The 109,694-nt window shown below is 40.5% G+C and overlaps 1 protein-coding gene across 3 annotated transcripts; it reads right to left on the reverse strand.

Moving 5' to 3' along the window:
- Positions 1 to 4,094: 4,094 nt before the first annotated feature.
- On the reverse strand, positions 4,095 to 66,567 carry STK38L (serine/threonine kinase 38 like). 3 transcript variants are annotated; one of them, XM_020797794.3, is made up of 14 exons: positions 66,450 to 66,567; positions 33,064 to 33,208; positions 30,709 to 30,760; positions 24,125 to 24,247; positions 23,513 to 23,596; positions 21,438 to 21,561; positions 20,652 to 20,806; positions 17,334 to 17,436; positions 14,605 to 14,666; positions 12,719 to 12,836; positions 11,749 to 11,872; positions 10,214 to 10,309; positions 8,699 to 8,790; positions 4,095 to 6,799 (listed from the first exon to the last, which is right to left on the reverse strand). In XM_020797794.3, exons 2-14 carry the CDS (start codon positions 33,195 to 33,197, stop codon positions 6,672 to 6,674), a joined length of 1,395 nt encoding a protein of 464 aa, XP_020653453.1. In that variant the 5' UTR covers positions 33,198 to 33,208; positions 66,450 to 66,567; the 3' UTR covers positions 4,095 to 6,671. The 3 variants fall into 3 exon arrangements, with proteins under 3 accessions (XP_020653453.1, XP_072856897.1, XP_078250371.1); XM_073000796.2 differs by lacking the exon at positions 66,450 to 66,567 and adding an exon at positions 66,088 to 66,438; XM_078394245.1 differs by lacking the exons at positions 30,709 to 30,760; positions 33,064 to 33,208; positions 66,450 to 66,567 and adding an exon at positions 28,118 to 28,290.
- Between the last annotated feature and the right edge of the window lie 43,127 nt (positions 66,568 to 109,694).

Consider the following 109,694-nt stretch of genomic DNA (forward strand, 5'->3'; position numbering starts at 1 on the left):
ATGGCTCAACACATACACACAGAGTTCTTTCACATCCAGGGCTTTCCCTGTTCATTTCAGTGTTAGCATCTGTACTTCTACTGCTCTTTACTGAGGCCTAAAATAGATTTGGGAGCTAAGTAGGATTGTTCTTCTAACTAAAAATCAGGTTGACATTGCTATTAAAATTGGTGGAACCACTGAGTGCTCACATGACATCTACTGCCAAAGAAACATCTTTTTACCACTTTTGATTTTCTCAGAAAACCAGATCTTATTCATATTTTCATAACACCTGGCTCGAATAACTGGAAAGGCTACCTTTTAGAAGACTATTCTAGATGTTATCAACAAAGGCCTGAAATCTCATATTACACCAGGCTTTAAAAGACCAGAGGAGATGCCAATTGGTTACAGTTAATTTTTTAAAACTTTTAACACCATAAATAACCTTGAGGAAACTTGAAGAACTCCCATACAACTCGGCTCCCATACAAACCTGCCCATATAATAATTTGCACCAATTACATACCAGCTGGCCATTACAGAACCAAGCTGGTTATCTAGTGAAGATAGCATATTTTCTGTTGTGGCACGCACACCCTAGCCTACTACATTTACTAAGAAGTGAGCTGTCTTATATTTGTCTATACTTCTTCACAGACGTGGATGCATAAGATTCCAGCCAAAGTAGGTTGACTATGTAGTGTATAGCTGAAGGGTACTTTTAAAGATTTGCAATCAAGTGTGGGGGTCCAGTCAGATCTGGTCCACCACATGGGGTAGTGGAGGTTTAGACTCTAAAAAAAATCTATATAGCTAAACTGAGGCACCTGTTCCATTATTGGCCATGGTGCTTACTTACACTACACAATCAGTGGCATTTCCTGATGCACATACTGCTAAGTGTACAATACAGTTACTGGTGGGGAATTTCCTCCTCAGTCAGTTCTAGCTCTGATATGCTGTCGAATGGATGCATGACCTCATTATCTGCAGTTGAAATAGCTCAGCAAGAACTACATCACATACTGCTTGCCTTGGAGCAATAACTAGTCATATTCATCTCTTGAAATGATCATGGATGTTATCTTGTCAAGGATGAAGGTGGGTTATGCATAGCAGAATTTTCACTATATTACTTTGAAGCTACAGTAAGCCAAATATTAACCAAAACAATGATAGCTACATGGATTCTGTGTTTGGACCAAAAGAGAATCCTCCTTCCTTGACTTTTAAAGGTAGCATGATGAGATGCATTTCATACATCAAATCCAAATAACATCAACACTGAAGGCCCTGACAGCTAACCCGGAACTGAGTTACAGAACTTTTATGTACCCAGTATTCAATAAAGAAGACTTGGCAGCATTATCTTCCAGAAGCAATGGATCTGAGCAGAGTAAAATGCCATTCCATGGAAAAAGTACATTAGGTTAAAAAACTTGAACGTGTCTTTTCATATGGGCAGGAAATTTTCTTGGAAAATGTGGAGAGGACTGTTGTCAGTCATACACACCTTGAAACTTGTATTCTGAAGTATCTTCTTGGCAGGGTTATATGTCTGGACAGGCAGTCTGGTTCACTTTCCAAAACATTTCCACTATCTTATATCAAAGGCACATGTTTTAAAGAGAAAAGTGTGGCCTTGGCAATCCCACAATAAATGGCATGGCAATTTTATCCACAGGCTGTGCAGGAGAGAAGATTGTGTGGAATGCCTATGTAGGGAAATGCCAAAAGGTGACATCATTCCTGCCTGTCCATCACAGAAGCTCAAGGGGGAGGAGTCAAGGATAGGGGAGGAGGGGCGGAGTTAGATAGACAGTTGGACAGTTAGAGAGACAGTTGGAGATGTGAAATGGCAGTTAGGGTTTAGCAGTGAGAAGAAGATTTGAGCTGAGAGTGTTAGGAGAGGGAAGTGAGATAAAAGATATTGGACAAGCAAGAATGGCATTACTAGTACTACCAGAGAGATATTGATTGAAAGTACATAGTAGTTGGTATAAAAGTAATTGCATACATAATCCAATCCATGTTAAAACTTGATACAGTTCTTAAGTGATCTTATGTGATTTACCTTTATGATTTTTTTGACAATAAAGAAATATCTGAGAAAAAACCTGAATTCCTTAATGAACTAATAAGAGGGAACAATGAGATAGCTGATCTAGTAACCGTGAGGAATCCAAATGAGAGTACATTTAAAAAAGGAAAAAGCAGCAGATTCTACTTTGGAACAATTATTTAAAAGGGTTAGCGAAGGTCCAGTAACCCCTGAGAACCCTGAGAGGTGCTTTGAGGAAAAAGGCCTTTTATATAGAGAGATCTTAATAAATCCCAGGAGGGGAGGGGAGTGTCTTCATAAACAACTAAATAATCCCTTCTAAATACAGACAGAAATTAATGGAAAAAGGACATGCAGACACCTTTTTTGGGCATTTAGATATTGCAAGAACAAAAGAACTGGTGGAGAAATCTAATGGAACCCTCATGCGTATGAGTAGGACATACATTGCAGGGAAACCCAATGATTGGGACCACAAATTACAACAATTACTGTACGCTTATAGATCTGTACCCCAGGAAAGCACCGGGTTCAGTCATTTCAAACTGTTGTTTGGGTGGAAGGTGCAGGGATCCCTAAATTCACTCCAACAAAATTGGGAGGAACTAGAGGGGGAGCAAGGTCCTGAAAGAGTAATTCAATATGTAGATAACTTAATGAACACTTTGCTGAACTCACTAGAGATTGCAGCAGAAAAGTTACAGGGCCAGCAACAGAAACAAAAAATATGGTATGATAGAAAGGCCAGAGAGAGAGAGAACATTCAACCCTGGAGATGAGGATCTGAAGCTAAGACGCATCAAAGGGAACAAACTGCAATTAGATTGGGCAGGTCCGTACAGAATAATCAAAATGAACAAAATAAATTATATAATCCAAGAGGAGGGAGAACCAGGGCGGAAAGTGGTTCAAATAAACATGATAAAACCATATTATAGAAGGGAAAACATTGTCCTATTTGCTAGGAAAGAAGCTGACAACGAAAGATATAAATTACACTATTGGGAAGGGGGGGGGGTGAACCCAAATATATCCCTGAAGATGTCCAAATCAGTCCCTTACTTTCCCCAAAGAAACAAAAAGAAGCGAGAGCCTTGATGATGAGACACAAGCAGGTCTTCTCAAACAAACCAGGGGTAGCAAAGGGAGTAGTGCGCAAAATTGATACCAGAGGTGCAACTCCAAAGTGTATACCAAAGTTCAGCAAAATAGCTGTCCTTATATCTGACCTGACACTTAAAAAGAAAGATTAAAATATCCAGGGGACAAGCAACTGCAAGGAGGTCGTTGGGAAGCTGAAGGAGGCATTGATGGCCAGCCGGGTCATGAGAGGTTTGGAGTCCTGGAAGGACTTCACCATCCACACTGATGTATCCAGATTCGAACATGGAGCCCTGCTGAGCCAGGCGGACAAGGAAGATCATCATACAGTTACATTCCTGAGTGGAAAGCTGCAGGCTAGTGAGAGACACCTTGCATCGATGGAACATGTTATATAAGGGTGTGGTCATTAGAGAAGATCAGGCCGTGCATGTGGAGAGGACATTTTTAACTGTGCACAGACTCATTTCCTTTAATGGAGTTACGAACTGTGAAATCCTACAAGAACAAGCTTGCAAACTGGGCCAGAAACTTGCAAGATTTAGAACTTGAAATCTTCAGAAAAAGAAATACTCAAAAGATAGTTGCTGAAGCCTGGGCGCGAAGACCTAATGAATAATAAAAGGACTACTGAAAGTAAATGTAAAATGTAACAATATGGTTCCAGTTATGTCTGTATGTCTGTATGTCTGTCTGTATGTGTGTGTGTGTGTGTGTGTGTGTGTGCGCGCGCGTGTGTATGTATGTATGTATGTACGTACGTACGTACGTTCGTTCGTTCATTCATTCATTCATTCATTCTATTTGTACCCCGCCTATCTGGTCAAACAACCACTCTAGGTGGCTACAAATAAAGATAAGCAATTACAAACGTAACTTGCCTTTAGATGAAAAAAATGGTAAGCAATGGTAAAGTATTGTAGCGTATTTTACAAAAAGATACAACTTTACAAAAGAATGCCATGTTTATTTAATATGCTGTAAAAAGCCTTATATAAATCTTTATAATGCTTTCTATTGTAACTTTTCCAGAACCACAGCCATTGAATTGTCTTTTAGAAAAAGATAGTTGCCATTCAATTTTTAAAGCAATATTTTGAAATGTAATGAACATTAAACAGGGTACAGTTTAAACCTTCAGAGAAAGTAGGACTTCTGAAGCCCTGACTATTGGGGAAGAGCCGTGTGTATTTGTTATAGTGAAAAATAAAGATCAAAAATAGAAACTTAGCACAGATTTCTTTCTATCTCCCAGTTCTTTAGACTGTTGTCAATACTAGTCTTCTTTAGACTGTTGTCAATACTAGTCTTGTAGAAAGAAGAGAGAAAAACATGTCCACAACAAAGATTAGCAAAGCTGACCACCTCACCCCCCAGGGGAGAAGTTTACAGCACCTAATTACAGAGCAGGAAGAAGACATTTTGTGGATTGAAACTCACAGAATCTGCCAGCCAGCATAGGCCGTGCCAAAATAATTCTCTGAGCTATGCCTATTTGTCAACCCAGATGTCAAAGAGGTGTTATGAAGAGACTGGATGACTACAGCCAGCACCTTCCTTTCAAGAGTGGTAATAGTAGATAACCTGTTACTCCCTAATTCCTTCTCTCAAAATGGCCTTTCAATAAAGCGAGTTGTGGAGCAGATCCGTAGACATTAACCATGGCTCTAAGCAGGGCATACAGCCTTCTGTAATCTACCCTCAGTTTTAACCTGAATAAACACCATGATCTTTTCTCTCATACTGTACCCAAGTGAATGTGGTTTTCAGTAACCAGCCCACAGAAATAAAAAATAAACCACCTAACTCAATTGTTCTAGTATTATTATTGGATGTTGGCAATAATTTCTACATATAAAACTCTTCCTATTTTTTGCACAGTTTATAAGGCAGATGATGGGGAATTGGCTACAAAAGCTTACAAGTTTGGAGATGCCACTGCATTAAAACATGTTTCCTGTAGGAAGCTACTATGTCAGGAAGAAAAGTTCCAGTTTCCCTCCCAACATGCTATTGCCTCCATGGGGGAACTTTGCTCGCTTACACGATGGTATTTGCCCACTACTCTGCCTTCTAAAGTAATATAATTTTACCAAGAGAATTTCTGATTCTGTCAATCAGCTCTTATTCATGGTGCCTGAAATCTAGAAAAATTAAAGCCCGGGGGAGGGAGTTTTCTTGAAAAAAATTAGAACCTCTCACCCCACTTGAGGGTTAAAAATGAGATGAATGTTTTCTAGGCCTTTCAAATCTCAATTGTAACCATTTTACCCCACATCCAGAACTGTGGATAGCCCATAACCAATCTTTGCCTCAACAAACCAGACATCATCTCCAGGATTTCAATTCTGAATACTAAACCTAAGAAGTTAAAAAAGGAAAGTAAAAGCTTCCACCCTTCTTGACACCCCATTCTTGAGAGAAGCAAACCGCATACACTACTGGAAAATATAACTGCGTAAGATTTGCAATCAAGCCATTTCAGGATCTTTGGTATTCAAGAGGAGAATAAAATGGCACAACAAACTATCACAAGAAAATTAATTTGGGAGGACGGGGGGAGGGCCAAAGGAGCAAAAGGCATTATATATAGATTTTTCAAAAATATCTTCTACTGTTGCCTAATCTCATTGTCCCAGCTTTTTTCTTTTCTTTTCTAGATATTTCAGCTGTACTCTGGCGTTTAATTGTCTTCAGTTGGAGAACATGCCATTTCCAGCCCCTGAAAATAAAGAATTGCAGCTGTGGTTTATTATGCTGGGTACACTGTGGGACAGATCCCAGTTCTACATCAGCAAGACTACTAGCTGCAATCTGAAGCACAACGTCTCTTCAGTGTTAGTACTTTGAAGCCCTGAGTTAGAGCAGAAGCCATTAAGCAAAATATTAAAAAATAAAAATAAAAAAACAACCAAAGAAAACCAGGAACAAAATTCTTGAAAATTAGCTGGTTTGGATGAGGATATGTAAATAGTTCCATCGTAACTTATGATACACCACTTTTCATCAGTAGGGAACATCGTTACAAAAAATGGCTTCTGGCTTTCATATTGTCTAAAAGCCTGCCCAGGATAACACATGATGGGGCAACTTTACTAAGAAATGGGTATTGGTTGTTCCTTTCATATGCAGTGTGTTTTCAACTGGGCAAATTAGATTATTACAGTACAAACAGAGCCACAGTACAAACAGAGGCATAACTGATTTTTACACACACACAGGCAGTGCAAATACAAAGAGGATATTCATTCCTTTTTTATTCCAGTACCTTTGTTATAATAAAGTTAACAAAAATATTCACTATTAAAAAAAAAGAAAAGAAAAGGAAGAAGCCAGCTGGCACTGCCAACTAATTCTTGTAGTAGTCTTAGAAATCCTAATCCGGTAGAATTTCCTAATTTCTCGGTGGAGTCAATGTGCACCAGTCTGTGAACTTTTTCAGTGTATCAAGGTCTATGCCAAGCGTGTCTTGGTGATGCAGCAGCTACCTGAGTTCTTATTTATGCTTTATTTCTGCTGAGTTTCACAACTTCCCCGCTTTCATGTATGAAGGGATGGAGCCACGCTGCGTGAGCCCTTCAAACCTCTTGTAGGTGTAATTAAGAAAAACCCAGTCTTTAGACTTGTAGTCAGGTTCCGTGGTGTTTGGCACTAGAAATTAAAACATAAAGATTACAAACATATACATAAATACTAAGCAATGTCAAGTTATTAAGAAAATCTGAAGGTGGCCTTAATCACCGACGAAGTATGAAATAAATTTTTTATTTACATAGGTAAACAGTGTAACACAGAACAGATTTTGCCTGGGTTCTGAAGATGAATAGCAAGCATAAGTAATAAATAATCACGATGTGCCATCAAGTCCATTCTGACTTACGGCAACCATTTGAGGGTTTTGCAGGTATGAAATATTCAGAAGTGGTTTACCAGTCCCTCCTTACTGTGGCATTCTAGGACTCTGCAGCTTGTTCAAGATCGCAAACATTGGAGGGCATATGATGCCACTAGCTACGCACTGATCTCCTGAGAGGCAAAGAGGGGGTTCAGATTCCAGGACCCTGACACTGCTGCTAGGTGCTCCAACCCATTGAGCTAGTTAAGTTCACTAGCAAAACTACACACATAGACAAAATAGCATATTTTTCATCCAGTGTTCTGATCCCCATATGTCCTTTCCTTAATTACCTACACAATCTAGCTGGAGGCCACTTAGCCAACCAAGCAGTACCATTATCTCAACACCTGCTTCAAGTAATTTTTTTAAAAAAATAAAGAGATTAATTTAGATGCATTTGCTATCAAACAATTACAGACGGATAGTTCACCCAAGCTATATTTCATCATTCATTGGTTGTGCAGGAAAAAACTGAACAGGAGATTACAGGTCTCCAAGGCTTTCCTTGGTTCAGACTGCCATCTCTGTTTTCAAATTTTTCCTTGCATCTCCTCTTGCTAAAACCAGTACTATGACTGTCCCACCTATTCAATCATTTCCTTTTCTCTTTCTGAGTTTTAAACACTTTTCTCCATATTTCTACAAAAACTCAGGAACACTCTCTTCTTTCTGGTCTCCCCTATGCCTCATTTACTCCCTTTTCCTTATGACTTTCCCAGAAAGCTGCACCAAGAACAGCATTACATTCTGACTACTCCTCTAATTCTCATCATCATTCCTCAGGTTATTACCTGGATTACAAATTCACTAGGGCCAGAGCTATGTTACTGTGGCACAGCATTTCACACGTTCCTGGAAGAAAAATTCAGTTCCTACTAATGTGAACCCTGAAGTCAGAAATCTGGCTGGCCACTTGAAACCCATCCAGGAACTTCAGGCTCTCCACTGGCCAGTCCCTCCCTTTTTCACACATCCCTCCTTTTCCCTTGGCATGCATTGTCTCTTCTCCTTTGCACCTTTGCTTCATTCATTTTGCCTTTTTACCTTTTCTTTTAAGAGGTCCCTGCCTCTCCCTCTCCCCCTAAATGTATTTTTATTACTTGTTTTACAAATTTATAAGCTAAAGCAATTCTCCTAATTTTTATTTTGTTTTAATTTGCTTTCTTTGCCCCTCTGTAGGAGGTACTCAGGTAACTGAATACAGGATATTTTATGCCCCTCTGTGAAACTGGGCTGACCAGCCAGTCATAGTCACCTTAGATCTCAACTAGGAAAATTTATTATTTTGGAGTATAGCACCTACAATCCCTCATCCAGAATGTCCACTGTCTTCTCAGCATTGTTAGACTTTAGCTCCCATGTTTTCTCACTAGCAGGTATGCTGGTGGTGACTAATGGGAGTTATAGTCCTAATGCATTTGGAGAGCTAAATCTGTCCTATTCCTGATGCAGAATGAGGACTACTTCACACTGCACAGTCACACACGCTGTGTGACATTTCCCACAATGTTGCACAGAGATGCCAGTGGCCTGCTAAAACTATAAGGCGAGATGGTAGCATCAGGATAATAAAAACAAAATCTGAAGACAACCATTTGTTTCAAAAGTGTGGCAAATTTAATGAAGATCAAAATATTAACATGGGTTCCCACCTGGCTGTAAAATATCCGATTCTGGGAATTCATCAAAGTTGGAAGTGTCATCAATACTTTTAATTTCTATGCTGATTGCAGCTGGCCTCTCCCTAGAAAAATTAGAGTAGTGAAGCGCATAAACAACTTTATTATAGTTTCACAACACAATTGAATCTTGCCTTTGAAGAAATACAATAGCAGTCTCGACATCAGAGTCCCCCCTTTCCTCCGTCAATCCCTACAGTGTTTACTTCTCCATGGCACAAAAGGCATACCATTCTGCTTCCACCTTATGTTGCAATGCTGGAAGTGAAGAGAAGCAATAAGTTTCTCTGTCAGGCTCCTTTCAATGCATACTTAGTAAATGAGACCTGTAAAGGAGGAGGAGGTATTCCCTTTCCTAGGTTAGTCAGAAGAATGGCAATTAAGAGTGACAGACTTGGGTTTCAAATGAGCCAGTTTCCAATTTAGGTTGTGCGAAAAAGAACTACAGCATCTCTCAATTTGTGGGGAACAGACTACTCTTCAGGCCCTGCTTCCATACACTGGAAAACTCTCAGTTTCTCCCCAACATTGAACTTTTTCTGTTCTGACTATGTATTTACTACATTTTATGCTTAACTTCTTTTCCTCCCGACCCATTATCCCAGAACAGCATCTTATTTTTTTTAAAAAAATTCCCCATTTCCTACATGCTAAATACATACACTCTTACATCTTTCTAGTACCTAAAATTGTAGGTTTGTTTAACTGATTTGTAGCTTTTTCAAGCCAGCTTACGTCTCTAAAGAATACATGTCTGTCTTATGTGAATATAAATATAAACAACTGCATATATACCAGGCTGGTTCTCTTATCATTTCACTCAGGCAAATTTTGTTTGCCAATCTATTCACCAAATGAAATCTTTTTTTCACCATACTATATTTTATTTATAGTTGCCAATGGAAAACTGGTGAACATTTTGAAGTTAGCTGACTTTAAATATGCAAAAGCCAAATGACAATTTAGAGATAGTCCTTAAAAAAGAGGACTGCCAGTATAATTGGCAAACAAAATGATTAACTGCCAAAAATGAAAGGCAGTTGGGGGGGGGGAGCACAAATGACAGTGTCCTTCTGACAGGAGTCATGCTTAAAAATCCACTTTTATTGTTGACAGAATCCTGTGCGCCAGTTAAAAAGTTTACAGGCCTGTTTACACATATGCAGGCAAACTGCTTAACCAACAGGCTGTTGCCCAAGGAATTTGATTTCTTATTTGCTTAAGGAGGTATCCACCTCCTACTTGAACAGGCGGAAATAAGGCTGCTCCTTTGTTGCTTTCCAGTTGCACAGTGGAAAGCCTGGGCGTCCTTGTGTTACCTACACTGGCAGAGTGGAGTGTTCCCCTCCATTAGGGCACAGTTGGAGTGTTGAATTGTCACCCCCCCAAAAAAAACCCTAACAATGCAATCTTCTGTGAACATCTCTAGACCAAACAGGGTGAGACCTTCTTTCCCACAAATGTACTTTAATCTTTCACCATCAATACCTGATATGTCCCCAGTCAACACCTTCAAAAAAGGGTTGAGTCTTAATTTCTTCTACTCCATTGCTACCAATTCTGTTTTCTGCATCAGTGCAGAATCTGAAAGAGGAAAAACAAAGCTGTTTTACAACAAAGGTGATCAACAATTATGGACCCAAAGTAAGGGTTCTTCGATTATTTAGCTTATAAGAGACACAGGGCTATGGAAATTAATCTCCTATTGTTACTACTACTACTTTAAGCATGAAGGCATGGGGAAATGTAAATTTGGGAACTCCTACTGTGGTTTGTGATCCTCAGTCTCATTGTCATCATGGTCAAAGAGTTCTGAGATTCAGTTTGAATCAAGCCTATGATGAGGATGGTTATGAAGTAGCTGTGTAAATGGCGCCTAGAGTTAAGTCCCAGACTTAGCCCCTGGCATAATGATTCAAAGGATTCCAGTAGCTCAGAGGTCATCAACCCCCAGTACTCAGCCCGGTGCCAGTCCATGGCCTGAGCTGGACCAGGCCACAGAGACAGACCTCCCACCCATCCACGCACGCACTCCCCTCCCAACAGCTGCTGTGTGCATACCTCTGCATGCCAGCACCAGCATGAGCACCCTCCACCCCTTCACACATACGCCCAAGCACCCATGCGAAGGCGTGGGTGCGAGGGTGTGCAGGCACTTCTGTGCATCTGTGAAGGGATGGGGGAGTGCTCACACCAGTGCTGGTATGCACTCCCCCACCGCTTCAGGCATGTGCCCGAGAGCATGGGTGCAAGCACCGGGGGGGGTGCCCCGCCTTCCTCAGAGGCTCAGCCAGTTTGCAGCTCCAAAATGTTGGGGACTGCTGTAGCAGCTGATTCTGCTGCCATCAGTAGTAGGTAATATGGAACCAGGATAGTGCTTTGATAAAAATTTTAAGCAGTTTCATATGAAGTTCTTTTCTGGCTGTGCTTGAGAACTCCAGTGTACCTGATAGTGTTGCATTTTTAAAAAATGTTAACAAAAGTACTGGGAGGAGTACCTGAATGTATGTTGAAATACCTTGTACCAACAGGAATGAGATTCCACTTTCATAATCTCAAAATAATAGACTCATAATACACTATAAATGCCCAACATAGAAACAAGCTTTCTTACATGCCAACTGGAAGCAAGTTCATACAGGTAATAAAACTGGCTGGCATGGCTTTCTCATCATGTCTGACTGTTTATTACACAAATAAGCACAAACTTCTACTAGCAGGCAAATAAAAGAAGAGTGAAATCACTGAGTTCATGAAGGCTGCCAATCTGGTTACGTCTCATTCTTTTGCCTGAATGACTGAAAAGCAATACTGACTTCGAAAGTGGCAATATGGGCAGCTGCCCTCCCCCTTGCAGATTCAGGACCCACATGGCAGTAGTTCTCATACTGCTGAGGTCATGGCAGAAGATCTAGATTAAAAATTTAGGTCCAATTAAGCTATGCACACATATGTTTGACTCACATGCAGGAAAAGCAATGGAGGAGCACTTATGAGCATTCGGAAATACGTTATCCACTCACTTTAGAATTAAGTCCTTCGCTTTTTCAGAAATTGGCACCTCAGGTGGAAATACCAGTGTCTCTTTCCAGTTCATAACTTTTCTATATGTTTCTTGAGGTGTTTCAGAGCAGAAAGGGGGATAACCTGTAGACATGTTTTTAAAAATCAAGGTGTTAAAGAAATTTGAACTTGGGTCTTAGGTTCTAAATTACAGAAACTGCTATACATCAGATGCGGAACCCTACAGTTAATTCTTCACTTTTCTCTTCAAAATCCTTAGTGCAGAAATAATCCCCTTAGAATTTAAAAGTTTCTAATGATGATTGCTAGGAATCAGCTACACCAGTGTGGGCAGGTTTCAAGCATACAGGATCCAAAAACCTCAGAATGCACTAGGTGCATGCATTTACAAAATAGTGGCTGAGAAAAAGAGGCTGTCATAGGAGGAAAACAACAGGGCACCGGAGTGCCCAGGAATATAGCCTAAGTATAGAACTGAACTCACAGTCCTTTCCGACTAATGCATACATTTGGCTCCCACTTAAGCTTTTCTTCCCTTATTTTATGTGTATTCTAACTTGGGAGGAAAGTTATTGCTATTATTAGAGTCAGTAGCGACCTACTTTTACCGCAAATCACCTAGAAGACCTAGCAACCGATGCAAATCTACCTTCTGCCCACTCCAAAATATTCTTCTTCACTTGTCTGACTCCTGGTCCTACGTTGTCAGTTTGGCACCCTAACCCCCAATACCCAAGAGGGAAGCATGCAAATATGGGGAAATGCCATGGCTTGCAAAAATACAATGTTTTTAAGGAAGACAAGTAAAGAAGCAAGCTTCCTCCCAAATACTTCCATGAGATTCGGCATGTTCAATAGGTACAGAAGGCTCTCCCAGTGAATGTTGGGAGAGAAGTGGAAAATGAGAGAAAGAGGAAATTAAATAGAGTGACAAGGAGCCAAAATATAAGCACCGACCCTGAAACTTACCTATTAGCATTTCATACATAATCACTCCCAGGGACCACCAGTCACATAATTTATTGTAACCTGTTTGCATGAAAACTTCTGGAGCAATATAATCTGGAGTTCCAACAGTAGAGTAGGCCTGAAAACAAGACAATTCAAACTGAAATAAATAGCTGGGTTTCTTTTTTTCAAAAGTGGCGGATCAACCTCTTTCATTGTTCTAGCAGTCCTTTAATAAACCCTAAGGTGAAATGTGAGAACTTTTCAGCTCCTGAAAAAAATTCTATTTTGAATTCCTACAGCTCCCTCTCACTTTTTACCTTATAAAGGTAAAGGTTCCCCTTGACAATTTTTGTCCAGTTGTGTTCGACTCTAGGGGGCGGTACTCATCCCCGTTTCCAAGCCATAGAGCCAGCGTTTTGTCCGAAGACAATCTTCCGTGGTCACATGGCCAGTGTGACTTAGACACGGAACGCTGTTACCTTCCCACCGAGGTGGTCCCTATTGATCTACTTGCATTTGCATGCTTTCGAACCACTAGGTTGGTGGGAGCTGGGACAAGTGACGGGCGCTCACTCCGTCGCGTGGATTCGATCTTACGACTGCTGGTCTTCTGACCCTGCAGCACAGGCTTCTGCGGTTTAGGCCATAGCGCCACCACGTCCCTTATTATTTTTTTTTGGCGAAGGAAAAAAAAATACCTTATGACTGTGATCAAATGGAGACCTCAGTGCTTAACCATCAACCCTTTCTTTTTCCCCCCCTCCCCAGCATGTATTTTGTATTGTTTACCATTATGCTCAATGACTGTATTTGAAGGGTTCAGGAACGTGTACAGTATTTTCCAACTTTTGAGTTGAGTAAATATATTATCCTAAAAGAATTCTGAAATTTAGCCGACAGCAGTTGAGCACTTGTACTGTGTGATGTCTTCAGCTGACAAACAGTTCTGGATAAGTCACCTGCCATTCAATAGTGGTGCCTTGACTTATGAACATCCTGACCTACAAACGTTTTGAGTTACGAACAGCTCCAGACACGAAATGTTGCTTTGAGTTATGAATGGAGTTTTGACTTACGAACGGAAAAAGGCAGGGGGGAAAGGTGGGAAAATTCAAACTGTTGGTGGCCAACAGGCTGCTTCTTTGCAGCTCTTTCGCCCCAATGGTTAGAGCAAACGGTTAGGGAACTGTTTTACTCCTGGGGCACAGGAGAAGGAAGGAGGGGCAAGGCGGTGCGGGTCTACACACGACTAAGCACGGCCAAAGGTGCGGTCTACTTGTGAGTATGCGCTGCAGAAGACGTGGGTCTACTTGTGAGTAAGTGCTGCCAAAGGCGCGGGTCGGAAATGCCGGCTTCGAGAGGAGGGGCGGCACAGGAGGAGGAAGGAGAAGCAGCCAGGTGCTGGTGCTTTGGAAGCCCAGGAAGCCTCCGCAGAGGCTTTTGGTAAGGTGCCACTTTTTCCTTTTTAAAAAGGTGTTCTGAGTGGGTTTTGGAGACTAGGTTTGCGTTGGGGGGGTTATGTTTCTGTGGGTTTTTTGTTTTGTTTTGGTAGTCCCAGGGTAGGACTTGCTCCAATATTTATTTTTGGATTTGTTTTTTGTTTTTTGCAGTCCCAGCATGGGACTTGCAGTGTTTTATTTTTTTATTCTTATTGGTATTTTTTTCTTTGGCCAGAACGGATTAATCGGTTTTCAATGCATTCCTATAAGAAATGGTGCTTTGACTTATGAACGTTTTGACTTACGGCCACCGTTCCAATACGGATTAAATTCGTAAATCAAGGCACCACTGTACACCCTTACGAATCAATGTGAAGACAAGAAATACATTTACAAAAAGCAGATGTTAAATGGAACACCCTCATAAAACAAGAAGTTAGCACAACGTGGCAAAATGTTACATACCAGCTGCCGCCTATTCTTCTTCCATGTTTCTGCTTTTCTCTTAGAATTCATATTCTGAAATGCTGTTTCACAAAACAAAGAGATCTAAATTAATGCCTTCAATTTCAATAGCCCAAGAAAACATTCAGTTATCACTGACTCCAAGGGAGGATAGAAGTACTTTGACATTATTCAGTCCCATACCATGTTTAGACAATGTGCCTACTTTAGTGTAAGCACCACAATGAAGACATGGAAAGCAACCCCATCATTCTCTCCCATCTCTCCCATTGTTTAAAAATATGACCAGAACAACATGCAACCAGACCATAATTAAGCAAATATACACAACAGAAGAAATCCTATTGGATGGGGTCTCCCGTGCAAGGGGGATAATGTAACTGGCAAGGGCAGTCTGCTGCTGATTCAAGGCTTCCTTTTGTAATTTCTGGATACATAAAAGTTTGTGGGCACTCTGCAAGCTGTGGGCACTCTGAAATCCCAAAAAGAAGCTTCTGATCAGCAGCAAACTGCTGCTGCGATTCCCATTGTGCAAGCAGAGCTATGCAACAGGATTTCAGCTAATAATACTTGAATTGTATTTGAGAAATGTAAGGAAATAAGGGAGACAATCCTCTCAACAAGGAAATGATTACAGTGGTGCCCCGCATAGCGACGTTAATCTGTTCCAGGATTAACGTTGCTATCCAGAAACATCGCTAAATGGAACAAAAAACCCCATAGAAACGCATTAAACCCTGTTTAATGTGTTCCTATGGGGCAAAAACTCACCGTTCAGTGAAGATCCTCCATAGGGGCGGCCATTTTCGCCGCCTCAGTAAGCGAGGAATCCGTCCAGAAAACAGCAGGCAGCCATTTTGGAACCGCGATCAGATGTTTAAAAAAGCATTGCTTTGGCATGATCAGTTCCCCAAGCAGAGAACCGATCATGGCAAAGCACTGCCAACCAGCCAGCTAGCCAGCCCGGGAGACACCAGGTGTTCTTGGGCGGCGGGCAAGCGAGGGCTCGGGAGGAGGGCCGCCAGAACACCGGGGCCTTGCCCTGATTCCCAGCTCTCCCCAAAGCACCCCTCACCCCCGCCTCCGGCGGCGGCGCCGCCGGGAGGAGGGCCACCGGAACACCCAGGCCTTGCCCTGCCTCCAGGCTCTCCCCGAAGCACCCCTCATCCCCGTCTCCGCCGTTGGGAGGAGGGCCGCCGGAACACCTGGGGCTTGCCCTGCCTCCCGGCTCTCCCCGAAGCACCCCTCACCCCCGTCTCTGCCGCTGGCGCCACCGGGAGGAGGGCCGCCGGAACACCCGGGCCTTGCCCTGCCTCCCAGCTTTCCCCCAGCCACCCCCTCACCCCCGTCTCCGCCACCAGTCAGCTGGGGGAAGGTACAGGGAAGGGATGGCTCCCCACCCCCATCCTTCCGAAGCCGAAGCCAGCATTTCAGCACAGCTCCGGAGGATGGAGAGGGGAATCCCTTCCCCCCCTCCTCCTGAAGCCGAAGCCGGCATTTCAGCACAGCTCCGGAGGATGGGGAGCGGAATCCCTTCCCCCCCTTCCTCCCGAGGTCGAAGCCGGCATTTCAGCACAGCTCCGGAGGATGGGGAGGGGAGTCCCTTCCCCCCATCCACCCGAAGCCCCGCCCATCAGCTGCGCGAAAATGGGGCGTAGGGGGAAAATTGCAAAGCGATTTTTCCCCATTGAAAACATCATTTTGCGATCGCAAAATCGTCATCGGTATGCAGCTTATTCGTTAAACGGGGCACCCGTTAAGCGAGGCACCACTGTAGTTCCAAATCTAATTTTTGAAGCAATTGACCAAATCCAGTCACAGCCAAGAGGTATGAATTTTAACTTACAGTTAAAAATAACTAATTGTTCAAAAACACAACCTTCAACTATTCTTTTTTTTAAGCATCAGCACTCTATATGCGAATAAGAGTCTTTCAGCACAAAGGCTTTCTAAGTAGGCAGAGGTAGCAATCTTTATCATTGCCAAAGACTGCTGACTTCCCATGGTATACGCGTGTGTGTGTGTGTGTGTGTGTGTGTGTGTGTGTGTGTGTGTGTGTGTGTGCAACAGCCTAGGAGAGGACTGCTTTTGTGTGAAGGAAGAAAGATGACTCAATGTGGTTCTCTGAAAAAGATGGTCTAAGAAGGGGAACTGGTGTCCGAAGAAATATGGCCTCTGGTTTTTCTGTGCTTTGTCCATATTCTGAAAAAATCATCTCCAAAGATTTTTCTGAAGGATTCAAATATTTTAATTAAACATGACCAGGACTGTGAAGATCTGCATCCAGTTCCCACTCAGCCACGAATCTTGGTGAGTAAGACTGGGTCAGTCTCCACTGCTGAGCCCAAATGTTGGGTTACTGTAAGGACAACATTTGGAGTACGCATGTGCAGTGGGGGCAGACAGACATGTATACCATCTTCAGCTTGTTGGAGGATATGCAAGACATGAACATATTAAATAACATTATGCCTCAACTAACACTGCCATTAGCAACACAGCATTCGGTTGGGGCCATTCCATGAGTGCATCAGGTCAAGTCCGGACTTCACTGAAAACACAATTCTATAGATTGCGCATTGACAATCACCTTATCCACAAATGAGTCATAACAAATAAGTCTCATACGTATACATTTAGCAGGCCTCACCTGGAATAATATTGTAATAAAGGTTTCTGAGGGAGGTCAAAGAAACCTGACACTTTGAAGAAGACAATGCTATACTTACAGAAGTCACTTGGTGGATTATGTGTAAGGTTTCTGTAGAATTCAGTTCGGTGGGCTTTCTTTAAACCTGTGCATAGTCCAAAATCAGAGAGTTTTACATGGCCCTATAGAAAAAAACATTACTTGAATGTAATCGCCTGAAATTCTTTGTGGGAACTGCATGAATGTACTTAAACTGACTAATTCAGAAGAGGAAAATACAAAATGAGAGTCTGATATAAGGAAGTAGGATTTTCACTCTCATTGATTTTGCACCTAGGGTAAACAAGACAATATTAAGTGTACATATAGAACACATTATTTGTGTTACTGCCTCTGGAATAGGGAAAAGAAATAGGTTAGCAAGGAGGAGACTACGTATTTTATAGTGCTTCTAAAAGCATCCAAAGGCACAATAGGACCGTGTTGATTCATACTTCCAGTTGCAGTCCTGGTGTTGGGGCAGCTGTCAAGCCAGAGGAGCCTCTGCTATAACCTGATATATCTTTTCTTTGCTTTATTCTCTTGGTTTATACTTTCTGGTCAGGATTGCACAGGGCCCTCTGGATCCTGCACAAAATGTTGTCTCAAGTGGAGATGCAATGGACAATAGCAAACAGCTACACATTATGCTGTGGCTTTGCTGATCCACACTAATCCAAGCAGGCAGCTAAAATGAGAGTAGAGCAAAAATCCCACACTAGTGGCCTCTTCCTGTGCACATCTCCTGCATTAATGCTAATGCTCCACAGACAGTTACAAAGCCAAATTACTTTAGATACAGTTTTCTAGTAATACTTGCAAACATCAGCAATAAAAACATTTTCTTACGTACAATAATACTGGTGTTGCTAAATCATGGTGCAATCCTGTATACATTCAGCAAATCCCTTTGAACTTGGAGGAATTTAAACGTGCCTAAAGACTAGTTTGTTAATCAAGCAGTTACTGTGGAACATGCAGTGGATTTGCTTTTATTTAAAATCAATTATTTTATTTTCATTTATTTCATTCCATTTATTACCCTACCCTGTTCTCAAAGCAGGAATCAAAGGCAGCTCACAGAATTATGATGGTGGGATAACAGGGGTGGGGCGGGGCAGGGGAAGATTGCTGCACCACCAGAAAGGGATGGATAGAAGACAAAAATTACCAAAAAGAGGGATGTTTTTGTTTTAAAACTGCTTATGCCAGTTTAAGTCAATACATGGAGACATGTCATAATCAGATATAGCTGCTGTACTTTAAATAAATGCAAAATATATATGTATACAGTGGTGGCCCACATAACGTTTAACGACGAATCTGCATAGCGATGTTTTTTTGTGATCATTTTTGCGATCGCATTGCGATGTTTTAAATAAGCTGTTTCGCTTACCGATTTTCGCATAGCGATGTTTTCCTAACAGCTGATCGGCAGTTCCAAAATGGCCGCCAGGTAAAAAAAATGGCCACCCACAGTATTTTTGCGCCCATTCCTTGCTTACCGGGCAGCGAAAATGGTGGCCATATGGAGGATTTTCGCAGAACGGTGAGTTTTTTGCCCATAGGAACGCATTAAACATGTTTTAATGAATTCCTATGGGCTTTTTTGTTCCGCATAGCAACGAATCTGTATAGCGACGATTTTTCCGGAACAGATTATCGTCGCTATGCGGGGCACCACTGTATTCATATTACAGAGCAGAAGGCTGACCAGGCAACTGTTTTATGTCCCAATACTGGGACAAAAAGCTAAGTGTGCTCCTTATATATGGCCCTACACTGCTTAAACCACTCTCTTGGTAGTTTACAAGTTAATTATGCAGGCTACACACACACCCACACCCAAGCTGGGTACTCATTTTACCAACTGCAGAAGGATGGAAGGCTGAATGAACCTTGAGTCAGCTACCTGAGATTGAACCCTGGGTTGTGAGCACAGATTTGGTTGCAGTACAGCAGTTTAACCACTGCACTATGAGCGTCGTAAAAGCTGGATAAAAATCAAATTACTAAAGTGCAATACAGTACTTAATACTCTCCAAATATTTTTCTGCAGATTATTAACTATGAATATCTTTTAAAATAATATCTGTTTTACTTTAATCTTTATTTTCACTGAAATAGATTTATTGAGAATTAATCCATAAATACCCACCACTAGTCACTCAAAGCTGATTATTATTTACAAAGAAAAAAATTTAGTTCATTAAATAGTATTAGAATTAGAAGCCTAAAGCACTGATTACAACGGAGGGCAACCCAACACAGGTAACTGCTCACTCACGGCCAAGTCAGTGCCCCACTGCACATACACCTATACAATTAATGGCTTTTTTAAAAGCCCAATCTGTTTTGCCACAAGAAATATGAGCAATGGCAGCCACACGGAATCAAAGAAGTGCCACTCTGCAGCACTGTCTCCTTTCTTGAATGCCAGTTCTAAGGGAAGGTTCCCAGAACTAAGGCGTAATGGGAAGGGCAGCCTGTGCATTCATCTTTTGCTGAGCGTTAGTAACCTCAGAGACTATACTTCCCATCATGCTTTGGTTCCAAGGAATTCCCCATGGAACCTATATCTAGCCTTCATCCAGAACCCAAAGCCAGGCTATGGAAGGACAGGTATATAAAGCAGTACGTATACAATTAAGCATAAAGACAATCTAAACACACACAGAGAGAGACTTGTTTAAAGAAAATAATTCATCCACTCTTAAAAACTCCTTTCTCTGCTGGTTAAGAATCTCGCTTAAAGAGAAATGCCTTTGACTGCCAAAAGAAGGACAGTGGGAGGAAGGGGGATCCACAGCCTGAGAAACTCTTGGCCTCCCTCCAAGGTTTTAAACCCTGGGGAGGTTCAAGTGGAGAGAGACAGACTTTATTTAATGAATATTAAAATAGTAATGTTAATATTAAAAAATATTTAATTTAATAACATTTAAATGAAAAACTTTAAATTAATATATTTGCATAATAATTGGCCTCCAAAAGTTATGCCACTGGCATAACACCAGCATAATTAGGGAAGAGGGTTTCGGCCAATATGCCTCAGGAGCTACTCTCTTATTACTTGGTATAAACGTTTAACCTCTTAAGCCCTTTTATTGAAAGCCTTCCATCTGCAAAAGTGTAGGTGACTGAAAGATACTACATTTCAAATAGCAAATTCAAGTTTGTACAATTCTGCCTTTTCAGTCCTATCATTCCTCTTAAATCAAAACACTCCCTCTCTGAGCTTCAGATAAAAATCATTGACTGAAAACCTTCTAAATCAGCCCTCCCTTAGGTCTCTAGCAAAAACAAAACAACAACAACAATCAAAGCCACAGAAAATAAGGAACATAAAAGTGTTATATACTTTTGCATCCAGTAGTAGGTTATCTGGTTTAATGTCTCTGTGAATAAAACCCAGTTGGTGAATGGCATCAATGGCCAGCACAGTTTCAGATATATAAAACTGTGTTTCTTCCTCTGATAACGTATCCTTCTTCATAAGTAAGGTCATCATATCACCTTAAAACAAGAAGAAAAATACACTATATTTCAGCTTATAATTAAATTATAATGCAGAAAACAATAGAATGACAGAAGATTATCTGTTCCACCATAAAACCACAGCAGCAAACCACTTTGATACAGATTTAAAAGACTCTTTTCATTAGTTACTGGGGTGGGGAGAACTGGAAGAAAAAGGTAGCCATTTCTACGTTATACAAATTTGCCTTGACAACTATCAAAATTTCTTTGTTTTTTTATTGAATGGCCAGAATCCTGTTATTTACTTATGCTGCCATATGTCAAACACATAATCTGTAGCAGTGACTTACTGCTACTTAAGAAGCTTGTACTCCTTCTCATGCACCAGTTGCGTGAGCTGATATGTGACAAGAAATAAGTGTGCTGACTGCTTGACTAGTAATAAATCATGCATGTAATTTATGCCCTTCGATTTATGCCAATGTACACAATTTTGCCCAGCAGTTGATTTGTCTTGATATTGCTACTTCAAAGAATCAAGACCAGTGTGAAGCATTTAAGGAATTAGGAATGGGCTTCAGGATTTGGCACCAATTCATTGGTCTTGCTCTTTGCCTAGACAAAATGACATAATGTTGACCACTCCAATATTGACCATTCTATTTACCTCCAGGCAGAAATTCCATGATCAAGTAAAGGTTACGTTTGTCCTGGAAACTATAAAACATTTTCACTACCCAGGCACCGTCTGCTTCAACCAGGATATCTCTTTCTGCTCGTATATGAGCTACCTACAGTAGAAAAGTTTCCAGACAAAATAAAAGCTTGTGTTAATAGGAAAGGCAACCACTTTTCTACTTCCTGTTCCTGAAAAAGATACCTGCTGAATTGCTATTCGCCGCATCTGACCTGCAGACTCATTTGTAATGTGATAAATTCATTATTCTTAAATGCTGCATCTTGGGCTTCCTAAAACTGGCCACTAACTAAGTACAATGAGAGCTTACAGCTATGCACACAAATACATATACCTGAAATAGCCTTGTTTGTTTGGTTATTAGATGCCACCATGGAAGGTAAGACATGCACCAGTCCCACTGTTATCATTTGAATTTTAGCAATTAACTCCAGACTTCAGTGTCAAGGAGGTCAATTTCAACTTAAGTTCAATAAGACCTAAATGTCAATCTTCTCCACTTAGCAACAAATATATGAATCAGAAAAACTTAATCATTCAGCAAACTTGAAGCCCACTTCACAAAAGAAACTTATAAGTAGTGAGAGGCAATTCATATGAGTGCACATTTGTCCAACATTTCGGGGATAAAGCACTGACTTCAAATGCAACTTTACAGCAACTTCATATTCTACTAGGCAGTGCTTCCAGATGTAGAGACTCCTCCTAGCTCCCTGCCTTGTCACACATTATTTTAGAGGACAAAGCTGTGTGTATATAGATTCACAACAGTCTGTGACTGGTAGTGTTCTAGTCAACTGTGCCTGAATAGTGTCACAGTTTTTTTCCAACTGAGTGATGAACTTTAGTTGTGTAGTATTTTCATACAAACCAGTGGAAAGAGTGGTGTTACACCATTCAAAAGGTTTATAAAGAGTTATTCAAGAGCTGTACAACACCTATTCCTAAAGACTCAAAGTATCATTACTTCATATATAGATGCCCACAAGCTTCTAGTTTGTTTTTTAAAAGTGCAAGGAAAGTGCACAACTTTTTCTAGTTTGGCTGTCTTCCAGAAGTTTCAAAACTCTTGATTTCAACTAATGCTTATTCTATCTCGCTGAACTTCTCTGCAAATTAGGGCCAGAATCCTTTTGCATCACATGTAGTATGTAACACTGCCCACCACATTCCACAGCCACCAATTGGCTCTCAATAAAAGGATTGTTCCTGTTGTTTTCAGGAAAGCTCACACTTATACTGGATACTTTCCTGCACAGGCTCCAGAAAAGCCTGAGTACTTGCACAACAGAGCCCTGCACAAACAGAAGAGGGCAAGAAGATTCCAGCCTAGTATAGTCACACTGCAGTAAATTGCCACTTCTGTTTTCAGTGACAAACAAGGTATCACAGCAACAGTTAGAGATGGGAGCCTCATATTCGTTTTCTAGGGGAGACAGATATGACACTCCCATCTTTAGTGGCAATCAAGAGTCTGCAGAAATGGTATGACAAGAAATTCACATAAATACAATACAGTGGTGCCTCGCTTAACGAGTGCACCGTATAGCGATGTTTCCGTATAGCGATCCCTTTTTCGGGATCGCTATACGGAAACATACCCGATCTTCGCAATGGGGAAAACCCGCATTGCGAAGATCGGGTATTGCGGCGGCCATTTTGGAGCCGCCGAACAGCTGATCGGCGGTTCCAAAATGGCCGCCGGAAGCCCGGAAATGGCTGCCGGAAGCCGTTTTCGCGCCCTGCCCTCGCTTAGCGAAGGCGCGAAAATGGCTGCTGGCACCTGGAATCCTCGCTGAACGGGTAAGTAACAAAGGTATTGGAACGCATTAAACGAAGTTTAATGCGTTCCAATACATTTCCCCTACCCGTTTAGCGATGATTCCGTATAGTGAGGGTTAATCCGGAACGGATTAACCTCGCTATACGGGGCACCACTGTAATTTTAAAGCATTATAGTCATGCTATTAAGACACATCTTACTCAGTTCATTATTATTACTTTGAAGCACCTAAAGGTATGTTAAATGTATATTAAACCCATACCTGCTCTTTCTCCAGCATATCAGCTTTTCGTAGTATCTTCATTGCATAAATATGACCCGTATCTTTCTTTTGAACGAGGCGTACCTGTAATTTTTTTTTTTTTTTTGTAGGAGAGAAAGTTATTACTGAAGTGCACCTCTGAGCAATGATATGCAAGTTCAGCACATTGAATAAAAATGGAATGGACTGGCTTAGTAACAATTCTGAGGGGGAAGGATGAGCATGACAGGGAGGCAGTACAGACAGAACATGGCACCAGAAGCAGACAGCAGTACTGTGAAGACTCCCGAAGAGCTTAAGTAAATACGTAGGACGGAAATATAGAAACTATCCTGTTGAATGTATAACATAAGCACTCTCTTACTTGTGTCTTGAAAAATCTGAGAGTAAGGCTAGAAAATGAAAAATTCTCATCTCATATTAAGCACTAGCAGAGTGGAATGTTCTGCCACTAGAATAATACTGGATTTATGTCTCGCCACTGAAAAAGTGGAAATCTATTCCAACCCTGGCCATTACATCATCAACATGACAGAAGTGTCCTGTGAATCTAATATTACAAGAAAATACCCTGGAACAGAAACTCCTGTGAAAAAGCACAACATTACAAACCTCTCCAAAGGCACCCCTTCCAATAACTTTCAACGATTCAAAATCATCCAGGCCTAGCCTTGTTCTCTTCAGCCGTAAAAATTCAGTTTCTTTACGGGCATGCTGAGATCTTCGTAGTTTTTTCTGAAGGGAAGAATTAGGTAATCACTGTGAGAAAGCTTAAAATAGCCATTATGCTAAGAAAAGAAGATGAATGAGATTAATTTACTTATAACAATACTTTCATTATGTTTCAAAAAATGGGATGAGATTATCTCTAGCATCCAGAAATGGAGAAACAAAGGATGCCCCAGCCTGGAAGAGGATGATGGCCAGCATAAGGGGAAGATTTGGCTACCTAGCTGTCGGCTTCAAGGACTCCCAAAAAAGCAAGTTGGTCTCCCATTAGATGGAGCCCAAACTTTTCTCTGGACCATTGAAGAGTCATGAGGTAAGGGGTCAGCAGGAAGCACAGAAGTGTAAGATATTTCATGGTGAGCAGGGCAGAACACAGCCTAGTTAGAAGGTCTGCTCCACGGTAGTGATAGCAGCTCTCTTGTGCATCAGGTTCAGGAATTTTAATCCAGCGAAACGTTTCCATTTATCTGGAATGGTCATTCACCTGGAGTTCCTGCAGTAGCAGAGATTTTGCAGATTTTTTTAAACCACTCTCATATGTTAAAAGACCAGGATGAAATATATAGCTTCTAGATTAAGCCTTTTTAAAAAAAAAATTGCAGGCATTTAATGAGATATGACTGGATCCTTTTTTAGATAGAGTGGCCTTATCCCCATTGATTATCTTTATCAAAACCACTTTCAATTTATTTGCTTTCTGCTTTTCCAAAAATAATGTCCAAAGCAAGTCACAACATGCTACCTAAGTATAACAATTCAAAAACTGTAAAACCCACTTAAAAGTAATTGTTACATCAGTAGCTAAATATATAATAGAAAAGCAACACAGTATTGAATAAACCACAAATAAACCCTTACAATTTACAAGCACATTTATAGCCTACTATTCATGGGGGAGATACACTTTTATGTTAAAAATATGTTTCTCTCATCCTTGGTTTTTAACTTTAATATTTAAAAATTATTGTATATTGTTTTAAAAAGGTGCAGTACAACAATAAAAAAACATGTAGGACTCCTTTTATCTCTATTCTATTGAATGAATTTTAGTTTTTAATATTTGCTCTTGTCCATTTTGTCTGGAAACAGTTTGCTGAAGGACTCCAGCTAAGTTCCATTATGGCTATCAGATGGCTGCTAAAGGCCTTCCTCAATGAGGAAATTCAGGCCTGCTGGAGAAATTTTTATCCTTGGTGATGGGAGTCAAATGGGAAGTGACATTACCACAGCTTAGAACCTGGAAAGCTGCAGCTATTGGGAATAGACAGTAATGAAGGCAGACAGATTAATGGTCCAACTTTGGATAAGGCAACTTTAAATGTCCCATACACAACTGTTTCAAATCCATAGTACCAACTGTTTTAAATCCATGCCCTGTGTTCAACAGAAAGGTGACAAAATGGGCAATGACATTCAGAAATTTACTTACTACAGTATTAGAAAAGCAGTGATATAGTGAGCATTTATAGTTTTTGCTCTACAAAAATCACCAAAGAAAATTGCAAATGCCTCAGTAAAGGGAAAGGCTGCACTTGTTATAATCATCAATTAAAGCCACAAGGTGGCATTCTACACACACACACACTGCTCAACAAAGCTTCCACTTTTTACAGAGTTTTTTTTTTCCATATTATGTATATTATGGAGCAATAATGAAAATTCAATTTAATGCCAAAGAACTATTGGCAGAGCAGTGGCCATACCACTACTCTAAGTGTAACATATAAAGACAACTAGATTATCTTATAGCCAGCATGGTCTAAAGTAGTGCTAAGATGAATTTACCCTATAGAAAATGTAACAGCATATAATAATAGAAAAAGTAGATGTTCCCATTTATTTTCTCACTTTGCAAGAATTAAGGACTGTCAAAAATAATGGTGGGAAATATGTTTGAATAAAGAGTCACAAATATGTTCCAGAGAGAATGTGTTAAGTGCTGTTCTAAAATACGCCTTTAATCTGTTCTTAAATGCTTGTGGTGTCAAGGTATTTTTAAACTGACCCAGTTCTATGCCTGTTTTGAATATTTACTTGATATACTGTATTGTTTTTAACTCATTATTTTTACTGTACGTATCATGTTGTTAGTGTGAAAACAGCCTTGACTGTCAATATTCTGTGTAGAATTTGTCCACAAAAAATAAATTGTTTGCAGCAAGGTTAGCATAATCATTGTTGTGGGTTTTTCGGGCACTTTGGCCGTGTCCTGAAGGTTGTTCTTCCCAACATTTCACCAGTCTCTGTGGCCGGCATCTTCAGAGGACAGCACTCTGTGCTCTCTGTATGTGATGATGCCGGCCACAGAGACTGGCATAACGTTAGGAAGAACAACCTTCAGAGCCCGAAAAACCCACAACAACCATTAGATCCCGGCCGTGAAAGCCTTCACGAATACGTTAGCATAATGAATTTGCTTACGTGTTTAATGAGTACACTGTTCAATAAATTAAGGCTACTTAACAGAGGGGTGCATGCACATACTTTGGGGGTAATATTGCCTTTATTTAACAAACCATCAGAATAAAGAAGGTGATTAAAATGGTGCAAAGCTAGAAAATGTAAAGGCTTGTGTATGCCACAGTATTGCTCCTATCCTAGAATGTTACTAATCTCTGTTGCCTTTGCCACATGTGGGACACATACTTCCTGACAGGTACATTTAAACTATGAAGTAAGCCTAATGGAAAAGAAATTCTGAAATAAAGAAATGAATTGTGTAGAAACAAGCTATACTGCAAAGCACTCCCCTTCTTCATCCTCTTCTTGTTCTTCTCTTACTGGCCTTTGGACGTCATCATAGCTACACTGACTTTAGACACAGTGCCTCTCAATGCTGATGCAGTGTTGCATCCACACCCATCTTTTAAGGTTTTTCCTCCAATATGTTCCTTACCCATCTCTACTTAGTTTGGTCTTTGTTTCTCATCAAGGGGCAACAGATTAAAGCTTTGTTTCTTGATCTTTATTCATTCACCCTAATACTTCATCGGCCACCTTCTTGATCTGAGAATGTCTTGTCATCTTGCCATAAATTCAATACTTCAAACGTCTACATTTTTATAGTAGCTTGTCCATCACATGCAGTAAAATTGAGAATACTGAGCAATGGACAGTATGTATTCCCACAGGCAATTTAAAGCTTTTCTGGCGTATCACATTCTTCATCTTAAAGATGCTTCAGTCCATCTTTATTTTGATTTTTATTGCATGACTATGATTCCAATATTCATTCAAGCGAACTCCAAGATATTAAAATTTGTCAACATATTCCACTCTTTTATTTTGTATCTTTAGCTGCATTTTTGGGCTGCTTCATTTTTAGTGATTATTATTAACATTCTAAGGTACTCCTACTGCAAAGGATGGTTAAGGTCAGGCAATACCAATGAAATCTTATTGTCTAAGTAAAATCATTTTAATTGTTTACAGATTACTTTGAGTGCTTTCATCAGAAAGGTAAGGTAAAGGTAAAGGTTCCCCTTGACAATTTTTTTGTCCAGTCGTGTTCGACTCTAGGGGGCGGTGCTCATCCCCGTTTCCAAGCCATAGAGCCAGCGTTTTGTCCGAAGACAATCTTCCGTGATCACACAGCCAGTGTGACTTAGACACGGAACGCTGTTACCTTCCCACCGAGGTGGTCCCTATTTATCTACTCGTATTTGCATGCTTTCGAACCGCTAGGTTGGCGGGAGCTGGGACAAGCGACGGGCGCTCAGAAAGGTAAGTAAATAAATTAAAATATTAAGAATGCAACAGCATTAAGATTATAATCACAGTAATCATAATACTAATTACTATCTCAGAATAAGAGATGCTATCTTTAGTGGGAGCTATTTCTGAATAAATTTGTTTAGGATCTGTTAGGTACCTTACCTTTGAACTCATAGTCCCTCATGCTCTGGTAACCAGTTTTGAAATTTACTTCCAGCTGAGCTGTGCATATCTACTTGAAGCTGGGACTTCCTAGTGGCCACTTCCATGTTTTCTCATTCCCAGTGGTGGAATATACTCATTGCGGTTGGTGGGCCAGAACACAGCAGCCATCAGCAGACGCTTACAGGCAGACAGGGGCAAAAACGGGTATCCACACTAAGAAACACTTGCATATGTGTGGATACAGGGAGACAAAAAGCTATTCACTCACTCACTCACTCAGATGCTGTTTCCCCACCATCCAGTTCATTCATCCATTCCACAACTCAGATGAAGACCCCAAAAAAGAGAGAGTACACCTTGCCCTGTAATGAAAAAAGTTTCTACTTGCTATTGTTACCCTCCACGCATAATCCCAAAGCTTGGCAGTTGGTTTATTTATTCATATTAATTCTCTCATTTTCTTCCTTCCTCACTTGCTCCTGCACACATGTATACACACAAACATACTAGGCGTGCAGGTCCAGAAGTTCATCAGGAGAAGAACACAAGCAGGGCCCTGACCCTGCACTCCCAGAAAGGAGGAAACCAAGAATGGACTGTCTTGAGCAATTCTGAGCCTCAGATGGAGCATCATCTGACTTTTCCTAATGGATGAGCTCATCCTAGTAATTCTCCCCTGCAAAGGGAAGCTAGGCTGGCTCCCTTCCAGCTATCCTTTTACAGGCAGGCAAGTATTTATTTCTTCAGGAGGGCCTTTGGCAATTGATCACAGTTGCTGTGGACGGGGCTTTTTCCAAGGGCAGCTTGTTTCCCACCAGTGTACTTTAAACTAGCCTTAATTTTATGATTTATGCCCACTGGCATTTAAGTCTAACTGTGTAAATCTCAATAGCAGATTTCCTCTAGCTAAGAAGTCAGTGAGTGTATCAAGAATGGTGCACAAGTTGGAAGAGCTGCTACTTCTCAAGCTGTTGAGAACTCTCCATTTGCACTGCTCAACTTGTGCTAACAGGCCTACAGAACAGGATTTTAGCTACTATGTTTTTAACACTTTATGTTTCAGAATATTTTATATTAATTGCATTCTTTTTATTCTATCCTGTGGCCAGTCACTTTTTCCACTTTTGTAAGAAGGGCAAAATATAACCCTGAGAAGTAGATAAAATTATCAATGTGATTTTCTTTCCTGCATGACTGCGGTTACCTTTTTAAACATAATGACCTAAATGCCAGGGAGAAAACAAGGAAACAAATCCACACAGCCCAAATTCACTGAGTTACAACAGCTGTAAAACATAACTACTGAAAAAGTCTTCTTTATTCCTGCGCATAAAGGTAGATCTATCACAAGACAATAACTAAGACAATTATGAAGGTCAGAAGGGCACCGTATAAGGTAAATGTAACATGCCAGATCCTATTTCTTGCAGTGTAAAGCTAATATAGGGCCAGAATATGTAAGGGGGGGGATTGGCAGACAGGCAGTGGGGCTTAACCTTTTCTCATTGTTAATTTCCCCAACAAACACCCTTTCTTCAGGCTCTGAGACAAAAAACAAAGGTTAATTGGGCTTTTCCTCCTACTGTTTTTTACAGTTTACATTTTTACATCTTGGATTTTTGCATGTTCACATTGGTTCTATTGTTTTAAAATTTTGTAATGCTGACCAGAATAGACTATCTGTCTAGATGGGCGTGGTATAAATCTAATAAAATAAAAATGGCCTTTATACGAGATTTACCAGAGTTGAGCTTTTTCTCCTAATAAATGCTTCTCTCTAGCCTCCTCCCCACATTATACACCGGTTTTATCTAGCAAATGTAAGTATGAAAATACTACTAGAAGTTTAGATAGTTTCTTGATTAATTGAATTTTTGTTGCTAGTACAAATGTTTCTGGCTCTTAGGTTCCAGCTAGATCTATGTTTATATATGTAGAGATGAGGGTATTTTTTACAAATACAAATATCCCCCCACAGGTGCAGATAACAAGGGTCCGGCCTCCTTGGGCCAGACCGACCCCTCACAATTCCACTGCTGCTGCCGGCTCCACGGAGCCTTCCTATCGATCTGTTGCTCGTGATAGATTGATTAGCCACTCATGGCAGAAGGTGGGATGATGAGCCTCTCTGCCAGGTTGTAGAGTGGCTAATCCAGAGCCTTCATTATATTCAGTTCCTTAGTGGTGTTAAATTTAAAACAGAATCTTTAAAGGGCTTCTATGACAAAAATTAGAATAATTTAGCAGAATGGGCTAAATGCAACTGTTAATCCCAACTACAGCAAAGCAACTGAACAGACTTGTTAAGGTAACACTTATATAAGCACATAATTCTTTTTTCCTGCCATCAAGAATTCCTTCTATATCACCTTGCTGCTTACTGAATGCAGCAACCCTGTTTTTTCATCATGAAGAAAGTGGACTTAATACTTTCAGAACTTTCTTCTGCTGGCCTCCTGTTTCCCCTCACTGCTCCTGGCTTTTTCTGGGCAATGTAATTTTAAAGAAAATTACTCATGGATGTGCTCATATGTAATCCAAGCACCATTTCTGCACAATAAATCATAAAGGCATCAAACTTTGATTACCTCTTCATCCGCTAAACCTTCTTCCTCCATGGCCACTTCTAGTTCCTTCTGCCTGTGTTGGTACACAAAAGGCACAAGTTATACAACTATCAGAACAGTGATTCACTTCACCTGAAGCCACATCAATAAGAAGACTTGGAACAAAGAATGTACGACAGGTTGGCTGATGCCAAGTCCAAATTCTAATTTGAGAGAGAACATTTCCTTGGTTGGATCCCACAGAGAAGGTGATCAAATGGTTTTTAATCTGTGTATTTTATTTAAAAGTAGTTTCACCTAGTGACAGGGTTTAATTGTATTTTTATTGTATCTTTTGTATTTATTATATTGTGTTGTTGTGTTTTTACTGCATATTTTAAACCGCCCAGAGAGTGGCAATACTAATGAGGCAGTATAAAAATGGAAATAAATAAATAAATAAACTACCATATTTTTCTGTTTATAACATGCCCCCGCTTATAAGATGCCCCCCTTCTAACCCCCAAATTAAGAAAACTTAGCTTTGAGTATTTGACCTCTGGGCTCAGAACGTCGGACATTACAAGTCCCTGTTGAATCTGAGCCTACAGACTCCACCTCCAACGAGGTGTGTTCCAATTGGTTTGTACAGCATCAGCTGACATCAATTCCATAAGGCTCCTGACTGTAGGAAGCTAAGCCTCCTGACTGGAGGCAGCTAAGCCTTGTGATTGAAGGAAGTCAGTTTACAGAGCCAAGGTACGGGCCGTTTTGTTCTCAGCTATCTCAGCTTATTTCTGTGTAAAAGATGCCCCTCAATTTTTAATGTAATGATTTTAGGAAAAGGTAACGTCTTATACATTGAAAAATATGGCATGTTAGCAAGAACAAAAAAAAAATACAAGCCAGGTTTTGTAAAGAACAAAGCTGTCAAAAACTCTTTCAAGATCTCAGGTTCTTCTATGGATCAGTCAGTTATTTGTTGAATCATCATCATCATCATCATCATCATCATCATCATCATCATCATCATCATCATCATCATCATGTACCATCAAGTCAATTCTGACTTACGGCAACCCTTTTCAGGTTTTTTCAGGTAGAGAGTACTCAGAAGTGGTTTATCATTCCCTTCTTCTAGGGGTGCCCTGGGACTATGCAGCCTGTCCGAGGCCACATAGGCTAGTTGTAGTCACACAAGGCACAATGGAAACAAAGAGCTTCCGTTACCAGGTAGCTATTTGCTGATTAGGAAGCTCAAAAATACATTAAAATATTATAAGACAATTTAAAACTAAAGAGGCAAATAAAAACGTGGAATTTTGAAATGAAAGCTATAGAAACTATAAAATGCTTCAAAGCCCTGGCACTAAAATAGCCATTGATACCACGTAAGAGGCAGTGGTTTTCAGAGTAAAAACCACTACTGAAAAGATGCTCTCAGTAATGGGCATGCACCTTTCCTCATTTGGTGGGGGTACTCAAGAGCAGGACTTCTTAAGATGTTCTTAAGGAGGAGGCTGAAGGCAGTCTTTCAGATATTGTTCCACACCATTTCTGTCTCTAAAGGTTAAGACTAGCCCTTTAAGTGGAGACCAGAAATAAACTGGGCAGCTGATAAAACAGGCATACTGGCGAAATGCCAAGTTCCCACTAAGAATCTTGCTGCTATATTCTGCACCAAATTCAGTTTCTGAGCTGGTTTCTAAAGGCAGGGTGATATATCACGATAGTGTGACCTGGTGATTACTATAGTATTTGTCATCACGGCCAGGCAATCAGCTTCCAAGTAAGGTTGCTACTGGTATGTAATTAACAAGATAATCTTAGTCAATAGAGGCTTTTGCAGACTAGCAGTTGAAATGCACAAGAAAACTGCGCAAGTGTATCTTTTGTTATTTCCATATTGGGAAAAGGGTCAGCAGGGCAATCCTTCAAAGATCTACTCAAAAATAAGTCACACTGAGTTGTAGGATGGCTACTTCCCCATAAATGGATATAGGATTACTGTTTAAAGAGCTCTTTTCCTTTTTTTTTAGTCTACATTGGAACTTCCAGGCAGAGTCAACTTTGTCAATCATTCATGTCTTGATTCTATTTATTTATTTATTTATTTATTCATTCATTCATTCATTCATTCATTCATTCATTCATTCATTCATTGACCTTGTATCCCGCCCATCTAGACAATGTCTACTCTGGGCAGCTCACATCAAATAGAATAAAAACAGTTAACATATAACAACAATTCACAAGGATGTTCCTCTTTTGCCTCCCCCTCCCAAATCAATTACCTGGCAGAACTGTAAACATTTTGTGGGGGGAAAGAGAAGCATTTCATCTACATGTGGCACTCTGAAAGCACACACACACACACAAAAATCCACCACCTCATACCTGGTTTCTCTTTCCTCATGCTGTAAAATTAGGTTACTATAAAAGTTCTCCAGGGTAAGCTTGGCCACAGTCACTCTCTCCCGGGTGTGGTTACTCATAGGAAAGGATGTTGGAGTCCCAGCAGTCATTGCCATAGTAACATGTACTGAAACAGAGGACACAAAATAATAATTACTCAACAGAATAAAATTTATTTCCCCTCATCAAAATATAGAAGCCCATGATGAGGAACACAGAGTGCCTTACAGTATTAACCCAGACAGGACTGATTTGGCAGTGCAGGATGGTTTCCTACTCATGAACTTATACAACATCTGAAATGACCTGACATGGGCTAAATCACAACATGGAAAAGAAAAAGTTTCCATGATACAGACAATTAATACTGATATTTTCAGCTTATGTATCAAGTAGTACTATAATCTTAGAACTGCTGAGCTGGAAGGGACCCTATAGGCCAGTGGTCTTCAAACTTGGGCCTCCAGATGTTCTTAGACTTCAACTCCCAGAAATCCTGGCCAGCAGAGGTGGTGGTGAAGGCTTCTGGCAGTTGAAGTCCAAGAACATCTGGAGGCCCAAGGTTGGGGACCACTGCTATAGGCCATCGGGTCCAGCCCATGTCAAGAAAGTACAGTGGGCATCCAAACTCCCAGCCTCTGGCTCTGCCACCAGATGCCTAAACCACTGTGCTATCCAGCAGTTAGTATCCTTTATACTAGCCATTCTCAATGGCTAGGGGGCCCTAATTTGAAGGGGGCACAGATGCATCTGTTTGTGTTGTATCCTTGTTTACACACAGAGAACACCTTTCCTTGTTTGACCAGGGCCCCTGGAACCTAAGATGAGCTCCTAAAAGGACCATGGCAAAAAAAAAGGTTGAGGATGCAAAAACTAGCCAGAAAGGGGAAGAGCAGTCAAAGGCATTTAATACATATTGTTCCATTGTGTAGAAATCCTATTGCTAACTTAATCACCACCCACCTAAATCATAAGCAATAGAAGATATCAAGGAAAACAACCACCACCAACCATCCAGGTTTACAGTGATGTTGTATCTGAAAAGGCCACTGCCTCCAAGCATATTCTATGTCAGGAAAGAAACATCCCTGACTGAGTAGTAAGCTGTCCAAGGCTTTAAAGGCCAGAAATGGAAGGGTTCATGTCCATTTGAAGGCAAAGTTTCTCTGAATCTTAACTATTCCTATTTAAGAAGAGTTGGAAATAATCATAATCTTCCTCCTTTCAAAACAGGAAAATAAAAGGTGGAGGAGATAAGAACTGAGAGCCAAAAATGTGCATATCATCTCAGATAACCTATGTATGGTTGTAAACATGTGTCCAGTGCTCCACAAATAAGAAGGATTTGCTGGAATGGAAAGCATGGAAGTCATTTGGAAGAACAACTCCTGCAACTGTCGTTTATAAATGGTTTCTATTCGATGGAAAATAAAAAGAACGCAAGGGTCTCCTAGCACTGCAATTAAGCCCACAATCTTCTGTGTATGTGCCTAATATGTTTTTATTTGGACATGTACTACTATGACAGACATCACAATCTGATTTCTGGACCAATTTTGCTAGAATACAGCAAGATGATAATTAGAGATGGACACGAATTAAAAAAACCAAATCACTAAATTAGTTCAAAAATTGTTAATACATTCATTTTGTGTCTGTATAATGTGCCTAAAACCTAATCTTCACCAAACTTGGAGGGATTGTATAGGAGAGTCAGTAGAAGCTTCTTTGTGATTTGGGTGTCATACATTAAATACAAATGGCCAAAGAGTTTTTCTTTAATCTGAGAAAGTTCACCCTGCAGTGTTGAGAATTCCATTCGAGATAGTGTTTGAAATATTTCAAGACCTTGAAGTCTAGAAACTGAATATGCTGAAGTAGTCAATCTTTATAGATGTATCAGTAACTTCAGTTACAGACAAAAACATACAAGAAGCCTGCAGTCCTCTGGCTTGCAATACATATTTCTATTCTATTGATTTCAATGTTAAAGTGCATTACAACCACAGAGATTGCAGAAATGTTTTAACTTCCTCATATTAACGAGCTGTATTCTGATATAAGCCAGCCACTTAAATCAAATCACAAATCATAAAATCACAATATTATAACAGTACAAAAATCAAATTAATTGTCAATCAACTTCAACTAAGCTAAAAGTCTACATGACACAAGGGTGGTAGAATAGACAAATTAAGCACTGACAGCACCTCTGCACTCAATGTGATATCCGGGAAAGCCTGTCTTAATATTCAAGTTTTCAAAAATCTCTTGAAAATTCCCAGTGAAAGGGCCAGGTGTATTTGGGGTAAGAGATTATTCAAAGAGCAACCACAGAGAAGGCCTCGTTTCTGGTCTTGTCTTTCCAGGCCTCTCTCACAGTCAATGCTCTCAACAGCTCAATCTGGGAAAATTGAGTAGGTCAGGCAGATCTCACTGGAAGAAGGCGTTCTGCCAGGTATTGAGATCCCAAATCATTTATGACCTTGTATATCAACATCATCACCTTGAAGCTGGCACTGAAACAAACAGGTAACCAGTGCAAGGGGGCCAGAGTAGGGAGATACAGTGGTGCCCCGCTAGACACTTACCCTGTTAAATGACGAAATTGCTTGATGATGCCTTTTTTGCGATCGCTATAGCGATCGCAAAATGATGGTTCCTGTGGGGTTTTTTCGCTTTACGTCAATTTGGTCCCTGCTTCAGGAACCATTTTTTCGCTGGATTTAAAACAGCTGATCGGCGGTTCGCAAAATGGCTCCCCGCTGTTTTCCGGATCTATTTCCGCAAGACGGATCGCAAAATGGCCGCCCTATGGAGGCTCTTCGCTGGACAAGCAGGTATTTCCCCCACTGGAACGCATTAACCGGTTTTGAATGCATTCCAATTGGGTTTTTATTTTCGCATGACAACGATTTTGCTGTACAGTGATTTTAATGGAACGCATTATTGTCGTCATGCGGGGCACCACTCTATAAAGGTATTTATTTACTCCACTCAGTAATCTGGCCACCATATTCTGGACCTTCTGGAGTTTCCATAGCAGCCTCAGCTACATAGCGTTACAGTAGTCTAATCTCGAGACGACCACTGCATGGACCAGCATGGGGAGGGACTTGGTATCAAGGTAGGGATGCAGCTGGGCAATCCACCTCAGGTGGAAAAAGGTGGAATGGACCACAGATGCTACCTGGGGCTACACTGATACTGCTGGATCCAAAAGTACCTGTATGTCCAAATTGCAAACCTCATCCTTAGAGGAGAGAGCAGCTGCCCAAAGGAGAGGGAGGCCCCCAAACCTAGAAACTAGGGGCACCCATCAACAGGAGTTCCATCTTGTCCAGATTCAGCCTCAGTCTATCATCCCTCATCCATCCCAGCATAGCATCAAGGCAGCGCTCAAGGAATGGGATTACACTGCAGAAGGGTGGAAGGAGATATAGGGCTGGATGTCATCTGCATATCGGTGACATGAAAATCCAAAACTCCTGATGACCTCCCCCAGATGAGGGACTCCTGGAGGACTCCACGATTAAGACTCCAAGGGCTTGGCACTCTCTGAGGGCGGTCCTCTAAGAAGGACTGGAGCGAAGACAAAGCCTGACCACCGATCCCCAGCCCAGAAAGCCTCCCCAGGACAATACTGTGGTTGACTGCTGAGAGGTCGAGGCGGACCAACAGGGACATTTTGCCCCTGTTGGTCTCCCTCAAAAGGTCATAGTGCAGGGCAACCTCCGTGTCATGATGTGGCCAGACCCCAGACTGGAATGGTATAAATGCTTATAAATGATAATCAATCACCAGAGAATACATTTTGGCCATTTTTGTTTGTATTAACTAGCAGTTAAGGGCAAAATAATTTAATGATGCAGGAAGAACTTTTCTGCAGTTCCATGAAGTGGCCTGACTTGGGTTTTTTTTTTCAACTTTGCAAGTCTTCATTTTCAACTGGGTTAAAAAAAAGTATGTTTTGCTGCGATTCCCACACCCAATAACACAGACACCACCAAAAAGACCACACCCAAGATGCTGGGTTTATTAAGTCTGGAAAGAGACGATAACAATATTGGCACTAAACCACCAGGCTATAAATAGGTTGGGTGATACAAACTCTGGAAAAGGAAAATTACAGTGTTCCCAGTTGATGAAATAGTGCAGTAATCCAAATTTACCGAACTGTTTCTGCTCTACTCTATTAACTAGATACCAAACAGGGACACACATGGCCCCAGTCTGTCTCTGCTGACGGCACTCCCGTTCTCTCTCTCCTGTTACTGTTATAGTACTATATAATACAAATGCCACAATAACAGGGGTAAGGTGGACAATAAAAGAGTGAATTCAGATTAGAGATTTAGGTTTGAATCTATGCTCAATTCATTTGATAACATTAAGTAAGACATTTATCAGCTATAACATAGATGACAGGACTGTAGTGAAAATACAGTGGAACGAAACCCTCATGCTCTTCAGAAAAATGCTGGAATATAAATTGTACAGAAAAATCATTCACTGTGGCATATTTTAATTCGGCTGATAAAAACAACACAAATGATGCTCTGATTCAGTGAACCGCAAGGGACGGCACGAAATTATTTAATGCAAAGGATAAAGGTTTAGATTGTCTTTGTGTGTTTCTAGAAGCAGTATTAGCAAAGACTGAATCCTACAAGATTTAAGAATGTCAACCATTTACTAGTCTGTTTCTATAAGCAAGGCTGTCTGAAAACTGACATTCTGCACCCAGAATGCTAGGTATTTCTTGCCAAAAAGATTCCATGATCAGTATAATTTTTTAAAAAATAGTTCTCTTATACCACTTGACAGAATTAGCCTAATTTGTTCACTCACTCCTCACCGTTGATTCCTTGGTGATACTAAGTTTCAAATATCAAATAACTTCCCCACCATGATGGTAGGAGGATTCAGGATTTGGTGTTCAAAAAATAACTTTCTGCTAAGGACAGAACTTTGCCTTCTTAAGAAATGAAATCTGAATACTGAAGCTAGGATTTGGTACCACTTTCTGCTTTTTCTGTACACTGCCCAAAACGTAGCATCCATATTGCATCTCCCATTATGCAGGTCATTGCTTCACGCCAGTCTTCAACTACTAAATTGAACAGATGACTTAGTGTCTTATTAAGTCAGTGTTTGAAGTAAAAAATAAAACTAGGAAAAAATATTGCAAAAGCGTTCACTCTTTTCCTTCCTAGCTAGCCACAACTGATCCCTGTGCCAGTCAAGGCCCTCTTCAGAATGCCGTCTGAACACTGTGTTTCCCTACTCCACCCTATTCCCCTTGAATGTTTTGAAAGGAGGCCACCCATGTTTCCTGGAAATGTCCATAAAGAAGCCATTATTCCCCCTCAAGATCATGAGATTCACATAATGGAATGATTCTATTCCTGGCACAAGATAGACAGGACTGCTGAAATGTTTTTAAAGAGCTTTTAACCAGCCAGATTTTCCAGCCAAGTGCCAGAAAGCCCAAACCCCTCCACCTCAAATAAAATAAAATAAAATAAAATAAAATAAAATAAAATAAAATAAAATAAAATAATAATAATAATAATAATAATAAAATAATAATAATAAAATAATAATAAAATAATAATAATAAAATAATAATAATAATAATAATAATAATAATAATAATAATAATAATAATAATAATAATAATAATAATAATAATAATAATAATAATAATAATAATAATAATAATAATAAACCCTACTCAGCTATCTGGGGACAAAAAATGAGAAAGGATTGTATACGCACTCTTAAATTGAAATTTACCTAGAGTAGACCAAATTCTAACGTCAAAGTCAGATGAATGACACATTACATCAGCTATCTCTGTACATTTTCAAAATAAAATCTGTTTTTCTACAGTAATTTAGTGCTAACTGTATGAGCGCTCATCATGACAGACCCTCTAAGCCATTCCTCTGATAAGGAAAATTAAGAGTTACAGGCAGCTAGATTAGTTCCTATCATCAAATGAGGAACAGATTTTTTGCAGAGTGAATGGCTCATAATTGCTCACTCAAGCCAACACTACTTTCAGATACATTTCACTATGTGTGTGCTTTCCATGTCATCAAGTTGGAATTAACTTATAGCAACCCTAATAGGGCTTTCAAGGTGAGATATTTAAGGAGTGGTTAATCCAGTTCCACTCCCCCAGTGAGTTTCCGTGGCCAAGTGGGGATTCTGGCTCTGTTCCCCAGAGCTCTAGCCTATCAATCTATCCACCACACCATACCAAGGGAATCACATTTCACTCTAACAGGGGATTTGAAACAACATACTGTTCCTGGAAAAATCCATTTCTTTTACAGTTACTCTGAGGAGTGCAGCTAAGCACAGAGTGAAAGATCAGCCTGAGGGTGCTGAGTGTAACACCATGGTCCCTTGCTACTCAGAAAATATGGGGCTTCAATATTGTGAGCCCTGACTCCACTACACCACTACTTTTAATTAAAACATTTCCTATTCCTTCCAAATTCTTTGCGTATTCCACCCACTGTAAAGATGAAATATTTATTTATTTGATTTGATTTGTATTCCGCCCATCGGGTCTATGCGACCACTCTCAGCGGCTTCCAATATAATACAAACAATTAATAAAAACACATAGTTACATAAATCTACAAATTAAAATGTGGAAACCAAGAAAATAGAGTACAAATAAATTAAAGAGAAATGAGAAGAGAGAATCAAGTATTGACTGGAGGGAAGGCCTGAATAAACATCCATGTTTTTACTTGGCTTTTAAAGATACCCAGCGTAGGGGCCGCGCGAATCTCTGGAGGAAGTTTGTTCCAGAGGCAAGGAGCCACTGCCGAGAAGGCCCGATTTTGTGTCTTTTCCTTCTGGGCCTCTCTGGGCGTCAGGCCCCTTAGCCTCATCTCCTGACTTGCATGCGTGATCTGGGTATGTATACGTATGTGCACTCTTTTACAGATTACCCAGAAATATTCGGAAATTTGGAAACCCTGCCAAAGTGAAAACAGTTTTTTTCATTCAACCTCTGGAGCCTTTCTCAGAGGATGCAAAATGAGGATGAATACTGAAGTTGGAAAGAAGTGTATCTAAAGACATGAGAATGGCCATACGGAAGATAATAAGAACAGTATATATTTAGTGTTTGGTTTTGCTCTTATAGTTCAAAACACTTCATATATATTCACAATAATGTCTTGTAACATCAGTTTACTGTAAGAGCCATTATCTCCAAAATGCATATGGGTGGGGTGGAAGTTTAAACGGCTACATCCACAAAACAGGGGAATAGAGGCAGAAAGAGTGGGGAGTCTATAATACAGATTGGAGCTATAATCTAATAAATCTAGAAAGAGTTGGGTTGTGGAAGACTGCTACAAAGAATGACAGAACACAAAGGAAGCTGTTAAACAGAGTAATCAGATGTTCAACTGGGGTACTCTGGATAAGTGGTTTCTAACTTTGAGTTCCCAGATGTTCTTGGACTACAAATCTCAGAAATCTTAGCCAGCACAGCTAGTGGTGAGCGCTTCTGAGAGTTTTAGTTCACGAACATCTGAGGTGCGAAGGTTGGGAATCACTGCTCTGTTTGTGTATACTGGCCTGTTTAATATCAAGGCAAACTTGAATAGGTCCAGATATAAAAATATTGTGGCATGCTTAGATTGTTGTCCACATCACTAAGAATGCACAGGGAACTGTCAGCACTCTCCTAAAATTTTTTCCCTTGAAATACTGTATGTTTCATTTATTCCCTTTGTGATTAAAGTCTTCCAGAATAGAGTGATGGCTACAGCCATCCACATGTAAATGCAATGCCCACTGAATGTAATCCAATCTAAATTTGTATGCATCATTCTTTGGGTCCCATACTGTCTTCACAACACTCTTATCAGGGACAGAATCTGGAATGATTTCACTGGGTGCACAAGCTTTGTTCCAGATGATTAGTTATCGGCTTAAACTAAATCTTAGCCCCCTTGAACTAACTCCCTTGTTCTTACTAGCCAACATCTGTTCAGATTGTCCAAGAGTTGCTGAGAAGAAATTACAACATCTTGGGCTTACCTTCCCCCACCATCTAAGATTCCTGAGAGCTAAAAAAAACAAGCAATTAATGGATATGGGATATTACCTTGTCAAGAAAACAAAATATGAATAATATGAATCTGTGGTTATCCAGCAGCTGGGAATCATAATGAAAACTTTATCCTGGCAGAATATCTTTATGGTTTTGAAATCTCTAAACACCCAAGAGCTTCTGCTTAGGCTCATTTTAATATCCTACTATTAACCATTCTCAGCTTGTCTGCTTACATGAAATCCATCACGGATGAAACAGCCGGCCTCAAATTATTACCCTGACCATGGTATAAGAATGTTTTCTTGCTAAGTATAATCCTAATTCCAAAGGATTTCCTAGGCTGACAGTTTTTACACCCATCTGCCCCTTTCAGATTGTTCTGAAAAAATTACATTTAAGATGCCAAAATCTTGCATGGTGGCACACTCCAGAAGGAAACAGATGACTGAATGTCTTAAAAATCATTCCAGGAACTCAGCTATTCACCTTATAGCTAGATTATGAAGCTGCTACTGCTACAGCGTGGTGGTGCTGCAGGCTAAACCGCAGAAGCCTCTGTGCTGCAGGGTCAGAACACCAGCAGTCGTAAGATCGAATCCACATGACGGAGTGAGTTCCTGTCCCAGCTCCTCGCAGTTCGAAAGCATGCAACTGCGAGTAGATAAATAGGTACCACCTTGGTGGGAAGGTAAAACGGCGTTCCCTAGTCACACTGGCCACGTGTCAACGGAAACTGTCTTTGGACAAGCACTGGCTCTCCGGCTTGAATGAGCATCGCTCCCTAGAGTAAGGCAGAACTGGACTAAAAATGTCAAGGGGAACCTTTACCTTTACTGCATGTATAGAATGTATTGTCCTGCGTCGTCAGTGTTCTTAATGTTTCAGTAGTCACATGTAGATGATCTATGATTGTAATAAAGACTGATGGGCTGACTTACCGAGAACAGGAAATACTATATTTTTGTTAGTCAAATACACAATTTTAGAGACATGGCACTCATAAGGGATATGAGAGTACGGAATGAAAGCTAGCTAGGTGGCTAAATCCTTTAGCAGAATGTACATCTGGCACCAAATAAAGCATTTCTAACCAGAAATGTGACATGACAACAATTTATTTTGTAAACAAGACTGCAGAATCATAGAAAGGAGCCGACAGGTTATTGTGTCCAGTGGTCCATCAGTGCAAGAATCCTGAGCTAAACTTTGACAGATGGCTAGCCAACCTCTCTTTAAAATCAACCAGCAAAAAGTCTACCAGCTTCTGTCGCACTGCTTGAACAGCTCTTGCTAATGGTTTATCAAATTCTCCTTTCTTGTAATTTGAATCCATTGGCTTGGATCTTAGCCTCTGAAGCAGCAGAAAGCAAGCTTGTTCCATCTTCCATGTGAAAATCCTCCAGACAGCTGAGGATAGCTATCTTATCATGTCACCTCTTCCCCTTCTGTTCTCCAGGCTAAACAAACCCACCCACCCCTTTAACAATTCATCACACTGCTTAGTTTCTAGACATGTTACCATCTTAATCCTCAGCACATTTCAGCGAATGTTACTGTTCTGTCAGGATTGTACTTGTAGCATGATTTTATCATTGATCCAGGAATCTTGTTAGTCTACTTCTAACTAGGATTATTCAGTTCGCCCATGTTGTTTAAATCACCTATCTACATGCTATGAACAGAAAATAGTACATACTTCTAAAAGAGATTAGGGGGAGGAGTGTTATTTAAAGTGATAAATACAGTAAATAAAGTGAAGACATTAAGACACACATATGGCTACTGCATTATAATTATCACTAAGATTTCTTGTGCACCATTCAGTTATTATAGTAAGGCAAGTTCCTTTTACACCATTTGAAGCTAGCACAGGACAACACAAGTGGAAGCAGTACAGAGGGTAGGGAAATCTTCATGTTTCTAATGAAGATCTGCAATTTCTGTGGTTCAGTTTAGAAATGTATTAATTCTACCTATAGAACCACCAAAAAATCTCAATCTCCTAAGTGAAATGCCCAAAATAAGTTGCAGTTTCTCAATAAACTTTCTCTTCTGTCCTGCAAAAAAACAAACAAACAAACAAATAAATAAATAAAGTCTTTGTTCAGGGGCTAAACCCAATTCTTAGTCCCCACTGGAGCAGACTCACTGAATCAATGTGACTAAATCACCCAACCACAATAAATAGAGTCAGACACTTATGTAGGTGCTGACTTAAGAAGTCCCATTCATTTAATTGGCTTACTTATCCAACAATGTTCATACCAACTCACACTGGTGAATCTGGAATGGGAGGATCAGACAACAGGTGCTGTCATTGCTCAGAGGAAGCTCGAATGTGTTTACATTCTTTGAAGAGGCTCCTTCCAGTGTCACTGTACTCTATGCCCTTCAGGATATATTACTGAAAACTTGATGTTAGTTGCCCCAAATGCTCTTGATGTTCCCCGTTACTGCACAAAGATTATCTGAAATGTTTATTAATGGTTGTGTGAAGTTTCTGACATGAACACAAAGAAATAATGGGCTTACTCCAATTGGAAATAACAACTGGATTTAGCTCTGGATGTCTTTCAAAAGAATGTTCACCCAGTAGCTATCACAGATCCCCCTGACAAGTGACTAACACTCTGATAATGACTCCTCCTAAGGCAGTTGAAACAGAAAAGCCTTCTCCTTTCCTCCAAGGCTTTCATGAACTGCTGGAATATCAGAAGTGTTAGCATGTTGCATTGTGCCAAAGATTTCTCTAGCAATATGCAGAGGACTGGAGGAAGTATGAGGACTTTATTTTTCACATTATGCCAGGGACACTGGACTCAGAAAGGAGCTGTCCAAGTCAACTGCTCCATACAAAAGTAGTTCATTTCACACTAGTCACTGGAGATGTAACTCCCTAGTCCAACACAAAGGGATGGGACTGAAGTGAGAAAAGAAACTGGAGCAACTTTTTTTTTTAAAAAAGATGCGTCAATAAACCCAATCAGAAAAGTTCATATACTTCTGCTACTGAGATTCCCCTCAGCAGTATTTAGTACTAAATTGCTCAATTCTACCATGCTGAGGAAAAAATACAGTGGTGTCTCAACTTACGAATGTCCCTACTTACAACCATTTCGAGTTACGACCAGCTCCGGCTGCAAAATTTTGCTTCGACATGTGGCTGAAGCTTCCAATTACGACCAAAAATAGACAGGGAAAAGGGATGGGAAATTCAAATATACTAACCATTGGTGGCGAAGAGGCTGCTTCTTTGTAGCTCTTTCGCCCCAACGGTTAGGGAAAGAGATCAGCGGCGGGGGGAGGCGGCAGCGTGGGTATCGGTCAGCACTCCTTGCCGCCCTCCATGGGGCAATGCTGCCACTGCTGCTGGTGCCCAACACCGCGTCCAGCTCCAGCAGCTGCTCGCCGGGGTGGCCACGTTGGACCTCGCTGCTCCTCGCGCCCTCCGCGGGCCGATGCCAAGAACAAAGAGCCCCCAGCCCAGCGGCTCCTCTCCCTCCTTTCCTCCTTGCCCATTACCTGCTGCAGGGCTGCCAGCAACATCAGCGGCGGCAGGATCCGTGGCGGCGCTCCCACTCTCCGGCACATGGAGGCGAAGCAAGTGGCTGGCGGGGGGGAGGGCAGGATTGAGAGTGAGCGGCACACACGGGAGCGAGCAAGCAAAAAGTCAGCAGCTGGGAAGGTCCCCATCCCCCAGGGCGACTCAGGCCAAGGTGGGAAGGACAGGAGGGGCCGCCAGAGGATCCCTCGCCATTTGCCTCGGAAGAAGTGGCGACTCAGTTCCGGCTGAAGCGGCAGCTTGGTCACTTGTTCACCCCCTTCTTTCTCTCCCTCTCTCTTTCTCAAGCCCACCCCCACTCCGCCTTCCCTGCATCCTGGCTGTTGGGGATGGGCTCAGCACACAAAAGGCAGCTGGCGAAGGAGTCAGAAAACGGAGTCGGCACCTCTGGGGCTGGCTGGCAGTGCTAGCGGCTTCCTTGCACTCCTCCATGGACCATGTTCCTTCTCGCTCCTCAAGTGGCGGTGGCTCCGGCTGCTGCTGGCTTGCCCTGGCTGGTGACTCAAGGCAGCTCCTCTCTCAGTGCATCGCCAAGTAAGCCCTGGTGCTGCCGCTCCGATGCTGGCTATGCTGCTGCATGCTCGCCCCTCACCTCCTTTGCCGCGGGCTGCTGGTGGTGTCCGGCCCGCGGAGGGCGGCGAGGAGTGCTGAGGCCCAACACAGACGCCCCAGTGAGCAGCCGCCGATGCCGGAGCTGGACGTGGCCGGGCAGCAGCAAGAGCCCACGAGGGCCATCGGAGGAGGCTTGGGACTGCCTGGTAAGATAAGGTGCTGCTTTTTGCCTTTTAAAAACTGTTCTGGGTGGGTTTTGTTTTTTGGGATTTTTTTTACAGTCCCAGCATGGGGCTTGCTCCGTTTATTTTTGGGTATGTGTTTTTTGTTTTTGTTTTTGCAGCCCCAGCGCATTCCTATGGGGCTTGCAGTGTTTTATTTTAGGTGGGTTTTTTTTGGCCGAAACAGATTAATCACGTTCTTATGCATTCCTATGGGAATGCATGCTTCGACTTACAACCATTTTGAGTTACGTCCATCTTCTGGAACAAATTATTGTCGTAAGTTGAGGCACCACTGTACTTGTTTTAGTCTTATTTAACACGGTTGCTCTCCTTTCAGATAAAAACTGTAAATCATTTAAAACTAAAACGTGAAAACCCAACAAATATTTGCAGCAGGGTGAATTTGATTTAAATAAAATTGATTTAAATTTTTAAACATTGGATATTTTTGACAATCTATTTTTAAATTTAAATTGTGATTTAAATCAATATGATTTTTAAAAAATCATTGATTTTTTAATTCACCATGATTTGCAGAAAACGCATTTTAGCCACAGTTGTTACTAGAAAAACACAGAAGAAAAGGCTATCAGAGCCATCCTTGCCAAGGTAAACTACTTTTGCGACTCGATTCTATGGTTTTCATTCAGAGGCAAATCAATAAAATTCTTGCCGCTTGATTACAGTTGTTTTGTTTTGAAGGAAGAATTAAACCTAATGTTTCCACTGAAATCAATGTGACATTCAACTGCTTATAAGCAAGAATCTTATTGGTGTATTCTCGATGGCTTTCACGGCCAGGATCCAATGGTTGTTGTAGGTTTTTCGGGCTATTTGGCCGTGTTCTGGAGGTTTTTCTTCCTAACATTTCGCCAGTCTCTGTGGCCAGCATCTTCAGAGGACCGGGAGAGGCTGGCCACAGAGACTGGCAAAACGGTAGGAAGAAAAACCTCCAGGACACAGCCAAACAGCCCGAAAAACCAACAACAACGATCCTACTGGTATTTGCATAAGGTTTGCATAACTCACCACAGATAGTGCAGCTGCAATCAGCCAGGGAAAGTTAGGTAAATACCAGTAGGATTCCAGCCAATATCTGGTAACACTTAATCTAGTTCATGGTGCATTACTGGAATGTAGAAAGTATTTTTAAAATTCTTAAGCCAGGAAAACTAGTGCATTAAAAGAAGTCATTAGAAGAAGTGGTTACAACCTGAACATTTAAGCAACCTAGATCTCCTTAAAACAAGCATTCTTTTTTTAAAAGCAGGGCTTATGTTTTGTAACATTTAAAGTATTTCTGCCTGACTCCGTGGAATGCCCATAATGATTAATCTATAACTAGAGGCAAAGACAGTCACATTGCTTAGTCTGGTCCAAGCTAATAGCATGCAAGAATAGCCTCTGGAATTTTGACAAAATATGCTACAGCGTGTTACAGCACGGGAATGAACTACTGGATTGTCTTGTCAGTTAATGGAATCCTGATCAAGTAGGAGACACAAACTTCCTGAAGTGGGGTTTTTTGGCCAAGGTATTTATTTCAGTGTAAACAAATTTGTTACTCTTTAATGTGCTACATTGTCCCCCCCCCCTTTTTTTTTGTAATTTTTGTGAACATGCAGAAATTTCTCATAATAGTCCCCGGCCGGATGGGTTCAAGACACCCTGCTTGACTTTGAAACACAAATTCACAGAAGCAGCTTTTTCAAAATGATAGTTTTACTGGACCAATGCATGGCTTTGCGACAGCAATGCAACAGTTTATACTGGTTTACAACACAAGTAAACCAAGCCAGTTATCAGTAAAAACAAATAAGATTTAATCTAGCTCTGTAAAATTTCCACGCCCCACTTTGCCTCAACTGAGAACTGAAGGCCAGCTTGAACATGTCAGCCTTCCAGAGCTTCTCAGAATTTAACAGGTAGATGTGATGTAACTGGTAAGATGTGGAGGAAAGGCACGTAACTATTGCTTCCTTTCTGTTCACCCATTTATATCCTGCTTGTCTGAAATCTGAGGCAGCTTTTCTTTAAAACCATCACCATCAACACCAGCCAAAATTTAGGGCCAAATGACTACCCAGCAACATAAAGGGGAGAGGTTTTATATATTCTTCGAAAAGCCGTTATATCAAAAATAAATCTCATTGGGGAAGTTGTTCCATAGTTTTGAAGAAGCTGTGGAAGGTGGACTTGTCCTTATTAATTTTCTGTCTGAACTGTTGCAGGAACCCTCTGAATAGTGACATTCTGGGTGTATCTCATTATTTATAAAAAGGCACATGAGAGGGGATGCCCACTAAAGCATGCTGAGGCAGTGGTAGCTTTCCCATTGTCATGAGTACACAAAAATACACGTTATTCAAAATAAGCAAGTACACAATTTGCTTTGATTAGCAATACACTCTGACTTTTTTAAAAAAAGTTTCTGATGCAGATTTTGTATTTTCCTTGAGGCAGAACTTCTGTGTATCTGTGTTTTGATTTATAATAGGGGATGAAGAATAAAATTAGTTAAGCCAGAAAATGCAGGGAACAGTGTTAATGATTAACATCCCTATAACTTTCTGCACAGGAAATACCAAGCATTTTCAAGTTATGTGTACACCACAGAGAGAAACCCGGAGGAGTTATGCACATTCAGCAGTCATCCTCCTCTTCAGGTATAAAAGGGTTTTTTTTGATGTGGTACAAAGCTACTATTGCTAGCAGAGTTTTCAGAAACTTCCAACAGACTTTGATTCTCAAGTCCTTCTGTTTGTTAGATATGCAAAAGATCCTTGTTTGTGTGTAGCTGTACTATAAGATGCATACTTTCTCAAACCAGTTTAGGTGCTATGGCTTTCTTTCAAAGAACCCCACCCATCACAGAACTATCACTCCCAAGGTGTCCTGGCAAGAAGTGACTATCAAACCATGTCTGTAAAGCAGTATACCCTAGTTCAGAAACCAGAGTAAGGCTGCAAATACTGTTAAACCTATCTCATTTTCTACCAGCCTGGGTAAAGAAATGCCTTCAAGAGAGTCAAGAGCATTTCAGTCTAGGAGCCTCTTCCCAGAACCGAGGGATCTGGTTATACAATACTTTTCCCTCCATATAAATTCTATTTGTCAAGGACACTGAATTCTCCTTCCACAAGAATGAAATAGGAAATTGTCCTTTTTTGCCTTACTGTGCTTTATGACAAGGACGGGAGCGAGATTTAGAGGTAGAAAGAGGCCAGCCAGACGTCTGCATGACCTCATGGGATGTGAGTTTCCTTAGCAGCAATGAACAGTGCCCATGCAAACAATCACAGCTTCCTGTCTATGTTAATGGCTACTTTAAAAGGCTAAAAAAACTAGGGTGCAGAATACCTTAGTCACTGCTAAAAAAAAAAAAATCAGTGTATAAGGAGGGAGAGACAGTACATTTGAAGAGAAGCTACACATGCATAATAGTATGAGATTCAAAAATAGCCAGACTACTGAACCTGAAAAATCCCATGAGCCACTCATTCTTATTATATGCCATCAAGTTGTTTTCAACATATGATGAACCTATCCATTATTGACCTTCTAAGTTAATACTAAACACCCAGTTCTTGCATACAAAACACAGTGACTTCCTTTACTGAGTAAATCCATCTCATATTCAGTCTATTTTTCCTTCTGCCTCCCGGTTTCCCCAGCATGACAGTCTTTTCCAGTGAGCCTTATCTTCTCATGGTATACCCAAATATAAAGCCTCAGTTTAGTTACTTTAGCTTATAGTGAGAGTTCTGGCTTAATATTATCTAGAGCCCATTTACTTGTCCTTCTGATGATCCATAAAATCTCTAAAGCTTTAAAATAAACTATTTTTCCCTGCTGCTTTTCTTCAGCATCCAGTTTTCAGATCTACACAGTAACTGGGAACACCACAACACAGATGATCTTGGCCTTTACCTCCAGTGACGATTCTTAACACGTGAGGATCTTTTCTAGTCTTTTCTGATTTCTTGGCTGTACACACTGTTTGGATTAATGGCCAAACCTAGACACAGAAAATCTTTTACTATTTAGATCTCTTCACAGTCAAGGTGAAGGTTATGTAACTCTTCTGTGGTCATAATTACTGTCTTCTTGATGTTCAGCTGTAAAGCTGCTCTTGCTGCCCCTAACCAGAAGTACTTAATTGCTCTATAGTCGAATACTGAGAAAATTTCTGTATGACTCCTGAAGAGAACTTGGAAAAATTAGGGTTTTTTGGACTATAACACCAGCTCTGCTGACTGAAGGATTCTGAGAGATCTGGTGCAAAAAGTAACTGTTTCCAAGGTCTGCTCCAGAGGAAAACCTCCACACTACAAATATGTCCCGAGGTAGCTAGGTCTTCTAGGGCAGCATTAATTGTTCATCAGAAAACAATGCAGTGGTCAAGCCATGTAGACCTCATCATAACCTACAGTCAGCTGACACTAGACTAAGTCTAAACACCTTGGCTCAAATCCTACTCTATAAGGCCAGGAGAATGACTTGCTTTCTATTTTCCTCCTCCTGCAACCTTGCATGGTGCCTGAAAACCCAGACCCAGCCTTATCTTGCAGATATTATTGTGTACAAGGGGCAGCAGTAGAAGGGATAGCAATGGCAGCTGGTGGTGGAGATTCTCAGTAATTAAAGAATGTCTGCCCTCCATCTTGCGGCTTTAACACCTCAGATACAATGAAACAAATTACATGTGAGTCAAACAAGTAGTAGCACCACCACCACCGGAAGAGGTCTTTAATTACTGAAAATCTCCCCCTGCTGGTGACATCACCACCCTCCAACAGGCATAAATCACACAATAGGATTTTGGTCAATGTGTCCAAGCATACTCTACATAAAAAGGTTCAGAATTCATAAAGGTTCAATTAGAAATGGAAAGATTTTGATTAAAATCCACACTTACCAGATGACCTTAAGAAAGTCTCTCACAGCCTATCTCACAAGCTTATTAAACTGAAAATGGAGTTGGCATGCTATAGCCAAAATCCTGTTGCTCAGTGTAAAAAACTGCACTAGAGCAGGCGCACTGGATCAGCAGAGATTTAGTGATCCAACTTCCCGGTAATTTGCACTGACTGAAATAGGCCTACCCTAACTGCAACTTATGTTAAATTACAGTTAGAGTAGGCCAATTTGAATTAATAGAAATTCTGGAGGAGTTGACTCATCAAATTTCCTTTGATTAATAGGCCTCATCTAATGTAATTTAGTATACTAAACAATAGGATTTGGGTCTATGTGTATGCTGTATTGTACATCTTAGAACAGAATAAAGTAAATACAATCTATCAGCTACAATAATTCAACAGCTACAGATGAGATTCTTGTACAACACTTAGCTATTGTTACAGTGCAATGAACATTGACTTGCGGGCTGTCTCAAATATGCCTCAGAGTTTAATGGTAATAACAGTTAGTGCTATTTGGTCTTCTTTCAATGAACAACATGGCACCTCCTCTTGTTTACACTCTGGGGTGGCAGAAGTGAAGAGTATTCCAAATAAAAATCTCAGCTTGGCTAGGCCCTCACATTTTGTTTCAGTCATATCTTCTTTTCCAATGTTTTAGGTTACTATGGAACTGCTACAAATGGTATACAATACAGTACCATTCTAACAAGTACTATTTGTACAGTTAGTACATTAGAAATAAAGAGAGATTATAAAATATATCTGCTAACTGATAAACTCTTTACTGTTTAACTTACAGTTACCATGTATACAGAGTGGTTAGTCTGTGGACTATATTCGGTGAGCAGTGTGTCACATAGTTCAGTCATGTAGAGTTACAGGTGGCAGTCAGTTAATTAGACCATTAAAAAAGCCAATGATTTTGGACAGCGGCTTCAGCTTCAGTAGAAGGTTTCAGGAGGCTTAAGGAAATAAATTAATGACTGTCCCTTCCTTAGATACCTGGTTATAGCCAACTAGAGGTCAAGGCAAAAATGCCAGTCAGGTTTGGTACTAAAAATTATAGGCATTATGGTAGCCACCATACACACATAACATGGCAAAGTAACAGGAAAAGAAATCTAAGAAGAATTACTCTCTCTTTTTTGCACCCAGATCATCTATAAGCTCCATCTTAAATTCTCCTTTAGACAGCAGAAGAGAGCTAAGAATCTCTAGATTGAAAGATTCGGATCTTGTAATGTACGAAGTAGGTACAGGGAAAGAAATATTCATAATACAATTTTGAAAATGAAAATGATGAACATTCCAATCCAGAGAGTAAGGAAAGCACTTGGCTAGGATCAGGCGAACTATACATATACTGGGCGCACTATGTTTTGTTCAGACACTTAACACTACAACACCCTTATGGATTTGTAGTCATAGCAACAAAGGACTTAAGTGCAGCCTTGATTAACTTCATTCCATACTCTTAACGGGGTAGGGTTTATCCAACTGAAGAGAAATCCCACAGACACCAACATTTTACAGGTATACAGCCAACTGTTCATTTAGCATGAAGTATAGAAAAATTATGTGAAGAACTCGTAGATGCTGCAAAGCAGTCTGAATTTTATAATGGGGAATTTAATACAGAGAAAAATCTGTGGAGGATACACAAATGAACATGGAGAATGGCAGATTCAATTTTGTCCACAAAACCTTATTCTGAAGCTATCAAAAATTCAGATCACAATACTGCTGTCACAGTAGTTCAACTCAAATTAAAGCAGATATTGGTTATTTTGATGATCACAAGAATGCCCTTGTTAATGTCTAATAGAGTAAGCTGATGGAGTTTTGATACACAAGGTCTTCAAGAGATAATCATATTATTGACAATTTGTACAGACGAAAAAACGTGTTATGTGAAGTTAAAAGATTAGATGACAATGAACACAGAGATGCAAAGACGTATATGACAAGGATGTATATTCTTGTCACTGCTTTTTCACTCTAAAAATACTTTTAGACAAAACTTGGTGATTCAAGCAACGAGTCCATTAGCAATTGAGAGGTTATCAACAACATCCAATAGGCAGACAGACAACACTGTATTACTAGCTGGCAACTCAGATGGTGTGCAAGGTTATTCAATAAAGTAGATGAAGTCAGTAAAGGCTTCATCTACTTCACTGATCAAGAGGAGACCAATAAAGATGTAGTGAACAACCAAGCATACTGACAAATTTCACTAAAAGGTTTCAATTTGGGCATGTGCCAATATGTAAACAAGCCCTTGAAGTTGCTAAAAATCAAATTAGAGTTGTGTGTTGAGAAAGGCATGCTTCTTCCCACTTGGATTTACAGTATTTAGAACACTGAACTATTAGCTTTTTAAACAGTTTCCTTTTCAAAACCCATTGGACAGACAAATTTTGCATAATTCAAAGAGTGTTACAATAAGATACACCTTTTCTTATTTCACTTTGTTTAGAAGCACTATCAATGACACAGCATGAATGAAAACTCAACATGAGCAGATGTAGCAACAACACGAAAGCACTGGATCACACAAAGAGTGTTACTTTCTAAGTGACTTCATTTCAAAAAGTAAGGTGCTTTATTGGCAACATGTCTCCCACTTTTGAATTCAAGGAAACTGTATGCAACCGTCAAGTTCAATTGGCCCAGATAGAAGCTTCATCATGTATCCAAGACAAATATGAAATTTATTCGTTACAGACTATCACTGCATAATTATCTTGGCAGAGTTATTTTATGACTATAGAGCAGGAAAGAAGTGCCTTAAAATAGCCTTTCCCGTAAAAATCCAACCCTGCCTTGTCTGCCTAAAGAGCGTCAGAAAACCCACAGGTGTAAAAGAGACTATAGGAAATGTTGTAAGACTAAAGTCCATTAACTCAGGGGTTTGGAGAGGGAGAGAGGAAAAAGGAGACTGGAAAGAAAAAAAGTAGTTCTGACAGTTTCAAAAGCAGCATTCTGAGATTAGTTGATAAAAATTAGGAGTATCGTGCAAAAAGCTTCTAGATGGCTCAGTGATGTGGGACAAGTATACAAATGAACTAAACCATCATGTAAATTGCACTAAAAGATGCAATTTAGGAAAGATGGAGTATCAATAACAATACAAACAAGTAACAATATACGGACTAGCAAAAAAACACTTCTTAGATTTAATTATTAGAAGAAAAGGTGGTAGGTCACCAATTCCATCAGTGCTACAACAGCAATTCTACACTGGAAAAGCATCAGTTGAGGGCATTTCCAGGTAGAGCTGCAAATGCTCAGGGCAGGGATCTTGAAGAGGCACTACAAAGGTAGACTGCAATGGGCAATGGTGGCCTCCAGGGGGTGGTGAAGTATTATCAGCCCTACCCAAAATAGCCACTTGCAGTGGAACAACATGTGGAGAATCAGAGTTGTCCACCACAGTCATTAAGTCAAAGTTCCTGACATTACTGTTCCCAATCCTACCTGGAAGTGTCAGGAATAAATGCCAGTAAGTAGATCAGTGGTCAAAGGGTTCTGATCTTCCAAGCTGCTAAACCAATAATCCATTGGGGCAACATTCTAGCTTTCTGTCAGCAAGCACAAACAACCAAACCACTGACCCTGAATCAGGATGAGGAGGAAAAGAGAAGGACAGTAACAAGATGGTAGTGAGCTGACTACAGCAAGACAATTAAACTGAGAAAATTATAACCAAGATGGGGAAAGGAAATGAGAGAAGGCTGGGCTTCTTAAGCAGCAGTGTGGTTCAGGTAAGAGTAAGTTAACTAGCAGCGTAAAGTACAGTGGAGTTTTATCATCCAAGAGAGGAAATAGAGGGGAACACAGTTTGGAAGGACAGTTTTGGCAGATGCTGGTATCCACAAAAAAAGTGACAAGAGAACAGATAGCCAGCTTGGTAAGGTCCACATTCTCTCCACCTTCTGTAGTTCTATTTATTTATTTATTAAATTTATACCCCGCCCCTCTAGACCATGTCTACTCGGGGTGGCTTACAACATAAAAATCAATATAATATATACATAATCATTAAAAATACAGTTACTATATTAATTAAGACAATTTATTTAAGGGAAAAAATTACCAAGATGGGGTAAGATAATGAAACAAGAAATAAACAGACTTTGCTGACTGGAGGGAAGGCCTGCCTAAATAGCCAAGTTTTAAATTGTCTTTTAAAAACACCCAGCGAGGGTGCCAGCCGAATTTCTGTTGGGAGGGTGTTCCACAGCCGAGGGGCCACTGCCGAGAAGGCCCAGTTTCTAGTTTTTTCCTTCCGAGCCTCTCTCGGCGTCAGGCCCCTCAGCCATCCCTGCTGGCTATGGCGGGTGATTCGGGTAGATCTGGGTGGGAGAAGATTATCTGCCAAATATTGAGGTCCCAAACCGTTTAGGGCTTTATAAGTGATCATTAGCACTTTGAAGTCGACGCGGAAATGGATGGGTAACCAGTGCAAAGCAGCCAGAGTGGGAGAGATGTGTTGGTGTTTTCTCACCCCAATAAGTAGCCTGGCTGCCACATTCTGGACCATCTGAAATTTCTGCATCAGCCTCAAAGGCAGCCCCACGTAGAGTGCATTACAGTGGTCTAATCTCGATATTATGAGCGCATGTACTAGAGTAGTGAGGGCCCCCCGATCAAGATATGGACGCAGCTAGGCAATCCGCCATAGATGAAAATAGGCGGAGCGGACCACGGATGCCACCTGGGTTTCCATGGTAAGCGCCGGGTCCAGATGTACCCCCAAGCTGCGAACCTCATTCTTTGTGGCAAGGGTCGTCCCCCCAAAAGAAAGGGAGTTACCTATACCGCTGACGGGAGGACCACCCACTCTCAAGACCTCCGTCTTGTCCGGGTTCAGCCTCAACCCATTCGACTGCATCCATTCCAGTACAGTCTCCAGGCAGCGCTGGAGGGACAGAACAGCATCCACTGAGGTAGATGAAAAGGAGATGTAGAGCTGCGTGTCATCAGCATACTGGTAACACGAGGCTCCACACCCCCTGATGACCCCCCCCCCAGCGGCCTCATGTAGATGTAAAACAGCATTGGAAAGATGATCGACCCCTGTGGAACCCCACAATTGAGGCTCCACGGGGTCGAAACCCTCTCTCCAAGCTGTACTCTCTGGGGCCGGTCCTCCAAGAAGGAACGGAGCCAAGCAAGCGCTAGGCCACCTATTCCTAACTCAGAGAGCCTCCCCAGGAGGATACTGTGGTCAATGGTGTCAAAGGCCGCTGAGATGTCAAGGAGGACCAAAAAGGACATATTGCCCCCATCGGCCTCCCTCAACAGGTCATCCATCAGTGCGATCAGTGCCGTTTCCATACCATAGCACAGCCTGAAGCCCGACTGGAATGGGTCCAGAGCATTGGTTTCGTCCAAAAGCGCCTGGAGCTGATCTGCCACCACCCTCTCAACCACCTTGCTAAGGAAAGAAACGTTGGCGACGGGCCTATCTACCAGATATTCCTCTAGTGCCAACTACTTCTGAGTATTGCTGCAAGAAAACACCAAATGGTAAAATTTTAGTACCATCTGCGAAGCTTGCAACACAGGATTTCTCAGCTTCTTCCTGTTTTTATTTAGAAACATCAACATCTACCCCACTTTGTCCATTTGCCTGTCTAATATGACAGACCACCGCAATGGTCAAGAAAAGATTGCTATCCACCTTGAACATAGAAATTATCCAATTCTTGCAAATAGCACTTCACACATGCTAAAAATATGCTCTACTGGCTATATCTTGACAAATTATCCTTCTTCAGCCTTTGACAAAACAGATGTTGTCACACCTGGGCAAAGTTCAAGTCCTAAATTGCAGAAGATCCTTGCCTAAGAAATTATGTACTAGTAAAACCACAACTTCCATCTTGAAATTTTCTTTTCACCAGGACACATTTTGAGACAGCTGCTAGACATACCTCCAATGTAAAGTACGAACACGTTTATTCAGGAAATAATTTGCTTAAAATGCAAACACTTTCCAAGAAAGAGCTGAAACATCTCTCAAGGGAAACCAGCACCAATATTTTGATATCCCCCACCAGGAAAAAAGAAAAAGGGGAAAAAAGAGTGCCTTTAGTCTCTAATTTTTATAAAACAGATGTTGGTATCTTGTAAGCAGCTGAGAATATTATGTATTATTAAAGGCATTTATTAATAGTTTTCTTACCCACCAGGACTCCCAAAGCAATGTACAATACAATGAGGGGTGGGCCTTTAGAAACAGAAAGGAATGTTTTTTTTTAAAAGCCCTCTGGTCTATAATACCTATCTTCCATGAACAGAAGACAGTTCTGGGCAGATATGGCTATTTTGAGTTTATTTAATAATCATTATCACGCACCTTTAAGTCAGCTCTGACTATGGCAACTTTTTTCAGAGTTTCCCAGAAGCGGTTTACTGTTCCTTTCTTCTAGGGGGTGCTCTGGGACTGTGCAGCTTGCCCAAAACCATACAGGTTGGCTCTACTCACAGAAAGCACATTGGGGAATCAAACTCCCAGCCTATGGCTCTACAGCCTGAAACCTAAACCATTTAGTTCATGCTTAATGGGAAGTCATTAGAACTATTTGTGCTGGTTGAACATCCTAATGGAAGTTAGGTATTTTAATCCCCACATCTCCCCTGCTAGTAACCAAACATTAACCTCATTCAATTTCTTCCAATTTCCTTTGGCTCCCTAATGTACAAACATACGAGCACAGGAACAGGTTAACCTTTTGTGGAATTCCTTTTCTAGGTGAGATCCTTATAATTCAGGACTTCTCTCTTGCACAAGATCAAGATTTGGCAATTTCAGTCTTTTAAAATGAACTGAAGACAATTGTACATTGGTGTTTTCTACTTTCTTTTTTTCTTTCTTTTTTTTACAATTTTGGCTGTCTAGTTTATGGTGGACTTTAATCTGTTTGTTGTCTACAAAGAGCTTTTACTCAATAAGCCACTTTGGTGGGACCTGCAGAGGCTATATAGCAGGGCAGAAATGGAATTCTAGTGAATATGCGCAGCTATACTGCAATAAGTTCTAAGTACAGTTTTAGGTATGTGTCTCCAATGGCTGATGTAACCTGAAGTTTCAATCTTGCAATTAACAGACTTCAGTCAAGATAATAAAGTCAACCATTTATTTTATAGTAAAGGTAAAGGTTCCCCTTGACAATTTTTTGTCCAGTCGTGTTTGACTCTAGGGGGCAGTGCTCATCTCCGTTTCCACGCCATAGAGCCAGCGTTTGTTTGTTTTTTGTCCGAAGACAATCTTCCATGGTCACATGGCCAGTGCGACTTAGACACGGAACGCTGTTACCTTCCCACCGAGGTGGTCCCTATTTATCTACTTGCATTTGCATGCTTTCGAACCGCTAGGTTGGCGGGAGCTGGGACAAAGCGATGGGAGCTCACTCCGTTGCGTGGATTCGATCTTACGACTGCTGATCTTCTGACCCTGCAGCACAGGCTTCTGCGGTTTAGCCCGCAGCGCCACCACGTCCCACATTTTATAGTAATGCTGTAAAAACTGCCAATTTAGACAATTTTCATTTCAAGACTTTAGTTGTTTGCTTTGAATTTTGTCACTTAAAGAGGGCAGGATTTTGGCTGTACACTGTTTATACTCCAGTCAGTACAATCACTTTTAAGCTTTTCAACAATTAATCATAATGTATACTACATTTTTCAAAGGACAGATTACAAGACTCTGGCACTCACTTATTCTATGTGTTACATATACCATGAATACCAAGCAAATTTAACTAGATATGCCAAGTATAAGTCCAATAATTCCTAAACCTCAAAAAATTATTGTATTAAAGTGTGCTGCTTATTAGCAACTAAGCTCTAACAACTTATGAACCTATATACATTCTTATGGGCAGATGGAAAGGTTCTTCTAATAATTATTGGTTCAACTAATCTCATAGTCATAAACCACTAGACATTTCACACTGCTGTTTTGCATATGGTAAGTATCCGTTACAATGTCTATATTTTTAGATTTATGATACTCCTGTGGTTTAGAGACAAGAGCATTTCCCTGTTTCAGATGTTTCTAAACTTCTGTCATGCAGTTCATCACCATCTGGATGCAACTTTTGTTGAACTACAGATCAAAAACTGAGGCACACACATAGTTAGAAAGTTCACACTGCTAAATGGCTGAGGAGAAAAGATGAATTTGTTGCAAAGATAAGTTCTATATACAAGGTGTTTACAGATTTAAAAAATCACAATTTGAGAAACTTGTTATGCTACAGCATTGCATCAAAAAGTGGAATGTACATTTGATTCAATTAGGGCACCATATACGAGCAAGCATGCATTTCTGACTTTGAGGTAAGACAAATCTGTTTTAATAGAGATTTAGATCAAAATAACTGGCTTAAAACTGTATGTACAAAGATTATAATGCTAGCTTACTAACTGCCTGAAAAAGTCAAATATTCAGCCTTGTCTATAAGTAAACCCTCCAACCCTCACCATGGCTATAGTGGAAAAGGACAGAGGATAGTGAAAAGCCTCAGTACACGAGCACCATGTGACCACAGGCTTGAGTTTACAAGAGCTGAGGAGGGCAGTTCAGGACAGGACATTTTGGAGATCACTCATTCATAGGATCACCATAAGTCGCAGACGACTTGATGGCACGTAACAACAATATGCCACCTGACCTAGTGTTACCAATAAACAGATACATCTTTAGAATCTAACTATCTATAAATAAAGTTGACAGATGAACAATAACGTAAAGAGAGATGGAAACATGTACACTTAGTTTTACCTCAGTTCCAGAGTAAGGATAGATAGGCACATATCTAAATATGGAATTATTGTTTCTATTTACCAATGTGTCACTTTTAATCTGTGAAGGATAAAATACCATTCTTAAGTGTCCACTCTAACATTTCTGCATGTAGCACTACTTTCACTCTTATTTTACTGGCAATTAAGGCCCAGAACAGTGTTTCTAAAAGTTACTTTTTTACTACAACCTCCCCCACCCCGAAATCTTGCAGCCAAGATGATCAAAAGGTTTTCAAAAAAGAACTTTTCCCAATTTCCATCCTAAAGATACCCAATATTCCAAGGCCATCCCAAGTGAGCCCTTGGGAGAAGAATACTATATACATATTCATCAACAGCAGTGGTTACCAACCTTGAACTACAATTTCCAGAAAGCCCAGCCAGGAGAGCTAGTAGTGAATGCTTCTGGGAACTACAGTCCATGATCACCTGGCTTTACCCTAGGTCAGAAACCATCATTTTACAGCGTTTATCACTGGTCAGGTTGCAGGTCACTAAAACAAGAATCAAAAAGAGGCTTTTTTATTTCCCGAGCATCCCATCCAGATGACTTGGACTACAACTCCAACCTTCTCCAGCCAATAGTCACACTGTCTGGGGACAATGAAGCTTACAGCCTAACACATCTCTGCAGGGCACTAGCTTGGGAAATTCCACTCTAGAAGATTGATCTTGTAAAATTTTATTGCTAAAATTCTGTTAAATAGCTTTGCATCCACAAATAACATATTATTAACTGCCACTGATTAAAGGCTTCCTTCAAGGAGTTTGTCACATTGTGTATGAGTTGCATGCATCCCAAAATCATTTTTTAATCAGCAGTGATTTGCTGTCACTATATATGCAGAGGTGTGCAACAGGATTTCAGCCAGTGTTGTTCAGCATTTTACATAATTCAAAACAAGCTGGTTAGTAATCCTACTGAAACAGGTCAAATTTACTGGGGGGAAAACCTGAAAATGTTTTGAGAGTACTTTCTAAACTCAATTATGATGAACTTCAGCTTAATTAGCGATTAACTTAACAATTTGCATCTTGAGTCCAGATTGAGTTGTGGTCCAGATTGAGTTGCAGACCACAAACAGTTTGTACATTTTTATAACATGGTTCGTACACTGATCTCCATCAGCACTACGGGAGATATTTAGCTAGCAACTGGATTATCAGGATCAACACATGAAGCAGATGGCACGCAGGAGACCTTCTGAGCATGGACCTCTCTTGCCATATCAGGGCATATATCTGGACCTGGTTCTGAATTCATGCATTGAAACCCTGTTACATAGTCACATGACTCAACATGCAACAGATAACGCCTACTGAGATTTCTAAAACTGTGGCAATTTAACTGTGTAACTGTGCAACAGAATTTCAGCCATGAAGTCCATTTGTACAACACACACTGATACTCTAAAGCTACTACATATTTTGTGAAGAAATATAATGACAGGATTCACAGAGTGAGAACTGCTTTTGTGGAAATTTAACTGATACCAAATAACTGAGCCTCGTGGCACAGTGGTTAAACTGCTGCACTGCAGCTAAAACTGTGCTCATGACCTGGGGTTCAATCCCAGGTAGCCGGCTCAAGGTTGACTCAGCCTTCTATCCTTCTGAGGTCGGTAAAATGAGTACCCAGTTCAATGGGGGGGGGGCAATGTGTAGCCTGTATAATTAACTTGTAAACCGCCCAGAGAGTGGTTGAAGCACTATGGGACGGTATATAAGCAGCACGCTTTTCTTTGATAGGAAGATATTCACTACATCCTGTACTTGCTTTTCCCTGTCCAGTTTTCAGCTATATAAAGCTGATCATGTCAATTTTTTTATCTGTGTAATAGAGGCCACCAGTATGTCTCTCCCTGCACTGTTGATTGGTAATGCTGTGGATTAAAGCTGACTCCCTGCCCACTACTGTTTATTAACTTAAGATTAAAACTGCCCCCTCCTAACTCTTTGTTTCCATTTATATTAAAAATATTACTCAATTTTCCAGAGCTTTTCAAAGAGACCATCACTATCTAATAGTAAGAATTAAAATGAAAATAATCCTCATCATCAGAAGTACAACCAACAAGCAATAATGACAACTAGCAGAACAAAAATTAGGAAGCCACTCAATAGAACTCAAGTAAAAAATCTACAAGTGTCGGCAGTACATTAATAAAGAAGAAAATAATCAAAATGTTTTTGATTATACCTTCCTTCATTTTAAAAATGTATTATATATTATCTACAATCCTATGCTGCTCTCTTGAGTACTTGCTGCAGAAAAAGATGGATGAGTTTGATAACCATTTCATAAAACTCTCTTTCTGACCTAGAAAAACCTTTTATCACAGCCAGATTTGAGAACCTCAATTAAATAAAACGTCCAGCCTAACATAGTGCCCCATATGTAGGGCACTTGTTCGGCACTTCATTATCTAAACATCCCAAACTTTATAAGAGTAGTCTTAATAGTCTAGGGAGCAACATGGTGTGAATTTGAAAATAATGTCATTTATTCACTCTATTTTAATTACAAGAAGGAAAGGAGTGAAGCCTCTGAGGTCCTCTGGTTGACCATCTAAGCTTTTGTTTTCAATTATTCTCAGGGAAAAGTGCCCCTTTGTTCTCTGGAAGGACAGTGCAACTGCCAAAAGGCATTCAGATGCCATGGAGACACATAGTTGCTCAGTTGGATCAGCCAATCTAAACTGATACTCTAAAAATGGTCAACCCCACCCCCAGACTTTGAGCAATAAACCAAACTTACAGAGCTGAAGTTCGTATCGCGGTGAAACCAGTCATGACCCAGATGTTAGCTACTTCCCCATAACACACAGGTCTTATTTTTTAAAGCCTTTATTCTTTTTTTAAAAAAAATATTGTAAGACAGTTTCCTTGATAAAGAATCATTCAACACACTTTTCTGAATAACATTTGTGACACATTTTTTCTAGACAATTAAACTTTAGTTATTTTGTTTGTTTACAGAACTCAGTCTTTGAAGACGGCAATAATGTAATTACCGCTACAGCAGGTCTTTAAATGTAGCTATACACCCAAATGAACAGGGAGTGAGAGAAGATTAAGTGATTTTGCTTTCAATAGGATGTTTGATTTATGCCAGCCATCATTACTGAAGATATGTAAAGCTTACACAAAATCAACAAAACCAAATAATTTACTACATAATACCAGTTTACTCTTTACATCTGAGCGATGAATGCTACATTTAAAGTAATTCTTCTTATTGTCCTACAGCATTCTACAGATCAGGATATACTTTCAGATTATGCTGTTTCACATTTTGAATTCATCTCCCTGCATTTGAGAGGATATGGAAACACATCTCTTAACTGGAAAGAACAAAGGCAGGAGTCTGAAAGAATTCCACACAGAAACGCACAGTAGCAGGACTAAGTAAGAGTATCAGACAAAGACAGGCTGCAATTTTTAACTCATGGCCCTCAGAACAGATACACCTTTCTTTCAGTTCCCCACAGAATGTTTGGCACAGGGCAAGAATGGTCAAATTGCTAGCCTATAAGGCAACTGTATCTGGCCCTGACAGATTCTAATCAAGGTCCAGCTTTTTAAAAGTCTGTAAATGGAAAAAAGTTCTCTTTGGGTTTTGCCGGAAAAATCCGAGCATGTTTGCTTTACAACTTTTAAGCCTTCCTGATACAGTACATGCACTGATTAAATCTGGACCACAATTCAGGCCCTCTGACAACTATCTCTAGAAGAGTTGCCACACAGAATACAAAAGGGAGGAATCCCTATTCAGGGGAGGGGTGAATAAAAGTTGCTGGAAGGAATCTAGTGACACAGACACATTGAATCCTCAGACACTGCTGAATTCCAGCCCCCAGAATGCCCATATAGCACAGCCAACAGTCAGGGATTCTGGGTGCTGTAGTTCAGCAACATTTGGAGTTCCAAAGTTGAGAGCCACTGGCTGACAGTCCAGTCCTAACTAGCCAAAATGGCTGAGCTGACACTAATTCTGCTGAGGTTGGGTTGAATTCAAGCCCCTATGATATCAGGGATCTCAAAAATTACTTAGGGCTATCCTGATCCAAGTCTCTGTTGACACAGTAGCTCCAACACTGGGTGGAATTTGGATTTGGCATAACTCAGTTCCTCTTCTTCTCCACCTCCTCTCTTGGTTCTTGTGCCAGATGATCTTTATTAGCACAAAGACAGTTATGCCAACACAAGAGCAGCTATGATGGCTCAAGAGGCTTCTGCCCATTCCAAATCCACTACAGCCGGTATATCTTTGAGTTTGGATTGCACTGCCAGATTATTTTTAATATTTCTGGGAAATAGTTCTATACTAGGCTAGTAGCCACAACAGCAAAATGCAACCCCTGTGCTTTCAAATATTAGCTGATAGAAATAAAAGGCTTCCCAGAATACTTTATCCTGCTGCAGTTAGGAAATGGATGCTGGATGAGATCCATTATATGCTTCAGACACAGAATATTACTGGGAGATAAAATCTATTCAAGCCACCCTACTGCAAAATGCAGGATTCTTAGGCTTGTCCAAACTCACAGAAGTCATTAGAAGTGTGCTGGTTTTTAGACTCATTTCTATATTTTTAAAACTGTAATTTAACCACTACTATCTGTCCCAATCTTTTTTCCACAATATTGGTATTCCTTCTACCAAAGAACAAGCTGTTCAGTACAATTCAAGAACTGAATTCAAGACTGAGTAGCAATATCAATATCAAAAACATTGAAATAACATCTTCATGTTATCTAAACTATCCTATACCTGACACAATGACATCAGCACAAATACATTAGTAAGTAAACATACAAGTAAGACTGAGTATCATACATGTTTCCCCACACAAAATGTACAAAGCTTCTTACAACAATGTCTTCATATTTAAATAGTATAGCCAAAGTTGACTGAGTGGTTAATGATGGCTGAGAAATCCATCCAATAGTCAGCAAGCACTTTTAATAAGGTTTGTATTTATTTCTTGACATCTCAAGAGAAATAAGTAAGTTTCACAGTATATATCATGCAGCCCCTTATATATGGCCCATGCAGAAGTTCCTGCTTCTTCTCTAGTCATGTCTATTTACTGAAAGTGACTTTGCAAACTGCTATCTGAATCACAGCTGATAAACTGGGTTAAAAACGCAGCCAACTATCTTCAAGCAAGACAAACTACAACTACTGTATGGAATAAGTACAAAAGGAAACATGCAGTCAAATTCTACAGACTTGAGAATGTAACTCACAGGAAAACCTATATACCAACTTCCAGTGCTATCGAAAGAAATATCCCAATCTGAGTGGGCAGGAATGAACTCAAGTCTTTTGAGCCAACACAACTGCCCTTGTACCAGCTGACCTCAGACTTGCCTGCACAAATGTTCTTCTGGCTAAGATCAATCAGCAGAAGAGGGGGAAAGGGGGCAGAGAAGAGGAGGAACTGAGTTACATCAGATCCAAACTCCTTCCAGGCCAGACTCACAGTCAAGATGCCAGCAGTTGATCAGTTAGGCCAGGATCAGGGTAATCCTAAGCAATGTCCAACATGCCTATGCCCAAGACATTTGGAATCAGTGCTGTCTCAGCTGGCCCAGTGTCAGCTTTGCCCTATATGCACAAAGAGACCACCCTAACAGAACACATTGCTTGATTCCTTAAAAACATCCAGGCAAATAACATAAACCCTCACTCTCCATTTTTAGGCATTTGCAAGGTTTACCCCAACCCAACTGAAAATGACACAGATGATCCACACTCTTAGTAAGCAAAATTACAAACTTCTTGAAGTCACGCTAACCTTTGCATTAACGTCAAAGGAGCATCACATTACAGAAGATTCTGTTCAAAAAATATTCTATCATTTTGTCACTTGAACATTCGAAACTTAGAGTTTCAAAACAACAGAGCCACATACACCTAAACCAGATATTGAATGGGTATCATTCCCACTAAAAAGAGATGCCACACTTTTCAACTTTTCTGTTAACACAACTGCATTGCGAAATAACTTAATGGTTAGTTTTAAAGACAAAGTAAGGAAAAGAATCTTACCATGTGAGATCTCTCACTGAAACATTTGGGCATTAGTACCTCAAAAACGTCTGACAACACGATCCTATGCAATGCAACCTAGGAATTATGTCCAATGGAACTCAGTGGGAAGCACCCCCATGCAAGTGTACACAGGACAGTACATTGCAAAAACTTGCCTACATCTCAACCTGTCAATAGGAAGATAACCTCTAAGCAAATGCTCTTCTAGAGTCACAGAAAAAAATGAGAATCCTGTGTATTTTGAGACAACAAACTGGTTCGAAAATGCAGAGGCACTTGAAATTCAACCCAACAGATTACCTACAGCTTTGAAGTTTCCAGGGAGAAAGTGAAGGTGACTTAACACAAACAAGCCAACGATCTAGTGTTGGGTGTTTTTTTTTTAAGCTTTGCTCTCAATTCTTCACCCACAACCCTTTTACAAGGACAAGAAAGCCTTGGAATAAAAAAAAAACTTATTCAATGAACAAAATAATATCACTCCTATTCAGACAGACCTCTCTATCAGGCTTGTTAGGGGAAGTCAGGGCTTGCCCTTTGGCTGCTGCCCCAGGTGAGGAAGGCAGGCCCTCCTCCAGATACCCATCGAGTCAGCACACAAGGCATCTTTATTTCCACCCTCACACCCACCTAGTGCACCCCACACTTTATTCCTCTTCCGTGATGGAGACTAAAAGAAAGATGGAAAAAGAGGTAGGGCAGTACAAAAACAAATCCCGTTTCTGATTTGGGAAAAGGGATCATTTTAATATGACTATACAGATACCTTACCTTATACCCACCGTCTCTTTCTCCTTCTCTGGACAGCCTCCTAATCTCTGCTCTTCCCTAAAGACAAACAGCTACTAGATGGTTTCTCTCCCCACTTCGGGCTATATGGCCTTTGATGAAACGTGTGTGTGTGCTGGTTGGCAGGGTGCAAAGAAAGGACTGAGATGACCTCCCTAGGAGGTGTTGACAACACACCCCACCAAAGTGGAGGAAGTCTCCTTCCTCCCGACCTTTCCACCTTTCTCTGAAGGAGCCACCGCTGACTGGGGGGGGGGGGAGAAGAAAGAGAGATAATGCGAGAGAGGCTGAGAAGGCAGCTTCTTTCACGGGTGGAAAAAAGGGGCTTCCTCGTCCGCACTCACCTCTACGCGCCTCTCCCAGCCGGCTGCCTCGGCTCCCGCCGCCCGCGCCTGCCTGCAGCCTAAGCGTCCGACCGGTTCCCTCTCCAGTGCCTCTAATGGAGGGAGGGGGGGCCAGCGGCAGGAGGGAGCTATCTGTTTACTAGCCAGTTCTCGCGAGAGGATGGAGCCGCGCCACAAGAAAGGCAAAGGAGAGCCGAGCGCCGCCGCCGATTGGCTGCCCGCGTCCGCCGTGGCCTGGCGAGGCGAAGGGTGACCCACGTGGAGCCGCTTATAAGGATGGGGAAATCGCTGCGGGCTCGTTCATGCCCGTGGGAGCCGATTTGGAGCACGCTTCGCTTCGAGAATGGTGTGCCCTTTATTTTCGAGGACTTTTATCGGCGGTGAGGTGCCATGGTGTTGGGCTGCTGCGTTGGTGTGGAAGAAGAAACTAGTTTGTCGTTATAGGATCTGTTTTTTTTAATTTATTTTTTTACTTGCTTCTGATGAAATGGGCTGCCGCCCACAAAAGCTTGTGCCGAATAAAGCTAGTATTTCTTTTAAGGCGCCTTTAGACTCTTGTTTTCGTTGCAACAAATTAGCACGCACAACCCCCCACCGAAAAAAAAAGTCTATTCTCAAATTTCTTGTAGCAGTTTTTCTTCTCTCTCTTCATGTGCTGAATCCGGCAAATGAACTATTAGATCAACTCTAAAACCGTTATGCCTTTAGAGTGATACTTTCCCCACCCCACCCCTTTAGATAATGGCCCCGATCATCTTGCTAGCCCCACTTTGAATTGGATCAGTTGTGGAAAAGTAAATCAACATTTACGGTAAATCTCACTCAGTCTGTGTATCTGTACTCTGATTTTGCTTGGCACTGGGGTACTCGCCTTTAGGGTAACATTATAGCTGTTAGTATTTTGAATACTGTACTCACATACTCTAGACTTTAGAGAAGCACTCTGATACTCTGTTACCAGTCAAAACAGCATTTCATAAGCCATTGCTGATAAAAGGGGCTAATTTCAACTTTTGAATGGCATCTTGTAGCAGGGCCATATTTGGCAAAGAAATTGTAGACAGTATGGGCTTTGTACCAAGTTTGGAGAAGGTTGGACAGGTACTTCTAAAGTTCTAATTGTTTTGTTAGTCTTCCTTTTTAGCTACTTACCATCGTTATGTAGCCCATAGCAAGTTCGGTAGTTTGTGTTTTTTTTTCAAATGCCAACCACTGCTTCCTCAAAAGAAAATTATTTATACTGTATTATATGCTCTTTTTTTAAAGTTGATTTGTTCTGTCATTTAGAGAAGAAATGGGATCTTAAAGATTCTTGTTTTACATACGGAAACTGGCTGCACATACTTATCGAAGTATTCCAGAGCAACCGACTAAAGTTTGCAAACTTCAGGAAGCTAACAAGTCTCATTGAGGTGAATGTGGCTTCTGGGCAAAATGGTACATGGAGGCTAAAGCCTTAACAGAGGAATAAGTGTCTTTGAACAAATAAATGCACACAGAGGGGAAGGGGGAGGAGATGTGATGAAAAGAGGGAGAAGAGCAAGGAAGGAGGGAGGGGAGGAGAGATAGAGAATGGAAAGAGAATCAGAAGCCACAAAAGGAGAGAAGAGAGGAACCACAGAGAGAGAATAGATTCCTGGTAAGGAGGCACATGGGGGGGGGGGGGGGAGAAGCTACTTTGGGTAGGTTGGGGAGAAAGAGAAAACGGAGCATGGAAAGAAGAGAGGACGGTACTCAGAGAGGAGCCAGAGACAAAAGCAACAGAGAAAGAAAGCAAGTTAGTAGCTTTGAGAAGTATCTGTCAGACTTCTTTCTGAATACATTGGCAGGAAGGATCACTTGTGGACACAGTATTCAGAATGATTCTCTTCTTAGGTTGATAATGCATACGTTCCAAAAACACTTCCACTACTTTTTTCTGTGAGCTTATTCAAAAGGAAGCCCTACTGACTTCAGTGGAACTTGTTTCCAGACTATATTACAATATCAAATACAGTATATTTGGTATTGTAATCTAGTCCTGCCAATGGCTTTTTCCACCGTAACATTAGGTGTTTTTCAACTTCTGTTTTCAAAAGTCATGAAATTCAATAATCCAAAAAACACATAAAACCCTCTGATTTATGATATGGAATAGTAGTTCTGTGCCCATGATTCAAAATGCTAGAAAGCAGTATGACACTGTCTTACAATAGTGTGCCTGCACTGTCAGCAGTGAGGCTGTATATAGCAATGGCCAGTGTGAATGATGACACTAATGTCAACAGTCAAGATGGTCTGCAGGATTCCCTCTTGTGTTCACCCTCATTCACAAGTGGATAATAAACAATGGAAAATCTCAAGCTGACTCTCTTTTTCATCATCATTCAAACAAAGCAACGGTGATAGCCGTATGTTTGACAAGTTTGCTTTTATAGATTACAATTAACTTGATGTACCCAATATTCATTCTTATTTATTTTTAGAGAGAGGTGTTTTTTTTAACTTCATTGACTTTAAACTTAGAATATCTAAGTTGTTAGCTGCTACTACTGTATCCTCTGGATGTCGGTAACTACTCTCTTTACAATTATGCCATCATTTGAGTCAGCAAGTGTTGCTCTTAAGATGTTTTCAGATACAAATAAAGACAAGAGTATATATCCTTGCCACAGTCCTCTTCATATATCTGTGAACTCTTGCAACTGATCTAGAGCTTTTATTGCAGGTTTTTTTTGTAGTGCAATTAGTTGTACAAATATCCTTTTAACCAAGGATAACCTTCTGTTTGTGAACAATTCCATGAGCTTGCTCTGTTGGACCTGTCAAACGTTTTCCTTGTCTTAACCATTTTTAGAAGTGATCTGGTTTAATTTTAAAATTTCAAAGCTGGAAGGGACCCTATGGATCATTGAGTCTATCCCCTGTGAAGGGCACAGCAAGAAATCAAAGTCCCAACCTCTGGCTCCACAGCCAGACACCCAAATCACTGAGCTATACCTGGTACTGCATCTTGGAACAGCTATGCAGAGTGTGCTCAGCTGCTAATAGGGTTACCTTCTTTTTTACTGTGTCAGAGGTATTATAATTTTCTAATTTATTCAGTTTTTCAAAAAGCCTTCAGTTTATGAATGTGGGATATTGTGCTGCTGTATCCATGATTCAGAATGGCAAGAAACGGCCCTGCATTCCTGCACAATATTACCTGTGTTGCCAGCAGGAAAAAGGATACAACGTTTTACATAGCAAAGTGCAGCTCGAATGTTGAGAACACCAATGACAGTAGTCAAGATCATCTGCTGCAGGATACCCTCTTGGGCTCACTACCATTCACAAAGTGACATCAAACAAGAGAAAATCCCAGAAACGGACTCTTTTTTTCTTCAGTTTTCACCCAAACACAAAGAAATTGTCATGGCTGATTTTCGACAATGTGAAGGGCTGTTTTCGCTTCAGTGAAATGGTGAAGCAAACAGGTGAGTGAAACACATGCAATGGAGAAAGATACACACCCTTTAACCTCTCAGGTAAACAAATATCATGCCCACTCCAGAGAATGCAAGCTAGACAGCTATCTTCCAATTTCATTGGGGTAGAAGAAGAAGCTTTATAGGTTCAGAAGGTCTATGAACATGTTGTGTGCATATTTTCCAAAGATGTCCCTTTACGTTTTGAAATAATAAAAAGTGAGATCTGGGAGTTAGCAAAGAGTATCATTGGAAACCAGTTTCAAAATCATACGTACTGCATGAAGAAAAAGGCAGTAAAGATAGAAAGGGACAAAAATCAACTCATTTGAAATGTGTCGGAGGAGAGCCTTACAAATACTACAGACAAGCAAAAAGGTAGAAAATGGGTGCTTAATCAATTTGGAACTCTCACTACAGCAAAAATGAGTAAATGAGGCTATCCTGCCACACACATATGATGAAAATACAGGACTGATCAGAAAAGACAATATTGCTGGGGAAGGTGCAAGGTTCAGTGGGAAGAGAGGAAGACCTAATATGAGGCAGATTGATTCAGCAAAGGAAGCAACAGCTGTTAGTTTGCAAGATTTGAGCAAAACTTACTGGAAAAGACAATATGCTCAGAAATGGGGCAGTAGGAAGAGAGAACAATATAATGTGATATGCTGTTGGTTTGCAGGATTTGAGTAGAACTGTTAATGATAAAACACTTGGGGGGTCATTAACTTATATAACCATCAGAAGTGACTTGATGGCACATAACATCTTTGAAGCTATTAATTGTACAGTGACAAGAGGAGTGAAATGTTTGAAACTATTAGAGGGTATAGGCACCAAAGCTCTGCTGATGACGAATAAGACTATCCTCAGCCACAAAGCAAAAAAAGAGTATCTTCACAACTTAAACTACTGAGCTTCTGGATATTTGTTGCCTATTTTTAAAGTATCTTCTAAAATATTTTTAGAACCAGACACGGAATCCCTTTCTCATCCCCCAATGCCTGTTTGGCCAGGAAAGAGTTAAAGGCTTCTCCTAATGAGAGTCAACTAATTGGGTCCTGACTGACATGGTCAAAAGTTCAGGCCTGGAGCTAATTTCCCCTTGGAAGACTTGTGTCAGGAGCCTGGTCTTAAATCCTGAGAGAACATTTACTGAAAGCACTCAGGCCTATGACAGACAACTGCTCTGTGCTTTTGTAATGCAGAAATACTAAGAAAGACTTACAAAATTGTTTGCTAATTCTCTGGGGATACATGACAAAATGTCCCTTTCTAGAGAACTATCACTCTATTATTTTATTTAAAGCAAGCTTGTTTTTTTAATTCCTTAAAGAAAATCCCCACCATTTTATCTACTGGCTTACTGGCTTTATCTACTTCATTCCCTGCTATCTGTTCCTCATCTCTAGAGTGAGCAGATAAAAGACAGCAGCAGCTGGCAGAGAATATCTCATCAATGAAGCTAGAGAATTAAGAATCATAAATTCATAGAATCATTGAGTTGGAAGAGGCCTGCTAGACCATTGAGTACAAACCCTGCTCAATGCAAGAATTCAAAGCAAAGTAGATTTGACAAATGGTTGTCCAATTTTCTTTTGAATGCCTTCAGCATTGGAGCGCTCACCACCTCCCAAGGTAATTGGTTCCATTGTCATACTGCTCTGACAGATAAGAAGTTTTTCTTGATATTCAGACTAAATCTGGTTTCCTGTAGCTTAATCCTATTACTATGTGTCTTGAACTCTTGGATGATTGAGATCAGATCCTGCCGCTCCTCTGTATGACTACCTCTCAAGTATTTTAAAAGTTTTATTATATCTCCCCTCAGTCTTCTTTTCTCAAGACATGGCCAGTTCTTTTAGTCCTTCCTCATGGGGCTTGTTTTCCAGTCCCCTGATCATCCTTGTTGCGCCCCTCTGAACTTGCTCCAGTTTGTTGGCATCCTTCTTGAGGCCTAACCAGTGCTGAATACAGGAGAACTAGTACCTCATGGGGTTGAGAGACTATACTTCTGTTAATGCATCCTAAAATACCATTTGCCTTTTTTTTTGCAGCCACATCACACTGTTGGCTCATATTTAGTTTGTGATCTGTAACAATTCCAAGATCAGTATTCCCTGCACTCCCTCATCAAATTCCTTAGCACTAGCCCCAGGACTGAACTTTGGGTGGTGGCGCTGTGGGCTAAACCGCAGAAGCCTGTGCTGCAGGGTCAAAAGACCAAACAGTTGCAAGATCGAATCCACGCGACGGAGTGAGCACCCATCGATTGTCCCAGCTCCCGCCAACCTAGCGGTTCGAAAGCATGCAAATGCAAGTAGATAAATAGGGACCACTTTGGTGGGAAGGTAACAGCGTTCCGTGTCTAAGTCGCACTGGCCATGTGACCATGGAAGATTGTCTTCGGACAAAACGCTGGCTCTATGGCTTGGAAACGGGGATGAGCACCGCCCCCTAGAGTCGAACACGACTGGACAAAAATTGTCAAGGGGAACCTTTACCTTTACCTTTACTTGTTACCTTCTCCCAGTCAGAGAAGGAGCCATTGATAAGCACTATCTAAGTACGATTCTCTAACCAACTGTGTACCCACCGACCTGACACTTGTTCTATTCAGCCCACAGCTTGTTAGCTTACTCATCAGAATATCATGGGGCACTTTGACAAAGGTTTGCTGAAGGGGTTTCTTTACAAAAAAGGTAGTAATCTGAATTTATATTTGTAAGGTGTCATGAATAACAGAAACAAAAAGAAAAGCAACTAATGGCAGTGTTCTTTTATAATGAGAATGAAAAGCATAACTAATGCTTCAGGCAAAGTGGGTTATGTAAGAAGGTGCTTGTTCTGTGGCCAAGATTCATTTAAAGTTAACTGAATTTCTTTCTGACATCATGTCCTTAACATGGACTGAAAAGAACAAAAAGTTAATGATGGTTTGGATCACTGAAAAATCATGTTGTTTTTATGTAAGATGTTAATGAGACCAATTAGGTAAAGGAAATATCTACTCAGCTGTCCTGAATTAGCTTGGCTCCTAGAATCTCCTTCTAACTTGCTGGCCCCAGGGCTGAAGGCTCTTTATCACTGGCATATATGTTCACTATCCTCTACAGAATTCTAAGAATTTAGCTGCTTTTGCTAAACTGACCCTCTACATAGGTAAAAATAGTTAAATAATACATCACACAAATGCACAGTAGCAACAACAATTCAGTCGTGCTTTAAAGCTGTACTCCTGTGCATATTTACTTGTAAGCCCCATTGAACTCTATGGTGCTTGTAGATATAGATAGGATTAAGAGGCTGTATGATGGTTTTTCCAGTAGCGAGGTATGGAAGTGAGAGCTGAACCATAAAGAAAGCTGACCGCAGAAGAACTGATGCTTTTGAATTGTGGTGCTGGAGGAGACACTTGAGAGTCCCCTGGATTGCAAAGAGAACAAACCTATCCATTTTAAAGGAAATAAACCCTGAGTGCTCACTTGAAGGACAGATCCTGAAGCTGAGGCGCCAATATTTTGGCCATCTCATGAGAAGAGAAGCCTCCCTGGAAAAGCCCCTTATGTTGGGAAAGTGTGAAAGCAAGAGGAGAAGGGGATGATAGAGGACAAGATGGTTGGACAGTGTCATCGAAACTGCCAGCATGAATTTGACACAACTCCGGGAGGCAGTGGAAGACAGGAAAGCCTGGTGTGTTCTGGTCCATGAGGTCACAAAAAGTCGGACATGACTTAACTAAACAACAACAATGATGGTTTTAGTGTTGGGCTAAAATCAAGGACCCCCAAATTCTCCATCATGATAAAGTGTAGTATGACCCACCACTTACTGGTTTTGGTTGCCAATTTTTAGTGTGGTGTTTGAACCTTTTTAGTATTTGCACACTTAAAAGTTTTTAGCTTTAAATATTGTCTTTTAATGAAGTAAGCCACCTTAGGTCCCTTTTGAGGAGAAAGGTGGTATTAAAATGTTTTAAATAAATAAATGATAAATGTATCCTTTCCTGCTTAACAATGTCATCATGATGGAAATATGAGTCAGGGGAAGAACTTGCAACTTTCCAGATGCTGCTGGACCTCATCTCCCACCAGACCCAGCCAACGTGTTCAGTTATCAGTATCTGGCAACTTCTGAAGTGCCACAGGTTGTCCACCTCCAAACTTAGCCCCCCTGAATACCTTATGGGAGGGGGATACACCTTTTGTGGGGTTGTGTGTGGTTCATTTGAGTGACTAAGGGATGAAGTACAACTAGCCTTTCTTCTTTTTAGATGTGAATGCAATGAACGCACCCAGTGTGTTCAGCAATAATGTATTTTAATGTTTTCTTATATACCAATAATCAGAACAATGACATATAATATAGAAGATTTATTAAAGATAACCTAGTTTTAAATGGCTCAGCAAATGCTTTTTAAATTAAATCAGTTTTAAAATAAATGGTGCCCCGTAATGTATAAGAATTTATAGTACCTTGAGCTCTTTTATTCCAATACAATATAAATAAACTCAGTTTTCCTATATACCTATTCTCCTGCTGTCTCTATGGAAGAAACATGGGTTAGAGGACCAAATGCCTACACACCTCAACCCATTTGTTGTTGTGTTTTTTATTATGTTGAACTGTTTTACATTCTGTGAGCTAGCATGAGAACATTATTATTGGGTGACCCATATAAAATGTATGGTGGCTGGATAGATCAGGGGTTTAGGTATGGGAGTTAAATTCTCCACTGTGCCTCCTGAAAAAGAACCAACCCGTGTAGTCTTGGGAGAGTCACACAGTCCCAGGATGCCTCCAGATGAAGGGAATGGTGAACCACTTCCATATATTCTCTACCTAGAGAACTCTGGAAAGTGTTGCCGTAAGTCGAATGGACTTGATAGGATGCAATTATTATTATATAAGTAATTAAGGTTACACAAAATATGAGTCATAGAAGCAGTTCAGCAATTCTGTAAGTATCCATATCTTTTAAACCAGCAATGGTGAACCTATGACACACGTGCCACAGCTGGCACGCGGAGCCCTTTCTGCCAGCACGCGAGCCATAAGTTACCAGATTGCTACTCCCCACACACACACACACACACACACACCCCACACATAGCCAAACCTGAGAAGGCAGCTGGTGCTTCAGCAAGCAGATCCGGAGCAGCTGGTGCTGGCAGTGGATCCGGAATGAGGTCTTGAGGCACCTCTGTGCTGGGATCCCCCCTTCCACCACCACTTCTGGTGCCACCTCACTGTTTTTTGTGGGTTTTTTCCAGTTTGGGCATGTGAGCCCAAAAAGGTTCACTACCACTGCTTTAAACTAACCTGTATAGGATGTCATGCTTTCACTTATTTATTTATTTATTTATTTATTTATTTATTTATTTATTTATTCATTCATTCATTCATTCATTCATTCATTCATTCATTCATTCATTCATTCATTCATTCCACTGGCCCAAATCCTGTTGCTTAGCTTAGTATACTAGAAGCCGCCTAGAGTGGTCGAGTAGACCAGATAGGCGGGGTATAAATCAAATAAATAAATAAATAAATAAAATCACACTAGAGCAGGCCCATTAAATCAATGAGGATTTATTGAGTCAATACTTTCTAAGTTCCATTGATTCAGACAGGCCTATTCTAAGTGCAACTTAACTATGCTAAAGTTGCAGTTAGAATGATTCACTGGGTTACTCTAATGCAATTTACTGTGCTAAGCAACAGAATTTTGGCCATTCTGTGCTGAGCAATTTCTATTTGAGGATTATTAAAATGTGGGAAGTAGTAAGACAAAAAAATAAGAGTAAAGACATTTAAGTGCAGTGTGGCTGGATTGAAAACACTGTGTCGTAGTCATTCAATACAAATGGAATTTTTCCTTCTGGGTGATGTTAGAAAAAAAATGCTTCTACAATTTTTCAGTGTGTCTCAATTCAAACTAAGGACAACCTTAATGTAGAGGGGACCTACTGGTCAGTGCCCATGCCATCATTAACATACCAACACTATCTTGAAAGACTTGCTTATTCTTTGTTTGAAGAAAAACATCATGACAAATGACTTGGAGAGAAACATTGCAGAAGCTTGGTATCTCTGGAGAGAACATATTTAGTTGTAGTGACACAACCGAAAAGACGCTGTTCCAGGCACTATACTATATAATAGACGTAGCTTCTGCTAATCTGCACCATAGGCCAGGCTTGGGAGGTATCTCACTTGAACAGAGGATGATGCAAACATTACAGACTGCCTCACTGCGTGTGCCACCGTATTCATTTAAAACTAGATAATGGCTGTCTTTTAACCTATCGCAAAATGTTTTTTATGAGAGGTAGATGAGAATCTGCTTTGTATAATCACAGACCACACCACTACAATACACAGGAAGAGATTTAGCTATTCTAGGATAAAATCAATTCACTGCATTGACTAAGGAAAATGGCACACATTAGGCAACATAATATATGCATAAGGCCATCTCTTCAAACATGGCAAAAGTCTAGAGAATATTTTGTTCTCTCTGAAGCAGCTGGGGAAAAAAAACTAACTATTAGTCATGTTGTGTAAAGCACAAGGTCACTTGATTCCCTGCAGGAAATGTACTAGTCTGATGTCAGGAAACTCACCTAATGGGCATGGATTTTTGCCTAATCCCATCAATGTCACACCTTGTATATACTCTTTAGTTTTTTTCCAAAACAGCAAAAAAAAATTGCCCTTAAACTTCTCAAATATTGACTAGGGTCTTAGTTTCCTTATGCACCCGCGGATAAAGCCTATTGAACCCAGTGGGGACCTATTTCCCAATAAATGTGCACAGATTGGCAAAGTGTTTCTACGTTCAGATATTTGTTTAGTGTAATCTTCCATGTCCTTTAACACGTTTAATTATTTAGCAATGCAGGTGGCATGGCATTTTTTTTAAAGAGGACACGGTCTGCAGATTCCAGACTTTCGTAGGTCCTTTGGACTAAGGTGGCAAGTTCCAGGTTTCAGGCATTTTCCCAGTCGGCTCCAAAGCTATGGATTTTTCTCCCCCAGCACCTTCATATATGTCAAGATTATGGATTTTCAGACAAGCTGTCCTGGTCCACTCCTCAGAATAGTCTCTCTGTCCCTGTGCCCTGCTCCACCTTCAGGTGGGGAGAATCAGGGAAGGCACACCAAGTGAGATAATCTATCATGCAGGGAGGAAATATCTAGGATGACAGGATGCATTTTAGTAAAAGGGACATGTCTACGATGGTCAGACAATGGAAAGGGAGAACTGAAGGTTACTATGAAGTGAAGTTTTTATTTACTCTATTCCAGTAATCCAATATTTATTAAAAGTAAGTGAAGCACAACTTGTTTAGGGCCAAGTGAGCTGCTAAGCATTTCAACTACGCATTTCTTTTCCTAGCAGAAATTAACAGATCAGATCTGGTGTTGTCTAGCACAGTGGTCCCCAACCTTGGGCTTCCAGAAGTTCTTGGACTACAACTCCCAGAAGCCCTCACCATCACCTCTGCTGGCCAGGATTTCTGGGAACTGAAGTCCAAGAACATCTGGAGGTCCAAGGTTGGAGACCACTGGTCTAGCAAAATACCCAGTATAGCTAGTATACTGTGTTGCTTTAGTTTTGCATTTCTTCCTTACAAAAGGAATGTTATTTCAAGGAGTCATTCCATACATTTCTTATAAATTTGCTGATATTCTTAATGGAGTTTTATGCCATACAGGAGATATTGTTTTCAGCGTCTGTTCCTGAAACAGGTTCATCTTGTCCACCAGTAATATCACTGATGGAAGTAAGTAACCTATGTGGTTATTCAACAGCAGCACTACATAATTAGCTCATTGGCTTTAAATAACGAATGTTTGTTTTCCTGTAAACAATAAAAAAAATAAGTTACTAACGAGGTATGAACACCAAAGACACCAATCACTTTGCTTAAAAGCACTAATGCAGAAACAAGAAGATAGAAGAGTCTTTCATTGACAAATCCAATCCACAGCTGCCTCAGCCACAACTTTAGAAACATAACCTTATTGCTTCCTGCCTCTTTCTTGACTTTCATCTAAGAAAGACTTGCCTGCCAAAACCCATCTTGCCTTGAACAGTTGGACTTCTGATACTTGTTTTGAAGAAGTGGGATTTACCCTCAGAAGCTTGCATTTTATATTATTTTTTTATTTTTTATTACTGGTCTATAAAGTCACAATCTATTCTTGCATTTGTATTTTGTACTGGCCACATGGCTCTCCTTTTTTATTGCAATGGAATTATGAGGATACCCCCCCCCAATGTACCAACAAGAGGGCACATGGATTCTCAACACCAGCAGAGCAGGACTGCAACTACTAGGTAATATTTTTTTACTTTAATCTGACCCCAATTGGCTATACCTAGCAGGTCTACTAAATTATACCCTAATTCCCAGATGGAGGACATGGGTTTTCTTCATCATCCCCTCTCCCTGGCCAAGCAGAAAGATGTAAGTTTCAAAGAAGAGCCACATGGAGAGAGGTGTATGTGCATGCATGGCCTGTGCCCCTTTGTTTGAAGACCTGGGGTGTGAAATCCAATCCACAGCTGCCTCTGCCACAATTTTAGAACAACCACCTCACTGCTTACTGCCTCTTTCCTGACTTACAGCTAAGAAAGATATGCCTGGTGAAATCCATGTTGCCATGAACATCTGAACTTGTAGTATACTTGCTTTGAAGAAGTGGAATTTATCCACGGAAGCCTACATAAGTATATTGTATGAGGTTTTTTTTAAAAAAAAATATTATTATTGATCTATAAAGGTATCGCCTATCAATTTTGTGTTGGACTTAGTGTTAGTTATTATGAGGCTTTTAAAAGTGAATGCCAACGTTTCAAAATATTCTCTGAGATATATACTCTTTCAGTCTGAATTCTCTCCCTACCAGTTTTTAGCCTCTGTCGGACAAAAACTGAAATAGCACCTCTGCCTGCCTTTTTTATGCAATATGTTAAACATCTAAGGTAGTATTTAGAATAGTTCTCCTTTTTTTTTTAAACTTACCATGGAATCATGTACAGCTCTAATCTAGATCAGAACTATCACATATAAACATCAGAGGGATAAATCTTTCTCCAAGCCATTTGTCCTTCTCCCAAATTCCTCAGATACTGTACATAGACATTAAGGAGCTTAGAAAAGGAGGGAAACACTTTTAAAATGCTGGGGTTCTTCCTGCAGCTTTTCATAGCAGCTTGTGACAGGAGAAGCCACAATAATCAACTCATATCCTGCTATATAGCTTCTGTAGATCTGCTGAAAGCTGAAATGCCAACAATGCAAAGAACACAGGATAAGTAATATTATAGTCTAAAACTGAAAGAAAAGAGGGAGTGAATTTTTATTTTATGTAGCTACTCATTCGTGCATTACAGAATAAACCACTCTTTGTGGGTCTTCTATGTATAAAACAATAACAGGAGAAGCAGCCCAATAATAAGTGGTTGTAGAGTTTAAAAGTCATTATGTTTTTCTGTGCCCCTGATTTAGAACAGCAGAGCAGAATACCTCAGATTTTGGACTTTGGAATCTATCAGGAAACCTTGCAGTGACTTTTTGAAACCTGTCCTCATTTAGTTGTTATTGGTCTTTCAACTTATATACCACCCCATAGTGCTAGAGCACTCTCTGAGCCGAGTACTACATTATTATGCAAACAACAACTTGCCCCCCTACTTATTTTACCAACCTTGGAAGGATGGAAGGCTGACTCAACCTTGAGCTGGCTAATGGAATCCATCGGGATTTAACTCAGGTTGTGAGCAGAGGCTTGACTGTAGTTCATGTTTTGTTTGGTGTTTAAGACCTGTTTGCATTTGGGAGGAACTTGGCAAAAATCTTGGCAAAAAGATTATATATATACAGGTGTCTGGTCAAATCCAGATGCTGAAAAATAAATATATGAAATATTTTATATATATATGCCCCGGGGGCATGCTGTTCTGCATGCTGTTTGGTAGCATAGCACACTTGCAGATTCGGAATTCACTTAAACATGGTCTGGACCAGAAGTCATAATAGACTCTGGGAACAGACCAGAATTGCACTACAGTAGGCCCCCTTGTGAAAGGGGAATTAAAGTTAATAAAATATTTCATATATTTATTTTTCAAGATCTGGATTTGGCCAGACACCTGTTGTAATTTGGGTAGTGTAATCTGAGTCCCATTTTAAGACCTGTTTGCATTTGGGAGGAACTTGTGTGGTGTGTCACCTTTATTTTTCATCATCTGGATTTGGCCTGACACCTGTTGTAATTTGAGTTCCATTTTAATTCTGAGGCACTTTACAGTGTCCTTGCCCTTCTTCTCAATGTCTGGCAGTAATTACTTTCGCCTCTTGAGTCTCTTCACTTTCATGCACTGTGTGGGTTGCTGAGGGAACAGGAGAATGTGTGCCTCCACAGGATGTTTCAGTTGTTCAAAACAGCTTGCATATGTGGCGCTCCACAAAAGCTTTCAACTATGATGACGCAGTGATCTATGTAAAGAGAAATGGTGGAAACACTCAGTGTGAGGTCTACTTGTGAATATTCTGAGTGGGAGTGGGAAATGTGAGCATGGAATCTCAGAAGTGAGTTGCAACTCGTGGTTGTGAGGCTTGTGAATAGAATGAGATTAGGTGGTCGCTTCAGGGCTGGATGGAAATTTTTGATCTGTAGCAGAATTGGCCCTAGGTAAGGTGGTCTTTCGCCCATCCCATTCTTACTAGCGAGGGCGGTGATGGTAAGTTGAAAGTTGCACTTAAATAGGTCACAATGGCAGGTAGTGCAAAAGGAATTGATCCAATTGAATTCAAAAGGGGACAGTCAGAGGGTGCCAAGCACCCCTCCTCTCCTGTTGGTATTAGCAGAAGTTAGCTGAGGGGAGGGGAAGAAAGGCATCCAGGTAACATCATGCTTGGGGGCATGCTGTTTGGTAGCATAGCACGCTTGCAGATTGGGAATTCACTTAAACACGGTCTATACCAGAAGTCATAATAAACTCTGGGAACAGACCAGAATTGCACTACAGTAGGCCCCCTTGTGAAAGGGGAATTAAAGTTAATAAAAGTTAATAAAATTGTGGCCCAGTTACCCCATGTCATGTGTCTCGTCTCTTTATCCTGGGCTGGGCGGGCAAAGAGAGCTTACAGAAGGGACCAAGATAGCAAACTGGAAGTTACAAAGAATACTTGCGGGCTACAGTCCCCTTTAGGGTAACTACAATAACCCTTGTGATTTACTTACAGTAAGTTCCAGCAATGTTATCATCACCCTTCTGGGACTCTTGGGTTATGGATTTATCATCCATGTGTCTACAGTACTTCTCTTGCTTCTTCAGTAGTTTTTAAATGGCCCCTTCTCTTGAAGTGTTTCTGAACTTCCGCATATTCATATATGGCACATACAAGTGTACATTTTGTTATGTTTTCATTTGATAATAATTAGCTATTTGTATGTTGTTGTGCCTTGTTTAAATGTATATACAAAACCTGGCACAATCTTGATATTAAACCATAAGCATAGTATCCCTTATATTACGTACATTTGACATATTAGTCAGTCTTCAAGAAATTCTGTTGCTGATTTTTTTTCTGTTCAAATCATCTGTTTCTATTCTACCAGAAGAAAAAAAAGGGGAAAAGTGGCACCCACTTTAAATGAAAATAATTTTTATTCCTGTACTGTGATGGAGTCAGTCTATTGTCAGTAAGGCCACGCACTTAACTGCAATTACTCATCTCAGCTAGAGGAGACCCACTGAAACAAGTGCTAAATGGTATCTTAGGGCTTCCATATCTGATTGACTCATGATTCTACTCTAACTGGGGCTTGCAATTGAAGTCAGAGTATGGTTTAGTATTATCAAATCACCTCACTGTCTCCATGGAAGAGAAAAATGCTGTAGTGGAGCCTGAGCAGTTTGCTGCATACATTAACAAAATGCTGGACTGAAACACCAGCAGCTGCCAGGAGTACCATAAGAAAGCAGTTAAGATTGCCCATATTAATTATTTCTACTGCTCTTCCTATGACTGCATTAAATGTATATTCACATCTAGTCTGTCAGTGGGAGGCTCAGGAAATGCTAGAAGTTGGCCAGGCCCAGCCCAAAATATTTTGCTGCCTGGGGAACAAAATAGCAAAAGACGTCCTCATTGACGTCAAGGTGCATTGCACTCAGAGCCAGACAAGTTAGTTTGGCAGAAAATACCACCAATACCTCTCCCTGTTCTTAAAATAAGAATACAGTTAGGTTAGGCTATAGAACCAGAGTCTGAGAGTTCGATTTTCTACTGTGCTTCCTTAGAGAAGAACCAGCACGTGTAGCCTTAGGCAAGCTGAGTCTCAGGGCACCACTGGAAGAAGGGAATGGTAAACCACTTCTGAATACTCTGTACCTAGAAAACCCTGGAAAGGGTCACCATAAGTCAGTGTTTACTTCATGGCACACAATTTTTATCAACAGTATAAAAAGCTAATTATTTGCTGCCTTTTAATGACACCTTATTAAGCCAAGGCGCCAGTAGACTGAGGAGAAGTACATGAGAGAGTCTAAAACTAACATGCAGCCATACCCTTTAGAAATGAAGCTTTACGGTTCGGTTTTTCAACAAACAAGCAACTTGTTTGATTACTGCAACACTCTTGTCAACTATGCCTAGAATGTTGAGGGTAGGTTTTAGCTTCCTAGTGAGGAAGGATAATCTTGATACAAGGAGTAGGGTGATTGGAACAGTTGTGTTTTAAAGCAGAAAGGTATGCTTGTTTAAAGGGTGAAACAGCACATCCTTCAGGGAATTCAAAATAGAGAGAGGGCTGGCCTAAGCTCTGCCCAACGGGACAAGAAGTGGAGTCTTCTGTGATTTATCTGCAGGACTAATCAAAGTACCCTTCATAGCCTAAACAACTCCTATTTTTCCTTCCTGACAGAAAAAGCTAGCAGAGGAGGGCTTCTTTGGAGGAGGTGCTAAAAAGCAGGGTGATGATGATCACCGGTTTAAGCTTGGTTTCCAAAGCCAGCCCAAAATGCAGGACTCGTGTGAAACAGTGCTGTTATATGTAAGGGATCAAAACCAATTTTTTAAAAAGCTAGGCTAACATTAAGAATGTTGTCCATTACTTAGCAAGGCTGGTAAGATAACAGTATCTTTCATGTATAATAAACAAACAAAAAGAAGAAGCCCAAAATACATTTTGTGGTAGGTTTAAGACTAATAGATTTATTTTAGTTTGAGCTACCTTGTTTCCCTAAAAATGAGACCTGACCTGAAAATAAGCCCTAGTAGGAGTTTTCAGGATGCTCATAATATAAGCCCTACCACCAAAATAAGCCCAAGTTAAGTGAAACCCCGTCCTCCATCATTGTGCAGCAACCAGAAGAAGATGACATGACTGTATTTGAATAAATGTAGATTGTTGTACATGAAAAAATAAAACATCCCCTGAAAATAAGCCCTAATGCAGTTCTTGGAGCAAAAATTAATATAAAACCCTGTCTTATTTTTGGGGAAATACAGTGTCTGAAAGACAGCTCCAAAGAACTCTCAACAGTGTCATGGATAACTACACACTTCTTCAGACACATGGAGGACTGTTTTCAGGCCACAATTGTAGTGAAGGTGGGATCAGAGCAAAATAAAGTCTTATAGATTATCCATTTTGTCATAGGCCCATGCAGGCTGGCTTTCAAGGGGTCTTTTGTGGGAGTAGGTCTCTGAGAGGGAGCGTGAAGAAAGTTAAGCAAGGCAGAGGTTAGTGCCAATATCCTATTGAAGGGACCTTGGAATGAAAGGGCAATTGCATAAGTGTTCTCCCCACTCCAGACGGTCCCCCACTGTGCAGCTGGTGGTGTGCCCCATTGTTCATCTGGTACACACAACCAGGAGCCTGCCGGAACTTGGGAAATGGTTATGCAATTGTCCTTTTGCTCCATGTTCACTTATTCACCTAAGTGTCAGTGAGATACAGAGAGTTGTAGGAACAGCAGATCAGTCCAATTAGAGAGAAAATTGCTACAGTAAGTTAGAAAGGAATCATTACAGGAAGTGGCAGAGTTAGAGATAGTTTTTAGAACAATACAGTATACTGCATATGTTCTAAATATAACTGTTAGGACAAATTAAAGGATTAGTTATTAGAGCAAGTTAGACAGATGGAGGGAGGATAAGGCAGAGGAGGAAAAAGAGGTTGGTATCAGGTCAAACAGGGCATACATTCTAAAATAACAACAACCACTAACACAGTTGGTTTTCAATTGTGATGAGTACTTGTGTTATTTTATGGAGAGTTTGTTTCGGGGAACTATGGCACTGTTTTTATATCTTATGGGACAGATTTTAAGTGGTTCTTAGAAATGATCAGTATCAAGTCATTACTATTCATGAGCATGGAATAACTAATTATTTTCCTTTAAAAATTAATAACAGTAATGCAAACAACATCCATTTTTACAGTTCCTTTCCCAGTCCTCCAGAATCTATGAGCATTTGTAACCCCTACAAGCTGTAGTCAGATTACCTCCTTAAAACTAGTTTTAAATGATTACAATAAAAAGGGCTACACTTCCCCTTTGTGGGCAATACCAGAACAAGGTCAACTCCATGTTTTGGAGGGCCTTTGAACAGCACATCCTCAGCTGTTCTATGTACTTACAGCAGTTTCAGCAATACACCACTCAATTACTTTTCCCTTCTAGCCCATTGTGCACGACTGGCTGGAGAAAGAGAAGGGTAGCAGCAGCTGTTCCTTCTTTTTCATGCTGTGATGCCCTATTAACCTAGAGAAGGCTGCCAAAGGAGGCATTAACAGCAAAGAAAGGTAACAGAGCCAAGGGGCTCTAGGGATTGGCAATGGGACTTCTGCCAAGGCATGGCCCTTGGCAAGCACCCACCAATGTCAACCCCCAAATTTTGGCCCCGTTTCAGAACTCCTGCAGCTGATATGGGAAGATTCTGGAAAGGGAGCTTAATCCCAATTTAGACTCCAAATTGCTGCCTACTGTGAGTGAGCTGGAAGCCCAAAAGAATATTGTACCAACTTGCAAATAAAATGTAACCTCTAGAAAGTCTGTGAAAATGGTTCCTTTTAGCAAGCCTTTAATTCTCTGTTCCCCTGATTTGGGGTGTTTCCTGACAGTTCTGTCTTTTAATAGTGTTCTATTCCATTATTATATCACATTTTATTGCTTTACACATTGCTTTGGGGGCCCCTTCAGCAACTGGCAGAAGATGGGGGCATGGTTGCATTCAATAAACAATATCCCCCAATATATGGGAATACTAAGAAAGTCATAATAAAATATATATACACAGAAGAAAAACGTAAGAGACACAAAAGAGAGAATCTGTCCTATTAGTAGAAAGACAAATTGCTTGATAATAACAGGAAGGAATGTTTGTTCATTGTTTTAAACATTTATATGCCACCCTTCATTTAGTAGTGTCAGGACAACCTACAAAATTGGTTTCAAATGATCTTAGTAAACCTTTCCCTCAAAAATAGCATGATGCTACATAAAACAAGCAGATACACTGTCTTTTTTTACTTCAAAAACTAATGTAAGATGTCCCAGCAGACAAAGGGATTTCACTCTGGTGTCAGAACGAACCAGGTGTCAGCATTGGCCATCTCTCCATGGGTGTGTTCCAGATTTGATGTATCACAACAATGCAGGCTGTCTCCTTTGTTGTCCTGTGATGTAACATGAATACTTGGGGGAAAGGCCTTCTTTGAAGATCAAAAAGCAAGAGCAGGCTGATACAGGCAATAACCCTCTTTCACATATTTGGGTCTTTAGGCTCATTGGTTTGAAGAGGAGACTGAAGATCAGGACAGTTGTTTCTGCTTGGGACCCTTCCCACCATTTCGTGTCAGATCTACAGGTATGGGGAAGGGCAAGGTTGGTACAGGCATATAGAGCAAATAGATGTTATAAATCCAATTTCTGCCATTCTTAGTTATTTTCTTCCTTATTTCATCTGTATGTCCATCTTTTTCCTGGAACTGGGACCCAAGGTGGCAAGTAGAACAGTTTAAAACAATAGAATATAGCAATTCAATAAAGTCACGAACATTAAATTCAGCTATATGCAATAAAATTAAATTTACAAAAATAAATTAAAATATTAATAATGTACTCTAAAACAGCAAAAACCTGCCCATTAGCTGGGATCTTATAAATGGAGAATTTTAATTGTCGAAGGTCTGGCTAAAGAAACAGTTATTCGCCTGTTGCCGGAGGGAAAGCAGGGTAAAGGCAAGGCTAACCTCTATAGTTTCTTCCCACTTGTTTTTCAGCATGATTTCCAAAAGAAGAATACCAGGGCTGGCCCAGGGGAATCCAATGAACCCAGAGCACTCCTTTTATCCCCAAAAGCTTGTGTCTGCAAAGAGCACCAGGACCCTCCTCAGGTGGTGCTGCAAGGCCAGAAGAGGTGTGAGGCTGGTCCCGCCTCTCTTATTGGAAAGCTCAGCGCTCTGAGGAGGGATAGAGATATGAATCCCATGTTTGAGGTGAGGAGAGGACTTGGGCTGATTGAGAAGGCACCAAGAACCCAGCAAACGAAAGATGATCAAAGTATCCTGAGAGTTCTTTGTTTCAAAAAGCCTTTCAACCCCTGAAGGTTGCTTTCCCTTGCACTCCAGGGCATAAATGAGAATTTAGTTTCTCTTCATTTACAGGGAGATTTCAGGAAGGAGGAGAGGAAAAAGGACACCTCTCTGGTAATTGCCAAGGGCCAGAAATCTCTCTTCTCAGGGCTGTATCAAGAAATCATGCTGCCTGCTGCAGAACAGCAAACGGCATCTTCTCCCACTCCTTCACCCAAGTACCTGCAGAGTACCTAAAGCCAACCAAGTTATTTTGGTGGAGGAAGAAAATCCATGACATGGGACAAGTAACATCGGATACTACCCCCTTCTGTCATGTCCTTCTTCTCAGAACCCTTTCTTGGATTAAACATTTTTTTTAAATGAGTTGGCATGTGTACAGAATGTAATCTGCTTTGTTCAGGAAACCGCATTTTTTTCTCTGATAATGCATACTGGCAATTTGTTGGGTTATTTTTCAAGCATTCAAGGACTTGCAGTGGGGGTGGCTTGGCAATGGGGACCCATGTTTTGTTTCTGGCTGCAGGTGATGAGTGAACTTGAGCTTGACCCTCTTGTTTCTCTTCTGGCAACATGTGGGGGAAGTTTGGGGGGGGGATTCAGGCTTGCTTTGAAGGGACCATGTACACAAAAAGCACTACATGAAACATGCAGGAAGAACACACCTTTGATCAGATCACACAGAATGCAGTTTGGAGAGATAAAACACAGCCAGCTATACATAAATGTATATGTTTTTCATTCCCTCATAGGGTCTCTGTAAAGGAATAAGGTTGGCCAGCTTTCCTTCACCAGGACGGGTTATCTCACTTTCCAATCTAGATTGGAGAACCAAACAGACACAGCAGGGGTCGCTCCTTCCACCAGTAGGATGGATGGGTTTTGTCTCTCTCTCCCCCCAGGCAAATACCAGGACCAATCTTATACAATTTGAACTCTGGACAGTCTCCCTGCACAATACCTTTTTCGTATCACCTTGGAAGTCGACTTTTCACCCAACCTTGTTACCTATTTGCAAGATAATAAATTGCTTTCCTGTCAGAACAATATAACAATGTAACTATGTATTTCCATAATTGTTGTCTATAGACCCACCCTGTTGTAACATTCTATCCCTTCTGTGCTTCCCACTCCGATAAAGTTTGGATTCCTTTGTAATCCCATCCCTTCTGCCAATAAGTCACAAACCACTCATTTCTCCATTTCTCCTCCCATTCCCTTGTGTAACCAATGTTATAAAAGTCCTGGTCTTCCTCTGCATGACACTTTTTTTCTTGCCTACACTTGGAGGCATGACTTCCGTCCACCTTTTATTTAGCTAAATAAAACAGCAACCATTTGAACTCTCTCTCGTTTCAAGGTTACTGGCGTTAAAACTTTGACTCTCTATTCCAGGACACTAGCTCCTGGTTTCAACAGCCCAGAGTGTCAGAATTTCAAGTTACAGCTCTTCTGTGATCCTCCTGATACATTAAAAAAAAGGTGTGCTGCTCCATAGTGCTTAAAGGGCTCTCTGGACAGTTTCCAAATTAATCATACAGGCTACACATAGCCCCCCCCCTTCCTCCAAGTGAGCTTGGTACTTCCACCAATGGAATATTGTGCCCCGGAAATTTCTGGGAATGCGATTTAACCTTTAGATGTTCATTCACCTCTGATTGATTGGGGCCAGACAAAGCCTTTTTAGAATTTGGTGGATTCTTTTTAGAATTCAGGTGCACATGGACACCCTATGCAGCCTGTAGGCCGCATTTTGCCCACTTCTGATCTAGCGGCAAAAGACAACTAGCCCAGAAAATGACACAATCACAGTTCTTCATAGTAACATTGAGTATTGCCAGGTTCCTCTGACCATTTTGAATTGAATAAACTATTCATGAAGCGGCTCATTTTTTTTTGCTGTATTTGTTATGATTTTGTGCTGTGAAATACTTTGAGATTTTCTGTGCAAATGAAAAGTGGTATTTACATGGTCACCACTGTCAGCACCAGCACCATTGTGTCAGAATAATCCATTTGTGATAGTACATTGTGGCAATGATGTCTGGCTTGTATAGATGTGCTGGGGTGTGCTTTTGTCCACTATTACAGCTCCATTGGGCTTAAGTGGGTAAGTACAGAGAATGTCAACATTTGGGGTGTGGGAGATGGTTCCAACAAGTCAGAATTCCAGGTTGACAGCAAAGAGACTCACAGAGATGGCAGATTCCTTCACCAGCAGTGTATTTACAGAGTATGTACAATTGAAATATGTATATGAGGCAACAGACTAAATACACTTGCAGTAAATAAATGGACAGCACTCGTGCAGCAACTCTCCAACACAATACTCCACAAAGCACTATAGTGTGCACCACTTATATAATGTGAATAGCCAATCACTGGACACATCATCTGATGTCTTTTCCCAAACATTACCTCATGTCCAATACATATTTCATGAATTGCATCGGCTTCATGTGCTGACTCTGTGGCTGCATACCTGTTTCAAGATGGATGCCTATTAGTAAACTTTGGTTCATGTACTAAGAGTAAATTCTCTACTAGTGATCTTAATATCCTGATAGAGAAAGCATGAGTCTCCACCTTTCTCTGTTACTCATTTTCTCACCTCCTTATTGCACTCATGATCTTGGGGCCCTAGCAAATTAGAAGAAGACAACTTGTGTGTGCAGCAGAAAAAGGAAGGATACCGATGAAGTAAAATACCGTATTTTTATAAAATACATGTAAACCCAATTTAAAAAATGTTTTTCCCCGCCCCCCATGTGTTATCAAGTTTTAAGATGGGCCAGAGATGAGAAAAATAGGAATGCTTAAGTTACCTGATTACTGAACCCTGCCACAATTTTCTAAATAAGAAATCTCATATGTATTAAGGCTCAGCTATTACAAGGTATACTTTATCATGTTCTTTATGGTGAAGCGACTAAGACAGCAGAAAATAAATGGAAAATAAAAGACTGTCCAGACAGTGAAAACTGAATTAGTCATACCATTTCAAACAGTCAATAGTATTTAGTATTTAGGAGTGACCCTTGACGAATCTTTAACTTATAGGGAATGTTTAAGAAAAAACACAGACAAAATGAAAACCACAAACAATATCCTACACAAATTTTCTGGCACTAGCTGGAGAGTAAGTGCCATGGTTTTGAGGACATCAGCTCTTTTCTTGGTAGATTTGGTGGCTGAGTATTGCAGACCTGTATGGCTAAACAGTGCACATACAAAAATGGTGGACACTCAGCTTAACTACACTATGAGGCTAATATTAGGAACTATTAACTCAACGCCTTCTGAGTGGCTACCAGTGCTATCTAACATACCGCCCCCACAACTTAGAAGACAATCAGCTTTAAAAACGAAGTGGCAGAAATGTTACCTTGTGTACAGGTAATAGCAAACTGATTACTACCTGTACACAAGGACTGCCATGATCAAATATTTAGACTCAAATCTCAGAACCCACTATGGAATCTTGTCAAAGTCTTCTCTGACTAGTTTGACACTGAGATAGCATGGCATCAGGAGTGGGCAATGCCTAATCCAGATCTGTTTAACTTAGTGCCCAATCCAGTACAATGTCCTTATGGCTTTGATCTTCCAAGGAAAAACTGGAGAACGCTTAACCAGATCCAAACTAACCACAGGCGGTGCCCATATTGGAAACATAAACAAGGGCTGGCTGATAATTCTAATTTTGACTGTAGATACATCCCACAAACTTTACATCACATTGCAATGGAACGTCCCCTTAGAAGGTTCCTTGGTTCCCTGAAAGAATTACATCATCTTTAGGGCACTGCTGCTCAATGGTTCAATGATTTAGATATCTGGCCTTAGGCTTAGTCACTCTAACAACTGCTCATACATAATTTATTTCACTAATTATTCTCTGTTTGTATTGTGTATTTTAAAAATACCATTGAATTGATTTTTTTAAAGGTTTTCCTTTTTAAACATATTTTATATTGTCTTAGTCTTACACAATAGTACTGTATTCTGCTATGCCATGCAAAATAAATAAAGAAAACTAGGATTGATGATTTAGGCTACAATGTGTCCTATGAAGCCAAGGATTAAACTCTTATGTCTACTCTCCAATAAAAAAAAGGTAAACTTCTGGCTTTCCCATTTAGAAGTATCTGCTCCAATGCGCAGTGAAGGTGTATCCCATATAGATCACACTTCAGGCAAAAAAAAAAATGCTTACTGTGACACTTCAGACTATATCAGACTAATTAAGCAGTGTTGCCCAGCATTTTACTGACTATAAACTAATTTAAGAATGCATAAAGAGTATGGGTAACGCAGTTGTGTAATCTAGCCCATTTTAAAAACCAACAGCAGTCATACATGATCAATAAAAGAGAGCAGCTACATAGGAAAAACATATGTATAATAATATAAAGAGATAGAATAGGTCAAATGATTGAATTATGTAAAGGGAAAATATCCATATCTTTTACCATTATTATAGAGAGAGACATTAAAACTCCAGCTGTATTGCAGTTCCATTCTATATATCTGAATAGTATCTCAGTATACTTTGTAAAAATATTTAGAACAATTTTAAATACTGTGTAACTTCAATGGATTTTAATATTATTTGTGCTTTGTTTGAAAGAATGCTTTATATCTACTATTCTGTTATTGTTGTTGTTATTGTTTTGAATCCTGGCAAGCAGGAAAGTAATTCATAAACACTTTGAACCAATGAATAACAAAATCACAACAATGATATAGTGGCAATTACCACGTCCATTAAGATGTCTAGACAGTGGTTTAACATTAAGATGCAAAGATGGAAGCTCCCCCCCCCTTCCTGAGAGCTCATTTGTTCATATGTGTGGGTGCTTATAGAGTGGCTTATTCTGCTGACCACTAATGAAAAATGTTCCATTCTCAGGCTAATTAATGCACTTTTGCCCAAACTGAAAATAAACACTGACTTAGCACATACAACTGCACATTGTAAGACTGTCAATAAACATGAGCAGTTAAATTCATATTTGTTTTACCTAGAACTAAGAGACCATACTGGCATATTATAAAGGATGACATTAATGGATGATAGATCACAAAGGCTGTGAGAAATATGGGCACACAACAGCTGCAAACACAACAGCCGGGAAGTAAGATAAATACAGGTAGTTTCAAACACTGCCAGACAGCTGGCCTGTATGGCTGAAAGAGTCAGCAAGCTAAGCAAATGCGTCACTGGCTACTATAATAAGTAATCAACAAATAAATGCCAGATGGGGCTTCTTAGCAGCAGACATCACCTTAATGGATGCTCCAGACCAATGTATTTCGTGCTGTGTAAATGACATTTGGGAAAATTTGGTTTGGCAGCAGCATAAATAGAACAAAGCAGAGAAAGCAGCCCATTGGAGATGCCCTACAATTAGACATCAGGCGATTATATTTAGTCATCACACAACACTTCTACCGTTAGACTGAAATCTCTCCATCTGCAAGAATCAATGGGCCAAGGGCTCAGCTGGCTTGAAATGACATTCCAACACTTAAAAAAACCAAAAACACAGAAAAGAAAAAAAGTGAGGCAAATGAAGAATATTCGATATAGACTGAATCAGATATTAAATATTAAAAAGACATCTGAACTTGACGATTGTGTGTCTTTACTCTGATATATGAATACAGACGCACGAAGCACATAAGCAGTTCATTTTATTATAAGCAGACAGGATATAAAATAGAAATTATACGTCTGTAGAGGCACTATATTAAAAGGATGTTGTGCATTTGTAAGTGAAAGAGGCTGGGACACATAATTGAAAACAAAATAAAATGTTACAGCATCAATTAAAATGTTATGGCCTAACTCACATTCCGCTGTCCCATTTGAACTGAAATGGATGGAAACTTTACCAGATCCCATTCATTTCAGTGAATTTGCACAAGTGAGGTTCCCAGTTGATCATGCAATGATTATGACATAGTATAAGGCCTAGGACGTTAAAATCGAACTGGGTAGATCAGGATTCAGATCCCCACTCAACCATGAAACCTGATCTGTGACACTGGACCTGTCATAGGTTCTCAGCGTCTTGTACAGAGTTGTTGTGAAGAAAAAGAGGGGCGGACAAGGACGCTACTTTGAGCTTCTTGGAGGAAAGATGGAATCTGAACGGAAGAAATAAAGCCACATCTCTTTTTTTCTCCAAGGAGCTCAGAGCAGTGTACATGTCCTCTCATACACAACTCCATCCTCAAAACACTCTGTCAGCCTTAACCATAGTGTAACCAGCACAAGATACCCAATGAGTCTGATGGATCAGTGAGGAATAGACCATGGATCTCCCAAATCCTAGTTTATTACCATAGATTTTTGGAAATAAGGCACTTTTACAGCAGAGATACATCTGAACAGATTTTAATTTAGTTTTGCATTAATTTTGGGAAACAGTCATTTAGCATAATAAAGTAATTTACAGAGCTGGCTTACCAAATCTTGACTAGCTCTGCAAACAATTACTTGGACTGAAGTGAGCATTCAGACTTTTTTTACTCATTTTAGATCAGGAAAATGGATATCAGCTTTACAGAGACCAAGCAAAAGCCATTATTTATTTCTGTAATGTCACAATGACACCCATTGCTAGTGCTGAGGAAAGATTCAGGTGCCTGTCCAGTCATCTTTTGTACACAAGGAAGAAGAGGAAACATCTTGTCCTTGACCTCAGACAGCAAAATGTCTTGGGCCAGCCTTGCCAGCCCTGAAAAACAAAACAGGCTCTTCTACCACTGGAATGAGCAAGGTGAAAGAGGTTTTACCCTTGGCCATGTCATTGTCATGGCTGCAACATCGTTGCTTTAATTTACATTAGTGTCATCTCCCTCCTCCCTGACCTTAAATGTTCCTCTCCCAAATAAGGTGGAGAATTCAGCCTAGTTGATCTTTAGATCATCTTTTTTTTCCTTTCCTTGGACAGACATGAGATCTGCCCACAGGGAAAAAAGTTGAGAACTTTGGAATTTTGGTGCACCTCTGGCTGGGCAAGAAAATGTCCAGTTCACTTCCACTTGACACTTGCCCCTTGACACTTGCCCTCGGCACAATGTGACATTTCACTTCCTGCCTGACTACAGCTCTGCTGTAAATAATAACTACCACACCAAAAAACAGAGAGAAAAATAAAACAATCCAGGAATGTTATCAATTCATATTTGTCTGCTAATAATGCATATATCCTTGTTTCAGAAACCGTTAAGATGACTTAAACTAAAGATAGATTCCCTGTATTCCAATGCAGGGAAAAGGAAACATCTCCAAGAGTATCAAACTGTTGATGATTAAGGAAAGCCCTTCATGGGCATAAACCACTGCTTATTTGAAGTACACTTTGGGCTGTGTACTCGTGTCATATGAAAGAGTGTGGAAGGAGAGCATTCACATTGTGCCACAGGGTTTAATGTTGCTGTAACCTGAAGAAGTCAAACAGGAGTCAAACAGGAAAGGGGGGTTGATAATTAACCATCGTCTCTAACTGATCCGTGCAAACCACTGGAATTTTGCAGTGTAAGCCTCCAAACATTAATCTATTGTAAGACTTAATTACTGAACGCTAGTCCATTGAATATAAATGCTGGGGTCTTCCACAAAGGGTCCATATCCATCTACATATGGCTGAAGACACGGAATAATGCATTCCACTGCATGTCTAGCTGAGAACAACGGGCAGAGGTCTAATTTGAAATACTGTATAGCCATTGAGCACCATGTATACAGTATAGTAAGGACATAGCTTTCCGCTTCCAGACCCCTTAGGATGGAGGCTTTAGATGTTATTAGCAGGACGGGGGGATGTCTGTGATTTAAGGTGAAACTGCAGCAGTTCCACCAATGTCCTGATGGCCAGGAGGATTCTTCAGCTTCCACCTTCTCCCTCCCACCTGCAGTGGCACTTCATTGTTTTCACATATCTTAAGGTAACACATGTTAAGAAGCACATGAACAAACACAAGGGCATACCAGGAAGACAAGGTGTCTGGAAGCCAGGACACTGTGAGGAACAGTGAAAGAGCTGGGTAGCTGGAAAATAAAAAGGGGACATCATTATATGGGGATTCAAATATTTGAGAAGGTGCCATGCAGAAGATGGAGGTAGACTTATTTGCTGCTGCTAATAAGGCAGAACTAATTTGGTGGGAGTTGCAAGGAAGCAGATTTCAGCTAAATAACAGGGGAAATTTCCTAACATCAAAAGCTGTTTGACAGAGGAATAGATTGCCTCAGAAGGTGATAGACTTCCCTTTATTAGAACAGTTCAAGCAGATGCTGGAAAGCTATCTATCAGAGATGCCACCATCACAACATCCCTGTTTTGAGTTTAGCTCTTCCAATGCTAAAGTTCATTGGTTCTAATTCTGCTCTGTAATATGCATCTGACATGTAGTGGATGTTGGAATTTTATTTGCAACTCTGAATGCTGTCTGTAGACTGTGTGACTGGGACGGACTTTTCTGGGCTGTGGTGGCTGTCTATCCAGCACTGACCAATAACAATTCAAAGGCTGCTGGCCTTTGAATTCAAAGAGAGACCACCTCTCTTCTGAATGCTTTTTCCCTCTCTTTCCTGGGCTGGTGGCAGTTGTTTGTTTGCTGCTGATCTGTTCAGTTGGTTGCTAAGTATGTATGCAGTAAAGAAAGCAGCATATAGAAGTCTGTAACTTCAAGTAACTGTGAATAAAGGAATGTTTTTATTCTTTATATTACAAATGTCTTGGAGTAAATTATTGAGAACTGTGCCAGTTAATGAGGAAAGAGTGGACTCTGGGGAATTTACAACTATTCTGCTCTGTGGATCTCTGTATTTCTACTGTGTAGCTAAAAGGAATCTTACCAGAAATTCAAAATTCTACAGCAGTATCTGCATAACGTATGGTGGGAAACTGGTCTGATAATGGTATCACTATAGTCCAAACTATCCCATTATGAATTTGTGTATGCCAACTCTTTTGGAAAACTAGAGATAATGGCCTCTTAACATGTAAGCAAACATGGTCGTTGCACGTGAATGAATCAATGAAGCCTTCAAGTCTTCCTGCCCTCACCTTATTTTCCTACTTCTTCAGAGCAGAAAACCAATGTTCTTAGCTAGTTTTGTTTTTCCTAGGTATTTTCTTTTCCTTGCCAGCTCTGCAATTTGGTTATTTGGAGATAAGTACAGTACAGGACTCATTTGCAAGTTAACTGCACAGGCATGGTGGTTTTGAAACAATGCATATTTGAAGGGGAATTTTTTATTATCCTTTCCTGCCAACAGAAGTAGGTGACACATACCTATACCATGTCCAACATTCAAAGCCCAGTCCCTTGCTTTGCAGTTGGGGACCTAATTGACAGTCCTTATATAGTACCACTGTGCAGATGAGATGTGAAAAAAGTTGTAGCAGTTGCTTCTGAGTGTCTAAAAAGACAATCTATGAGGAAATCCCACATCTCCCGAGAGATAGTTTGACTATCCTGCAGAGGAAAATGAATGCATATTTATCATTGTGCAGTGATCAAGCATCCTACAGCCAGGGATGTAAACCTCTAGTAGAAGTTCAGGGCTGACCTCTTCACAGTGACTTTTGTGACCGGATTAAGAGTTTAGTATAACAAAACTGAAATGCAAAGAACTCTTTTAACTCACTGGTATAACATGAAAGAACAATAGATTGAGAGAGAACGCCCTGGCCTTTGTATCAGGTGTTCCGGGGACTCAGAAGAAAGAACAAAAACAAAACAAATCAAAAGGAACACAAACTGTCCTGCCCTTTCTGCAGACACATACGTACACCCCCTGCTAGCTGTCCATAAGTGATAAAAATAGTTAGACACCTGCTTATCAGTCAAAGATACTGTAGGCTTTCAAAGGATAAGAAGAGACAAAATTAGGAAGAACCATAACGAGGAGGAACACCTGTGGAGGTAAGTGCTGTGCTAATCCAGGAGGCTTTCAAAGAAGCTCCTCACAGGAAGGCATTGTTTTTATAGCCTTCTGTTATGGTTACAGGAATGTAGTACAGTAGATGCAATAATGCAGATAACAATTATTATAAATAATAAAATATGGTGCTTTTAAAATGCTCTTGAGCCAGTTTATTCCTCCATATCAGAGAACTTTATTAACATTTTAAACTGTGGCTCATATCACCTTAAAGCAACAGGAAATAATGTTATCTCCTATTACTTTAGCAAAAACTGATTTGAGGGCACTTTCACAACAAATTTTCTTTCTTTCTTTCTTTCTTTCTTTCTTTCTTTCTTTCTTTCTTTCTTTCTTTCTTTCTTTCTTTCTTTCTTTCTTTCTGTCTGTCTGTCTGTCTGTCTGTCTGTCTGTCTGTCTGTCTTGCTTGCTTGCTTGCTTGCTTGCTTGCTTGCTTGCTTGCTTGCTTGCTTGCTTGCTTACTTACTTACTTACTTACTTACTTACTTATAGAAGTGTTGGCAATTTTAGCCACAAAACTATTTCTTCCAGCAGTGGAATATGTGCTTAGCCAGAAGGAGAAAATACAAAAGAAGAAGATGTAAAAAGAGTGGTCAAAGCAGACACACCCTGAGTGTCCCTTTGAAACATTGTGATAGCCACCAACCAGGAACTGTCCCGTGGCAATGCTCACATGCCACTCATACAAGGCAGTAGCCGAGGAAGCACCCAGCCTGTATCACAACGCATACCGTGCCCAGCCACCCTCTTCACCAGCCTCAGTACAAACAGTTCCCAAACATGCTTTCAGACAGGGATTAAAATCCCATTACAATTCTCTCAATTGTTTTGGAATGCAGCACAAACAAAGAGGAGGAAGGAAAGCACACACAGCACTGCAATGGCATAGCTTCCTGATCAGGATGCCTACAGAGGCCAACAAAAGAGGCACGGTCTCCTTGACTGGAGTTTATGTACAGTACTTGCATGTGTATAACGCAGTGGGTTTGAAGTTACACCATATCCTACGTTGTGTCATGGCAATGCAGGCAGGACTCGTGGTTGGTTCTATCATTTGGCAGAAAGAGACGGTGGCTTCAGGCAATGGGTGCTACAGGGCAAATGGCTGCAGCCTGGAGGCGAGAGGACAGTTCTGTGCAGGTCATGTCCTCTGCCTCCTAAAGCAGACCTCTGTCCCACAGGGAGAAAAAGAGCAGGCAGACCTCACTCCATTTTACCTCTTCTTGATCCCAGCTGTCATTGTTCTGGCCACACAGGGTGCAGGAGAGCTGCCAGGCATTCATCCATCATGTCTCTTCCTCCAACAGTTCTTGTTTGGAGTTCAACTGAGTCATAGACCAAAACTGTGTTAATACAGGTGAAACAACAATTTGTTGCTAAAGAGAAAAAGAATTTGGAGTGCCATGTTTGCACAGCTTGCTTAGACATATCTTCCAGCTTAGTTTTAAATACTTAAAGAGCTCTCTGCTGCAATAGGGACTTGCTTCAATGGTGGACCCCAACATCAATTAATGGTATATAAGGCACCAGAGGGATACAAGTCCATGGAGTCCTCTCAACAGAAGTCAGCTACCAATGCAAAAGGAGAAAGACCAACCCAAAACAAACACAGTCAATGCACTCCTCCAGCTAACATGAAGAACTCTGGAAAGGTCGCTCTCCTTAACATCCCCATTGATGAACAATGGGGCAATGATGAAACTGCTGTTAAAGTGCATAGTGGTTAGACAGAGATCAGAGTTTGGGTACTGGGTCTGAAAATTAATTTGTTAGTGTTAGATGTTAGAAAAAGGGAAACTGAGTAATAGAGAATGGCAGGTTAGTGGTTGCAATTAACTCCCAGTATCAAATCTGTTATGCCTTCAAAAGTGCACTTTTTCTCACTTCGGAACTGTCTTCTTCAATCTGGCATTTTTCCTAGAGGAATATCCCATAATACCATTGTAGGGATGGTGGTTCCAACATATATGGAAACTTTTAGGTTGGATCCTAAGGAGCTCACCTCTCCACCCCAGAGAAAGAGCTACCCGAGCACATTCAACAAAATATACCCTACACAGAGCCAGTAACATTCATACCTGACCACATTCGAACACACATCTTTAGCAGAATATCACAGAAGCTTTGCCAAAGTATTGCTCTAACAACAGCCATTTGGCTCCTTCTCCAGACTTACTCTCCTGCAAGTTCTGCAGGCCTAGAAACTGTGTAGGTGCCAAGATTAAGAATCATTTGTGTGGGAGATATTGGTACTTTCTTTCTGGGAAGAACGAACATGGATGCACAGATTTAGCACAAACAAAGATTTTAATACATACACATTACATTACGGTTACCTGTAATCCATTCTAAAGCCTTGGGTTTATTCATGCCTTTTCCCTCCCATCTCATGGCAACAGTATCAAATTTAATATTAATGTATTAATCTAATGTGTATTAAGTTAACATGTTATTTCCAAGTTTGGTAGAGACTAGAGGGCGAGTAAAGGCAGCTTGAACTGGCATAGTAGTTGCCACTATTTTTTTTCCTGTGAGGAATCCAGTATGCTTCACTTGTGCATCAGAAATTCAACCTGTGTACTTTTATTTATATGGAGAAAAATAGATGAGGCACTATGTTGACTGACTTAGTGTCCTCTTACATGGTGATTCTCAACCACCTTTTCCCTCCTCCCTCCACATCCCTTATTCCTTGTGTGTTGTATCTTACATTTTTGATCTTTAAGCCTGAGGGCAAGGGCTTTGATATATTGCCTACTCTGTAAGGTGTGTGCGAGCCTATTTCACTAAAGGACAGGGTATAAATATATTCAATGAATGCATAAATAATATGGTGGCAAATTCCATCCTAGTGCCTACTGTCAAAGTAAAAGTCAGCTGCCTTGCAAGTCAGCTTTTTTACATCAGAGAGGAAGGGGAGGGAATCTGCCCTTGCCTCTTGCCTCAGGCAGCAAAATGTCTTCGGCCAGTCCAAACGGGATAGCTGTTGATGTGGGGTGGCATTTGTATGTTAGCTTGCTTTAAAATCTCCCTCCTTGCATTGAAGTCAGTGGGAGGTAACTTTCCCACAGGAGATATGGGGCTGGTTTATTGTTGTTCTATCAGTAGGGACATGGCTATGGTTCGGGGAACAGCAAGACGTGAGGTGTGTTCTTTTTGCTGCCCCTCCCTTGCTGACAATCTCTAGCCAATAGCAGACATTCTGTCAGTGAATTGGGGAAATTCCTCCAACGTAATTATCAACCTCGGGGGTGGGGGCAGCGTTTTCACTGGCATCACAGGGAAAATAAAAAATTCTAAAGTCTCTCGGTATGTGTTAATTCCACTATAGAACTGTATCTTAAACAGTGCAGCCTATCTAAGCACTTCACCTTTAAACTACTTTGAAAAAACTGTGAAATTTGTCCAAGGATCAATAAGCTTGGAAGTGCTCTAATGGCCATGCTAAACAATTTAAGTAGCGTTAAAATACTTCTAGAGTATGCACAATAGTGTACATGGACTTGGTATTTTCAAATGAGTGTGATGTGTGGACTATTTAATATGTAAAAGTCCATCTCTTCATTAGTGATCTTTCATGTTCTGTTTTCAGAGGGTTTCTTAGCTTCACCATTCTTCTATTTAAAAAAAAAGTCTTGGTCTGGAGATGAATAACAGAACACACCTTGGTATACAAGCCAGATTACAGCTCCTTCTGCCAATGCACAGTCTTGGTAATGAATTTACACAGAATGACACATGGATGGCTCTGTTCCAAATATACTTTATCACTGTGGATAAGACATGGGTTTAAAAACAGTTCTCCCTTTGTGAACTGTACTACTGTTCAGTTGGAGCGTTGTCTGGAGTTTGGCATCTGTATAGGAAACCACTAGACTTCAGTTGCTAGCAGCAGCTGCCTGTCGCAAGTGTATAAACAAAGACAATGTTTCAGAACAATAGAAACTATTGCTTTTACCAGTGAGCTTTAAGGTCAAATACAGCAATAATTGATTCATAGACGCAACCCTAGACTTACAGAAATGTTTGAGAACTGGATATAAATTAAGCATTTTTGCTGCATGTTAAATAACTGTGCAAGAACCACACCTATTTTTATATGCCTCTACCCAGCTCAGCAACAACTGCGCTAAATGCTCAGTGTGGGGAGTAAAGCAATGAAATCCTGGAGCAAGGGAGGGAGCGTTTGCTAAAGGCTTAGAAACTTGTGAGACCACAAATGAACCTTATAAGAAAGTGGGCCTTCTTCCAGCAAGAGTCAGAAGTTTTCAACACTTTCACACACACCCAGTACGTGAATTACTCTCTATCTTTCTATAACTCTGCATCCTTCTTCTGTAAACTACAGTATATGTCCTGGGCAAGAAAGTATGGTGTTTACTCTGTCTAATAGCAGGGCTGGAAGAGCTGGCCCTGGTTGGTTTATCACATATGGAATCATCTTACTCCAATATTCTATCAGCATCTTTTTTTAAGGAGCTGGCTGGAGGAGTTCAGTGAGCCACAGCAAAACTCAGAAGTTAAACTCTTCACTGTGCGTTGCAGGAGGAGAACTCGCCTATGTGATCTGGGGCAAATGACGTGGTCCGTGAGTGCCTCCAGAATAAAAGAATGGGAAACTGCTTCTGAATACTCAATACTGGAAAGGGTTGCCATGAGTTGGAGTCAACACTCGACAGCACTTTACTATTATCAACTTCTGAGATGCAATTATATATATTTAATATTTTTGATCAGTAATTACATGCGAGAATGTTTACAGCTATAAAAATGCAAAGCAACTGTTTTACTACTGGGAGGATGCTGATGCAAATATATGATTCCATGCCTTTTTCCTGCTAGCAGACAACAGACAAGAATTGAATTTAGAATTTTTTGGAGCTGTAAAATGATTAATGGCTTCATGAATATGAAAACTAATCCTTTATATTTGGCTGGTGTGGGATCTTTGCTTTTCTTTTTAAGCATATGTCTACAAACGTCTACCCTTGTTAGAAACCAAAGTTGCCGTGTATAAGAACTGATGTCCAGTTGTATCAGAAACTGAAGAGACAATGTATAATTCTAGAACTTTTCCGGCTTAAAGATGGTCCAAAAAGTAATTGTTGTCTTTCTAGCTTCTTTACTGTTGGTTTTAATGTTTGTAGTTGTTAGTGTTTTAAATAGTTTTAAAGTACAGTAGGACCCCCATATCCACTGGAGATTGGTTCCAAGCCCCACTGTGGGTACTGAAAACTGTGGATAATAGTGAACACTACACACACACAGAGAGAGAGAGAGAGAGAGAGAGAGAGAGAGAGAGAGAGAGTATGGTGAAAGGGGAAAAACACTGAAAAAAATTTTCATATGGATTACCAGAACTGGCCACTAGAGGGGGCCAGAGACCATGTTATGCATTCTTTACTAACAAATATTTGTTGCACAGTCTCTGGCTCCTTCTAGTAGCTGGTTCTGGTAATACATGTGAAAAAAGTTTTTTTCTACATTTTTTTCTTCTAATATTTTTAATATTTTCAGATGATGGATAAGTGAAACTGCAGATATAGATCCTACAGATATGGGGGTTCTACTGTATTAAATTTTTATATATTATTTTTATTGTTGTACTCTGTTCTGAGATCTCAGGATATAGGTCAAAATATAACTATCACAAGCAAACAAAACCTTGTAACAATAAAGTAAAGTGGATCTTGTTAGTCGAGTTATGTTAAAAACATAACTATATAATTATAAGAGGAATTTTTTGTGAATCTACTTAAATTAGAACTGTAATCAGGCAGTAATTTGCACCACTGTATGAATGGGCATGACTCTGTATTAATAAGTATTAAGTGTGGCCCCAATTAAGGATGTCTTTCCCCCTGTCTTAATCCGAAGCAGTAAGAATTTTTGAATAATTTTAGGAGTTGCACAGAAAAGGGTATTATGCATAGCAAATAAGATCTTTCTAAAGCAGAGATGTAAAGTGTGACCTGCAGGCCTCCCCTGGGGCATTTTTAAAGGCTCCACAATGCTCCTCAACACAAAGGGTGAAATGTAGAGCATCCAGAAATGCTTTTTACATTAGTGAGGTTGGAGGTCTCCTAATGCTCCCAAAATCCTGAAAAAAGGACAATAAATCTAACATTAGTAGTTGAACTGCTCTCTATATCTAAATCCTTTGGAAAGATTCTTAGGGCAGTTTTTGGTATTACTATTGAGTAAAAATATGTATTCAGATAGTTCCTGATTATTGACAGCCTGTGATTCTCATCCTACATACCAACATATTTATGACAAATATTCACACTATCAAATTGAATGTTGTTTGCGATACCCCAAACTGACACTTTTCTTTTTTTAAAAGAAAAGAGGCCCAGGACCTCTTGGAGACACTACGACAGTTCCCCCATTGAACTTCCTGCCACCAGAATATCATCAAAATATGGAATAACTCCATGAATTCCCTTCAGTAAATTCTCCATTAATTTTTGAAAAATTCCCAGGGCCACGTTTACTCCAAACTGCAATCTCTTTACCTTAAATGCACACCTATGAGTCACTATAGTTTAAACCTCTGCTGTGGCATCATCTACTGGCAATTGTTGATATGGCTGGGCTAGATCCAATTTAGCAAAAACCCTTCCCCTTGCCAATGATGCCAAGAGATGACTTACTACTGGAACAAGGTATGTGTGTTGTTGTAACGCCTTATTAATAGTACACTTATAATCTGCACAAATTCACACCGTTCCATTTGTCTTCAGGAGGGTCACAATTGGGGTTTCCCACTGAGCATATGACACTGGTTCTAATATTCCCTGTGCAATCAATTGGTCTAACTCCTCATCTATTTGGGGTTTTAATGCATATGGCACCTTCCTGGACCTCAAACACCTAGGTACTATTTATTTATTTATTTATTTATTTATTTATTTATTTATTTATTTATTTATTTATTTATTTATTTATTTATTTATATCCCGCCCATCTGGTATATCATACCACTCTGGGTCATACTACAGCTGGGTCAAGATTAAATGATACTAGTGGGCCCTTATATAACTTCAATTAATAATTAAATGCACTGGGGGACTCCTGATAAATTGCTTCAGCATTTAACTGATCTACTTGGTGAATGCCCAGCACTGTAATGGCCAATGGCTCAAACCAGCCCAAGCCCAGCAGGTTTGTGCAATGTCCTTCCACAACGACGAGCCGCAGGGGGGCACTGGACTTCTGATAGTCCACTTGAAATGTCCCCATCCCTGTTACTGGAACATGCAGTCCCTGAAAGTCCATCAATTGTATTGGTAGCGGTTCCAAGTGCCGATTTCCTTTCACTGCACAAATCCAACGAAAAGTCTCTTTCGAAATTATCAACAGGGCTGACCCTGAATCAACCTCCATTTCACATGGGACCTCCTGAACATGCGCTTACTCTAATATTCTCACATGTTCTCATTTGGACACTCTGAATGGGGACAGGGTCAGAGTGATTAATAACAGAATGACATTCTTCCACTCAAAATCTTCTCTTCCGCGCTTCCTGTGCTTTATGCTATGACAGTGAGGTCTTAAAATTACTAGACCAACAAACGCAGGCAGTATGAACCATCCTGCCACATGCCCTGCACTTCACATCATGAAAACGCCAGGACCTCCTCTCATGCTGCCCTCCACAGCTGGTACACCCAGCCCCATCAGGCAGTTCATTAGTTTTCACTTTCTCTCTCTTAGTCTGATGTATCTCCTCTTCCTCTCCAGAATTATCTTCCACACTCACCTGACGGACGGGTTCCGCTTTCCATGGCAGAAGTAAACTCTACGTCGTGCGGACCTCACACATTGACAGGTCTGCTGCCTCCATTATTATCGTCTCCTCCAGGGCTATGTTAAAGGTCGATTCCTTCTTAGCAAACAAATGCCGCTGCAGTTTCTCATCCCTCAGTCCACACACCAGCCGATCCCTCAAGTATCTCCAGGCTAAAGGATTTCTTCCTTGATTCGGCTTCATTTCTCAGTCCAAATAACCATACCCTTGGTCAGGAAAAAAAAACTTCTCCTGCAAAATCTAACACATGTATCAATGCTTACTTTGAACTGGCATATACACTGGATAAAAAGGAGGGGCATAGCTTCACCCCTTTGAAATATATCCTGGCCAATTCTTCTTGGCAATCACAGTAGACAGAGAGCAAGTCATGAAAAGTTTTCTTCAAACATTTCATTTCCTCCATTTGATTCTCACAGCACACACATATGTTCCCTGGTTAATATATTGTGCACACTTTATAATTTCAGGTAGCCCATTTTTCACACTTCTTGGTCTAAAGGCAAAAGCGAGAGGGAGGTTTCTTCTCCATGAAGTGGCAGATACATTCAGTAGTGACAAGAAATCAGAGGAGAGATTTGTGTGTCTGGGCCAGACATGCTAGCATGAAGCCCTCAAGTGTCATGAAGGATGCTATCCTGGTACCAGTGCTGAAGTAAGAACCAGCCTCTTGCATTCACATGAACACACACACACACACACATCTTGATTTTTGCTTCAATCACAAAAATGTTTGGAACAATCCTGGGCCTCCAATACCTGAGTCTGATATTCCTCGTATTCCTACTGGCCAATATCCGGTGGTGGCATGATGGCAGCAAAAATAGCGATTGCCCTAATAATTATGAATTTTCAGAATTAGTGCACAAATGGTATCTAACACAGTTTTGTTCAAGTGGCTGTGCAACTCCTTGGACCACCCCTTGCATAATAGTGAAACCAGTTCAACTGCATTAGTGGAGATTTTCAATAGGTTTGCATTGGGTTTCAACCCATGTTTCACAATCACGCAATCATTCGGCGCAGTTAAAATAGGCTAAGCAATCTGTGATCATACCAATGCTGTTATCCAATAGCACCTGTCCATTTCAAAGTCATGATCTACTGATCCCAAATGGACTAGCGAGGGGTAACAGAAAGACTGAGCGGCAAAGCCATTTTGTTCCACATACTATCAGATGACCTAGTTGTGTGGACCCCATACTTTTGCTTGGAGAGCAAATATTCAGACACCATAAATCATTCCTGTATGAAAACTGCCTGACAAATATAAGCTCAGCAAATACAATGAATTGCTAAAATAAAATTGTTCCACTTCTCTGCCAGATGTTATTTAACCACAAGTTCCTTATTACAAGGCAACAACTGTGGCTTGTTTACTATCTAAATATAGTTTCTCCTTCCTTTTGAAAGGAGAAGGAGATTGTATCTCCATTCTGAATTACAAGTCCTAGTTTTAAAACAATATATAGTGTAAAGCAAAACACCTTGCATTGACTATGATCAGAATTCCAAAAAGTTACTTTTTAAAGATTTTTTATTTTACTTTATTTTATTTATTTATTTTTATACCCTGCCTATCTGGTCTACTCGACCACTCTAGGTGGCTTCCAGTATAGGATAAAACAATAAAACACAGGAACATTACATAATCATTTGATACAGTTATAATAAAATAGAGTGAGAATAAAATAAGAAGGAATAGAAAAGAAATCAGGTATTGACTGGAGGGAAGGCCTGGATGTACAACCATGTTTTTAATTGGGTTTTAAAGATTCCCAGCGTAGGGGCTGCACGAATCTCTGAAGGGAGGTTGTTCCAGACGCGAGGAGCCACCGCCAAGAAGGCCCAGTTTCATGTCTTTTCCTTTGGGGCCTCTCTCAGCGTCAGGCTCCTCAGCCTCTCCTCCTGACTTGCGTGGGTGATCCGGGTAGACCTTGGTGGGATCAGGCGTTCCGCCAAATATCGAGGTCCTAAACCGTTTAGGGCCTTGTAAGTAAGCATTAAGACTTTGAAGTTGATGCGGAAATGAATGGGCAGTCAATGCAATGCAGCCAGAGTTGGAGAAATACGTTGGTATTTTCTCAATCCAGTGAGGAGTCTGGCCGCTGCATTCTACACCACCTGAAGTTTCCGCATCAGCCTCAAAGGCAGCCCCACTTAAAGCGCATTACAGTGGTCTAATCTTGAGATTATGAGCGCATGCACCAAGGTAGTGAGTGCCCCCGTGTCGAGATAGGACCGCAGCTGGTTTTCCGATTATACCTTTCAGAAGCCCTGAGTCAGCACGCTGATGGAAGGGCTGGCTCAGGGAAATAGTTCCTCTCTGATATCATGATTGAGGTTCTGGTGGAGAAGTACTTGTTTTTTAATTTTCTGAGGCACTGTGTTTTGTTGGCAAAATGTCTACTGTATGCTTTTTTCCGAGAAGGGCAGAAGGAAGAACTTTCACACAAGCCACTGAAAATGATATTCCGTACTTAAAATGTTTGAAGTTTCCTAAACAATTACCCTCATATTAGCTAAGGGAGGGAGAAGCCAAAACAGAGAGGAGCAGAATTTCTGTACTGGAACTAGGTCATTTATAGCATTTATAGCATTTATAACATTTGAAGTCATTTTGTGTTAGCTCTTGTTTTATCTAAACATAGGAATTCCAGTGAATAAAGTCCCAATGACCTACATTTACAGCCTTCAAATACTGATTTTTAATAAATTACATCTATATAAACAGTAAACTAGAAATTGGGTTAATGTTTTTGCAGAAAAAGTTTGGAATAGTAAATGAACCAAGTGGCTAACCTAGGAGTGTGATTGGACAGTGATGAAAGATCATGTCTAATATTATTGGAAAGGGTCACTTCATTGGAAGCAATCTCCCTTAAAGTGACCCTTCAGTGCCTACAGGAATTGCTATAGCCCAGCTCTAAAAAAAGAAAAAAGAGAGAAACAGCCTCGCCATTGGACCAACAAGGTCTGGCTGAGGCGCAGAGCAAGGCCAGGCTAGTTTGCAATCTCACATATATTGTGTGATCCCTGGGAAACAGCTCTCACCAGACTGAGCCATAAGTGGCCTGAAATACAAGCCATGTCTCCACCCTTAGTGTGTGAAAAATCACACAGAACAGCTGTACTGTTCTATGGTGTTTAATGTACACAGGCTGCAAGAAAACTCCTCCAGTTTAGAGTATGGTAAAAATGGAGAGTCAATGTGTTATAGTGGAGCATCAGAGTAGGATTCAAGAGAATTGCCACTCAAGTCAGTGAAACTCACTGAGGGTAAATAACTCCTTGTCCATCTCATAAACTTTGACACCTCTGTTGGAGTGGCCATATGTCAGAAACTGGCAGCACATAAAAATAGATACCCAAATGTAATGATGAACTTGTTCAATGGCATGGATGTGCCAATATATCCGAGATCTAGAGAACATTAAAAACTTGTTTTTACCTCAGTTGATTGTTTTATTGCCAATCTTGCAGAAGTGGGCAAAATCTTTCAATAAGTGATGGAGAGCAATCCACAGAACTGAATCAACAGACATTTGTGGGGTGTATGTTGTTGTTTTTTTTACTTTGACATAAAGACAGCAATATTTTTCATGCCTCTACTCTAAATTAGGCCAGAAGTCTTGACCTTAAAGGGGGGGGGGGAGGAAAAGGAAAGGAAAACAGGCAGTTCTCTAAATATTGCTCTCTGTTCAGTGAGGAACAGAGAAACTATGCATCCCAAAAACTGATTCCTCAACACCTTTTCCCTTTGCCAAACATGCATTTAAACATGGTCAGGTGCACTGAGACCCAACATGGCCCACATACCTTCACTGATTTTTGAGGCTTTTGTGCCTTCTGCAGGTCCTAATTTTTGTACCACCAAATAATTCTGAAGAATTTAAAAGTTTATACAATCTTCATGCCACTTTTCTAGTGTTTCATTGATCCTAATAAAATGAACAAACCTAACCTTTTTGTACTATAATGTTGAGAATCCCCACCACCACCATGGTCATGTTGCCAGGGGGATTGTAGCACAAAAAGCAACCTTTCCCAAGTTGTGAACATCTGTGTACAGCTTTCCCCCAATATTCCCAATAAGGCTGTTGTAAGCACATTAAAAGAAATTTAGCTTGGCGGGCGTGAATCCAGCTGACTTCAAAATGAGGTGGCTAATACCTTACAGTGATTCCTAGCATGCAAAATCCCCAAATCTGTTGTCAATTTCACTCTGATACTTGACATTTTCGCCGAGCTTTAAATTTAATTATTTATATATTTACTTGATAATTACACTTTCATCCCACCCAACTAGTAGTGAAGCTATTACTCTAGGTGGCAAGCTGCTACTCTAAATTTCTGGTAAAATCCCTTTTGCTATGCAGTAGAAGTAGACTCACCGGAGAACAGCTATCAGTTCTGCACAGCGCCCTGCACTGTGCCCCCCCATCTGTGCAACATTCCTCCTCCTCCTCCTCCTCCTCCTCCTCCTCCTCCTCCTCCACACACCCACAGTGAGTGTCTCCACTCCTTTTAGTTTTGGTCACAGTGGAACCCTGGTGTGGGAGGCGGAGTCGCATGGGAGTGGCGTCACACATGTGAGGGGCAGAGCCCCACCCGGTGGGGCTGAAAATTAGAGGTTATGTTGGTGTGAGTGAATAGTAGAAACTATCTTAAATATCTGTCGTGCAGTTGTAAAATGATATCTAAGGAAGAAGTAAAGTACCATCTTCATGTCCTTACCTGTGATTTGTTAAAGACCTTGTCAGAGCTTGTTGGAGCATGAGCAGAAAACAGTACTGGACAAACTCCCAATCCACAACTTCACAGCTGCTCTCGACATAAAACAAATACTAGGTGCAAGATTCTTTCATATACTGAAGATATGAAAGGATAATTGTAGCAATCACCCTGTTTTGGTTCAGGTAGAAGATTATTGGCATCTACCAGTGAGAGCTGTTGAGAGGCGGAGCCAGAGAAACTAGAAGCGAAGGGTGAGTCAGAGTCTAGTCAGTTCAGTCAGAGAAACAGAGAAGAGAGAAAAAAGTTTGGGGGTTTGAGGCAGAGAGAGAGTGTTTAAGGAGTGATTAGTCACAGTGTGGCCTGTATTAATTAAGACAGAAGAGGTTAAAATAAAATACTGAAGCTTTGTGTAACTTTAAGGGAACTCCCTCTTCATTAATGCCTGAATTCCCAGAGAGAGATATAATAGACAAAAATCTGCTATATAGGGAAGTTTTGTTCGCACCTCAGAGGGGTGGAGATGGAAACCTTAAACAACTGATTGTGCCTGAAAAATACAGAGACAAGATCCTAAGCAAGGCACATGATGATGCTTTTGGAGCTCACATGGGAATATCGTGTACCAAACAAAGGGTTTCAAGGAATTTTTACTGGCCAGGAAT

Source organism: Pogona vitticeps, chromosome 5 (genome assembly GCF_051106095.1).
Source record: "Pogona vitticeps strain Pit_001003342236 chromosome 5, PviZW2.1, whole genome shotgun sequence".
Taxonomy (NCBI): Eukaryota; Metazoa; Chordata; class Lepidosauria; order Squamata; family Agamidae; genus Pogona; species Pogona vitticeps.

What these genes read in the sequence shown, in the direction of transcription:
- STK38L (XM_020797794.3), bottom strand. Translation starts at nt 33,197, where the DNA reads ATGGCAATGACTGCTGGGACTCCAACATCCTTTCCTATGAGTAACCAC. An exon ending in GAAGGGGTGCCTTTGGAGAG is followed by an intron (nt 23,597 to 24,124) that starts GTTTGTAATGTT and finishes AAAAAATTACAG; the next exon opens with GTACGCCTCGTTCAAAAGAA. An exon ending in GCGAAGGACTTAATTCTAAA is followed by an intron (nt 10,310 to 11,748) that starts GTGAGTGGATAA and finishes TTCCTCTTTCAG; the next exon opens with ATTCTGCACTGATGCAGAAA.